The sequence below is a fragment of the Pyrus communis genome, chromosome 10, assembly GCF_041283825.1.
Source record: "Pyrus communis isolate YQ-2024b chromosome 10, ASM4128382v1, whole genome shotgun sequence".
Classification (NCBI taxonomy): domain Eukaryota; kingdom Viridiplantae; phylum Streptophyta; class Magnoliopsida; order Rosales; family Rosaceae; genus Pyrus; species Pyrus communis.
In genome coordinates, this window is record NC_142574.1 from 3702170 (window position 1) to 3844257 (window position 142088).

Genomic DNA, 142088 nt, shown 5'->3' on the forward strand with positions numbered 1-142088 from the left:
ATAAGATGATGCATTAGCATATGCAGTAACTATTGAGATCATCTTGAGTGATGACACTGAACCTCATTCTGTTGAAGAATGTTAACGTATAGCTGATTGGTCAAATTGAAAACAAGTAATCCAAGTCAAACTCAATTCGCTTGCAAAACGTAAGGTGTTTGGACCTATAGCTCCTACTCCTTTACATATGAGACCCGTTGGCTACAAGTGGGTTTTTTGTTCGAAAACATAATGAGAATAACAAAATTGTGCATTACAAAGCTCATCTTGTTACGCAAGGCTTCTCATAACACCTCGAGATTGACTATGATGAAACTTATTCACTCGTTATGGATGTGATTATTTTTCGCTACCTTATAAGTGTGGTAGTTTTTGAAAAACTGAGTACGCAGCTTATAGACGTGGTAACTGCGTATCTCTATAGGGATCTTGATACGAAAATTTATATTAAAGTTACTGACGGACTTACTTTGACTAGATCAAATAGTTCCAGACCTCAGAACACACTCTCAATTTGGTTGAGGCGTTTACTATACAGTTTGAAGCAATTTGGAAGAATGTGGTATAACCGTCTGCATGAGTATTTGACTAGTCAGAGATATGTGAACAACGAATTATACCCTTACATGTTTATTAAGAAGTCACATTCCAGTTTTGCGATTGTTGCAATTTATGTCGACGACATGAACCTCATCGAAATTCTTGAAAAGCTCGAAATGACCAGCACGCACCTAAAGTCGAAATTTGAGATGAAAGATCTAGGAAAGACTCAATATTGTCTCGATCTCGAGATAGAGCACCGTTCAAATGGAATCTTAGTATATCAATTGAATTACACCCAAAATGTGTTGCGCCATTTTAACGAGGATAAAGTGAAACCTTCAAGTACTTCTATGATCATTCGATTGCTAGATGCAAAACGAGATCTCTTCCATCCGAAGAATGATGATGAGGATTTTGGAGCTCGAAGATCCTTATCCAAGTGCAATAGGTGCTTTATTGTACTTAGCTCAATGCGCTAGACCATACATCTCATTCACTGTTAATCTTTTGGTAAGATACACACCCAGACACTGGACTGGTGTTAAAGACATCTTTTGTTACCTTACGGGTACTATGGATCTGGGCATGTTCTATCCCTACAGATCCTCGAGTGATGTTGCATCGTTTGTCAGCTCTCAAGGTAATTCTCGCCTTGTTGGTTATGCCGACACATGTTACTTATTTGACTCGCACGATGCTCGCTCTCAAACGGGTTACGTCTTTACTGTTGGAGGCACCGCAATATCTTAGAGGTCAACTAAACAGACCTTAGTTGCCACTTTCTCTAACCATGCTAAAATACTCACCTTAAAATAAGCTACTTAGGAATGCTTATGGCTGAGAGCAGTTGTGGGCCATATTCGAAGCTTTTACAATATTTACCTCATCGTTGAAATCTCGATGACAATCTATGAAGATAACGCAGCATGCATCAAACGTCTCAAGAAAGGTTGCATTAAAGGAGATAACACCAAGCACATTACACCGAAGTTTTTCTTTTCACATCAACATCAAGAGCATCTGAAGATTGAAGTCACGCAAATCCATTCACAAGACAACCTGGCATACCTCTTCACCAAATCACTACTAAAGGCGACATTTCAGAAGCTTGTTTAAGGAATAGGTATGCGTAAACTTTCTGAGTTGTAACATTGTTAATTCTCTTTAGAATTATGTCGAACTCAGGAGGAGTATCTTAAAGTATACTTGCTTGATCTTAATGTACTATTTTTCTTACAATTAGGAGCATTTCTCCCTTTTGGTTTTTGCTACCTAATGGGGTTTTGACAAGGCACCCACCTTGGATTGATCATAACCCTGATGACATCCCGTAGACGTTTCATTTTCCATGCATTTTTCCTTAGACTATGGGTTTTGTCCCTACTCAGGTTTTACCATAGCCATTGGGTTTTTTTGTGAGACTTAGATCCATATGCAAGTTCTTACTTTGTTTGAGACTATCATGTTCCCAGAACCAATGCCGATGAGTCGACTTCCTCAACTTTACATGATGTCGAATCTAATTGAGTATTTACGCACTCAAGGGTGAGTGTTATAAATATTGTATTAAAGTGTGATTGTGTAAATCATAATTAAAATTGATGCTAGTTATTCTTCCCTATTAGGACTTGTATTCCTTGGAAGTGAAGGATTCTTCCCTTCCATATTACTATAAATAAGAACACTACATATGAGGAATAACATATCCTTTGCATAACCCTACAAACAAATGTCTCTCTTTGTCGTGCATCCCTACTCTCCCTTATGAGATAAAATAAGCCACAACATGATAGTCTATGTGGCATTTTAACATTTTTTAAAGATTTTCTCTTCACCATATATACCAAAATAAATTATTAAAATAAATATTTTAAATGATAATAATTAATTGAAATTTTTTTAAATTGATGTCAATTTGGTAGAGAGTTACCAACTCATATCATGCCACATCAAATTTGGCTTTTCAATTGAAAAACATTGTTGCTGCCTTTTTTTACTATTAGTATTGATTTGAACATTTTGACATTTGTTTTGAAGATGCGCTTAATTTGTATGATTGCTCATCCCCATTTGGTCTATGTTGAAGAGAATTATAATATTTTTTTTTTCATATATAATCTCACTAAAGGGGTTAATCTTAGGGGGAAAATACTGAACTTTAAACCAGTTAATTCGAGCTTTTATAGAATAAAATAAATACTTTATAGATTTATGAAAATTGAACCATTTGACTACAATGATTCTAAAAGTAAACATGAGAGATAGTATTAACAAAATTGAATCCCTTTGGTCATTAAACATATTTGAAAATCTCAGTACCTAATTTGACTTTTACATTTCTATATGAGCTAACGGCGTTTGCATTTTGCTATTCTCAGAGGAAGTAAAACCGGATGCAGCAGATCCGAGCTCGCACGAGTCAAACGACGTGAATGACCCTTTCCCCAGATTGTTTTGCAGTCAAAGTCTTCTTCCATTGCATACCTCACCACACTCCTGTCCTCCCTCCTCCTCCTTAAAACTCACCCAACTTTCTCATCTGACCCACCGATGAACTAATACCCAAAATCCACCACTCACCCAAAAATGGCGCTCCAAACCCACATCCGATTTTCACTCCTTCTCTTGATCACCTCTCTCCTTTCCGCCGCGGTTTCCGCCGCCACCACAATCTCACCAGGCTCCTCTCTCTCCGCCGCTACCCTAAGCACCACCTGGCTCTCGCCAAGCGACACCTTCTCCCTCGGCTTCATCCCCTCCGACCCCCCCACTTCACCCCCTTCTTACATCGCCGCCATCTCCTACTCCGGTGGCGTCCCCGTCTGGTCCGCCGGTGCAGGCAAAGCAGTGGACTCCGGTGGAACCCTCCAGTTCCTCCAATCCGGTACCCTCCGCCTCGTCAACGGCTCCGGCGCCACTCTCTGGGACTCCAACACCGCCAGCCGCGGCGTCTCGTCGGCAGAGATTGACGATTCGGGCAACTTGGTCCTCCGAAACGGTACCGTTACCGTCTGGTCCAGCTTCGACAACCCCACCGATTCGATCGTCCCCGGGCAGAACTTCACTGTGAGTAAGGTTTTGCGATCTGGGTTGTACTCGTTTAAGCTTGTTAAAAAAGGGAATCTTACACTTTTGTGGAATGATAGTATTGTGTATTGGAATCAGGGATTGAATTCTTCTGTTAATACGAATTTGAGTTCGCCTACTCTAGGATTGCAGCCAATTGGTATTCTGTCAATTACTGATCCAAAATTGTCCACTGCTGCTATTGTTGCTTATAGTAACGATTACGCCGAAGCCGGTGATATTTTGCGGTTTCTGAAGTTAGGGAGTGATGGGAATTTGAGGATTTATAGCTCTACTAGAGGTAGTGGGGCTATAACTGAGAGATGGGCAGCTGTTACTAATCAGTGTGAGGTTTTCGGGTATTGTGGGGACATGGGAGTTTGTAGTTATAACGATTCTAATCCGGTATGCGGATGTATGTCTCTTAATTTTGAGCTTGTTGATCCCAAGGATAGCAGGAAAGGGTGTAAGAGGAAGATAGAGACTGAGGATTGTCCTCAGAGTCTGACTATGTTGGACTTGGTACATACTCAGTTCTTGACGTACCCTCCGGAGACGGAGACGCAGATTTTCTTTGTGGGGATATCGGCCTGCAGGTCGAATTGTCTTGTAAATAGTGCTTGTGATGCTTCTACGTCTTTGTCTGATGGCACAGGGCTATGTTACTACAAGACACCAGGTTTTCTTAGTGGTTATCACAGTCCAGCTATGTCCAGTAGTTCATATATCAAGGTATGTGGACCAGTGGTCCCAAATCCGTCATCTTCAATGGGGACTGGTGACAAGAAAAAGGATTGGAAGTTGCGTGCTTGGATAGTGGTTGTTGTGGTTATTGCCACCCTCTTTACTTTGATGGCATTGGAAGGTGGTTTGTGGTGGTGGTTTTGCAGAAACAGTCCCGCCTTTGGTGGATTGTCTGCTCAATATGCGCTTCTTGAGTATGCTTCTGGTGCACCGGTTCAGTTCTCGTATAAGGAGCTCCAGCGCTCAACTAAGGGATTCAAGGAGAAGCTTGGGGCAGGAGGATTTGGAGCTGTTTATAAAGGCATTCTTGCTAATCGAACTGTTGTTGCAGTTAAGCAACTTGAGGGGATTGAGCAAGGGGAGAAACAGTTCAGGATGGAGGTTGCAACAATTAGTAGCACCCACCATTTGAATCTGGTGAGGCTGATTGGTTTTTGCTCGGAGGGGCGCCATAGGCTTCTGGTATACGAGTTCATGAAAAATGGGTCCCTCGATAGCTTCCTTTTCGCAACACAAGAGCAATCAGGAAAGTTGTTAAATTGGGAGTCTCGGTTCAACGTTGCCCTTGGCACTGCAAGGGGGATCACATACCTTCATGAGGAGTGCCGAGACTGCATTGTGCATTGTGATATAAAACCCGAGAACATTCTGTTAGATGAGAATTACAATGCCAAAGTGTCAGATTTTGGCCTCGCAAAGCTCGTTAGTGCAAAGGACCACAGGTATCGAACCTTGACGAGTGTTAGAGGTACTAGAGGGTACTTGGCACCAGAATGGCTAGCAAATCTTCCAATAACTTCCAAATCTGATGTTTACAGTTATGGTATGGTTTTGCTAGAGATTGTAAGTGGGAGAAGGAATTTTGAAGTTTCTGAGGAGACAAATAGGAAAAAGTTCTCCTTATGGGCTTTTGAGGAATTTGAGAAGGGTAACATCAAGGGAATTGTCGATAAAAGGTTAGTCGACCAAGATGTTGATATGGATCAAGTGAAGAGAGCGATTCAGGTAACCTTCTGGTGCATACAGGAACAACCATCTCACAGGCCGATGATGGGAAAGATTTTGCAGATGCTGGAAGGAATTACAGATATTGAAACCCCGCCAGGCCCAAGGGCTGCCATCGAAGGGTCTGCCGGTGGAACCATCATGAATGTGAGCAGTGATATCAGCACTCTATCCGCTAGTGCAGCCTCAGCCCCAGCTCCCTCCTCATCTTCATCATTGCAAGTTTCAGGAGTATTGCCGCTAACATCAGGGAGGAATACGGAGAAGGCAACTGCATCCCTTATACAGTCAGACGCAAATTGAATTTCATTTCCACACCTGTTTCCTTCTTGTATTCTACCTCTACTTATCCAATTCAATACAGTGAAACTAGGAAGTCGTAGTGTTAGTTTCATATTAAGACAATATTTTCGATTTGTTTTCGCGTAAAATTGTTTATAATTGTATAATATCAGATCAAGTTCATTGAAGAAACATGTAAGTTATGCACCCAGTGAGAGAACTGGTATTATCAAAACTTCCAAATGTTTTGAACCCATAATTGGCCTATCGAACATTGAATATCAAGCTATACTTCTGGAGAAGAATTGCTTGTCTGCCATGAATTTCCTCAGTAAGCCAGGACAACTTCATGGCAATCATGATATTGCTTTTAATTTTTCTTTTCCTAACAAGCAGTTTGGAACCTCGGGCTTTTAATCTCCTTCTGCAGTAAGCTATTATATTGCATTTACACAGCTAGTATAAAGACAATTTTTCTTGTCAAATACACCATTTAGTTTCTTTTAAGCTGTACACTCTGGAGCTGGCATTTTGCAGGGCATCAAGATCAAGTGGATATAAATGGGATGGCATTGATGGTTGCACCTGTATTGTTATGTAAGGTATCATGTCTTGTTTTTCTTCTTACCTCATGTGCTTTTCCAGAAGCTATTTGATGATCCAAAGGATGATAACTTGCTATTTGTGTTTTGATTGTAATTCTACAGAGTAAATGACCTAAGGGTACAAACTTAAACTCAACATCCATTTTTTGTGGTTACATTGTGAGCAGGTATTGGTGTTCTGTGTTTTTGCTTCTTGTTTACATGTTAATATTTACCAACTGCATCCGAGTGTGCATATTTTGAAATGTTAGCGGCTCATTACTCGAGGATTTTCTTTCGTAAAAGAACCCCTTATGCTTCACCATGTGTTTCATCATGTAACTGCTAGCTATGAAGGAACCCGTAGTGAATTATTCTTTTGAACTTGTTGAAATATAGAAGGGTCTCTTTAATAATCACCAGCATTTGGTTTCGCTAATCTCTAGTTCTAAATGGAGCCAATTTCTGGGGCTAATTAGTTTTGTGGTATATGGTATAGAAAGAAATTATTGATTTCAGAATTCAGTTGACTCTTACCAAGAAGATTTAAAGGTCATAGTCAAGCTGGTCTTCATGCCTTTATGCTCTAACATGTGCAGAGATTTTGTGTTTTATTTGTTAGATAAATGTACAGAAGGTTCCGCTTTGATTAATGGATTATTTTCTTTGCTAATGTGAATCTGTGATACGCTTAGATAAGCAGTTAGGTATTTATTTTTTCATACGAATGAGATGTAATGTGAATTAAAATTTTCTTTCTACAAGGGCCAATATTTCTGGATTCATCATTCATATTTAATTCCTTATCTCCTAATTAATCTTTTAGTTATGTGAGCTCTTATTTCTGGTTTCTGGAGCGAATAAACCTTTAATTTCCTTTGCAATTGTGTGTTTCAATAATGTGTATATAATTGGCTCTTCTAGGTTGTACCCAATCAAGCTTGGTACTTGGTTGTTATGCATTCGCATGTCGTTCATGAAGGTTTCGTCATGTGCATATTTCTTCCTTTCATAATATTTTTATCTATGTTTGTTATTGCCCAAGTACTACGTCTTTGTTGATTTTTAACTTTTTCAAAGGATTAATGTGAAATGATCTGTGGCTGATTACTTGGTGCCTTTCTTTTGTAAAAGGAGCTCGTCTTTAACCATGTGAGACATCATGTAAGTTTGTAACTGCTTTGCTAGGAGGGAAGCATGCAAGCGGTTTAGGAAAAACTGTGTGAAAAGAAAGGTTCCTTTAGTGAATCATTCTTTTGTATTGCAAAGCGGTGCTATGTATACATTATATAAACAGTGTACATCAGTCATTCTATACTGTATAAGCATGATCGTCTTCTCCCTCTCTTGATATTTTGCAGCATACGATTCATGGCATAGAAAGTTATTTTTTATTTTGGAAGTTTGATTCCTCATACAAAGTGATTTATAGGTCATAGCCGAGATAGCCTCCATGCCTATTCACACATACAAAAGTTTCTGATTAAGTTGTTAAAGTTCTGATGTACAAAATGCCTTTCATTGATTGATTGATTATTTTTCTCCTATGTTGAAAAGCGAGGAAAAAAATCTCTGTAATTGTGCAAATACTAGCATTTCATCGTTGTTGATAGCTATCAAGTGTTGACAGTGACTTGTTTGTGAGTATGGTATGCCTTTTTTAAAAGAATATGCTTCTACAAAATTGCTTATGTTTGTAAAAGGATTTCATTCACTCTATGATTATTGATGGATGTCGATGTCGTTAAAGTCATCGTATAAGGTTTGCATGTTTGTCTTGGTACGCTACCGATGTTGTTGGTGCCTGTACAGAGAATGTGATATTTCATTGAAGGCACTGAAGTAGACAACATGGCTTTCACAACATTCTTTTTCGCATTATTATTGCATTTTGTGTGTCTTCAAGAGTCGAGGCTAAAGTTTGGTCTTTCAGTGACATGATCCAAATGGTGACTTTAAACTATGGTCTCACTCATTATTCTGATTCTGCAGCTCAAATGCTACTCCTGGATCCTGTTACAGGTGCCCTGCATTCTGAAGTTACCACGGAGTTCTCTGCTTCTGCTGCTCCTGCAGATGCAACCTTTTCAATGCCCGTGGATGTTAGAGAAATTCTACCATTGTTTTTGGTCGAATAAAAGGTCTCGTTCTTGTTCTATATAATCTTGCAAGAATGTATCAGGCGGAACAGAAAGCAAATTTGTGGATCTGTCTCCAACACATACAAGTAATTTTTCATCCCGACGACGTTCATTTTGGCTCATGTTTGTACTAGTTTTTGTTGGCTTTCACTTGTGCTAATTGCTCCACCAGGACCACCACAACTTTCGAATAATTTCCTTTCAAAAGGAGATCGTACCCGCTGCACAATAGACCCATAAATCAAACTTTCTAAATATGGAAAGAAAGAGTCAAAATATAAAATAAGAAAAAACTCAAATAAAAAAGATGCGTTATTTCGAACATGGATATACAAGGACTAATAGAATGAAATCCTCCTGTGCATATATGTCCATAGGCTAATTTATTGATTTGTCCTTCAAAACTGTCATAATTGAATCATTTCACCTCATTTATATTCTTAAATTATAATTTTATGTACCACTCTGGGATGAAAAATTTCATGTACCAAATGTTGAAAACTAAAAAAAAACTGAGATTAACCCAAATTAAAAAGACAATGAAAATTAATTTTTTTTTCTCACCTTGGTGTGGCATGAAGACAAAAACAGCAACGAAAAATGGTCCTTTGCATGGCAAATGAAGAAGATTGATGCACGAGGAGAAACAAATATCCTCTAGCTTTCTCTCTCTTGTAGGGTAGAATAAATTGCTCTCTGTAGTTGATTTAATACCTACTTAAGGTAGACTTAAATAGACTTTGGAAGTGATTTATTTCCCTTTCCTAATGATCTAATTTCCAATTAAAGTGGGAATCTATATCAAAATAGGAAATAATCTTATGTTTCCTAAAGCAAGAGAAGATCTCTACATATGTTGCCCTTTCCTGCGAGTAGCCCAACAAGTGTGGGGGCATTTGTGAAGCAAAAAAACATCAAGAAAATTATGGAGGTGACACTTGGACTTTTGGGTTAAAAAGACAAAATTACCTTTGAGGCACACTGGAATTCCCACATGGATGCAACGGACAAGAATGGCTCAATCAAGGAAGAGTCAAAAGGTGATCAAAATGATATTTATTTACATCTCTCTCATCATTCCTCATTAAATCCTTATTCAAAAGGTAACTCCCAAATTTCCTATTTATTATGTGAAATAATATCTTACAATTATTCATCCAATTACACCATATATGGATGTCCACTATTCTCCAAATAGGGTCGGCCACTCCCCTATAAATAGCATTATTATCCCAATAACAAGTTAAGTCATTTGCTACCCACAAACTTCTAAACACATTCTTTTCAAAATTCTAACTTTGGCATTAGAGATTCTTTAGCCAAAGGCACCCCCATTCATCGTGAGCGTGTGAGGCTTTTGGCCTTAATCTTAGGTGTTATTATTTTGCAGGTGCATTTTCGTCAAAGAAGAAGATAGCGGAAATTTACATCCACATTCGTGACATGCTAAAATGAAAACTCCCACTTGTGCATCATTACATATTTGAAATAACCAGAAGATAGTCCATTGCATGATCATTTCATTGCTATCATATCAAAAATATTGTTCCATTGCCTGAGAAACCCTACAATTTTTTGTCGAATACAACTTAATAAAAGGGAAGTAAGGTATTAAAATGATCAAAATAACTCTAAACACAAGTCTTGCATATGACTTATATTGAATGGAAAACTTAACGGAGTTAGGGGAAGATGACAAATTAATTATTTCAAAAAATTGGTATGACAAATTGTTTCAAATTTTAATTTATATGACAAATTTAAAAATACGTACAAATTCATATGATATTTCAAAAATTTTCCCATAATAAAATCTTAAAATTATGAATTAGAACAACCATATATATAGTAACCCAAAATCTAATTATAAATAAAAACTTAACCACTCATTTCTAACACGTGCAAGAGCATGAACGTGAAATTTGTGGTCGAGTTTTTTAACGTTTTTTTAAATTGTGAGTAAGTTAAATTTAGTCCAATTCATTTTGAAATTTTAAGATCCGTCCCATAAGCAAGAAGATGTCAAAGACGAGTCACATTTTTATTAAAAAAAATAAAAATAGAGCATTATTATGACTTACTCAAACCCTAATGAGACGCAGCTAGAATACATTAACATTGACATGTTCTAATTCATTGTACAATTGAAGAAAAAAAAAACTTGACTCTAAGGAGGAAAGGAAGACAGGATTTGCTAAACTCAACTGGACTAAGAAAGAGTCATTTAGTACTACGGTCTAGTGGTATTTATTTTCACTTGTAAGTGAGAGGTTTTAGACTTTGAGACTAGAATCAAACCTGAGACCTTTCATTTACAAGTGAAAATGAATAGCATCAGACCGTAGTACTAAGTCACAATATAGATAATATTATTTGTTCACAAAAAAATAAAAATTGGACCAAGAAAGACGTGTAATTTTGTGAAGAAATAAAAGAGAACACTTAAATAAACACTGAAATTGTAAGAGACTCATTGTTTCCAATAAATTGTAAGAGACTTATTAAACACTTAAATAAACATACATTATATGTTTGCTCCCCATGTTTTCATTATGTTCCAATACTTCATAATATGTATGTCATTCTATTTTTTTAGTTTATAATGAAATTATATATATTTTAAGTATAAACAGACACTTATTTACACGAAATACAATAGATTTACTTAAATCCGCCTAGGCACTAGGCCCTAGCCTACCACCCGACTAGCGCCTAGCGTCTTTTAGAACCTTAACATTCAAATCTTCTTTGAGATAGTGTAGTAGTGATTTTTTTTTTTTTCTTTTGCTAAAAATGTTCAAGCATGTTTGCTGTTTATTTCTTAGGATGGTTTGTGGTGCAATTTCATTCAAGCATGATTCCAGAATCGAGAATCTGCATGGACACTGCAATAGCAAAATCAACTAGCCCTTTCATGATTTCTTATTTAAGAAAAGCCGGCAAAGCAGTTACTTCTGAGTTTAATATCAAATTCACATTTAAAGCTTAATTCCCCTAAATTGACAAAAACCTTGAAGCAGTATAACCATGAACACTGTTTGTGTGCTGAAGACAAAGGGTTTAAATTTATTTTTAGGAAATGATGAACACTTGAGGTAGACTTTGTGTGGAGCGTATGAAATGTGCGGGTGTGAGGGTAGTTTCGATTAGTACGTTGGGTATATTAAAATAATTTCTAATTTAAAAAGTATATATATGATATTTTAAGTATATGGGATGTTTTCGTCAATATATAAAATGTTAATAAAATAATCCTAAATTAAAAAGTAAAGTGTGAGATAACGAGAGAGAGGAGAGAATTCTTCTTCGAAATAAAAAAATTGAAGTCCGGGAAAACAGAGATCCGACAGCATCAGTCAGAAGTTGTCAGGTCCAGCAGCGTGCATCAGTCTGTCGAGAGCCGTGATCTTCCCGAATACCCCGATTCCCTCACCCTGGCCTTTTCAACCAAGCTTTAACGCGTCAACTGATGTCCAAGTTGAAGGCTGGACTCTTTTTTCTCTAACCCCAACCCACGTCTTCAATTTTTGGGAAACTACTTTCCCTAAATAAAAAAATTATTGACGGCTGGAAACCACACCAACTAAAAGTTATATTACGTTTAGATAAGAGAAATAAACATGGAATTTTTGTAAGTATCAGAATTTATAAATTGACAAGCATCAATTCTTTTGTTTAGATTCATAAACATAGAAATTTAGAATTTCCGTGTGGAAAAAAAATTTGGAATTTGGGATCTCCAAATCCCAAGTTCAAATTTCATGTAAATATGTGTCATTTTTCAATTTCTATGATTAAGAGTTTAAACATAACAAATTCCGTATTCAATTCTATTATTCTTTTAGGTTAACCAAATAAGAAAATTTACAAATTCTAGAAGATAAAATCTCGTCATTTCAATTTTCGTCATTTTTAAATTCCTTAGTAATCTTAAACTTCTTCATCCAAACATAGTAAGGAATTTAATAATGATTTGGTATGCTGCATTTTAAAATTCACAAAATAGTACGAGTGATTTTTGGTACTGTTGAGGTTAATTTTAGCATTAAAAAATGATATGTTTAATTTTAAATATAAAATTTAAATTTGATAGTTTACAAGGCACTTTGATATCCTTTAAGATTTTCTCTATATCAAATTTAATTAGGCTTATTATATTAATACCTTACATATTAAGAATAACTAAATAGAGAATGAACAATAAGGGAAAGAACGGAAAAAGTCAAAATCTTATTAAATGATTTGGGGTGCAGGAAGACAACAATGTTTTTTTTTTTTTTTTTTTTTTAACTTTTTAGGGCTTAAATAGTCATTTTATACAAGTCATTTAACATTAAATATTGAGTGGGGGTGTATTCAACAATTTGTGGGGTTCTAATAAAAAAACCATTTAATTATTATAATAAGCATTTTAAACAAAAATAATAATAAAAACGGAAAATTCTATTCTAATCCTTGTCTAAGATTACTTTTTGAATAAAATCTTATCTAAGATTAAAAACTAATTCTAATCCTTGGCATTTAATTGTAATTTTTTTATATTAAATAGGTTGTAATAATTATTGAGTTTTTTGTTTGTAGGTTATATATTGATTCCCATAAATAATAAAAATTTTAATTATCATTGATAGTTATTATTAAGTTCCCATAATAAGAAAAGTCATATTTCATGATATATTTTTTATTGTGGTCGAATTTCTCCATATAAATGTATATGCATATTACGTACATATGTATGTTTAGATACTATAGTTACGTACTGATACATTTGTACCGACATATTTGTACGCCGATACATTTGAACCGAAAGTTATGCACCGATATATTCTTTCTGAAACTTACAAACTGATACTTCTGTACGTATGAGTAATATAAGGTACCTAAAGTTATGTGTCGATACTTCCGTACCGATGAATAAAATAAGGTATCAAATGTTATGTATAAATTGATTTTGTTTTGTTGTTGAATTTGTTTGATAATGAGAATTTGAATTTTGAATAAATTTTTATCTATTAATATGATTAGAGCACAAAATAAAAATATATAATTATGGATGGGTAAAGAATTTCGAATGGTAAGTTTATAAATAATAAATGTGTTATAATTACTTAAATATGGTAAGTTTTAAAAATAGGGATTTATATTAGATTTTGAAAATCATTCATGTCAAAATCTAAAAACAATTTTATCGAAACCGTACAATCTAAAAGCCCCTAATAAAAATGATGAATTATATTTAATAATTAATTGAAAAAATTTGAAGCTGTCAATTTGGCAGAGGGTACCCATGTCATGTCACATAAAGTTTAACTTTTAAGTTGAAAAACATTGTTGTTGCCTTTATTTTACTAGTAGTATTGACTTGAACATTCTGACACTCTTTTGAAAATGCTTTTAGATATCAATTTTCTCAAACGACCAATCTTCCTTAATTTGTATGATTGGTCATCCCCATACAATCTATGTTGAAGAGAGTTATAATATTTTTTTAATATTTAATCTCACTAAAGGGGTTAATCTTGGGGGGTAAATAATGAACTCCAAACCAGTTAATTCAAGCTTTTATAGAATAAAATCAATGCTTTATTGATTTATGAAAATTAAACCATTTGACTACAATGATACTAAAAGTAAACATGAGAGATAATTTAACAAAATTGAATCTTTTTTGTCATTAAAAATATTTGAAAAATCTCAATTACCTAATTTGACTTTTACATTTCTATATGAGTTGACGGCGTTTGCATTTTGCTATTCTCAGAGAAAGTAAAACCGGATGCGGTAGATCCGAGCTCGCATGAGTCAAACGCCGTGAACGACCCTGTCCCCAGATTTTTTGGCAGTCAAAGTCTTCTTCCATTGCAGACCTCACCTCACTCCTGTCCTCCCTCCTCCTTCTTAAACTCACCCAACTTTCTCCTCTGCCCACCCACCCACCTACCGATGAAGTGATACCCAAAATCCAACACTCACTCAAAAATGGCGCTCCAAACCCACATCCGATTTTCACTCCTTCTCTTGATCGCCTCTCTCCTCTCCGCCGCCGTTTTCGCCGCCACCACAATCTCACCAGGCTCCTCTCTCTCCGCCGCAAACCTAAGTACCACCTGGTCCTCGCCCTCGCCATTCGGCCCCTTCAGCCGCGGCCGCTTCACCCTCGGCTTCATCCCCTCCGACCCCCCCACTTCACCCCCTTCTTACATCGCCGCCATCTCCTACTTCGGTGGCGTCCCCGTCTGGTCCGCCGGTGCAGGCAAAGCAGTTGACTCCGGGGGAACCCTCCAGTTCCTCCAATCCGGCACCCTCCGCCTCGTCAACGGCTCCGGCGCCACTCTCTGGGACTCCAACACCGCCAGCCGCGGCGTCTCGTCGGCAGAGATTGACGATTCGGGCAACTTGGTCCTCCGAAACGGCACCGTTACCGTCTGGTCCAGCTTCGACAACCCCACCGATTCGATCGTCCCCGGGCAGAACTTCACTGTGGGTAAGGTTTTGCGATCTGGGTTGTACTCGTTTAAGCTTGTAAAAAATGGGAATCTTACACTCTTGTGGAATGATAGTATTGTGTATTGGAATCGGGGATTGAATACTCCTGTTAATACGAATTTGAGTTCGCCTACTCTAGGATTGCAGTCAATTGGTATTCTGTCAATTACTGATCCAAAATTGTCCACTGCTGCTATTGTTGCTTATAGTAACGATTATGCCGAATACAGATATGGTTTTTTGTTTCTGAAGTTAGAGAGTGATGGGAATTTGAGGATTTATAACTCTACTAGTGATAGTGGGGCTATAACTGAGAGATGGGCAGCTGTTACTGATCAGTGTGAGGTTTTCGGGTATTGTGGGGACATGGGAGTTTGTAGTTATAACGATTCTAATCCGGTATGCGGATGTATGTCTCTTAATTTTGAGCTTGTTGATCCCAAGGATAGCAGGAAAGGGTGTAAGAGGAAGATGAAGATTGAGGATTGTCCTCAGAGTTTGACTATGTTGGACATGGTACATACTCGGTTCTTGACGTACCCTCCTGAGACGGAGTCAGAGATTTTCTCTGTGGGGATATCGGCCTGCAGGTCGAATTGTCTTGTAAATAGTGCTTGTGATGCTTCTACGTCTTTGTCTGATGGCACAGGGCTATGTTACTACAAGACACCAGGTTTTCTTAGTGGTTATCACAGTCCAGCTATGTCCAGTAGTTCATATATCAAGGTATGTGGACTATTGATCCCAAATCCGTCATCTTCAATGGGGACTGGTGACAAGAAAAAGAATTGGAAGTTGCGTGTTTGGATTGTGGTTGTTGTGGTTATTGCCACCCTCTTTGCTTTCATGGCATTGGAAGGTGGTTTGTGGTGGTGGTTTTGCAGAAAAAGTCTCGCCGTTGGTGGATTGTCTGCTCAATATGCGCTTCTTGAGTATGCGTCTGGTGCACCGGTTCAGTTCTCGTATAAGGAGCTCCAGCGCTCAACTAAGGGATTCAAGGAGAAGCTTGGGGCAGGAGGGTGTGGAGCTGTTTATAAAGGCATTCTTGCTAATCAAACTGTTGTTGCAGTTAAGCAACTTGAGGGGATCGAGCAAGGGGAGAAACAGTTCCGGATGGAGGTTGCAACGATTAGTAGCACCCACCATTTGAATCTGGTGAAGCTGATTGGTTTTTGCTCGGAGGGGCGCCATAGGCTTCTGGTATATGAGTTCATGAAAAATGGGTCCCTTGATAGTTTCCTTTTTGCAACAGAAGAGCAATCAGGAAAGGTGTTAAATTGGGAGTCTCGGTTCAACGTTGCCTTTGGTACTGCAAGGGGGATCACATACCTTCATGAGGAGTGCCGAGATTGCATTGTGCATTGTGATATAAAACCAGAGAACATTCTGTTAGATGAGAATTACAATGCCAAAGTGTCAGATTTTGGCCTCGCAAAGCTCGTTAGTGCAAGGGACCACAGGTATCGAACCTTGACGAGTGTTAGAGGTACTAGAGGATACTTGGCACCAGAATGGCTAGCAAATCTTCCAATAACTTCCAAATCTGATGTTTACAGTTATGGTATGGTTTTGCTAGAGATAGTGAGTGGGAGAAGGAATTTTGAAGTTTCTGAGGAGACAAATAGGAAAAAGTTCTCCTTATGGGCTTTTGAGGAATTTGAAAAGGGTAACATCAAGGGAATTGTCGATAGAAGGTTAGTCGACCAAGATGTTGATATGGATCAAGTGAATAGAGCGATTCAGGTAAGCTTCTGGTGCATACAGGAACAACCATCTCACAGGCCGATGATGGGAAAGGTTTTGCAGATGCTGGACGGAATTACAGATATTGAAACCCCCCCAGGCCCAAAGGCTGCCATCGAAGGGTCTGCCGGTGGAACCAGCATGAATGTGAGCAGTAATATCAGCACTCTATCTTCTACTGCAGCCTCAGCCCCAGCTCCCTCCTCATTTTCATCATTGCAAGTTTCAGGAGTATCGCCGCTAACATCAGGGAGAAATACGGAGAAGGCAACTGCGTCCCTTATACAGTCAGACCCAAATTGAATTTCATTTCCACACCTGTTTCCTTCTTGTATTCTACTTCTATTTATCCAATTCAATACAAACTTAAACTCAACATCCATTCTTTGTAGTTACAGTGTGAGCATGTATTTGTGTTCTGTGTTTTTGTTTCTTGTTTACGTGTTAATATTTACCAACTGCATCCAAGTGTGCATATTTTGAATTGTTAGCGTCTCATTACTTGAGGATTTTCTTTCGTAAAAGAACCCCTTATGCTTCACCATGTGTTTCATCATGTAACTACTAGCTATGAAGGAACCCGTAGTGCATTATTCTTTTAAACTTGTTGAAATATAGAAGGGTTTCTTTAATAATCACAAGCATTTGGTTTCTCTAATCTCTAGTTCTAAGTGGAGCCAATTTCTGGGGCTAATTAGTTTTGTGGTATATGGTATAGAAAGAAATTATTGATTTCAGAATTCAGTTGACTCTTACCAAGAAGATGTAAAGGTCATAGTCAAGCTAGTCTTCATGCCTTATATGCTCTAACATGTGCAGAGATTTTGTGTTTTATTTGTTGGATAAATGTAAAGAAGGTTCTGCTTTGATTAATGGATTATTTTCTTTGCTAATGTGAATCTGTGATACGTTTAGATAAGCAGTTAGGTATTTATTTTTTCATACGAATGAGATGTAATGTGAATTAAAATTTTCTTTTTACAAGGGCCAGTATTTATGGATTCATCATTCATATTGAATTCCTCATCTCCTAATTAACCTTTTAGTTATGTGAGCTCTTATTTCTGGTTTCTGGAGCAAATAAACCTTTAATTTCCTTTGCAATTGTTTGTTTCAATAATGTGTATATAATTGGCACTTCTAGGTTGTACCCAATCAAGCTTGGTACCTGGTAGTTATGCATTCGCATGTCGTTCATGAAGGTTTCATCGTGTGCATATTTCTTCATTTCATAATATTTTTATCCAAAGTTACAATCACTTATGTAAGCGTTTTGCTTCTTATATGGATGTTTGAATCTGCATATCTGTTTGCAGGTTGGGAATGAGCTTGGTTGGGGGAAGCCATACAAGGCGAGGTTAGCAGCGATGGTGGCATTGGGATGTGCATTTGTGATCGGCATCATCAACGTGATAGTGATTTTAAGAGGGAGATGGGCAGGCCTCTTCACCAAGGACGAGCTCGTCAAAGCCTTGGTTGCATCAGTCATGCCAATCATGGGGCTTCGTGAGTTAGGCAACTGCCCCCAAACCACTGACTGTGGCATCCTACGTGGCACGGCACGCCCGGTTGTGGGTGCCCGCATTAATTTGGGGTCGTTCTACTTCGTGGGCACCCCTGTGGCGGTCGGGCTTGCCTTCTGGCTCAAGGTAGGGTTAGGCGGGCTCTGGTTCAGGCTTTTATCTGCTCAGGTGGCGTGTGCTGTGTCCATTCTGTATGTTGTGGTGGCAAGGACTGATTGGGAGGCAGAGTCGTTGAAGGCGAAGATGCTGACCGGGCTAGAAATGGGTGACTGCAAAAACGAAGGACAAGGGCATGAGAAAGGTGAAGAAGAAAGCAAAGGGTTATTGATGATAAAAGGTGGAGATGATTTTATTTAGAGGTTTTGTGTGGGATCTTCGTCGGAGACTCTACTTTTGTTGACCGTGCAGTAGTAGTTTTAACACTTTTTTATTTTATTTTTTATGCTGACTATTTGATTAGTTGGATTTTAAAAAGCTAGAGTTTTGATGGGAATTGCAGTTTGCAATGTCTCACTCGCCCGCCAGGGTCCAGCCAAGTTTAAATATGGCCTACAGTCCTACTTTTAGGATTTTTTTTTGGTCCATAGTAACTGTATTATTTGTGTCTAATTTTCAAAACTCGAGATGTAGAAATTCTTGAGTTTGGTTGCTCGGACAATATCTCTCACGTATGATTACAGACACTAAACAACGGGGCGATCCTAGACAAGATTTACATGGTTGTACATGTTGCCGAATACAACGGGCGAATAGAAAAGCTTCCCCATGGAAGCCCTAGCCAAAAGTAGAGACTTAGGGAACAAATAATAGTTCATCGGGCATTGGAGACGAGTCATTTACACTTTGGTGGGAAATGAGTGGAACCTTCACTCGTTCGTCGCGATAAATATGATGGGAGTACATTTTCGGAGGAGCATATATGATGTGAAAGGAGAGTTTGATTTTTAAAAGCATATGTGGGTGTTCAATTACTATGGTCCAAGATGGATTGAAAATTCCAAATTTTGAATCCCAACATTTCCGATTCTAAAAATTTTCAAAACAAATTGGATGGCAATTGGAAATGGTAAGTGCAAATAGAGGGGAGAGAGAGAGAGTGAAGAGGAAAATTCCCTACTATTATATTTTAAATATGAAGAGTATAATCGTACGTATTATTTATTCTTGTCTAATATGATTTATGTCATACATGTGGATGTAAATTTCCACCTTCTTCTTCTTGGACGAAATTGCACCTGCAAAACAGTTAACACCTCAGGTCAAGGGCAAAAGCCTCACACGCCCATGATGAATTTAGGGGGGGGGGGGAGGGGCTTTGGCCGAAGAACATCTGATGCCAAAGTTAGAATTTGAAGGAAAAGTGTTTAAAGAAATTTGGAGAGTTTACAAGAGAGTTGGAATTAGGTTTTTGGAGAAATGAGGTGGTATTTATAAGGGTGTGGCCGGCCCCTATTTGGAGAAAAGGGGTCCGGCCACTTATGGTGGCTTTTTGGTGTAATTGCAAGATATTATGTCAAAATAATATCTTGCAATCAATTAGAAAATTAATTAATTAATTAATTAGAAAATTAATCAATTAATTTAGGTAATTAATCATATTTTGAATGAATAATTGAAGGTTACCTTGTGGGGAGGATTTGATAAGGATTGATGAAATATGTTTTGAATAAATACCTATTTTGATCATTTTTGACGTTGATTGAGTCGTAATTGTCCGCTGCTTGCGCGTAGGAGTTCTGGTGCATCTCAATGGTAATTTTGTCTTTTTAACCCAAGAATCCACGTGTCGCATCCATATTTTTCTTGATTATTTTTTGCTCCACAAATGCCCTCACACCTGTTGTGTAACAGCCCGTTCCTAAAAATTATGATTTTTATAATTTTAATAAGTGAAGTTACGAAAATGCTCTTCGAGGTAAAGTGTTGGCTTTTGTTGACTGTCGTGTCATGTTACATAAGGTTCATTTTCTTAGCGTATTCTTGTAGTACTTATCGCTATAGACGTGTGGGCGCAAACAGGGCGTGATTTGGAGTTATAACGGAAGAGTTATTAACGCTTAAAGTTAGGGATATTTTGGTAATTTTATTTAACTTGGAAGGCTGTAGATTTCTGGAGCAAAGATCTGTGAGGCCACGTGTGTGGCTGGGATGGAAGGAAAGAAAGAAATCGACGGCTGGGATGAGAAGGAGAGAAAAGAGAAAGGAGGAAATGAGGGAGGAAGGTGACCAATCAGAAACATGAGCAAGGAGGGGAAATAAGAGAAGAAAAAAGGGGGGATGGGGGGAGACACGGGTTAGCCTGTGTAACCCGTCGGGCACCACCCACATCGCTGCCTTCCCGACATTTTTCCTTCGGTTTTCCGGCGATCTAACCTTCATCACCACGTCAAAACTAATCATTATCTTACCCTCTTCCATTTCCAACTAAATTTTATTGGGTTTGAGCTTGAATTTCAGTAGAACGAAACTTATGGGTTCCAAGGGTGCCATGGCGAAATCCGACGATCGTGAAGTTAACCTAGCAAATTACAACCACCACTGGGCTCCCCTCAACCCCAGGAATAAAGCCTAAGCAATTTTGAGGCGTCGGAGTGAATTTGGAGGTTGAATCGAACACACCCAAGTTTAGGGTTCCGTATGGTTCGAGCTAATCGGGGCTTTTCCCGGTCAAATTGGCCTTAGTCACAGGTATGAAAGTTGCTCTACTCATTAAGATCTCCATTCCTATAAAATTTGAGAATTTTTAGAAATAGTTGAATTTTCCGACGAGTCGGGGCGGCCGACAGCCACCGGCAGCAGCACGTGGCCAATGGATCAGCGATGCTATTTTATGTTAAATTGATACATTGATCTTAGATTTGATATCCATATGATGTGATTTGATTATTGTGAATCTAGTTTGATTAAGGTACGTTACTTAGTAAAAATATGAATCGACGATCCGACAGTTGGATTGTCACCAAAATTTAATATGTTATAGTACATAATATTTGAGGATCATAGGAACTTATGGATCGAGAATCTGATGTGCGGATCTTCCTGAATTGGATTTGTAAGTTCGTAAAATAAAATGTTAACCGCCACTTGAATTTGCAATTGGTGGAGATCCAACCGTTGGATCATAATGAAATTTTAGGATGATGTTTTAGAAACATAATGTGGATCTTTGGAAGTTACTGGTTGGAAATCCGAGGAGCAGATCTTCCGGGTTAAGTTACATAGAGTTGTGGACCCTATCGTTGATCTTTGACTGATGGTTGACTTCTGGTCAATGGGTCTTAAATCATTCTAGATCGTCCTCGAGGGATGTGTTTTATGTAAATTACGTGTTCTATCAGTAAGGATTCTGAGATGTGATTTGATATTTGCTTTAGGCGACCGTTGTTCGAGACATCTCAATATTCATGCTAGGGAGTTGTAACGCAGACTTCAGGTGAGTAAGCTTTTGGTTTTCTATATATATGTATGTATACTTTACGTTTTTTCCAGAAATTGTTTTAAATGAAATGTGATTGAAATGCCATGTCATACTTGCGTTATATTTTAGTATATGCATTAGTGTAGTCATGCATAATGTTGCATGATGCTGCGGAGCCCAGGTAAGCTATAGGTGAGTACATTATGATGTTAGTGGTTGTGATGTATATGGTTATACCTAGATGCATTTGGTACTCATTATCCTGCACCTCGATGTTAGTGCTCCGCCCGAGGTCAGGGCCTAACCTTCACGTGATCGTTCACCTCCCGCACTATACATTCACATTGGATCCAAGGTAGGTACCAGCCTGTCGTACAGACCACATTAAGTGGTTCCGACTCGTAGGTGACTTGCGATACTTCGCACAGCCTTCACGTGATTGTAGCACTTGAGCGTATTTATTTACACATAGCCTGTTGTACAGACCACATTATGTGGTTCTGACTTGTGTGCAGGAATTATTTATGAGCTATAGATTTAGCCGTATAGGCCACGTTAGGTGACTCCAACTGATATATCTTTTTATATTGATTTGCATCACCTGGCTTACATATTTATTACTAAGATACTTGACATGGCACTTACTTTGGTTTTCATTGCTCTCAAGCCTGATTTTTATATATGTATGTATTATTATTTTCTGGGAAATTATACGGTTTACGGTGAGGGGTTATTATTTTTGGAAAGAGAAATGGTTCTAAAAAGCTTTGTTTTTGCCCACTCACATTTTCTGTTTTTCGCCCCTCCAGGTTTTAACTACTAAAAGTTCGTATCGACAAGGATTCTTGGCGAATCTCAATATAGGTGGCTACCTCTAAGGGTATGATCCTTACGTACACTACTGTACTTTACTTATGCTCTGATGTCACGTGTGAAATGGGTTCATTCCCACTCACAGTGCACTCTGGTCTTTAGGCACTTTTAAGTTCAAATCTATTCACATTTTCCACATCACTATACTTTATGGCTTTGTCACCTTCCAGGTGTCGACTAACACAGCTTGACTCAGAGTCCTAGTGGACATTTCGGTCGAGGTGTGTCATGTTAGGCAGCTTACAAGAAAGGGTAACAGGTGTACAGATTTTCTTGATTTAGGAAACATAGGATTGTTTCCTATTTTGATGTAGATTCCCTCTTTAATTGGAAATTAGATCCTTTGAGGAAAGGGAAATAAATCACTTCCAAAGTCTATTTAAATCTACCTTAAGTAGATGATTAAATCAACTTCATAGAGCAATTTATTCTACCCTACAAGAGAGAAAGCTAAAGGATATTTGTTCTCCCTCCCCTAGCAATCTTCTACACTTGCATGTGCAAAGGGCCATCTTTCGTTGCTTTCTTTGTCTTCTCTGGGCTGCACTAAGATAAGAAAAAACTAATTTTCTTTGTCTTCTTCTTAGATAGTGCTGTCGCAGAGCAACCATCGAGGTGGTGAGGCACATTGGCTGGCAGGTGCCAAGAGTTAGCTAGTCATGGATTGATGAGGTGTTGTGGCATGGACCATTATTTGGGCTGCTCGGCTTGGCTAAAGCCAAGGAAAGCTATGCAACTGGGGCCGTGGATCGAGGCATTGGGCTGCAGTGCTAGGTGAGTTGCATGGCTCATGTCTTTTAAGCTTTTGTACCTGACGCAGGCCAGGCCGGCGATTGAGAGCAATGAATAGGTCGTGGGCTCATGGGCTGCTAGAATGTTGGGCATGCATGCCTTTTGCCTGCTGGTCTGAGAGAAAAATGAGGGAAAAATCATCATGGGTTGAGCTCATCTACCAAGTATCGTGAATGACGTTGGCTGCTTAGTCTTCTTTACCAAGAGAAAGGTGGGCTGTTCTCGAGAAAGGAATGAAGAGAATCAAGGTGGATGCATTGGCTCGTCCGATCACTGTCGTGGATGAATGAAGGTTGAAAAAAAAGATCTTCCTCAATTGCCCAAGAAAAGCCGATGACTTTATTCCCTGCTCGTGAGGGTCCGCCTGCTGCGGATAAGCTTGTGATTAACTTGACTTTTTCCAAGGGGAAGAAAGATGAGGTTGCTAAATCTGAGCCAGTGACGCTTACAGTGCTAAAGGTGGCTAGTACGATTGTTGATAGGATTGCTAAGCGTAGAAGTTTTGTTATGTCCCCAATGCCGAAATTTATGCCAAAATGTCCATCGGGGGCTAATTTTGTTTCACCTTTAGAGAGACTTTCTACTATAAATAACGATAAGGTGGACTCTGCTACTAAAGTGGTGCCAAAGCCTACTTCCCCCTGCTGCTAAGACTGATTCGCCTGTAGGGAAGAAGGAGATTGCACGCATGGGCAGCTGTGAGAAATCTACTAAGCCTACTTCTTGGGAGGCTGCTGAAATCTGTGCGTTTTTTGAAACCAGATCTGCTTGAAGACATGGTCGTTTGTGCCAAGTTTGTTGATGACATTAGAAAGGTTGTTTGCCCAAGTTCCTTTGCAAAGCATACAGCCGAGTATAAAAAGACTGCTCTACTTGCAGTGATGCAAAAAACGGTTATTCTGGCAGTCGAGTCTATGCTCCTTGACCAAGAGGATACCAAGGCTACCAATGAGGTGGCAAAGGCTGTGGCAGTCGAAGCTTATTCTTCTGCCGAGAAGATCAAGAGGTTGGAATCTGAGCTCGTCACTTTGAAAGGGTATAATATCTTTGCCCCTACTTTTCTGCAGCTTGAGAACGCTCGCCAAAAGATTGTTGACTTGAAGACTAAGCTTGACGCGATCCAAGTTAATTATGAAAGTGAAGAGAAGAAGATCGGATGTCACATACCTCAGATTCAAGATCTTGAGCGTGCCATTTCTGAGCTTTGTTCCGCTGCTTATGCAAAGGATGAAAAGTTGATTGCTGCTTATTAGGACTGGGCACGGGCCGGGCCGAGCCTATTTTTGAAGGAACCGAACCTACCTGTTTTTAAAAGCAATAGGGTGGGTCGATCAGGGTAGAAAGATTTTAAGTTTTGGAACCGGGTTTTACCCGACCCATTATTTACTAGACCCGCCCTGCCCCACCCCACAGGTCAAAAGCTTTTTTTTTAATGTTTTTTTTATATAATTTATAAACTAAGAATAGGCACAATCCAACCCATAATCCGACTTCAACCACCACGTCGGTTTTAGGCATGGAGACCCACAATCTGACCACGACAGGCATCCATTGCTTTGCGGGAGTGGATGCAATTGAGTTTGCTAATCGAATGACAACAATGGTGGAGGCTCTATCGTCACAGCTGTAGCCAAGGCTCCGTCGTCGCAGCAGCCAAGATCTGCACCTCTCTTTACAATCCACGCTCAGACCCATCAAAATGAGCAATCTTTTTTCTCCGGATCCCAAAACACGCTCGGGTTTAATGGGTCTTCCGCCTTGTACGGCCCAAACAAGGCCTCCCCTTGCTTGATGATGTTCGCTTGTAAGTGAGAAAGGGAGGAGGAACGATCCACATGTGGTGATAGTGCTTGCCGAAGTGTGCGTCATTGTGGTGGAGGTCACAGTGGGGTATGGGTGTGGTGTGTCTGTGCTCCGAGAATGAGAGTTGTAGAGATAAGGGGAAAAGAACCGAGGAAAGGAATGAGGAAGGAAAAAAATGAAGTGGCCTAGGAGAAAGTAATGTTTTTAAATTGGGATGTTACAAACGGGTCGGTCCGGGTACTCTTTTTTTATACTTTTGGACCTAGCCCGCCTGTAACATTCCAAAGCCCCGCCCCACCCCAACTCGTTTCCCTTTTTAAAAATTAGGAACTGGCCCGTACCCGCCTCGAACCTTGATTACCCACCCCGACCCACGGTTCCTATACCCGTTTGCCCACCCCTACTACTTATAACTAAGTGATCCACTTCAAGAAGGTCGTTAATAGGCTTAAACCCCAAGTGTTGGAACTTCAAGGTGCGCTGAAGATTAATTAAAGTTTGAAGAAAGAAGTGGATGAGCTGTAGCTTGTCTGTGTTGATCTACTCAAGGAGAATGGGCAGTTGAAAGGTGAGAAGGCTATGCTCGAGGCTCCGCTTGTTCAGAGTCAGGCTGATTTCTACAAGCTGGGTTATGTAGATCATTTATTTGGTAGGTCGTCTGACTTCGAGTTTGCTGGGAGAGACTTCGAAACCTTTTATATTTCTCCGGAAGACTTGCTTGACTTTACTTTTGAGGCCTCTATTGGTGAAGTAGTTGGAAAGGTTGATGTCCAAGCTGGAACAACTGGGGATGAAGCGCCGGATGATGCCATTGTTGGGAGCGTTGTGGTTGCTGAAGGTGTGGTGGTCGAGTAGTCATGGGATATCCAAGCTGCTGAAGGTAGTCTTCAAGGTAGCCTTTATGATTTTTTTTGTTTTCCTTAAACTCTTTCGACTTTTGCTAGTCGTTTACCAATTTTGCTAGAAAATTTAACAAACTTACTTCTTTCGCTTTTCTTCATCTTCGTTTCTTTTGTTTATGCCCAACCTTTGACTTTTAGACCAGCGACATGCGTGCTGCTTTTCTATAAGCAGATAGGCCCGCGTAGCCTATGCAATCGTACACCTGACTTACAGAAGCAAGGTTGTTAACCATAAGGTCGGCAACCGAACACCTTACTTACAAAAGCAGACGAGTCCATGTGACCACTTGATTGTTAACCTTGGTTTTCTTCAATCCTTTAAGCTGTGTGGCTTGCATCACAACATACTAAGGATTTTTGGGTCATGAAATTCGCAAACCTTTTGTATCAAAAGTACGTGGTTGTATGGAATTTCATAAGTAAAGGTTCGAGAGAACTCATTGCTCTTTATGTAACCAATTTCGTAGGTTGCGAAGCAAATATCACAACACTTTAGGAATTAGTGTAGATCTAATTGATCATTCTGCGCTTGGCAGAGGTGAAGCTTATCAACTGCGTAGCATGTCGGCAGTGGATAAAGCTCCGTATATGCACGCTAGCTTGTTTAACCTTTCACAAGAATGTGCGGTTGTATAAGCCTAGCACAACTTTACTTCTCAAAAGGCAAGTTGTAGGCAGTCTTCCGAAAATCGTAGGCTACCTTAGTGCACTCAGTAGCATCTTTAGGGTTCTAGGGCAGCATTCCATGGGTGTACTGCGTAATGTGCCTTCTCCGTCTCTGAGGCCAGGTTCCCCGCGGATTAGGCCAATAGACCTAAAATCTTTCAGTTAGCTGAGCCTTGAAAAAGACCATTGTGGCTATTTCTAAAAATCCCGGCGCAAGCCATCGTGCGCCTAGTTATACCAGGGCAACCTAGCTCATCCCCATCTGGATATTTGAAGTGTAAGTTTATATAGCAAAGTTGGTTATTCGGGGGGCGCAATTCCTGCGACGAGTCCTTAAGAATGGCGTGACCTTCTTTTGAAGTGCAGGAGTGATCAGTTGTTGTAAGCATGCAGCTAAGCCAAGTTGTAGATTACTTCTGAATTTCTCATTGAAAAACAAGTGAAACTAACGAGAACTTAGTTGTATGGTAGGAGTTGCATAACAACTAGATAGTCCTCAGCTCACGAGTTAGTGCCCGTCGAGCTGTTTAAGTCTTCGAGCTTTGATATGGCGAGAGGTCACAAATGGTACTTCCTCATATTGTAGGCGTTCCACTGCTTTTCGGTTTATTTGTCGTTCATGATGGCGAGGGTGTAACTACCATTGCCGTCTACTTTGTTGATCTTGTACGGACTTTTCCATATGGGATCCATCTTTTTGGAGCTTTCTCTACGGGTAGTGATAAGGGTTTTTCTTATGACTAAATCTCCGGGTTGGAACTGTTGGATCTTGACCTTTTTGTTGTAGTTGGAAAGGAACTGCTGCTGGTAGGCTGCGATACGAGTGATAGTCTGCTCACATTTTTCCTCTGCCAGATCTAAGCTTATGGCCATCTCCTTACTGTTCTGCTCAATGCTTGGCAGTAGAGTGCTGATACTCGGCACGATGACATTTGGGAGGAATGATTACTTTTGAACCAAATACCAAAGAGAAAGGAGTTTCATCGGTGGCACGTCGTTTGGTAGTGCAATATGCCCATAGACATCCAGGGAGTTCGTCTGGTCATTTTCCCTTCTTGTTGGAGAGAGATTTCTTGAGGTGATCAAGAATCGTCTTGTTGGATGCTTCGGGCTGCCCATTGCCTTGAGGATATTTCGACGTGGGCATATGCTGCTTGATGCCATACTTTTGAAAGAACTTCGCCAAATCTTTGCCTATGAATTACGGGCCGTTGTCGGGCATGATGGATTGGGAATGCCAAATCGGCAAATAATGTTCCTCCATATGAAGCGTTCTATGTCCGCCTAAGTTGTGGTTGTCATGGGCTCTGCTTTTACTCATTTGGTGAAGTAATCGGTTGCTACGATCATTCTGCCTCTGGCCTCAATAGCAGACGACATTGGCCCTACCAAGTTGATTGCCCACTACATGAATAGCCAATGACTTATCTGTAGATGTAACTCACTGGCAGACAGTGCTGGTACCGACTTGTAACGTTAGTAGCGGTTGTACTTTTACACTAACTCCTTAGCATCTTGATGCATGGTAGGTCAGTAGTAGCTTGCGTTAAGTATCGGCCTCTGAAGTGATTTCCACAAACGTCTTCATGGATTAGGCTTAGAACATTTAGGTCGTTGGGGGGCGCTAAGCAGCGGAGATGTGGTTCAGTGTAGAATCTTTTGGCGAGTATGTTGTTCCACACATAGTAGTGTACTGCCTTTATTTGGAGCTTTCTAGACTCCAACCTTTCTGTGGGGAATATGTCATTGATTAGGTAGTCTATAATTGGTCTTTGCCAGTTTGGAGTTGTACTAACCTGTGACACTTCAGCTGTTGACTCCACCTCTATGCTTGGCATGTCTAGACACTCCACCCGGATAGAGCGTTTGCGTTGGTGGTCGAGGACGGAGCCTAGGCCCACTAGTGCGTCTGTGTATGCGTTGTCTGCCCGCTGAACTTAAGTAAGGTTATAAGTCTGAAATGCCTCAAGTTGCTTGTGTACTTTCTCTAAGTATTGCACCATCTTTGGATGTTTTTCCATGTACTTCCCAGTAATCTGGCTGGTGATTAGCTGGGAATCGAAATGAATTGTAAGCTTTTTCACCTCCAAGTCTTTTTCTATTCGGAGGCTTGCTAGTAGGGCTTCGTACTCTGCTTCATTGTTGGATGCTTTGAAGCTTAGAGTGATGCCTACTCAAGCATCGAACCGTCTAGGAAGACAAGGGCCACGCCTGCTTCTGAGCCCTTGTAGTTGGATGCGTCGTCGATGTGCAAATGCAAAAAATCTTCATCGGGTGAAACAATCTTAGCTAGGGTGTGCTCGACTGCCTCCAAAACATTATTGGGTCGCTCTGTTGCATTGCCTAGGCGAGGCATGAAGGCCCGGTAAAGTGTCGTGGAGCTGGAGCCATGTTATACGTAGTAGAAGATGCTCAACTGTAGGGTATTGGGCCGATCTATAGCTGAATTATGGAGTAAGGGTCGGCTGGAGCCATGTGATGAGCAGCAGGAGATGGTGCTTAACTGTGGATATGTGTTGCTCCTATGTAGAATCTTATGGGGCGATGAGGACAAAACATGCTTCCGATTGCCCTTTTAGTGTTCGTCTACCCTTGACGTGCCTTTTGGGCTGAATTGTTGTGTTCGTCAAAAACTTTGCACCGCCAATATCTACGTCTTTATCATCGCATGTCTAGATTGGGCGGAATAGTGCATTATAAGGATGACTGCGTGCGTCTGAAGGTATAACTTGAGCTTCCAAGTTGTAACAATTGTCGCCAAAGTTAGCATTTGAATTTCTGGTAGCTGGTTTCCGCATCCAATAGAGCTTTTGAACTGCGGAATATAGGTAATTGGGCCCCCAACTCTTCTCGTATGAGGGTAGAGCTTATTGTTGCTTCAGATGTAGCGCTCGTCCAGTCAGACCTTAAATCTCATTCAAAGTAGTGGGGGACTTCATATTCAAGATCGCTCGGATTTGCCTTGAATGTGCATCGGCGAGCCTCATCCGAAAATGCATGATTTTCTGCAAGAGCGAAAGAGTCTGCCAGAGTTAGATATTCTTTCATGATCAATTCTCTGAACAGCAGGTGGTCTGTTGAGAATCCTTTTTGGAATGTTGCACTAGCTATCGAGTCGTTGCATCTATTATCTTTGGCTTCTCTACTTTGAACTTCTTCATATAGTCGCGAAGTGATTCCTTTGGGTTTTTCTTGATGTTGATCAAATGGTCAGACTTCTTCTTGATCAAGCGATAGGATGAATATTCTTTAGTGAAAACCAAAGAAAGTTCGTCAAAACTTCGGATAGATTGTGGCGACAAGGTGTGGAACTAATCTTGCGCCTCGCCTTGTAGAGTGGTGGTAAATATCTTGCACATGAGAACGTCGTTGTTCCAATAGAAGATCATTGCACTTCAGTAGTGCTTTAGGTGTCTCTCCTAGTCTCTATCCCTTTTGAAAGATGTGAAATGCGGCATGCTGAACTTGTGTGGAGGCTCTGCCTGCTTAATCTCGTATGTGAAAGATTACATGCTTATGTTGGCCATGACTTGCAATTGCTCATTTAAGAGCAAGGTTCTAAAAAACAATAGGCGCTAGTTGGGCGGCGGTCTAGCGCCTAGCGCCTAGGCAGCCTAGGCGGATTTAGGTTAAATTTCTTGTATATCTTGTAAATAAGTGCATATTGATACTTACAAAAAATTATACTTGTATGAAATCCATGGATAAGATAATAAAAGAATGATAAAATGCAAAAAGAGTATCCAACAAGTCCAAAATTTAAAAACACATTAAGCATATATGCCATATAACCATATTGAGGAGTATTGTAGAATGACACATGTACAACAAGTTCATAATTTAAAACAACATAAAATGGAAAATAGGAGGAAAATAAGGGAATTTAGTAATGTAAGCTACTTATCTTTAGCATCCCGAAATTTAAGTTGATACACAACACAACTATTCTATAAAATTAACAAAATTTCAACATATAATTAGAACTTAGACTTTAAACAAATTTCACCAAAAAAAAAAAAAAAAAAAAAACCACCCAACCGCCTAGAGCCGTCCCGATTTTTCTAGTCGTTTTGCATAAAATCGCCTCGGTTCCAAGGCGCCGCTTAGGCAGCCGCCTAGGGTATTTTTTAGAACACTGTTTAAGAGCCTATCTATATCTTCCTGAATTTATCTTTGTTGGGGTAGAGGAGCTCTCGGCTGCTTTAGGTCGTGACCTGCTAGTCTTAGCTGTTCTTCCATGTATTCGGCTCGTCTATGCCGCGGTTGCGATGCATGTGGTATGTTCCTAGAAGGCGAGTGAATTTCTCGTAGACTGCTGGTTGAACTTGAGCTAGTTTGAGTGATTGCTTCTCTCCGTTCGTCGTGTTGCCTACTCCTATGTGAGGTGGAAGATGCTTTTTGCGGGCCTAGCCGTGAATGAACGCTTCGCCTGGAAGGCTACTCATGTTGATTATCGGAGTGTTGCCTCAATCGTGAATGTATGCTCGTCCGTGGGCCTAGTCGAGAGTGCACGCTCATCTGCGCGCTAAGACATGAGTATACGCTATCTCGGGGACCCAGTCGGAAGTCTACACTGCTAAAACGCTCAGTTCGTGGCTAGTCAAGTGGCTGCTTGCCGAGACGCTGGTGGAGGGGTTCTTCGTCTGCCCTTGTCCTACTTCCGGACACCTCGTCTGGGGCACGTTACATATTGGTGCATTGCAAGAATTAATTCACCAAGGTCATCTGTTGTGCGAGGGCGCTCGTTAACTCTATAACTTGTCGAGACAAGTGTTGTTCTCCATTTAGGTTGGAAAAGCTTGGACGAAATGCGCCCCTTGGGTAGTGAAAATGTGGTAAACTCTTCGCGTAAAAATTTAAGTTGGGAAATGTCAAATTCGTGGAGAAATAATGTGGTAGACCATAGATAGTAGGCTCACCGAGGGTCGCTGCCGTGGTTACTACCATGGTGGCTGCCACGGTGGTGCCCCGTAGGTGTGGTGCCACTCCATTTGCCATCGCGTTGAGCCTCACGGATCGTCGTGATCGAAATCCTTGAACGTAGGAAGTTCCGTTCGTCATGGTTTCCAAATTTCTTGTCATTGTACTTTTCTTTTACGTTTATTCAAAAAAAAATTGTATAAAAAATTCTAGGAATGAGAACGTACGAAAAATCTACGAATGAACAAAAAAATTAGAAACCTTGAATGCGAGAGTCTTCTTCGAGCGTGTGAATCAAGACTCTTTTCCTGTGCCACAAACAAGTACCTACAACAGGTTCTTGTTGCACATCTTTATGCCAAAAGAAGCATGGAGTAGGCGTTTAAGTTTTATGTTGTTAAATGTTTTTAAAAATGTTGTTTAAGTTTCATGTTGTTAAATGTTTTTTTTATGTTGTTTAATATTATTTAATGTTATTTCATATTGTTTAATGTTGTTTAATGGCTTAGGAAGTTATAGAAAAATATATATATAAAAGACTTTTGTAAAAAAAAAATAAAAAAAAATAAAAAAAACTGTAAAAAAAAAAAATCAAAAAATAATAGCTAGCTGATGTCAGCTAGCTAGCCGTTGCAATTTGAATTCTGGCCCGGCCCGGGGCCAGTTGGCCTTTTGGCCCTTTTTTGTCCAGTGGGGCCCATGAGCCATTTGGTCTGGCCCTCAATTGGAGACGGTTTTCGGACTATTTTAGGCCTTCTAGACCCTTTGGTTGGAGATAGTCTTATAGGGGTGTGGTCGGCCCCTATTTGGTGAAAAGGGGTCTGGCCACTTATGGTGGTTTTTTGGTGTAATTGCAAGATATTATGTCAAAATAATATCTTACAATCAATTAGGAAATTAATTAGAAAATTAATTAATTAATTAGGATATTAATCAATTAATTTAGGTAATTAATTCTATTTTGAATGAATAATTGAAGGTTACCTTGTTGGGAGGATTTGATGAGGATGGATGAAATAGGTTTTGAATAAATACTTATTTTGATCAATTTTGACCTTGATTGAGTTGTGATTGTCCGTTACTTGCGCGTAGGAGTTCCGTGCACCTCAAGGGTAATTTTGTCTTTTTAACCCAACAATCCACATGTCACTTTCATATTTTTCTTGATTATTTTTTTGCTCCACAATACGCGCATAGCGGTCTACAAATATCGTGAAAATTAAAAAAAAATAAAAAAAAAAATTTGAACGCTGGATACATAAAAAGTTTACAATTTTTTCAAAGTCTTGCAAAACGTAAGAGATTCGAAATTTTTGATAAATTCCTCTAATCCAAAATTCAGAAATTGAAACTAATATTTTTATTTCTAGATGTTAGAACTAATATTTGGTTCCGAAACCTTTTTGGATTGGCATTCGAATGCTTGTTTCTGATCCAATCCTACTGAAAATCACCCCAATCAATTACTTATGGTGTTTTGGGGGAACTTTCTTGGGTGACTTCAGGTAATACATAAATTTAGAAGTAAATGGGATTGTCTACAATATATTAGTACACTCACCATCAAACGTTGAGATATAATTTATGTGAATGGATGTAATACAATCATCATATTGTATTAATTACATGTAAGTTTTACGAATGTGCAAGGGATTTCTAGCTCAACGAGTCCAGAAATATCAGCATTTACCTTTGTACCCAAAATCTCGAGTTCAATTGCTCCCGCCCCCTAGCACATGAAGTGTATTTTCATAACGCGGTTCAATTGATTCGGGTGGCAAAATATTTCGCTTTGGTAAGTTGTTGAGGGTATGAATCCCACATTTTACAAGTACGAAAATGATATTTTATCCCCAAATCAACAAGACTATTCGCTCTTTTTAATTCTACTATATTGTGTAAAGATGTTAAACAGAGAATTTACGAACAAGTTTTTCAATCAAGTAATCTTAATTTGAGCACAACACAATAACTAATGTAAACCAAGCTACATAAGAAAGCTTTCCAAGATTTGTCATTTCCCAGGTACTTGGTGAATAGCTAACGTGCAAAAACAGCCAGCAATGTGGCTATATAGCTTGTTGCTGTACTGTCGCATGCAAGAAGAATAATCAGCTAACACAACTGCAAACAAGCTGAAATGTAGGAAAGGAACGATGCTTTGTTCCGAACACAACCAATTAGAGGGCAGAAAGTCTCCTGCTTAGAACAATTTCTGCCGGCAAACTGAAGTCACCGCTCACCACCATATAGTCGCACTGACAGAACCGAACCCATGTCCTTCGCGATTCCTAGAAAATATAACAAGCATGTACTTTTCAGTGCACCAACTAATAAGACAAGAAAGAGCAAATGAAACTCTTTACGCATTTCCCTTCAATGACAACTACTACTCAAAATTTTTATGGATGATATGCTTATGCTGTATTATAATTTCGTTATATATATCTTCGAAGCACTTACTCGAACTTAACTTCTCTAACCGGCCTCAGCCACAACTTTAATATTATAAGGAAGTGAAGAGAAACAATCTGCATTTGTGACCCCTACCATGACAAATTTCCCGAGCCAGAATTCATACCTCAGGAACTACCCTAGCCTTCCAAATCAAAGGACGGGGTTGGAAAGTGGAAAGAGAACTGTCACGTGACTCTAAAATATGATTTGCACAAACAAAACCCCAGAAGATTCTAACAGCTATCTGATACTATTCAGGCATTCTCTTACAAAGACAGCAGAGGAGTGAGTTCCCCAATTGCAGATTCATTTATGTTTCTTTGAAAGCCAAACTCCAGCTCAAAGAAAGAAACTAGCAGATTGACAATATAGCAATAGGCATGGCATGAAAGACGGAGATCTATATAAATGACTACACTAAACAAATAAAGGTGATTACCCAACTTTTCTCCCAAACATAACCTTTCCCCATAACCCCATAACCAGACAGCAAGAAGAAAATGGTCTGTAGCATTGGGAAATGTCTCTCTCTAAGAACCCTCTGATGTAAAACCAGTAACAAGACTATGGCAACTGAGGTGGATTTCGAAGGGAAGCGCAAGTAGGGTTCAAGAAAAGTGAAATAGATGAGCAGAAGAAATAGGTAGACAATATGAGAAGAATGGAAAGAAAAAAAACTGATAATCTGTAACAGAAATTAGGGTATGTTTGCTTACAAGGAATGAATCTGCAAAAAATGGATACCATTCCTATTCGTGTGTTTACTAACTAGAGGAATGAATAGGTGGGTCCTATTGGTTTTGGGTATGGAAACATGCCCTGAGGAGTGAGGATTGAGATAGAAGGGAAGACACAGAAAGAAGATACTCAGGGAGAAAAATCTGTTTATTCAAACATCTGAGTCTGTCTTCCTGAATAAGAACGTAAGTATTTATAAGGACCTCATCTTTCTCGAAACAGGACACTGAACATGATAAAAAATTGGGAGCTAAAAGGTAAAGAGTAAACTAACAAAAACAAAAACAGAATAAGTAGCAGCCCTAGATAAAAACAACCCTAGTCCATTCTGCATTACCTTTACTACTGATACGGCCTTCCCCATAAAACATTTCTCATTCAATATTCCAGCTCACATGCCCCTTTCCTTGGAATATGGAAGATAATAAATCGGCAAGATACTTAAAACTGCTGGTATCGAGAATAAACTTCCACCTCTTGAAATTTTTCCACTCTACAATATACCCTCTACTTTCTCCATCATCAAACTGTAAAAACTATTTGACCACAGTTTACTTTGCATGTACTTTTAAATTGTTGAGGAGGAATTTTAGGATCAAGGTTTTCCTCAATAAAAATGTTTTGGGGAAAACACTTTCCTGTATGAAATTATGAATATCAACTTTTACAACGATAGTACAACTGGATCTTAAGAAATGAAGGGGAATAAAATGATAAACAAGAAAACAGAAATAACTAGCCAGAAAAAAGGGAACTCATTAAGAGAGGTATAAAAGTTGGAAAGCCATCCTACTATATGCCCAATAGATGCACAAGTTGTGAACCTGTTGTCTTATCAAAAGGAGAGCTAAAATAGAGGCATGCATAGTGGGAACACTAGGAATGCAATGCTTGTGCTGGGAAATATGTAAAAAGGCCTTTTGGATTTTGATGAAACTTCATCCTGTATGGCAAATGAAAAAGGAAAACAAAATATAAAGATGAAACTAATTTGCAAGTTCCTTGCTTGAAGACATTTATCATGCCTCTTCCTTTTCTTTTGTTCAACTTTAATAGATACAAGTTCATTTATTTATGATGGAAAATCCAAAGATCCAACAAATGATAATGTAATTTTAGATCAACAAAGCGTAAGTGGTCTAGTCATGCCAAGCTCCCAAAGAACTTTTAACTCTTACTGTCAGCAACATGGAAGTACTCCATTGCAGAGTTCCAACCACAGCATCAAAGCTAACAGAGTTAGAGATATTGATCAATATTTTGAAGAGTTTACACTCTTTCCCTAACCAAATTTTGTACTAAGCGACAATGTTTTATGTCACTAATCCTTTTCTCAATTACTTTTAGCCATTTTCTTCTACGCACAATCAATATATATAACTAAAACCATTAAGTTATTATCCATTAGCTATTCCTTTAGTCTTCATGTGCTTCCAAGTGCAAAGTTATAACCAATCACAAAATCATTAAGCAGGTCAAGGTAATTATAAATTTCGAAGCTCGTAACAAGGAAGATTTAGAACTTGATACGAACCTATCACAATGTCGTCGCAGAAAAATTAGCTGAATCTTCTCTAACCATTAGTGTTCTTTTCCGGTACTGACCTCCCCTTGCTTCGAGATAAATTCAATCTTCCTCTTACATTATCATGCCTCAAATGAGTTTGTGTTCCTCTAGAAGTTTCCAAATAGACCCCATCTCCGCTCTTACCAGGGTGTTGTCTACCATCCCTACCCCTTTCGGAGTTTCTGGAAGGTTCTTTCACATCAAAATCAGATCTTCTAGGTCTTCTTCCATCCGACCTTCCTCTTTCAGCATTTCTGGAAGGTGCTGTGCCATCAAAATCCGACTTCCTAGCTCTTCTTCCATCCGACCTTCCTCTTTCAGAATTTCTGAAAGGTGCTGTCCCATCAAAATCAGAGTTCCTAGCTCTTCTTCCATCTGACCTTCCTCTTTCAGCATTTCTGGAAGGCTCTTTCATATCATAACCAGATTTCCTAGCTCTTCTGCTGTCCAACCTTCCTCTTTCAGAATGTTTGAAAGGTGCTTTCCCATCAAAATTAGACTTCCTACCTCTCCGTCCTCTGTTATTGATAGCATTTTGTTCAACGTTTGTCTCACTCTGATCTTCATCTTCTTCATCACTATCATCGTCAACATCATCAGGCTCAACTTCATCATCAGATGAATCACACAACTCCCCTTCCTGCTGGTCCTCAGTTTCATCATGCTCTTCCTCTTCATCGTTTCCTTTAGCATGAATTACCTTCTTGTTTTCTTGAGTTCGTTTACCTGGCACGTTGATCGTTTTACTATCTTCCTTTACCGTGTTCATAAGGTGAATATACTGGCTTCTCATATTCGTTAATGGATGATCTTCAACAATCACACCCCTCTTATACCCCTCTCTCAAAACAACAGTATAAGTTCCTATCTTGTTTGACAAATAAAATATACCTGGGTGATTGTGTAATGCTTGCTTAAACCTCGACCGAAGACCCAAATGTTCTCCAAGACACAGGATATTCTCCCTGTCCGTCTTCTTCGGAACCAAAATATGCAGAAGCTCGTGCAGAACCGCGACCGCCCACTTATCTGATTCATCACTCTTTGAAGAAAGATGAGCTGCATTTTCATATGGAGATACATAAGCCAACTTCTGCCACTCATCAATCCACTTCTTGAACTTCTTATCCACCTCAAAACCTCTCGAAAACTCCATAGGAAAAACAATTTGATTTTCCTCCTTTGAAGCAGAATCCCCACTCATTGCCTTCTTCTTCCTAGCAGAAGCCTTCTTCTCCATAGCTAAAGCTTTCTTCTGTATAACCGAACTTGCGAATTCATTTTTCCAATACACCAACTCCAAATCCCGCAAACTTTCGGACCCAGAAGCCGAACTTTTGCGAGCTACGACATTAAAATAGTCCGGATACTCAGGGACTAAGGTTCTCTCAAAATCATGAGGAAGCCCCAGATCCCATTTCAAGCGATCAATCACATTTAGGGGCAGTTTATTGGTTCTTACCAGCATTAGGAGCTTCAAAAGCCGGTCAGCGACGTCCTGCTTGTAGCTCTCACTCTGGTACATGAGCTCTTCTTCAGTGTCGAGATCGAGCACTTGGGCAGTGAGCCGGACATGGGGGTGGACTGCAACGCCGCCGGGGAGAAATTCCTCGAAAATCGAAGGGTATTTGCGGATGAATTCGATGGAGCGGGTGGGTATCATGAGAGATTCTCTGTTTTGAGCGATGATGGAAATGGGGAGGGACTTGGACGGCTCTGATTTGATGAAGTTCTTGATGTTGATCAGTGGCCTGAGGTTCTTCTCCCTCTCGACGGCGTGGTCGAGGCCTCGGTCTCGGACCCATTTTGTGGTGGTGGTGTCGACGAAGAAGGTTCTGTGGAGGGTGTGGCGGTGGTGGGAGGACTGAGGATGTGATTTTGGGAGAGAGCGGCGGACGGCGACGTATATTGGAGACATTTGGTTCCTCGCTCTTCCGTTTGGGGAGGGTTTAAGGAGGGTTTTGTGATACTGCACTTAATTTTTTTTCATTTCTTTCGAATTGCACTGTTTTTTAGGTCGGAGTTAATTTGGATTTTAGATATTTTTAAAGCGACAGATTTCAAACCATTTTATTAGATTCTACAAGTTTATATAGATTTTGGTAGATTTATATGGATTTGTATGGATTTCTTTTATAGATTTCTTAAGATTTATGTGGACTTCTTTCGTGAACTTTTATCAAAGTTACAAGTAGCTAATACATTTCTTCCCAATATGTTCTTCCACCATTTCAAATTATAAGTTATACATATCAACCCAAAATCTAAGCAACATCAAATTCATGTCAAAAAATGCCACAAGATTACAAAAATTATACAAAAAGCAATTAAAACCAATATGAACTTCATTAGTATGCTGGAAGCATGGGAGATAATATCACATGTCCTCATACAATGAGAAGGAACACTTTAAATAAATTTTCGCTCCAATTGTACAATGACGTATGATGTTTTGCTCATGTTTATAGCACATTAAAAAATCTCTTGCGACATAGAAAAACAACTATTGATGCAACCTCACGTTGTACTGTGTAGTGGTGTGACACATCACTGTCCCTATTATTAAGGGTTGGCGCGTTTTAGTTTGATTTGATTTGACATTTAAAAAAAAAAAAAAAAAAAAAACATGATCCAACCAACTACCACTTATGGTTCAATTGAACTTGATTTTGATCAATATCACTTAAAATCGAACCGAACCGAACCAAACGATTTTCACCAGTTGTGCCTTATGCCGAGCCATCTTCTTTGTTGACCCATTCTAATCCAATCACATATTTCCCTTGTAACGTATGATTTTTCACACAATCTCTTCATCGAATGCTCTTGTCCAGTTTTCATATTTAAAAGCTTAACTAAAAGTGGAAAGAGCAAGATCACAATGTTCATAAAGTTGGTTTGAAGTTTTGATTTATTCGTACCTTTTACACGTATTGGTTGCCTACCCTCGATTTCAACCAAATCGCAACCGTGGACAGAATACTGCAATTCCAAGAAAATTACCCGATCAAATTCTGTACTACCCAAACCCCAAAAACTGGGGAACGTCACTTCCAGTTCCGGGCGCTCCCGCAGCCACCGGAGATCGACGGCGATGGCCGCCACCGCCTCTTCCGCCGCAGCCCAACCCCTCCCTTCCTTGAAAGTCTCGGCCGATTCTCCGCCTCCGAAACTCGCCCTCACCCCCGATCAGTACAAGTACTGCTCTCAGGCTCTCAAGCTCTTCAAAGAAAAGCTCCAGATGCCTGACCATATCAACCAGGAGTTCGCTCAGCTACAGGTCTTTGCTTTTCTCGTGATTTACTTAATTTCTCTCAAAAAATTAATAATTAACATCTGCCATGAATGCTTATTAGGCCAAGAGGATTACATTATCTGAGATGAAGAGGAACTGCACTGTGGCTCTTGACAGTGTCAATTCCAGCAAAAACCGATACACTGATGTCGTACCATGTATGCCTCAATCTGGGCTCTCTTTAAATTTTTACACAATTTACAATGTTGATAATTTGATTTGAGTTTTTGTTGTTGGATTCAGTTGACAAAAATAGGGTTGTTCTCAACTCCTGTAAGGATTACAGACCTTCTGCGCGGGGCTACATCAACGCCAGCTTAATCGCGGTATTTGCAGTCATGTTTCTGAAAGAGAGAATTGTGATCTGAAATGATATTAGTAACACATTAATGACTACTCAGTAATCTGTTAATTGTAGACTAGTTCCTCCAAAAGCATTTCTCGGTTTATAGCAACACAAGGTCCACTTCCGCACACATATGAGGATTTCTGGGAAATGGTACTTGAGCAACGCTGCCCGGTGGTTATCATGCTTACTCGCTTAGTTGACTGTTACACGGTACTTTCCTGTCTTGAGTTGCACGTAATTTTTGTCAGGCATCTCATCGGAAGATATACAGTTAAAGAGGCTTTGATTGTCATGAAAAAATGCAATAAGAAGCTTGTTCTACATTGTACAGACCTTTTTTGAGAGATGCTACCTACTTATTTGTTAATCCATATGATATATTCTTCTTAACAAAATAATGCTACTAGAGTTAGTTTGCCCTCTCATGCTTATGGGTTTTGAGTGACAACTTCATTTTGAAATTACACGAACAAATAAATTTACAAGTATTATTTTCTCCTGATTTCTTAACCTTTTTCCCATGTATGCGCAGATGGTTAAATGTGGAGATTATTTTCAGGCTGAAGATGGCCCTAGGGAATTCGGTAACATATGTATAAGCACCAAGTGGCTAAGAACTACTGACACTTCATTAGTGTTGCGCCTTTTGGAGGTTAACTACAAAGAGGCAAGGCATCACATGATTTTCATTCTTGTCCAGGATACAAATGGTTGTTAAGCCAATTTAAAGAACATAATTAAGACTCATGCTATATCAGTTATCCTATTTGTTTTAATAGAATTTGGGGACAGGAGCGATAGATTCTGCTAGGGTCTTTAAAAAGTTTGATTACTTGGGGAGCATTTTGGTACATCAGGAATATAATAATGCAGTCATTTCTGAATAGTAATGAGGGTTTCATTTGGTTGGAGGTAATCAAATGGCAAAATGTCATGTAAGACTCATTGTCTGTTAAGCTTCATTGAAGAGTTAGTCAAAGAGTCAATCTAATGTTAATAGGTATTGCGTGAATTGGGATCTTGAGCAATGCGCTAATAGCGGTCTCCCAAATAGACTGGTCTATGAACAGATTTTCTATATTATTTCACTCTCAAGATGAAATAGTTCTGTTTTGACTGTTTTGATGCACGTTTTACGGATTAGGAACGACTTTGGAGCTATGAGGCGTTTTCCTTTTCCATAGTTTGTTGGCAATCCCAAACTTTGTTTCTGAACAAGACCTTTAGTTGACTTGGTTGAGTTGAAGTTTATGTGTGAGTCATGACGATGGCTGTAGGACAGTTAGGGTTTCTGTACTATAATCTTCTTCGTTGAACATTGTTCCTATCTCCTTTGTTTTCTGGCCACATCAAAGGAAAATTCTTGCCAAAAACAGTAGATAGCCATTAATGAGGGAACACAAAGAAGGAGAATGCTGTTAGGCCGGGAATGATCGAGGAATTGGGTTTCTGTTATATGTAATTCGAATTCGATGCCACGATACCCCTGGAGGCGGAAGCATATCCTTCAGCATAAAGGTGTGAGGCATATGCCAAATACTCTGGCGTTTCTGTTGCATCACCTTGAGGCACAGATGTCTTGGAGCATGCTACATAACCCCATGACGTGCATTCTTGATAATCGATAGTGTGCATCTTTGTTTATGTCTTTTGTTGTGGGGTTTTTATTTTGTTTTGTGTGAGTTTACCTGTTTTTGGAGTCATTCATGGTAATATGATTCCAATATTTGCTGGATCTGAAATTCTGAATGTTGAAAAAGCACTTATTCTGGGCCTTGGTTCTGTTATTTGATATTTATATGGTGTTTAGTTGTCTTAAGTTCGGTTTTGAGGTTCTATTTGTTGTTTCCCCCGTTAGAAGTTATTTTTTAATATGCCTGTCCATTGCTTCACATTTTGGTCCCAAAATCGCCATTTGAACTTTAGAAAAAGAAAATAAAACGCAATTTTTGGGTTCTGGTCCATATTCCTTTAAATGTGCCCTTTTCTTGTTCAAATGTTTTATGAAAAGATTGGATTTTGTATTCCCTCATATTTTATTCGAATGGTTTGTTGGAATTATGACCACCATTGTGCATAGATTGGAGTGGTATTTCCTCACATTCTATTTGTTTATTGTGATGCTGCAGTCCGAAGAACCACCCATGTCTGTTTTGCATATTCAGTATCCTGAATGGCCTGACCATGGAGTTCCAAAGAACACATTTGTGGTTCGTGAAATCTTGAAAAGAATATATCAAGTACCACCAAACCTTGGCCCAATTGTGGTGCATTGCAGGTTAAACTCACTTTTATGACTTTCATGTCCGGGTTATGCTTGGTAATATATATGTGCATGTTTTACTGACACCTTCACTCTCTTACTCAGTGCAGGTATTGGGAGAACTGGAACATACTGCACAATTCATAATGCAGTACAAAGAATTCTTGCTGGGGACATGTCTGCTTTAAATCTTGTTGATACAATAACCACATTTAGGTCTCAGCGAATTGGAATGGTCCAGACACTGGTAACGTCTTCCTCATTTGTCTAAATATCCACTGTTAATTATTCTTTTTAAGGCTTAAACCAGAACTGCCTAACAAATACCAATTACATTTCGTCGCGCCATTCACTGCATGCAATTATTATTATTATTTTTGGCAGCTTTGAGAGTAGAATAGAACACACTCTCGAAAACTTAACTAGATGCCAAGTAGGTATTTGATAATTATATGAATTACCTAGCTCCTATCTTGCAGTAATGCAAATTGGAAACTCCCCTTGGACTAAATTGCAGACAAAACTAAAGAGAGTAAAATAATCGTAGTGCACATGCTACCACACCCTATATTTATAAATAGGGTGCAGAAGGGCTAGGGAAACATAGAAAAAAGCCAGAGACAACTGAGAGGGATAAAGGGTGATTAGTTCTAGGGTTGTGCAAAAGTACGGCAACTCTATTATTAATCAAAGAAGCTGTGGTTTCTCTACTCAGGGAAATCACAGCTGAACTCTATTATTAATCAAAGAAGCCATGCTTTCTCTACTCGGGGAAATCACAGCTGAATGTAGGCAAAAGTTCTGCCGAACCAATATAAATCTTGTTTGTTTCTAGTTGTTCTCTAATTTTCCAAGTTTAGTCAATTGCCAGATACATCAAAGAGCAAGATCTAGAGAGAGTCAGAATTATAACATTTAGATCTTATTGGAAATTTTTAATTCATATATTTGATAGCAAATGTCAATGATATTTCAGAATACTGGTTTGTTTTGTTGTAAATAATAATATTTTAGATTACTGTTTTCTGTCACTAGGTGTGCCAACTTTACTAAAACAATTGTTCTAACTCTCTCGAACTTGTGATTTATTAGGAGCAATATATTTTCTGTTATTCTGCCATAGTTGATGAATTGGAAGAGCTCATGTCAGATTTGAATAGCAAAATGAACTCAAAATAGGTATGCTCATTGTCGTTCTTAATTCTTGTGTTTTAAAAGAAGATTGTCCGCGGTATTGTTAGGATTACTTGTGCAGCAGATAGCACTTTTGTTGAACAGCTGACATATAGCTGTGTTAATCTTGAATAACATCTGTCCGTTCCTTGTCTCCTGTTCTTTTGGCAGTAGCTTAATGATAACGGCAATGCTCATTAAAGCTGGAATTAGTCCGCTTGCTTATTGACCAACTCTGCCGGTATTTGTGCACTTTGCAGTGATCTGATGCATCATTATTCTTGTGGAACAAGTAGAGTGCAGCTGAGAGCTTATGAACTCTTCCGGTATCATCTGTTCCACTATTTCATAACACAAGAGACTCAAGAGCACTAGGGATCGTAATGATTAGGCATTTCAAAGGTGTTTGCCGTATGATTCTGACAAGTATGACTCTGTATGTCTAAATCGTATAACTCCGATAATCGAAAGGTTGTATTAACTGCTCATTGGCATTCCTGCTCAACATTTTGCTAATTGGATGTGATATGTATTTCAAGCATGCATAGTGGCTGTGTAATATGGCACGTAGCGACATCAAATGTTGGTTCACTTGCAAGAGCGAGCCTGGAACGCATGCCTGATAATTCAGATGCAGATGCAATTCTTGCCAAATCTGAGGATGTAAATGCAATTTAGCTGCTGCTACTTGTTCAGATCTTGACCACAATTTTAGACTCCAGCAGGGTCCCGCCCGATGTTGTCCATACAACTTGCTTTATGTGTACGCTGCTGTAAGCTTCTTTGTTTTTCGGACCAGAAAATTGCCATAGTCTTGCAGAGTCTTTAAGGCCTTGCACAATCTATACACAAGTAAATCAATATTGATGCAACGAAAAGGTTACTCATTTGTGACAGAAAAGTCACTAGTTCGAGCTGTGAAAATAAGATTTTTGCAAAGTAAGGATAAAACTGCGTACGTTCCTTCTGATTCTTGCAAAGTGAAAAACTTTATTGACTTAAGGTTGCCCCTTTTTTTTTTTTTTTTTTTTTTTTTTTTTAATTGTGAACAAAATAAAATTCATAGAAGTTCTAGTGTATCAAAGTGAGATTGCCCTTTGTATACACAGGTAACACAACATGTATGGAAAACAAATGCTATTCATAATTACAATATGACAAAAGTTTCAGCATCACGTCTAATTGTCTATTAATATTGCATAGAAAGTGACATCATGGATATGGTAGCATATCGAATAACGTTATAGAAATAATTTCCTTTAATTTTTTAGTAGATTGCTATCAGGAATGAGTTGGTAAGATATTATTATCATTCAGTACATTTTACCAACACATATGGAATTAAACTAGAAAGGAGTCAACATATTGTAATCAATAATCTAAGATCAATTAATAATGTGTAATTTATCTCATACACGAGCGAACTTCAAATCGAAGAAAGTTGAGATTTCACCATAAATCAATTTGCAATATGAAGAGTATGAAGAAAGTTGAGACTTCACGATACCATGAAGAAAGTTGAGGTTCTACCATAAACTAATTGCCAATACGGGAAGTATGAAGAAAATTAAGGTTCTGCCATGAAGGAAATTAAGGTTCTACGATAAAATCAACTTATAAGCCACCCATGAAAGAGTAGCAATGCTACAAGTCTTCCTCCCTTACTCTACCCAATGTAAAGGACATTCTTACAACGTAAGTTACAAATATATATTGTGTAGGTGAGAAATGCTAAGGAGACTCTCAAAAGTTAGACTCTCTATAGACTCTCTGTCATTTCACAGTTTAACATCAATTTCCGTGTCAATATTATAAAATATTATATCAAACTGTGAGGTGACAAATGTTCCATAGACAATCCAATTGAGAAAGTCTCCTTACCACTTCTCTTGCATAAGTTTTTCCTAATCAAATACATTCAATCATTTTATCTGTCTTTGATTTTTGGTATAGGTTGCTTTCGACTACCCCGTAGACCCAAGTAAAGTATATGACCCTTTTTTGAGACAAAAATGCCCCAAAAGTCTTTGTTTGATCTTCCAAGTTACATACTTGATTTGGTCTTGCCCAAAACGAAGGCAACACATCATTTATCCATCTTGGCATCACCAAGTAAATCTTGACCATCAATTGTTCATCTTAGATGAATGTAGGCATATGGTTATGTCGTTTTTTTTTTCTTTCAGTTTTTATAATTCAGATTAGTTTAGTTTTGTTGTAATTATTTGTGCCGCTTTAGCAGATGATGTGGTCTTGTCTTTTGGTGATAATTTTATGTGTTCTCAGTGATTATTGTTCATATGGCGACCATGTAAGAGTTTTTCTCAGATCAAATTATTAGTCATGAGAGAATTTACCCATTTAACAGCTTGTGTAATTGTGTTAGTTAATTAATGAAATCTCTTTATCATTGCTTGTAAAAAAATATTTGTCCCAAGAAAGAATCCAATTGCTAAAGTTGACATCCATCATTTTAAAAAGGACCCTACATCTCATGACTCAGTTGACTCGGCAAGAGTTCATCATAGATCTACAAGAAGGTCGTCCAACTAGTTTTGGATTTAAATCAAAGACAAAGCATAGCATTACTTACAAGAAAACATGCATTATTAATCCATGAAAACTACACCTTCCTTGGTCGCATTCTGCAAACCTAATAAAAATATCATTTTCTTTAGATGCATATGTGTGTCTTTCTCCTTCACCTTATATTATTTGAAACGAATTTTCAGTGTTCATACGGCTACCAAGACAAGTATTGTTTGGTAATATTCGGGGAGTGAACTGCTGATTTACTTTTACACTATGTTTAGATGAGAGAATAAGCTTGGAAATTTAACAAAAATCATAGTTTATAAATTGACATGCACCAATTCTCTTGTTTAGATTCATACGTATAGAAATTTAGAATTTCCGCGTGAAATAAAAAACTTAAAATTTGGGACTACCAATTCCTAAGTTTAAATTTCATGTAAATAAGTATCATTTCTAACTTTCTATGAATGAGAATTTAAAATGACAAATTTGTAAAATATAATTCATCAAAAAAATAATGTTAGACTTACCATATATTTGTAAGACATTTTAGTTTCACTTGATGTAATATTCAATCAACACCTAAAAAGGTAAAATAATACTTGATAAGATAGAATCTTTAATTAACGTTACACATTCACTTACCAATATTGGTGTATGACTAGTCGAATGAGGATCCTTTCATGATTCTGTTTGTGAGGATTCTAGGGATTTTCAAATCATGTTCGTTTATCGTACATTATGTGATCAGTTTTCGTTAGATACTATTTATATTTAATTTTAAATAAAAGTATTTCGAACGATGTACGATAAACGAACACGATTTGAGGATCCTCAAGATTCTCACAAAAAGAAACCAAAGATGATCCTCATTCTGACTAGCTTGGTTAAACTAAATAAACCTAGCAAAAATGTTACTCTTATTAAAAATTATATATCACATTTGTACCGTATTTTTAATAAAGATAGATCCATTTCTTTGGTGGGTCAAACGTCCATTGGAAAAGTTGAGTGCCAACCGAAGCTTAATCCTGAAGACACTTTTTTTTGTCAAATGCTAATGATTTTTCAGTTGACAATTACAGGTTTTTTTTTTTTTTTAATTTTTTTTTTTGAGTCGAGCGATAACGATAAGAAGTTAAATATTAGATAATTTATCGATGATGTTTGAACTCATGCCGTCATGTAAAAACATAATACTTTTTCACTACTATAGTAAATGGTCAATTGCTGTTTTATTTTTAGGAAACTTTAACGAAATGCTTTCAGTACGGTTTATTTTAATGAAAAGCTTTCAGTACTGTTCTTTAACGAAAAGTCATATTTTTACACTACAAAATCAATCTGGTACTATTCACTTTATCTTTTATTTTATTATTATCATTAAAACTCAAAATTTTCAAATAATTTTTATAAGTTCTTCTTTATTTTTATTGGATTCAAATAAATTGAGCAAAATACATAAAGATTAGCAGTACGGTTGGTGACTTTGCGTTTTGACCACCTTCACTTTCTCCTCAAACGGGAAAGAAAGAGACTGCTTGTGCCAGGCCCAGAGCCTCCACTGACCAAACCTAGAGAGAATAAGGAGGGAGTGAGAGAGAGAGAGAGAGAGAGACTGAGAGAGTGCAAAAACTGCCTCTCACTGACTGCTGCTCTTTTGCTTTTTGCTAGGCTTCTCTAGTTTTCCCTCTGCTCTTCTTAGTTTCTTTTTCGCTGTACCTCCCTTTGCATGTACTGAAAAAAGAAGGAAATAAAAAACCCATCTTTCCATTCCTATCACCATCTCTGTTTCTTAACCTATTCAAAAGTATTGCAGTACAGAATCTCTCCCATCTTCTCACAGATCCAGCTGTAAGCCCCCTCCCCCCTTCTCTCTCTCTCTCTGTCTATCTCTGTCTCTCTAACTTGTACAATTTCTAACTACTATTGCTTGGTTTGCTTTGTATCTATTTGTAAAATCTCAAATATTGCAATTTATGTAATTTTTGGATGTGGGGTTTTTCTGTTGTTTGCAGATTCCATCCTCATTGTAGTTTAATGTTGGTTATGAATGTTTCTGATTGATGGGTTATGGTTAATTTCTTGATTTTGCAGCTTCTGTGATCTAGAGTTGATGGATTGGAACTCCAAAAGTGATCAGAATTGGTTTTGCGGTCATCTATGTTGAACCCGGATATCTGTATTACTTATTTCACAGCTTTGGAGTTGGTCATTCTTGTTTTATTACTCGTTGAGGATGATTCCGATTTCGCCACTGGTTGCTTCAATCTTTAGCTTTTTATAGATAGCAATAGTCGTCCGGAGTTGGGTTGGCTTTAACTCTTGAAGAGGCTTCAAGTTCTTGTCTTTGGATTTTGTATGAAATATACTTTGTGGCTTATCAACACAATGGGTGGGATGTGCTCCAAGACGAGGAGATCGACTGTAGACGATGTCAATGTAAATAATGCCCCCAACGGAGGCATTCCTACTGCTAATGGCCATCCTAGTAATGGATCTCGTGGTCTGCCCCCGAAATTGAATTCCAATTTGACTCCATCCCCAGTTAGTGAAGGCGTGGATAAACAATTGCGAGACCCATTTATGTTGCCGGAGACAAATAATATGGTACCTTATGGGCTCATTACAGATGATGTCAACGACGGGATTCCTCACTTGTCGAGGACCTTATCGCACAAAAATAGATCTACCAAGTCTAAGCAGGCTGTGGCAAAGGTAATCCTGACTTTTTTATGTTAATTTTTAGTCATTCACTTCTTGTCTATGTTGTGTTGGAATGAATGATTTGAAATTGCTGTATGAATGGTTACTGGATGCACATTTTGGTTTCTATACCCTTTGGAACCACAAATTGTTCCGTAGCGAGTTGGGATGGAACTGTTACTCTAAAAGTGTAGTCATCAGAATGAGGGTGACAAGCTGTTCAAAGACGCCAGTTTTATGAGTTATTGCGTATTAAGTTGACCTTTAATTAGGTTTGACATAGAAATACTAGTGTGAAACTTGGACTAGAAGAAAAGTTTGTCCGTCTGTTTCTCCCACTTCGTTTGGATTGAGGGGGTTGACTGGACTTGGTGATAATAGAAATGAGAAGTGAAATACTTTAAACAGGAAAGTCTTTCAGGAATTATCAGGGCTTTTTCCAGAGTGTCTTTTGGTTGAACAAATATTTAGAACACATCGTTAGAAAGTAAGGAAGGAAGTATAAAGGAGCTGATTTGAGCTAGGGTATTCCAGTATCTACCACACTATTTAGCGAGAAGAATACAATTATAGGCTTTTGGGGAAGGGATAAAGGCTGTAGTTTTATGGAGGTGTTGAACAAAGGCTGTGTCTTGACTCTTGGGTAGTGTGAATGCAGAAAAGTAGAAGGCTTTTTTGACAGATAAGGGGTGAGTGTGGAAGCTTTGTGGAATAGAACAGATATTTGGAATTTTTTGTGGGTTTCGGTCTCCAGAGGAATTCTTTTCCCGATTGGAGGGCCATTTTACACAGATCAAGAGCTTCACGGAAAGATGTTCCCATTTGTATGTGAAAATCCTTTTCAGGGGATGCAACTCAATTATAGGGATGTTCCCCTTTAATGTTATTTGTAACTATTTACCATCGTTGTCATATCACTTTATCCGTTATCTAATTCCTATTCTTATTATTCTTTTGTTATAGGTATCAGAAGTAAGCTCCCTTTTGGGCAGGGCTGGTACTGCTGGCCTTGGGAAGGCAGTGGAAGTATTGGACACCCTTGGTAGTAGCATGACGAATTTGAATCCAAGCAGTGGTTTTACCTCAGGGGTGACAACAAAAGGGAATAAAATTTCAATTTTGGCTTTTGAAGTCGCAAACACAGTTGTCAAGGGTTCAAATTTAATGCAGTCCCTTTCTAAGGATAACATCAAACATCTAAAAGAGGTTGTGCTTCCTTCAGAAGGGGTACAGAATTTGATATCAAGAGATATGGATGAACTCCTGAGAATTGCTGCTGCTGACAAGAGGTTGATAATTGAAAATTCCTTATATAATTTTCGGAATGATCGGAACAAGCTTTTACTATTTTTGTTTCTTAACATGTGTTTATGTCTTGAATAATTGTACATGAAGGTTGGAGAGTTAATATTTTTGTGGTAAAATTCTGGCAGAGAAGAGCTCAAAGTTTTCTCGGGAGAAGTAGTGCGTTTTGGAAATCGTTGTAAAGATCCTCAGTGGCATAATCTGGATCGCTATTTTGAAAAGTAAACCTATCAAGAAATTTGATATTTTCCTCATGTCTGTTTCTGTTTAACTCCTTAGATGATGTTCTGACACTGCCACCTGTGCTATCTCCCAAATGTTAGGTTGGGTTCAGAAATTACACCACAGAGGCAATTGAAGGAAGATGCAGAGACAGTGATGCAGCAATTGATGACGTTAGTTCTAAATACAGCTGTAAGTACACATATAGAGAATGCAACCTCTCGTAGCAGTTGTGTCCATTAGTGACTTACCTTAGAAGTTTCTGTAACAGCATGCACATGTTGAAGAGTAAAATAATAATATTTTTAATATCTCTTTCCACTGGGAAACATAATTGGCATAAGAATGTCATTGGATTAGTTTTACATTATTGTTTGTAGTTATCTTGAATAAGGTTCCCTCCTCAAGCTATGTGCTTTCTTGTCTGACATGGTTGAATTCTATAACTAGGATATCAAATGAAACTGAATTAAAATGCTTCATATTATGGATCAAAGAGGCTGTTTCTCCTCGTTTCTTTGTTTCTGTAGCATTAAAAGTTGATAACTTTCCTTATTTTTATATTTTGTCAGCTGTATCCTAAGTATAATAGGTTTTGTTGCTTGAAGTACAAAATATTTGGTCAATCATCTATCCGTATGAAGATTACAGTTAATTACTCAAAACGTTGCTTAGCTTTGTTGTAGTCCTTATTCAGTTAAAGGGCTTTTAAGCAAGACAATCAAATTTTCTGTTCTGCATTTAGGATTTAGCACTCTTTAGTGTTGCAGAATCATTAAACAAGCATTGGTGGTGTTAAAAAATGTTACTGCAACTGCTGGGCATATGTTGTTCCTTAGAACTTTACTGAACAATAACTTAAAATTTAGTAAACAAGCATTGGTGGTGTTAAAAAACGTTACTGCAACTGCTGGGCATATGTTGTTCCTTAGAACCTTACTGAACGAAAGCAAACCTTTTTCTTGGTTACAGGAATTATATCATGAGTTACATGCCTTGGACAGATTTGAACAAGATTATCGGCGGAAGCTTCAAGAGGAAGACAACTCAAGTACTACCCAAAGAGGTAAATTGCATCTTGTATTTCCTTTACAATGTCATATGAAAATTTATCTCTATATTTTGGTCTTGTAGGTTAATAAAGTTATTCTGTTTTGTATTTATCCAGTCTTTTTTTTAGTTGATGACTGAGTGTCATAAAGAAAGGAGTACATCAATATACTTTCTATATATTTGTATGTGTGTGGAACTGTAGATTTTTCCATGGTCTGTTTCGGCAGTTCTCATATCTAATAATGATGCCATGCTATTACTTGTTCTGAAGTTTGTTCATTATGTAATTTTTTAATTGTTACTATTTTGGTATTTCCAGATTTTTTTTTCTTTGTTTGTACCTTTATAATGCCGTGCCGGGGAACTCAAATGTTCTTCCATTGTTGGTCTAAGCCAATAAACCTTTAATACCGGCAGTTGGCCTCATCTAAACGTGTCCTACAAAACCTTCCATATTTTTGAAATTTTGATTTCCCTCAATTTATTGTTTTGTTTGCAATGAAATGATTAGAGTTGCTTGAAAGTAATTTTGGTTTATTGTGCCTGTATATTCTTGTCACGTGTAGGGGATAGCCTTGCAATCTTGAGAGCAGAGTTGAAGAGTCAAAAGAAGCATGTCAGAAGTTTGAAGAAAAAATCACTTTGGTCCCGGATTTTGGAAGAGGTAGCAAGTCAGTATTTCTATTTGTGTATCTCACCTAGGTGCAACTGAAAATAACTTTCTGTTGATCGAATGTAGCACGCATAAAGTGGATCCTATATATTTGTTAGTCACATAATAAAACTTTGGAAGCTTCAATTTGCGGCTAGAGAATGCACCCACGTATTTTAAAGTACTCTTCTTCCGAATTTATAGAAGGGATGTCATAAAAAGACATTAAAGCCTAAACCACTCGAGGAAAACAAATTACTTAATTCGTTTTTTGGAGAAAAGAAAAAAATAAACAAACAAAGCCAGTGATAGGGAGGGGACCCTTACTTTTATTTGATTTAAATTTTTTGGTTCTGAAGAAATAAAAAGATTGTTCTTTTTATAATGACATTTTGAGAATATTCTAGGATGTGTGAATTCTATGTCTTGTGCTTAAGTTCTGGGTTGTTCAACGATGATCATGGGTGCACTGTGCCAATAGAATTTCCCTTGAAGTTCGACAACTATCCTTATATCTCTTATTTACAGGTCATGGAGAAACTCGTAGATGTTGTTCATTTCTTACATATGGAGATTCATGAAGCATTTGGAAATGCAGGTATGCGTCAAAAGTTCGGATGGAATTTTTTATATTGGTATTCTAAGTTTGCTTGGAGTCTGCTTGGACAGTTGGGAGTGGGACAGGAGGCTGAGAAGGATAATAGCTATTTCTTGTTTTTGATTAAATTTAATACTTACAAAACAAATTTGCACCTGACTGCTAAAAAGTTGGCATTGTTGAATTTGTATAAAAATTTAAGGGGATTGTTATTGGCACTCCAAAATTCTCATTGTGCACTCATCACAAGTGTTTTTCTTTGTAATTTTGGAGTGCTAATAACAATTCCCAAATTTAAGTGTAGTTGATATATGGTATGGTATTGGAACCACTCCACTCTGGTAAAGATAACATCTCCAAATTAAAGCTAACATCTCTTGTAATATATCTGTACATGTATTGTTTATCTCTAGTAATATTCAATTGTGCATAACAATTGTTTAGAAGTTAATCATAGTGTTGAATTGTTAAGTGACTTTGTGTGAATTTTGTGGTCGTGCAGATACTGATAAACCTGTGAAAGGTTCTCAGAACAATCACAAAAAGTTGGGGTCTGCTGGTCTTGCCTTGCATTATGCAAATATTATCACTCAAATTGATCTTCTTGTGAGTTGATGATGTTATATTCATTTCTTAAATTTTCAACCTTTGTGATAATATTTTTTCTTTTCTTTTACTTCAGTATAAACAAGTATTTGGTATCGTCAGTGAACGACTTAATATGGTGGTGAAAATACAGTTTTTTTACCGTAAGCTAGTAGGTTTTAAGTTTCAATACCTTTTTAGGCTTCTATGTGTTTATTATGGGGGTTATCTTAGTGTGGAGCAACCGACTTTGAGCGTGAGAGTGGGTTGTATCCAGGTCAGTTTGGGAAACGTATTTCTGTGGGGTTATGCAACCTCTTATTCTCAAGTGCCAAAATCCTTCTGTCTGTTTCTCTCCGTACTGTTCTTTTGAAGTTTTTGCTACCTCTAGACTATTTTTTTAGTGAGCAGTCCTATGCCTGGGGGATTTCAAGCGTAGTTGTAAAGTATTGGGTTCTGATTTCTGTCAGTTGGATTCCATAAATGTAGGATGTTCGGACAATGTATGTGTATTAACTTTTCTTCAGTTGTGTATAGCATAACTAGCAAATTGCAGGTTATAGTAGTTACCTGGTCTATGACCGGAAGTTTCCCATTTTCTGTTAAAGCACAATAATCATTCTTCCCTTCAATCAAATGTTATGTTTATGTTGCTTGATAAATGGGAATTTTATGCTTTATATCAGATCACTTGGGCCATGACTTCTGAGTTAATGTTTGAATGTAATCAGGTGTCTCGATCAAGTTCTGTGCCTTCAAACACACGGGATACTTTATATCAGGGGCTCCCGCCTGGTGTGAAATCAGCTCTGCGCTCAAAACTACAGTCATTTCAGTTGAAGGAAGAGGTATCTATAGTTTTATTTAACAAGTGGAATTATTAACAACTCGCCTACATTGTATTTTACTACTACAAAGTAAGCTCATATTTGTATGCCCATGCATGTACTGATCTATAACTTATCTTCAAATCCTTTTTCTTTTCGCAGCATACAATCGCTGAAATTAAAGCTGAATTGGAGAAAACGTTGCGGTGGCTAGTTCCCATTGCCAGTAACACAACCAAGTAAAGCTTCATTTGTTTTTCTTTTATCCCCCCTGACTGGAGTGGTTTAACATATTATCCAATCTTTTTGGTGGCCACATTCTTCGTTTATGACAATGTTTATTTTCACAACTATCTCTCATTTTCCTTCAATTCTGTTTACTGATTACTCTTTGCGATGCGGTTTTATGTAGAGCTCATCATGGCTTTGGCTGGGTTGGAGAATGGGCAAACACTGGGTGAGTTCTTAATTGCAGATTGCCTTCCATTTACTTGTGATTTCCGGATATTTTCTTAATTTTATTAGTTGTAATTCTTTAGGTCCGAGATGAACCGAAAACCTGCTGGTCAAACTGACTTGCTGAGGATTGAGACACTGCACCATGCTGATAAACATAGAACCGAGTCTTACATTCTTGAACTGGTGGTGTGGCTTCACCATCTCGTCAACCAAACAAGGGTTGGAAACTGTGGAATTAGATCTCCTGTTAAATCCCCTCTTTGCTCCCCCAACCAGAAGGCAATTCAGTTGTGTATGAACAAAACCAACTGCTCATCACCCATATTAACAGTTGAAGACCAAGAAATGCTTCGATATGTAAGTAAGAGAAAACTGACACCGGGGATTAGTAAGAGTCAAGAATTTGACACCTCAAGGACCAGGTTCAGCAAGCATAACCGGCTGAGCAAGAGTAGCAACCACTCCCCGACAAGTGAACGTAGGAAGGACCCATTTCCAATCAGGAGGCCATCCTCCGTTCCTGTCATTGACTTTGATTTCGACCGGAGCAAAGCACTGGATGTCATTGATCGGGTGGACACAATTCGAAGTATTTGAATGCACAGGCGAAGTGGTTCGTGTGTATGTATGTCTTGTAAGTTCATCTGTGGCATTTGTCCCTGTCGTGTGCTCTTTGTTGTGGCGGTGGCGATGTCATGGAAGCGGGCATGGATGCCGAGAAACGAGAGAAGTCATGGCCGTTTTGAATGTCAAAATGTAGGGTGAGAATTGAGAAATGTATTTTGATCAATGTAAGTTAAATTTCTGTAGATGGAAAGGATGCTGGTTTTATACTTTCCTTAGTGGTTAGTATGTACAGAATATTCAATTAATAATCCAAAGTTCATGCTTCTCCACTGCTCTCTCAGAATACACTAATAATTAACATGATAGGATTGGCACTGTTATGCCCTATTAAAGCAATTCAGACTTTGGTTCTTAAAGCATTTAGCAAATTCTATTTTTCAAAATATCATTTGCTAATTTAAGTGGCAATTTTATTATCTCCTAAAAGTTTGTTGCTTTAATCCACTTTTCAACTAACTCTTTAAAGTTTATTTTTTATTTTAACAGTTAAAATACATTGTGGGGCAACAAGTGCATGTTTAAATAGATGTGAAAAAGAAGTCAATATTTTTACTCATCACCATCAAGTGATGGTAATGTTTGATGGTGATGCTTATTATCCTATTTATCTATGCGAGATGAATTTAAATTTCAAGATCTGTGTAATGGATAGATAAAAATCTCAAAATTTAAATTCATTCAACGGTGATAAATAGAGTGGTAATCATTACTACCACTTAAGAGCTTAATTTTTTTTTCTGTTACTACCGTTGAAGATGATTATATTCTATCTGGCATAGCAAATCTTGTGCGCTACTCCTTTCCTTTGGTACCTCCAATACATTGAAAAGCTTCATCTTGACATTAGGAGAAGTAGGGGTAGGCACTTAGAACAGGAAATCGAAATCGAAACACGAATCAAATCAGACCGCATCCAAAGGTTCAGTTTTTGTGGGTTTGGAACATTGTTGGTTTGAAACTGAGCCGCAATGTAGGAAAGCGGTTTGATTTCGGCTTTGGCCTTATGAAACCGCACAAAAACCGAACTGCACTGCAAAAATTAAAAGACATTTAATTAAATACTCATATTAGATGTTGTTTTCTAGTTGGTTGTGGATGTTAATTTTTTATGACGAACTGTATAAAATTAGTAACTTCATCTTTTATTCTTGAAGCTGCAATTTTTTAGGAAGTATTTTTGCTCAATGCTATAAATTATGTTGTGTACTTACTATACACCTAATCATTTGTTATGCATCATTCACTTAAGTTTAGTTAATTTTATTTCAAAATTAAAAATGTAACATTTAATATGAAAATTAACTAGAATTAAGTAAAAATAACACGTAACAAATGATTAGGTATATAGTAAGTACACACTATATTTATGATGGTAATGAAAAAATGCTCCTAATTTTTTGTTGTGATTGTCTGTTTTGTACAAGAGCAATGTGGTAGAAGATTTATATTTTATAGGAGTCAGTTTGGTATGACAGTGCCATGTTATTCAGTTTTATTGAGGTTCATAGAAGACAGAACTGCAAATCCTGCAATTCATGCTCAGAAGGTAGATTAATGAAAAAATATTTAAAACTTTGTATATTAATAAAATATTATTTATTAACTTTATTTAATGATAAGGACAAACAAATTTTAAATAAATAAAAAAACAACTTGTTGGGCCCTTCCATAAAATAAACTTAGCTCAAATCCTTTTTATGAAACTTCCAATTTTTTTCTTTTCTTTTTTTTTCTTTTCAAATAATTTGAGACAAAATGATATGTCACCCATAAAATATAAATACGTTAATAAACATTTAAGTAACGATTCAATCATCAGGAGCCACATCATTTGGTTTTAAAATTGGTTATTACAAGAGAGAGTAAATTTATAAACAAAATTTTGTAAACTAAGTGATATGAAAGTTGATTATCGAGTTTTTACTTAAATGTTAATAAACGTGTTCATTCATATTGGAAACAAAATATTTAGTTTACAAATTTTATCTACAAATTTAATTTTTCTAATATTACTCTTAAAATTTGATCCCCCAAGCATTCTTGTTTACAAATTTAATTTAAAATTTTAGCTTTCATCGTTATTGTACAAGTAATTGTTAGGTGAGAACGGACGCGGTAAAATATAATGTTGTTGTGATTGGCTCATATTATGAGTTGGCAACAATTTCATCTCAACCATGTGGAGTGCTAGCTACTTTCGGCTAAAGAAAGGGACAAAGAAAAAGGGGGACATCATTATGATGTCTAGCCCTTGATTTGTGGCTTTTACAAAGGCAAAGAATTGGCCTTGTGTGATGAGCCGAAAGAGAGAAGAGGAGAGAGAGAGAAGGCGGAGCCTTTTGTTTATATTAAGGCATTTGGTTATGCCTTTGTGAAGGGAAATGAAGAGAAAAGCATCCAAAGAGATGGTGAGAGCATTTGGCTCTACCATGGGCACGGGTGAGAGAAATCAAGAGAGCTAGAGTGAAAGATCTCTTGTGAAAGAACTCTTGGGGTAGAGTGAGGCTCTTGGGAAAATTATGTGAGTGGGTGTACAAGGGATATGAGATTGGGTTATGTCGATTTAACTCATGTGTAACTTGTACTGTTTTTCTCATAGTGAAGAGCAATATCTCTCCGAGGACGTAGGCAAGTTTTTGCCGAACCTCGTAAATTTCTCGGTGTCTTTATTTCTTGTATTTTATTTTGTTCAACTGTGTGTGATTTTGGTGAGGTTGTAATCTGAATCTCGGTTCCGCACTAACGAATAGGCTAAGGCACAACAATTGGTATCAGAGCATCGTTGGGGTTTTGGTTCGTTGGAGGTCCAGATTTGTTGTTCACCATGGAATTTTCAGTTGAGCAGTTTAAAGGGAGAGGCGGTTTTGCTCTTGGTAAAGGAGAGTAATGGAAGCCTGAAGAAATGGAAGCCGTGTTTAGGGATGCTTGGATCAACTGCGAAAGTTGATGTTGAGGAAGAAGACAAAGGCCTCTTTCTTCTTACCTCACTTTCAGATTTGTACGAGAACCTTGTGAAACTTTACTGCAAGGAAAGAAACAGTAAGTTTGGAGCAGGTGCAAGCTTCTTTGGTGTGGAATGATACACACAAGAGACCATGGATGATGGTGGGCACAAGACTGCTTAAGCTATTCAAGGTTGAAATCGTGGAAGAAAATTGGAAAGAGGATCTGAGAAAGACAGCAGGTTCGGATCTGGTTCCGGAGGCAAGGGTCCACAGTGCTACGGGTGCAAGGCCGGGTTAGCAAGTTTGTGGTGGAAGACTTTGAGTATGCCCTCTAGGTACTCGAAGCAACACTTCTCCTGGTGATGTTTAGTCTCAAGTGTTGCAGGGGTTTTGCAGCAGGTGGAGCTATGGGATTCACAGGTGATGAGAAGGTCCTGAGGTAGGAGGAAGTGTGGGAATTTTGTCTGGCTCGATGGGTTGTTGCTGGAAATAGGTGCGCTGATGAGTTTCCAGGTTGCAGACAATGAAGAGGAGGAAAACCTGCTGGAGGAGACGAGGATGTGTTGAGATCCTGTCTGAAGCTAAATGGTGATTTTTAGCTTACAGCAGCTGCACATGCATTGGCACTAACTGAATCGGAACAGGACCAACGAGGTGGATTCAGAGTGTGCATGCTGGTACGTAAGGCCAATGGGTTTTGGTGATGGGTGCAAGGATTTTTGCATGGTGTATTCGCCAAGGTGGAGATTGTTGTGATTGGCTCATATTATGAGTTGGCAACAATTTCATCTCAACCATGTGGAGTGCTAGCTACTTTCGGCTAAAGAAAGGGACAAAGAAAAAAGGGGACATCATTATGATGTCTAGCCCTTGATTTGTGGCTTTTACAAAGTCAAAGAATTGGCCTTGTGTGATGAGCCGAAAGAGAGAAGAGGAGAGAGAGAAGGCGGGGCCTTTTGTTTATATTAAGGCATTTGGTTATGCCTTTGTGAAGGGAAATGAAGAGAAAAGCATCCAAAGAGATGGTGAGAGCATTTGGCTCTACCATGGGCACGGGTGAGAGAAATCAAGAGAGCTAGAGTGAAAGATCTCTTGTGAAAGAACTCTTGGGGTAGAGTGAGGCTCTTGGGAAAATTCTGTGAGTGGGTGTACAAGGGATATGAGATTGGGTTATGTCGATTTAACTCATGTGTAACTTGTACTGTTTTTCTCATAGTGAAGAGCAATATCTCTCCGAGGACGTAGGCAAGTTTTTGCCGAACCTCGTAAATTTCTCGGTGTCTTTATTTCTTGTATTTTATTTTGTTCAACTGTGTGTGATTTTGGTGAAGTTGTAATCTGAATCTCGGTTCCGCACTAACGAACAGGCCAAGGCACAACAAATGTATCATGACATGAGCGAGCGAAAGATGGTCTCAATTATGAGTTGTAGGTTGACTTGTCTTTTCTCAGGTCATCATTCTTATATTTTCTTTTTCCATAACTCTTCAATCGAAATCGAAATCCAGTGTGTGTTCTTCTCGGGTGATTACTGACGACAGACACATAATGGGGATTCTCGACAAGGTGATAAGGAGGGCCAAAGTAGAATATGTTGACATAAACTTAAACAGTCAGCATGACAGCAGCAATGGCCCTGATGAGGAACTTGATATCAATGATGGGATTCCTTGCTTGCCTAAGCAGCTGGCTGTTCCCAAGGTAAATCACAACCTTCACACACACACACACACCTTTTTATGCAAAGGGATTCTTATTATTATTTTTTTTAAATAGGGATTAGGTGACTCATTTTATATTGAATTTCAATTATCTGATTAGCTATCTTAAATATTTCTGAATTGGCTAATGTTTTGCAAAAATGATCTATAAGATACAACTTGAAAAACAGACGATTTAGATCGTTAAAGTTCGATTTGGTATGGATCCAACAACTAATTCCTATTTTTATGAAAAAAAAATACGGATGCCTATATATAATCATGACTAATTATTTCTCCTGTACAACTGCTCTTATCATCTTGAATTTCGAACTTGGTTTCTTTCTGTTCTTATTCAGAATCTCAGATTTAGAGTACGAATGGTACTGCTTTGATGTTGAATAGACATGTTAAATTGTATTTTGCTTTTGTTTTCGGTTATAGGTATCGGAAATGAGCTCACTGCTGGGCAGGGCTAGTACATCTGGCCTTGGGAGGGCAGTGGAAGCAATCTATGGCCTCGGTAGTAGCATGGCAAATCTGAACACAAACACTGGTTTTACCCCTAGGGCGACAACAAAAGGGAGTAAAATTTCAGTCTTGGCTTTTGAAGTTGCAAACACAACTGTCAAGGGATCAAATTTAATGCAATCATTGTCAACGTATAACATTAAACATTTAAAAGAGGTTGTGCTTCCATCAAAAGGGGTCCAGAATTTAGTTTCACGAAATATGGACGAACTCCTGAGAATTGTTGCAGCTGACAAGAGGTTGATAACTGAAAATTCCTTGTATAATTTTCTGAACAATCAGAACAAGCTATAGCTACTTTTTTTTTAATTAACATGTGGTGTTTATATATTGAATAATTGTATATGAAGTCGGAGATTGATAATGTTCTGGTACAATTCTGGCAGAGAAGAGCTCAAAATTCTCTCGGGAGAAGTAGCGCGGTTTGGAAATTTTTGTAAAGACCCTCAGTGGCATTATCTGGATCGCTATCTTAACCAGTGCCCTTTCTCAAACATTATGGTTGCACGACAGAAGCTATTGAAGGAAGATGCAGAGGTGGTAATGCAGCAATTGATGATGTTAGTTTCAAATACACATGTAAGTAAACGTATAGAGAATGCAGCCTTTAGTTGCAGTTGTATCCATATGTGACTTGCCTTCGAATGAGGTCAGGGATTGTTCTCGTTCTTCCGTTATGATGGATGCGTGTTAATGAGTCTGGGTTCAGATTTTCATAATTGTAAATTAGTCCTGTTTGAGAGGCCTTGTCTATTATTTTTGTAAATTACAATTATGCTGAAAACGTTGTTGAGCATCCTCATAGTCCTCGTTTCAGTAGACCTTCCGCATCGAGTAACTGAATACTATCACTGAAATTCCATGGAGAGAGAGAGAGAGAGAGTATTGCCTGAAAATAGAGTGTTACTCATGCTTTTGACTTTTTTAGAATGCGTCCATGTAACTACGTCAGTCTCCGTGTATTTGTTAGCTTACTTGGTTCTGTTTTTTAACAAATAAACAAGCCTTGGAGTTGCTAGTAAATGTTCTAACTGCAAAGTCACTGCTGGACTGATATTATTCTTTGGAAATTTGTCGAGGGAAGAACTAAGCTTTTCTTGGTTACAGGAATTATATCATGAGTTTTGTTCCTTGGACAAATTTGAAAAAGAGTACCGGTGTAAGCATCAAGAGCAAATAGACAATCCGGAAACCTGCCAGAGAGGTATTTGCATTTTTTTTTTCCTTTACAATGTAGTGAAATTTTGTCTGCATTTTTTTTTTCAGTTGATGATTGAGTGTATTAAAAAATCAAGATTAGATTTCACTTAAAAGGTTTTCAGTTCACCTGTGCTGTGTGTGTGTACGACTGTAGACTTTTTTGTTGCCAGTTTTGCTAATGAAATGGCTACACAATCGTAAAGAAAGGAACTTAATTGTACTTTGTTTGCTTATCACGCGGAGCAGACAGCCTCGCAATCTTAAGAGCAGAGTTGAAAAATCGAAGGAGGCTTGTGAGAAGTTTGAAGAAAAAATCATTTTGGGCCAGGATGTTTGAAGAGGTAGGTTATTAGTGTTTCTAATTCTGTATCTCATTTAGGTGCAAACGAAAATTACTTTTCTTTCTAAACTCTAATAATATCTGATATTAATTACAGGTTGTGGAGAAACTTGTCCATGTTGTGCTTTTTTTACATAAGGAGATTCATCACGAAGCATTTAGCAATGCAGGTATGCTTCAAAAGTCTGGATGAGATGTCTGATAATGGTCTTCTACGAGGCCTTTTAGTTCCGCTCTGAGATGCAGTGGAAAGTTGACCTTGTTGATAGCGTTCATCTCTAGTAATTTTTAAACTTGCAAAACAAATATGTGGAAGCTGCCATTGAAATCGATTATCAAGTGACTTTTATTTGATTCTCTCTTGTCCTGCAGGAACCGATGATGAACCTGTGAATGATTCTCCGAATAATCACGAAACATTGGGGACAGCTGGTCTTGCCTTGCATTATGCAAATATTATCACTCAAATTGATACGCTTGTGAGTTTGATGTAAATTCATTTTTAATATTCTTCGTCCTTTAGGTTATTACTCAAATTGATGTTCTTGTGAGTTGATGTTATATTTATTTCCGAAATATTCAACCGTTCTGTCCTTTTAATTCAAGTGTAAACAAGTATGTGATATCATCAGTGAACTACTTATTACGGTGGTGAAAATACAATTGTTTTACTGTAAGAGCAGGTTTTAAGTTTCAATACCCTTTTAGACTTCGATATGTTTATTATGGGGTTATGCAACCTCTTAGTCATTAGTGTGGAGCAACCAACTTTGACTGTTAAAGAGTGGGATGTATCCAGGTCAATTTCGGAATCATATTCTTGTTGGGTTGTGCAACCTATTATTCTTAAGTGCCAAAATCTGTCTGTCCGTCCCTCTACTGTTCTTTTAAAGTTTTTGCTGCCTCTAGACTATTTTTAATGAGCAGTCCTATGATTTCATGCACGGTAATACTGTATTGGGTTCTGATTTCTGTCAGTTGGATTCTATATGTATAGGATGTTCGTGTGAGAATATAGTGATCTGAGCTTGAAGGTTATCAATGGAGCAGAATGTAGAAAGAGAAGTTAAGAGAGAGAGAGAGAGAGAGAGAGAGAGAGATGAGAAATGCTATGCTTCTTGTATATTTTTCACCGTAATGAATACAACAGTAATCTTGCCTTACTCTCTAAGTAATCGTTCTCTCAACAAACTTAACAACTCTTACCACCTAATCTACTGACAAATGGCGGCATCTTGATCATTGATTGTAGCTCGATCCTTGTCATCCTTACAGTTCGGACAATGCATGTGTATTAGCTTTCCTTCAGTTGTGTATAGCATAACTAGCAAATAGCAGGTTATAGTAGTTACCTGGTATATGAGGGGAAGTTTTCTACTTTCTGTTAAAGCACAATAATCATTCTTCCCTTCAATCAAATATTATGTTTATTGTTGCTTGATAAATGGAAATTTTATGCTTTATATCAAATCACTTGGGCCATGACCTCTGAGCTAATGTTCGAATGTAACCAGGTGTCTCGATCAAGTTCTGTGCCTTCAAACACACGGGATACTTTATATCAGGGGCTCCCGCCTGGTGTGAAATCAGCTTTGCGATCAAAACTACAGTCATTTCAGTTGAAGGAAGAGGTATCTATACTTTTATTTAACAAGTGGAATTATAACAACTCGCCTACATCGTATTTTACTACTACAAAGTAAGCTCATATTTGTATGCCCTTGCGTGCACTAATCTATAACTTATCTTCAAATGCTTTTCCTTTTCGCAGCAAACAATCACTGAAATTAAAGCTGAAACGGAGAAAACGTTGCAGTGGCTAGTTCCCATTGCCAATAACACAACCAAGTAAAGCTTCTTTAGTTTTTCTTTTATCCCTCTTAACTGTAGTGATTACATATTATCCAATTTTATTGGTGTCCACATTCTTCATTTTTGACGATGTAATTATTCACAACTCTCTCTCATTTCCCTCAATTCTGTTTACTGATTACTTTTTGCGATGCGGTTTTATGTAGAGCTCATCATTGCTCTGGCTGGGTTGGAGAATGGGCAAACACTGGGCGAGTTCTTAATTGCGGGCGCCTTTCCATTTACTTATGATTTCCCAATATTTTCTTAATTTTATTAGTTGCAATTCTTTAGGTCTGGGATGAACTGGAAACCTGCTGGTCAAACTGACTTGCTGAGGATTGAGACACTGCACCATGCTGATAAAAATAGAACCGAGGCTTACATTCTTGAACTGGTGGTGTGGCTTCACCATCTCGTCAACCAAACGAGGGTTGGAAACTGTGGAATTAGATCTCCTGTTAAATCCCCTCTTTGCTCCCCCAACCAGAAGGCAATTCAGTTATGTATGAACAAAACCAACTGCTTATCACCCATATTAACAGTTGAAGACCAAGAAATGCTTCGATATGCAAGTAAGAGAAAACTGACACCGGGGATTAGTAAGAGTCAAGAATTTGACACCGCAAGGACCAGGTTCAGCAAGCATAATCGGCTGAGCAAGAGTAGCAACCACTCCCCGACAAGTGAACGTAGGAAGGATCCATTTCCAATCAGGAGGCCATCCTCCGTTCCTATCATTGACTTTGATTTCGACCGGAGCAAAGCACTGGATGTCATTGATCGGGTGGACACAATTCGAAGTATTTGAATGCACAGGCGAAGTGGTTCTTGTGTATGTATGTCTTGTAAGTTCATCTGCGGCATTTGTCCCTGTCGTGTACTCTTTGTTGTGGCGGTGGCGATCTTATGGAAGCAGGTAGGCCTGGCAATTTCTGACACGACCCGATAATCCGATACGACACGACACGAAATTAACAGGTGTTTGGGTCGACACGATAACGAATCGGGTCTTATCGGGTAACCCGATAAGCACCTGTTAAGATAACGGGTTGGGTCGGGTATACACGTGGGTAAACACGATACACGATAAGCAGAATATTATTTTTATAATTTTATAACCCTAAAAAAAATACTGTAATAATTATATACATTAATTTTACAATTTTATACCCCTAAAAATTATAATAAATATATATATATATATATTAAATTAACTATAAAATTTATAATTATTATAATTATTATATATACTATAATAATTATACCCCCAAAATATTAAGTCTATCTATACTAATTATATATATATATATATATATTAAATTTTATAAAAACTATAATGCATATTAATTAATAATTTAATATGCATGAATCATGATCATGCATTTGCCAACTTGCCGCCCTTTTTGAAAAAAAAATGGAGGGAAAATGAAAATGTTAAGAAAAGTTGAAAATAAAACAAAAAAGTGAGGGAATTAGGGAAAGATGTTGGAGGGAAAAGTGAAAATGATAAGAAAAAGTTGAAAAGGAAACAAAAAAAAGAGGGAAAAATGAAAATTAATAGAAGTGGTGAGAAATTTTTTTTTTTTTTAAGTTATTAACTTTTTATCACACACATGACTGTCATGACATATCTCACTATTTTTATAATGACACACGTGACACGTGATGTATGTACTATTCCGTGTACCAGTCAATTATAATTTATACGTACAAAATAAATAGATTTAAATCTACTTAATAAATATATATATATATACACACACACACACGGAACTTGATTGATGGCATACGAATTCTCCAAAACTAATTTCAACGATCCCAACAGTCAAACTTGTTTGTATATGCTTTGAGATCACATCAACAAAAAATCATAAAAAATAAACATTCAGAGATCAAGTAACGGGACAAAGCTTTTCAACGGTTATAAACGAAAAATCACGATTTAACGGTTATTTTAACTCTGATTTTGATGATTTTTTATAACTACACTCCTTGACCCTATATGAATACAATGAATGAATTCGATCTTCAATTTAAAATATTTACACAAGTGGATACCACAAAATCTTTTGTTATACTTAATGAAAGTATAAATAAACTCTAAGTGTTAGTCAATCTATCGTTTTACGAATTCTCCAAAACTAATTTCAACGATCCAAACCGTCAAAATTGTTTGTATATGCTTGGAGATCACATCAGCAAAAAATCACAAAAAAAAAACATTCAGAGATCAAGTAACGGGACAAAGCTTTTCAACGGTTATAAACGAAAAATCACGATTTAACGGTTATTTTAACTCCGATTTTGATGATTTTTTATAACTACACTCCTTGACCCTATATGAATACAATGAATGAATTCGATCTTCAATTTAAAATATTTACACAAGTGGATACCACAAAATCTTATGTTATACTTAATAAAAGTATAAATAAACTCTAAGTGTTAGTCAATCTATCGTTTTACGAATTCTCCAAAACTAATTTCAACGATCCAAACCGTCAAAATTGTTTGTATATGCTTGGAGATCACATCAGCAAAAAATCACAAAAAAAAAAACATTCAAAGATCAAGTAACGGGACAAAGCTTTTCAACGGTTATAAACGAAAAATCACGATTTAACGGTTATTTTAACTCCGATTTTGATGATTTTTTATAACTACACTCCTTGACCCTATATGAATACAATGAATGAATTCGATCTTCAATTTAAAATATTTACACAAGTGGATACCACAAAAATCTTATGTTATACTTAATGAAAGTATAAATAAACTCTAAGTGTTAGTCAATCTATCGTTTTACGAATTCTCCAAAACTAATTTCAACGATTCAAACCGTCAAAATTGTTTGTATATGCTTGGAGATCACATCAGCAAAAAATCACAAAAAAAAAAAAACATTCAGAGATCAAGTAACGGGACAAAGCTTTTCAACGGTTATAAACGAAAAATCACGATTTAACGGTTATTTTAACTCCGATTTTGATGATTTTTTATAACTACACTCCTTGACCCTATATGAATACAATGAATGAATTCGATCTTCAATTTAAAATATTTACACAAGTGGATACCACAAAATCTTATGTTATACTTAATGAAAGTATAAATAAACTCTAAGTGTTAGTCAATCTATCGTTTTACGAATTCTCCAAAACTAATTTCAACGATCCAAACCGTCAAAATTGTTTGTATATGCTTGGAGATCACATCAACAAAAAATCACAAAAAAAAAACATTCAGAGATCAAGTAACGGGACAAAGCTTTTCGACGGTTATAAACGAAAAATCAAGATTTAACGGTCATTTTAACTCTGATTTTGATGAATTTTAACAGCTACACTCCTTGACCCTATATGAATACAAAGAATGAATTTGATCTTCAATTTAAAATATTTACACTAGTGGAATTTATATACTTAATAAAAGTATGAATCAACTATAATATTAATAATTATATACATTTAATATTTGTAATAGATTAGTAGTGTATGTATTATTTTTTTTATTAGGCTTTCATTTTCGAGTGTAGATATAGTACTTGAACGAGAAATGTTTTAATGTTTTCAAGTAATATTTATGTCGCAATGTGTGGTATGTGCAAATTGTAAAAAAATATATTTTTTTCATAACGGGTCATAACGGGTCGGGTCACTTTACCCGTTGGGTAAAGTGACACGACCTGTTAAGGACCCGTTAAGATAACAGGTGTGACACGACACGACCCGTTAAGATAACAGGTGTTACACGAAAACGACACGAACACGACAGACACGACCCGTTTGCCAGGCCTAGAAGCAGGCATGGATGCTGAGAAACGAGAGAAGTGATGGCCGTTTTTGAATGTCAAAATGTAGGGTGAGAAGTGTATTTTGATCAATGTAAGTTAAATTGACTTGATGGGATAACATTTATCCAAAGTTCATATGCGGCGCTTATAAATATACATTAATCCCATGAAAAATGGTAGAAAGGACCTTGCATGCACTTATAAGTAATCGCTGCGAGGGAAGGCGTTGCATTAAAAGAAGAAAAAACATGCTAAATATCATGACATGAGCAAGCGCAAAGTCGTCTCAACTCGCACTTTTAGAGTTGACTTGTCTCTTATCTGAAAATCGAAATCCCATGTATGTTGTTCTGGGTGATTACGAAATCGAAATAAGTTCCATACTTTGATTTTGAAATTATTTTTATAAGAGTTGGATTTAAAACATGTCACTTACAAGCAGCTAAAAATATTATTAAATTGTAGTATTAGTAACTAGAAAAAGAAATTGTTAAGGTCCATTTAGTATAGTGAATTAAACTGAAATAAATAACGCTCTAAATTCAAAATAACTTAAAGTTCAAAGATCCATGCAAGTCAATTATTGTAAACAAACGATTTTATCTACCCTAAGGGGTAGGGGTATAAAGTGGTTCAAACTCGCTTTTAACGAGAATCGAATATATAACATCTCACTTATAAATAAAGAAAAATACCACAACCGTAGTACTATAGGGCGTATCATTTTTATATTTTTAAAAGATTAAAATGAATCACTTTTTTTTCAGATATAAAATTCATGCTCTCAAGCAACTCTAATCGTCTAGGTGCAATCTTGAGATAGCCTTGCAATCTTGAGAGCAGAGTTGAAGAGTCAAAGGAAGCATGTGAGAAGTTTGAAGAAAAAAAATCACTTTGGTCCCGAATTTTGGAAGAGGTAGCAAGTCAGTATTTCTATTTGTGTATCTCACCTAGGTGCAACTGAAAATAACTTTCTGTTGATCGAATGCAGCACACATAAAGTGGATGGTATATATTTGTCAGTCACATCATAAAACTTTGGAAGCTTCAATTTGCGGCTAGAGAATGCACCCATGTATTTTAAAGTACTCTTCATCCGAATTTCTAGAAGGGATGTCATAAAAAGACATTAAAGCCTAAACCACTCTAGGAAAGCAAATTACTTAATTGGTTTTTTGGAGAAAAGAAAAAAAAAAAAAAAACCAAAGCCAGCGATAGGGAGAGGACCTTTACTTTTATTTGATTTAGATTGTTTGGTTCTGAAGAAATAAAAAGATTGTTCATTTTATTATGACATTTTGAGAATATTCTAGGATGTGTGAATTCTATGTCTTGTGCTTAAGTTCTGGGTTGTTGAACGATGATCGTGGGTGCACTGTGCCAATAGAATTTCCCTTGAAGTTCTACAACCATCCTTATATATCTTATTTACAGGTCGTGGAGAAACTTGTCGATGTTGTTCATTTCTTACATATGGATATTCATGAAGCAATTGGAAATGCAGGTATGCGTCAAAAGTTCGGATGGAATTTTTATATTGGAAATGCTGGTCTTGCCTTGCATTATGCAAATATTATCACTCAAATTGATCTTCTTGTGAGTTGATGATGTTATATTCATTTCCTAAATTTTCAACCTTTGTGACAATATTTTTTTCCTTTTCTTTTACTTCAGTATAAACAAGTATGTGGTATCGTCAGTGAACTACTTAATACGGTGGTGAAAATACTGTTTTTTTACTGTAAGCTTGCAGGTTTTAAGTTTCAATACCTTTTTAGGCTTCAATGTGTTTATTATGGGGGTTATCTTAGTGTGGAGCAACCGACTTTGAGTGTGAGAGTGGGTTGTATCCAGGTAAGTTTGGGAAACATATTTCGGTGGGGTTATGCTACCTCTAGACTTCTGTGTTCAGCAAGCATAATCGGCTGAGCAAGCGTATTAACCACTCCCCAACATGTGAACGTAGGAAGGATCCATTTCCAATCAGGAGGCCATCCTCCGTTCCAATCATTGACTTTGATTTTAACCGGAGCAAAGCACTGGATGTCATTGATCGGGTGGACACAATTCGAAGTATTTGAATGCAGAGGCGAAGTGGTTCTTGTGTATGTATGTCTAGTAGGTTCATCTGCGGCATATGTCCTTGTCGTGTGCTCGTTGTTGTGGCAGTGGCGATGTTATGGAAGCGGGCATAGGTGCTGAGAAACGAGAGAAGTCATGGCCGTTTTGAATGTCAAAATGCAGGGTGAGAAGTGTATTTTGATCAATGTAAGTTAAATTTCTGTAGATGGAAAAGATGCTGGTTTATAGCTTTCCTTAGTAGCTAATATGTACAGAATATTCAATTAATAATCCAAAGTTCATGCTCCTCCCTTGCTCTCTCAAAATACACCAATAATTAACATGATAGGATAACATTTTATCCAATGTTCATCTGCGGCGCTTATATCCATTAATCCCGTGAAAAATGGTAGAAAGAACCTTGCATGCACTTACAAGTAATTGCTGTGTGGGAAGACGTTGCATTAAAAGTAGAAAAAACGCGCTAAATATTATGACACGAGCAAGCACTAGGTCGTCTCAACTCTTAGTTTTAGAGTTGACTCGTCTCTTATTTGGAAATTGAAATCCAATTTATGTTCTTCTGGGGTGATTACTGATGAAAGCGAAATGAGTTCCATATTTTATCACAATTTTTTTTTTTTGAATACATGATATTATCTACACCAAATGAGAGATGGTAAGCTTAGTCTCACTATGAGTTAGCAATAATGTGGTTCAAACTCTTCTTTTGCGAGAATCGAACTTAAGACCTCTTACTTACAGATGAAGAAGAATACCACTAAATCGACATATCTCAAAATATTTTAAATTAACTATCTTTATCATGAGTAAAATTTTAGTTGTCGTGTTTTGAGGTCTAATGCTGACATTGAACTATTTTAGGCAAGATTTCGATAAGATTTTTAACCAATCTCGTCACGCCACGTGTCATTATCCGAACGTACTATTTTTTGAATAGATTTCCGCTAAGATTTTCAACCAATCACGTAGTGCCACGTGGCATTGTCCAGAACCTCATCTTCTTTTTTTTTGTCCATATAAACCCTACATCCCTACATCCATCCTCACACTAAACTCAATCCTTTTTTTTAGCTCAGAATTCTTCTTTATCGTTTTCAAATCTTGAGTTCTTACAATGTCTTCTTCAAGGAGAGCGTATAAACAGTTGCAAGAGCAGCAGAAAAGGTTGTTGGCACAACAGGAAGAATTGGTCAATCTTGACCAAGGTGGAGGTGGAGATGAGGCCTTCGCAATGGAGGAGGATGAGGATGATCACCATAGAAGGCGGAAGGCCTCACATTCCTGCCGTATCATGGAAGCTATGGGTCAGATAGCCAAACCCGGACGTGCAGCAAACATCGATAGAAGAAGGGAAAGACGAGGTAAAGATCTCTTGGAAGATTATTTTATTCCCAACAGCGTTTTCCCTGATCATGTTTTTAGACGTCGTTTTAGAATGCAACGAAGTTTGTTCGCTAAAATCATGAGTGATGTTTGCAACCATGATCCATATTTTGTGCAAAAAAAGGATGCTTTTCATGTTCTAGGTCTTCTTCCTGAGCAAAAAATTACGGCTGCCTTGCGAATGCTTGCATATGGAGCATTTGCAGATCAAGTGGATGAGATCGCAAGGATGGGAAATTACATAAGAAATTAAATAAAGTTCTAAAAGTAAATAAGAAATTACATAAGAAATTAAATAAAGTTCTAAAAATAAATAAGAAATTACATAAGAAATTAAATAATAAAAGTAAATAAGAAATTACATAAGAAATTAAATAAAGTCTGTGGAGTTAGGATATGTGGTGCTAGGATCTTGGTTGCTAGGATTTCTGTAGCTGGAACCCTCTTGACTTGTTTCGGCATCTCTTGCACGCCTCCTTCGCACGACATCTCTTTTTTCTGATGTCCAAAAATATTTTGAATTCAGAGACAGTCCTACTAGAGACTTGTTCATAGTGTCACGATCTGTTTGAGCCATCCTTTCTTCTCTAAGCATCTCATTCTCTCGATGAAGTGCTTCTCTAATCATCTCGTTCTCTCGATTAACTATTTCTCTTTGTCTCTCAGCCGCCGCATCACGAGCCTCAGTAGCTACAATAATTGCTGCCATAGCAGCAGCTTTTTCCTCATCTCTAGTCTTTTCCCATGCCATGTTCAGTTCACCTTGACGAGTAAGTTCCTCCATATATTTAGTATAGTCATTTTTGGAAGAACTACCTTTTTTCTTTGATGCCTTTTTACCTTGAGGCCTGAGGGACTGACGAGTCGGTTGGGTCTCTGGCACTTGTTCAGGCATCCCTTCCGTGTCTTCAAATGTGTTGGCTTCTTGTTCGGCTGTGTAGACCCATACCGTGCATGACAACTTCTGGACCGGTTGCCACAATCTTGTATTTAGGGCAATCTTTGACAATTTGCCAACATTCCCATTTGTTGAATGATTTGTTATGGTTCTTTGCATTGTAGAATGCTTGTGCTTGTAGTGTCTATAAAAATTACATAAGAATTGTGGAATGCATAAAAATTATATAAAAATTACATAAAAATTACATAAGTATTGTGGAATGCATATTACATAAAAATTACATAAGAAATTAAATAAATTAAAATATTGATGTGGGTGGAATGCATATAAATAAATAAAAATATTGTTACCTCATCCGCTAAACTTGTCCCACTACGCAAATTACCAGAAGCATGAGAGAGGGCGTTTTTCCAACAAGTAAAGGATGCGTTGAGTTTTTTCCAACGACCTTGAAGACCTTGACTAGATCTGGCATCTTTTCCATGTACATCGTTGAACGATTTCGTAATTTTACTCCACATTTCTCGCTTATCGATCTCATTACCCGTAATCGGGTCATGAGTAGTGCGAACCCAACATTCACACAACGTAACATCTTCACTGAGCTTCCACGAAGTCATTTTTTTCTCTCAAAGTGTACAAAATATTCAAATGTAGAAAGTGTAGAAAGTGTAGAAAATATTGAAATGTGGTGTAAGGTGGAAGATGAGGGTTATGTATTTATAGAAAAAATTAATTAATTTTTTAAAATTTTTCTGTATTTTTTAAAAAAATTTTGACATTTTTTAATAAATTTTTAATAAATTTTAATGTTGTAATTAATCTAGACCGTTGGATTTGAAAAATAATCAAATCCAATAGCCAACACGCTGCCACGTGGCCAACGGTCAAATTTCTGACCGTTGGGCCTTTTTTTTTTTTTTTTTTTAATTTTTGGTCAAATAAACGTGGACCGTTGATCTGTGATCGGACGGTCCAATTTAAAATTTAAATTTAAATTTTTTTTACCGTTGGAAATCCAACGGCCTACAAAAACTAGCCGTTGGAAATCCAACGGCTCTGAGGAGGGCCACGTAGCCCTTTGACAGACTCAGTCCACTTGCCCTGCACCGCGGGCCCCACTGCCTGCAGACGCTGTCGGCTACTCGCCATCTCCACCGCGTGTTGTGCATGCGCCAAGAAACGGACCGGCCTCTGGGTCTGTCCATTTTGGGATGGGCTGTTGACTGGCACGGGCTGGGTGCCAGTCAATTTTGCGGGCTGGAGCTCATTCCCTGCATGCCGAGCTGTTTTCTTCACTTGGTGCAAGTCAATTAGTGCTAGGCTGGAGTTGCTCTAAGAGAGTTGGATTGGTGAAAAATATTATTAAATTGTCGTATTAGTAACTGGAAAAAGAAATTATTAAGGCTCATTTAGTATCGTGAATTAGACTGAAATAAATAACGCTTTAAATTCAAAATAATTTAAAAGTTCAAAGATGTAGGTCTTTTTTTTTTTTTTTTTAACAAATGATATTATCTACCCTAAGAAGTAGGGCTATAACGTAGTTCAAACTTGCTTTTGACGAAAATCGAACATATGACATCTCACTTACAAGTAAAGAGAAATACCACAATTGTAGTACTAAATGGCGTGTATTCTCATATTTTAAAAAGATTAAAATGAATAACATTTTTTTTTTCCAGGTAAAATTCACTCTCAAACCAATCCAAACGAGGCCTTATTTGGCGAGGTTCAATGTTGATAAAGGATCCTACCTGGTAACTGCGGAGAAAAGAAGACAACTCCTCCTGCGCCTGCATGGCAAGGGAAATAAAAGGCGCTAAAACATATAGACATCTCCCCCAAAAGTCGTCCGAGAATTTTCCTAGTCTTCTTCTCTTGTCACCTTCCTTCATTCATTCATTCATTAATTCATTCATTCCCATCACCTCCTCTCTCTCTCTCTCTCTCTCTCTATAGACACATTCACCGTTCACTTCTTCCGGAATTGCTACTGATTTGGGCTTGAATTCTTTCAATTTTAATGGGCGGGATTGTGAACATGGTGAAGAAGCCGCCCAAAGTACAACAAGTGGATATAGTTTTAGGCAATAACCATCCCGAATATGGTGGCAATGGGTCTGACGTAGGAGTCAATGATGAGTTTCCTTGCTTTCCTAAGCGGACTGCTGCTCCAAAGGTAAATTCTTCACCTTGGTGTAATTTCCCAACTTTGTTTTACTTATCTGATCTGTTGGAAATTGGAATTCTGATGTTGTTGTTGGAAACTGGATTGGTACTGTCTTATTGATTAAAAGGTGTGCAAAGATGTAAAATTGATGAACATTTCTTGTGGTTGTGTGTGTTTTCTGCCGAGTTTCAAACCACAGAATTGCACTTGGCTAACTCCGCTGCCCGAAATTTGGAGCCGTCTTGGTGATCATATCACTAGCAATCCTGAAAGTTACATTTGATATTCTTAGTGAGATATTAATCTCAAATTTTAGGACCCTTTTGATAACTATTTGGTTTTTTGTTTAGTTTTTACTTTTCGTGTATGAGATATGATAAAGTATATGGATGAAAAGGAGTGATGAAGAATGATAGTTAGAGGAAGGGGAATAAATAAAGAACAATGGATGAAACAAAATCTTCGAAAGTGAAAACAACTTAAAATAGATTTTGGTTTTTAGTTTTTATTTTGTCTGCCGTTTCTGATGCATCTCTTCTACACCTATGTGACCATCCTTCCCACTCTTCTTCATTTCGCATTTTCCCCCATATAATTTCCGCATATCTTAAGCACAAAACGCAAAAACCTAAAATCTAAACATCAAATGGTTATCAAACGGGCCCTTAGTTTTTGGATTTTTATTTCAAGAACAGTTTTATAAGTGTTTGAGAATATATTATTTAACTTATAGCAAATGAGGTTTTGCAAAGTGAAGGATAAGCTTCGCAAAAGGTGGCACATATTTGAGAATTTCTGTACCACAACATTCATTTCCACTTGTGAAACTGTTTTTGGCGACGTAATGATGTTTGGAGTATGATCTCTCTGTGTGTGATACTACGGTGTTAAAGCAATGCTCCGAATTGTGGGCATATTGACAATTTCCCTCTAAGTTGAAGTTCCTTTTATCCGTTTATGAGATGCCTTTTAATCCTTCTTCTTTTCCCATCATTGAGGATCTTTTGATTCAGCTAAATTTTTTACTAGTTTTCTGGTGTTTCTGTCTATCTCCTTTGTGCCCATGTCACATGGTTCTTATGAAGTTTCTTTATACCCACAATTGTGTATAAGATGATTGAAGGGGTTAGTACATCCTTGTCGTATGGCTTTTTGTCTCATTCATGTTTTTGAACATTAGTCTCAAAACTATTTTTGGTGTCTCATTCATATTTTTGGTTTGTCATTCATCCTTGTCTTAGAAATTGTTTTTCATTACCGAGAAGGCGAGAAAATATCTGCTACTGGTAGTTCGTGAAAAATGAAGATACAATATTTATCCCCAAACAATGTAGATGAAATAAAATCAACTGGATCTTAAGTTTTGTAAGTATGGGAAACTGCAAATTCAGGCCACTCCTTCCCGATTGTATGAACCATTCTACCCGGAAATAGTTTCAGATTGATCCACCAACTATGTTTTCTTACTCATATAACTGTCTGTAAATGCAAAACGAATATCTGTAGTCTTCCCATACATGGCTTGATGTCCTTATCAGTTCACATATTTCTCTGTGTTAACTTTTTCTTGACAAAGTATTAAAAGAGGAGAGGTAAACATTATTTATGTTGGTGGAGAGATGGTCAATAAAGATGTTTCCGAACCTAAATGCTCGCTAACATTATTATGCCGATTGACAGCGTAGTTTGCTAGTAATTTACTGCAGTTATTTAATTATATATTGTAAGGCCTGAGTTATAGTTGGTCTAAATATTGAAAATGTTGTGGATAAGTTTTTGAGAGACTAAATAAGTTTCTTTTGTTTAATAGGTTTCAGAAGTAAGTTCACTTTTGGGCAGGGGTATCAAAATTCTAGACAAGCTTGGTAGTGGCCTGAAAGATTTGAGCTCAACTGATTTTGCCTCAGCCGTTCCACAAAAAGGGAATAAAATTTCAATTCTGGCTTTTGAAGTAGCGAATACAATTGTGAAGGGTGGCAACCTAATGCAATCCCTTTCAGAGGATAACATCAGACATTTAAAGGAGGTGGTGTTACCATCAAAAGGGGTGCAAACTTTGATATCTACAGACATGGATGAGCTCCTGAGAATTGCTGCTGCTGACAAGAGGTGGTTGATCAGAATAATACTATTTGTTGTTGTTTATTATTTACCGTTAATTTTCTGATTATTTCCTTACATGTTTGCTAAATCAATTGAATAATGTTATCCTGTTTTGGTTTGGCAGAGAAGAACTGAAATTATTCATCAGAGATGTGGTGCGCTTTGGAAACTATTCGAAAGATCCAAAGTTTCGTAATCTGGATCTCTACTTTAAGAAGTAATACTAATGGAATTTTGTGACTATTTACTTTCTTGGTTATTTGCAACATTTTAACTGAGATTCTGATTTGTTCAATCTGGAATTGTGCATTCTATTAGGATTGGTTCAGATGATACGCAACAGAAGCATTTTAAGAAGCAAGTGCAGACAGATATGAAACAATTGATGGCTTTAGTTCAATCAACAGCAGTGAGTATTGACGTATTAATGTTTTATAGAAAATGCTGCTCTCTTAGTTACGCGTGTATTTGTTAATGGGTTAGCTTAAAAATTCGTGTATCTGTTTATCACAGTTTGGGTCAAGTTTAAAGAATATCAGAGCACAAATTCCTTTTCTTTCACTTGGAAGACGTTATATGCATTCACAGTAGCTCTTATCTCTGGGTAGTGGTTAAATGAGTTTTCTACCTAACATTTTATTTTCTCTTAAGGAATAGGATGGAGAAAACATTCATTATCTTCTTTTTACGCTTCACACCATTTACCTGAATAAGTACGTGCCTGTATAGTCTGGTTTTCCGTTTAAAGTTTTTTCCAGATTGACTCTTGGAAGTGCACTCAATCTATTTACCTTTAGTGGAACTGCACATATTCATTGCTAAAAAGTCATTGCATGAATATTATCAGAAAGTGTGAAATGCAGAGGAAAAGTTTTTGTTTCTTTATGTATTCAAACTAGTAGCCAGTGCTTCACTTTAGTCATTTACCAGCCACCATTCTCTCTTTATTTATCTGATGTTCCTTTAGCATTTTGCTTGCTTTACGCATTCAATTGAGAAATAGGCAAGGCTTGTTGCTGCTATTATTGCTCCGGCTATTATATTGCTGTTGGATAGATGTCAACTTAGATTAATTGCAAATCACATTGAGTATTTGTTGGTTTTTGTAGTTTTTAGACTAAAACTTTGTTAGAAGGTAAACTGAAGAGGATTTCGCGTTAGATGGTAAATGAGTGATGGAAATTATTGGCCGGTTGTCCTTGGTCCAGCATAACTTACGATGCACAAGTATTTAGAAGTAATTGTATGCTCATCCTTTAGGTCAAGCTAAGCATCTGTTAAGACTTAAGAGGGATTGCATTGAGGCACACTTTTCTCGCCAAATCAGGGGACTTTAGTCACATGCACCTATGCTAAAGAGTGCATTTATTTGAAGTTCTGGATCAGAATGACGTGTACTTATCTATAAATTGCACTTCACTTGTTTTGCTGAGATTTTTCTTATAGTTGCACTGTAGATAGACGGATATAAGCCGTAAGTAAACAGTAGAAAAGAGCCCCTGTTGTATTGTTGAGAATGAATCCCACATTGATGGGACAAGGGACCTTGTATGGGCTTATAAGGAGTTAGGCTACTTCCTACTTCCAATTGGTTTTATGGTGGAAGTGGAACCTCAACTTTCTTCATGGGATCAGAGCAGGTTGTCCTACGTGTGAAGCCCAACAGCCACACGTGCTCCACATCACCCTGTTTATGTTGTTCACGTGTTTGGCTTGAGAATTGACCACACGTGTGGGGGCATGTTGAGGTTCACGTGTTTGGCTTGAGAATTGACCACACGTGTGGGGGCATGTTGAGAATGAATCCCACATGATGGGAAGAATTCCCCATATTGCCAATTGGTTTTATGGTGGAACCTCAACTTTCTTCAAGTATCAGATATTAGACCATAAACTGTGGTACCGTTGCAGTATTCTCAGGTCCTTAATCTAATGTGGATGAAAAAAAAAAAGAACATAATGTGGTTGAACTCAAAGAAACATTACTAGGGATTCCATATTCCAGTACAATTGTGCCAATAAATAGAAAATTTATGAATAGTAACTCCTTAGATCATTAACTAGTTGAAGGCTTATGAACCCAAGGGGAAAGATCATTGTCTCTCTCTCTCCTCTCTCTCTCCCTCTCTCCCTCCCATTTTAATTGTATATAATAGGTATGATGTTGACGAGACAAATACTCAACAGCATAGTTTATGGTATACATGTATTGTTTCCTTTTTGAACTCTACTGATGGAAAGACAAATTTGTTCCGTGGTTCCAGGAATTATGTCATGAGTTGCACTTGCTGGAGAAAATGGAACAAGATTACAATGCTGCTAGAAGAGGTATCCTTCGGTTTGTTCTTTAGGAAAATTTCATTTTATTTTACATTATGATATTGCGGTAAAAATGAAAAATTGTTTCTTATTTATGATGGATGAGTTTAAAGCGCTTGGAACCCCTGCTACTGTATCAAGTTGAATTTCTTTCAGTAGATTATTAAATTATTAAACTGGATTCTTTCTTAGTTTTATATTTGTAGCCATAAGGAAAATCAGAAATTATCATGTAATAATTTCTTGACATGTAGGAGACCTTGAAATTTCAAGAGCGAAGCAAGTGAAGGTTGTCAGCAGTTTGAAGAACAAATCACTCTGGTCTAAGACTTTTGAAGAGGTAGCAAGTCATTGTGCTTTATTGAACTCTTTCTAGCTGCATACAGGAAGGAATATGCAGAAATTAATGCTTCCGAGTATTGATAAATAACCTTGATGGGTTTTCCTGTTTCCTGATATTATCACCCATGTATACTGTATTCACTCCAGAAGTAGTATCTGGTGAAGGATATTCCAGAAACTCAATCTGAAATCTTGTGTTCACAGGTTGTGCAGAAGCTTGTAGACGTTGTACACTTATTACATGTAATGATTCATGAAGCTTTTGGCAGTGCTGGTATGTATTAAAAAAAAAAAGAAATATCCAAATCATAGCCCCGCCTTGTTTGTCCTTTCATCCTCATACTATTTTCGTTGATGTTATAACAACTTGACAAAAAGACTGTTACAATGGATCTAGAAGCATGTGATAGGCAAATACTTCTTTTGTTCTGAAAGAAAACTATTGATGAGTGTTATCTTCCATCTAGACTTTACAAATCAGATTACTTGTCTCTCCTATTGCTCTTTGTGGCTTTAAAGATATTGATATGTCTCCCTTCTCCCTTGCAGCTGAAGAACCAGTGGAAAGTTCTGAGAGGAACTACAAGAAGTTGGGGCCTGCTGGTATTGCATTACATTATGCAAGTATTATTTCACATATTAACACACTCGTAAGTGATGGAATCACCTGCTATTTAAACCTTTTTTAATTTTATTTTACCTTTGGTGATGTTTTTCCTTTCTTATGGTCTATAAACTTGTATCATCTCTACAATCTATTCCGCTATTAGTCCATCAAATGAGTCGAAATTGAAATCAGCACAGCTTGCAGAAGTTGTGGAGTCTGTTTGCATTCATGAGAAATATGATGTTTTGCTTTGTTGTCAAAGCTCAACCTCATAGGACAACTAAACTGCAAACAAAGATCATAGCACAGGAAGCTCGCGATCACCACCATGACTCGTGGCGCGAAGTTCTGCCTCACACTAGACCTGAGCAATTGTTTTAACTTGGTAATCTAGGCAATTCTGTATACATATAAGCTCCGTTCTAATGAGTCCGTGTCTAGGAAATAGTATACCCTTGCCACAAAGACCATTAAGGTTATGGAGGCTACTGAAGACTACTTCCATGCTAGATTCTCTTGAAAATAGGATATCCGAAGTTGGGCATTTTGAGCCCTGCATCTCAATGCATAGGAGCTAGATCAGTCGACTACTTGCCAATTGGTTTCAGGTTAGATGCAGAACAGGTAATTCATAAATGTGCTAGGCCTAATGCATGCTTTACATATTACCTGACATAATTGATTCGCGTATATTATCAGGTGGGTGGGTGTTGCTGAGATCCATTTCTCAACAACCTCTGATGTCAAGGAGAAGTGAATAGATAAGGCTAAGATCAATATTTGCTAAGCTTTTAGAGAAGTCATTTGGAGGCAGAGGCAAAAAGCCAAGTAGCCAAATTTCATGATTTTTTAAAGGATTTAAGTGTGTTTTCCTTTTACTTTTATCGACTTTTAACTCGCCGGGCTGGGAATGTAGTCTTACACACTATTTGAGTTTCTTTACAGCCTTTTTTGTCAGTCTACTCAAATTTGGACGTAAGCTTTATAAAAGTTACCCAGAAATTTCACCGTGCGATAATGTAGTCTTCCTGGGCATTGGAACGATGAAAAACCAGACACCATTTTGCCCTTCTGTTATAGATGACTGATTGAAATTACTCTGTTTTATATATACATGCAAGTGTGCACGAAAGGCGTCTTAAACAGGATTCTCCACTCTTGGATCCCTTGCCATTTGAACACCATGTTTGTTTTCTTTTCACTTCCTTAAACCCTAAACATTAAGGCTTAACTCCCACTCTACACCCAAAACTAATAAACTATGTCCTATTTGAGGAAGAAGATAAACCAGGCTGTTCATTAGGATTTATATTTGGGATCTTAGAGGATTCTCATATTATTTTTGAACAATCTTTTTCAACTTTCGTTCCAGAGGTCCGTCATTTTTCTATTGAGTGAAAATTAAAAGGCATTTGGAGATGCTCAATATTGAATCTTGTTAGTCAAGGGCTTGTGCTGAGCTAATATCTGAATGCACCCAGGTGTCTCTGTCTCGATCAAGTTCGGTGGCTCAAAAGTTGAGGGATACTTTATATCTAGGGCTGCCATCCAATGTAATGTCAGGTTTGCGCTCAAAATTACGGTTAGTTGAGGTGAGCTATGTTCTTTGTTGCACTGCTATTCCAAAAGTTATTCCCCTTCAAGCAATTTCTGTTGAAGATTTAACTTAACAAACGGCGTTTCATGCAGCTCACCATCCCTCAAATCAAAGATCAAATGGGGAAAACATTGGAGTGGCTTGTTCCTGTTGCAAGTAACACAACCAAGTAAAGCTCCTACTCTTTACATTTATACTAATTGGGCCTGATAACATCTGGTAACCCTTCTTAAAAATGAGCGTATAGATCGAAACTCTCACAACAAAAAACACTTTGGGAATATCATGATGAATGCTCAAGTGACCAGATGCTATTTTTGCTCCGTTTATATTTCTGCGATGATTTGACTGTTTGAAACTTACTTTTGGTTTTCTTTCTAACTTGGACCGGTCGTGACTGTTTTAATTTGGCCTGTGTAGAGCTCTTCATAACTTTGGCTGGGTCGGAGAGTGGGAAAATGCAGAGTAAGTTATCGTCTCTCACTTATGTTCCCCCCCCCCCCCCCCCTCTAATATATTTATTAAGCTTCTCTAACTGAACTTTGTAGGTTTGAGGCACGCTGGAAACATAGTCACCAGACTGGCATTCTGATGATTGAGACACTACACCATGCTGATAAGGCAGTAACTGAAGCTTATATCTGTCAACTTATCGTTTGGCTACACCATCTGATGAGCCAGGCGGGGGCTGGTGTTGGTGGAATGCCGTCAACTCCTGTTATTAATCGGTTATCTACAGACAACGCCAACTGTTCGTCCCCCCTGTTGGCAGATGAAGATCAAGAGATGCTTCAAGATGTGAGTAAGAACAACCTGAGGCTTGGAACGAGTAAGAGTCAAAATTATGAAGCGGGACAGAGCAGGTTCAGCAAACACCAAAGGCTGAGTAAGAGCTGCGGACACTCCCTACCAAGTGAAACCAGGAAACTTCCATTCCCCATTCAGAGTCTGATATCGAGGCCTAGGCCGATCGACTTTGATATCGACCGGATCAAACTGTTGGATGTCATTGATGGACTTGACACAACCAAAGGCTCCAAGTAGCTGCAGATCAACATGTTCTGTATAAAGGTCTCATATGTGTAAATAGTATCATTAATTTTTTAAAATTATTAATTTATCATCTCACTCCAATTTTCTGAAAAACTTAGTATCCGAAATAACTCGTGTTGCACATGGTTTGTGTTTCGGGTTCTTTTTTGGACTTTTCAACTGAACTGTGGTTTGTCTCATTATTTGGCGCCCTTGATTGGTTGTTGCTAAATTTGATTGTAGTGCTGTTTGTGGAGGCCTATACTAGGTTAATTGCATAGCTGTATAACTTTAAAAAAAAAAATTATCACAAATTGTCTTTGAAATTGACTTACCTTATTAAGATGGTTCTTGAAATTAAAAATTGATCAATGTAGTCTCTGAAAATAAGTATTGTAAATCAATTTGATTCTTTCTTTACGATTTTGTCAAAAGTCTGTTATGTGTTGATGTAAAACAAACTAAATCACAAGTCTAATTAAATATTGTCATGTGGATTAAAATGTAAAAAAAATAGTTAATTTTAAATTCTGAAATAATAACAAATAAAAAAAATTAACAATCAAAATGCAGAGCTACGATAGATGATCAAATTATTTCTTTATTTTGAATCATTTATCCAAGTGATGATATTCTATCAAATTTGTGGGACTTATACACGTGTTTGATCAAAACATAACAAATTTTTTTACAGAATTGTGAAAGGACCACATTGATTTCGATACCCATTTTCAAGGACTACATTTTTACATTTTCAATTTCAAAGACAATCTTAATATGATAGGTCATTTCATGAATCATTCGTGATAACAATCCCTTTGAAAAAGCACATATTTTTTTGATGAAAAAGCTATGTGGAAGTTACTAAACAAACTTAAAAATAAATGGTGTTGAAACTTCTTTTCCTGTCAATTTGTACAGAGAATTGTTATTAGCACTCCAAAAATCTCATTTGGCACTCCAAACTTTCTATAATTAGAAGAAAAAAAAATACACGTATGAGGAGTGTACAATAAGATTTTTGAAGTGCTAATAACAGTTTCCTTTGTACAAAGATACACCTTTGTTTTAGTGAGACTAATGAGAAACTAAGGGTTCATATATAAAAAAGGAAAGGGATCCTCTCCATATCCTTTCCTCCTAATCCACCAAGTCCAAAAATCCGGGTTGTTGAAATTTGATCCAACGACTAAAGTTATTTTAACTTTTAAAATGAGTCTCTGTTTGTAGTCGTTGGATCAAATTTCAACAACTCGGATCTCCGAACTTAATGGATTATGAGGAAGGTATCCGGAGATGATCCATTTCCTATCTATAAAAATATAAAATTAAAAAAAAAAAAAAAAAAAGGGTTGAGAAGTTATGAAAAGGAGTTGAATAGTTTGAAAAAATTGTTTTGGAAAAATTACAATTTGGTGTCAAATTAGCCAAAAATAGAAATTAAACTTGGGACGTATTAGAGCATCTTCAAAGGAAATGTAAAAAAATCCATATCAATAATAACGGTAAGAAAAAGACATGATTAGTGTTTTTCAACAGAAATGTCAATTCCTATGTGGCATGACATGAAAAGGCAGCAGAGGAAGTTGCTGTCAAATTTGACAACAGCTTCAAATCTATTTTTAGTAATTAATAAATGCTTTTCATAATTTTTATACTGATCTTTTGTTTTAAAATACTAAACAACTATAAAAAGTAAATAATTTAATAAAAATTTGACATATCGATTGGAGAACCAAATTTAAAAAAAGATCAATGTGCCACATAAGCCTTCAAATTTAAATTTTATGTTTAAAATTTGATATCTCCTTTGAAGATGATCTTAGTTATAAGTGTAAATGAATACTCGTGAGTAGAGGTATTAGCATGGATAATTAACTGTAGCGAAATTTAGAGATTTCACGTGACATTTAGTATTGAGAAAATTATAGCATAAATTTAAGGGCAAGACTAAGGTGTTGTAACTTTGAAAACATATAGTCACGCTCATAGCAATAGTGGACCTTACTTTTGACGGAATGTTGCACCTTCAGTAGAGTTCAGACAATTTAAAAAGTGGTTGAGTTGTCAGTATTACGTTCGGTGGTATTTTTTTTATTTATAAATAAGATATTTTAGATTCGAATCTTTTAAATACCTAATAAATTTGATACTAAAATAAGTTTTCTATTATATAACTTAATCAAATTCCTTCTATTTTTAATGTAAAATATTTAGTTATATTAAGAAGAAAAAAAAGTGGTGAGGTTTTGTAAGAGTTCCTGGTCCTTACGCGGCTCCGACACTATACTTTCTCGTGACCCCGATGTGACAGCCCTTGACGTTCTTGTCCAATTTCAACTCATCACGTGTTCATCGCATTTGGATATTAAACCAAATGTTAGAGTCGGATCCAATCAGATAAGATTCTTTTTTGTTGTAATAGAATAGACACAAAAATTGTAATCTATATATCATTGATACAAAAACATTTTATATTTGTCCTTTTCTTACTAATTAAACGTGTTACTCGTGTTGGGTGGGTTCAAGATTTTCATAGTACGGCGTCAAAGATGTAAAAATGATTAAAAATAATTTAGTAGGACATAACAATGACAAGTTAAACGATAATACATTCATTCATAATTTAAGAAAAAAATAGGGGTGTGTGGATATCCACACACTCCTTTTTACTTCTCACATACCCTTATTAATTTATGTTTGTTGATCTTTTTCAATTCATCTGATCCGACGACTGAAAACTAAAAAAGTGTGAGAGAAATAAAAAGGGATGTGTGGATATCACACCCCAAAAAATATTATAAGCTATAATTGTTCATAACGATTCTTCATATTCTAAATGTTAGAATAATCTGACCTTGAAAAACCAAATGATGAAGTCATAACTGATTTCAATAGTAAGTTTCTCCTCCCTTGCAAAAATAATATAGTCAACTTACAATATGTTTAAATCTAATAATGAAACAGTTTTTTTTTGTGAGAGTAGTGGTCGTTGTTCATGTAGACAAACCATCCCTTTCAAAACGTTGCATTATGGTTTTTTATGTGAGAGCAATGGCCTCTATTTAAATACACTTACACTTGTGCTCATATTTTAACACTGAAAAGGTTGCATGATAGTAAAAGAAAAAAAACATATTTTCCAAGCATATATTATTGTTTAGTTATGGTATAATTTTCATTTAGACTCAAACATACCTCAAACATACCAAGTAATTAAGTAAGCAACTCAGAATTTATCTCATCAGAACGATTATCTAACTTTGCAAGTTGCCCATTGATAACATAAAAAAAGCCCTCCACAAGATAATGGTGATGGTTGGTCATTGCTGGAGTCTTACGCTATGACCTCCCTCCATTTATGTATGGCATCAAGTTTAGGAACATGGATATGATGTTTCTCACAAAAGAAGATGTGTAATCAACCAAAAGATCAAACTAATTATTCCTTGTGGGGTGAAGTTGTGGCTTACGTGATTGACTAAATTTATTGCATTCACAATCTTTTGATATTTTATTTATAATGCTTGTGACAAATCATTTGTCACTCTTAAGATGGATCTTAACGAAAATAGGTTAAACACAAACTCAAAACTCAAAAGTTAGTATTTCCAACAATAACATATTTTCTTCACCCACACTATCATTGTTATTATCATCAACAATCATTGGAAGCACCTTCACCACCATTTTCCTTTCAATTTTCAACAATTTCGAAATGGGAATTATTGTTGGTAATCCAAAATTTCTATAATTAGAAAGAAAAATACAATTGAGAGGAATGTAGAATGACATTTTTAGAGTGATAATAACAGTTCACTTCTAATTTCTAATTATGGATCATGGAATTGACCCCTTGGCCCTTGTTACAATTTACAAACTCTAGTTATATTATAAAATTCGAACTCAAAACGAAATTACCCTAATTAGGTTATGAAAAAATTGCAAATCCTTACTTTCTTTCAACCTACAACTTGCTCAGATGGGGAGAGAGAGGCGAGGATAGAGTGGCGCCACCTTGGTTGAAGGTGGAGAGGAGAACTGTTGACCCTAAAAATTACAAGACCTATGCAGCGCCCATGTCGAGCAAATATTGAGCTAACTACGTCCTTCTTGTGAATGCGGATGTGCCAACTCGTAACCGAGATTGATCGAGCGAGTAAAGTAGATGTGGTGGTGGTGCCGAACTCTAAAATGTACTTGTGAGTAACTAATCATATAACACATCACTTTGTTGGGAAAACTAATGAAGTGAATCCTTTCGACGAAAGAACTGAAAGCACTTCACTGACTAAGACTTGGATAGAGAATCAATAGAACTAGAAGTAGTGTTGTTTAACCAAATTGAATGTACTTCTAGACCGATTAGTTATACAACTCTAGTGATGTTCACTTGAACTGAGTATATTGCTGGTTGTCAACCAGTGATGTTCAATCGAACTAAATAAGTGCTGATGAAGGAGTTGGGATTTAGGGTTGTTAGAAGGTTTTCGCGTAGAGAAAGGTTTTTTTCCGTCCAGCATTTGAGTTATTTTATGGACACAGAGGAGAGGACAAAGTTGTGTGACTACTTTCATTTCTGAATTTTCTATTCTACGCCTTTGTTGTGTTTTTTGTATTTTGGTTATTTTAATTTGGATCAAAACGGTGTCGTTTTGGCCAGGTGTTAAAAATCAAAATCTTGCGGCACTGGGCGCTGCGCAACTCCCGTTGCCGCCTAGTTTTGGATAGAGCATTTTATCAAACACATAGTGTGCACAAAATGCCCGCTGTCCAGATGATCACAGGGGGATTCGACAGACTTCCCAGCTAATTTTCTAGCGACCACGGGGTTAACTGACCCACTGTTGATCACCCCCTGTGTGTTACTGTATTGGCACGTCCGTGCTTGGCTTACTAAGAGAATCGAAGTTTATATGTTTTAATCACCAATTGATTAGTCCCTTGAAAAATGAAGACGCGACAAATTGAGGAGAGGAGGGTGAAGCGTTCAGGTCATATCATACCATAAAACGACAACAATTTGGTGGGTGTATGAAAAGGACAGATTATTCGATTCGGTTCGGTGTAGTTTGATTTGAAAGCTACTGAAACTGGAATCGAACCAATAGCTTTCGGTTCAATATGTTCTTTTTAGTTTTCGGTTTTTCGCCGACGTGAATACATGCTGGCATGCTTCTGCTCATTTGCCGGCAAAGAATACATTCCATGCCAGGTACGTACTTCTCCCTTTGTGCATGGGCTCGGAATATAAACAGATCGACAAAGGGAAACCAAGGTATGGCACTACGTACGACGTACTATAATATATATAATAGTCAGCAGAATAATTTCTCCTCTTTCCTTCTTGTTAATTTGTTGGAGGAGAATGATTTCTTTATCGACAAAAATGAGGTTAATTTGTTTTTTTTTTTTTTTTTCTTTCTCTCTTCTTGAATAAAGTCAAATGGGTTATTTTCCAGTGGGAAGCTAATGTTCAATAAAATAGAAATAATACTTTTTTTTTTCTTCTTGTCTTATGGATACTTCCTAGTAACAACAACAACGATGATAATTGTGAGCTCCATAAATTTTTTGTAATATTTTAAGAATTTAAAAAACTTTTGTTTGTGTGAGCGACTTTTAAGTTTCAAGATGTTTATGCAAATTAAATTAAGAAAAACATGCACTACAAAACATTAGATAGGACAGATTAGAAATAAATGACATGATCATTACAAATAACTCCTACCAAGTAGTATTTTACAAATTTCACTCATATGTCTTTGTAATTAATGCTCATGCGCTGCATTCTAATCCCTCTTTTATCTAACTTTTTGAGATTCATTTTTATCTCCGTTGGCCTAAATGTTTCTTTCACTAATGACATGCCTTGAGTGAAAGAAACAAAATAGAAAAAAGAAAATCTGAACTCTAATTTATGTCCTTGAAGTAAAGGAATATGCATGCATGGTTTCAACAAATTAATGGATATGATATGAGCTTGGTCCCCAGAAATAAGTAGTATCACATCTTCCAAAGCAATTATATATATATATATATATATGTAATACTTGAGAGACTAAATTTGTAGACAAAATTTTGTAAACTAAAGAAATAGAAATTAATGATTGGATTATTACTTAAATAAATATTGATAAACGTATTCATTTTCTATAAGTGATATATTATTTAATTTCTAAATTTTATCTATAAATTAAGTCTTTCAAGCATTACTCTATACACACTCACACAACCAAATGTTCGAGTCATAAATCAGTCAATGCAATATGATGATCCAATGAGGAGGGTAACATCAATTCAAGTCAAGCGGGTCATCTCTTCCAACGTTACTTACAGATCTCTGCGGATTTTTAATTGTTTTTGCAGCAATTTTTGGGGTTCGGGAGCTTTAGTCGCTCACAAATGATATGGATAACGTGGCACGTCAAGGTCAAAGGAACTTCACCACCACCCCCGTGTCCCTCACGAGCATTCCTCCATGGACCACAATGCATGCTCAGCTCAGCTCAGCAGTTCAGCATATATACCTAACTGCTTTTTCTTTTCTTTTCTTTTCTTTTTTTTCCTTTCGGCATGCCAGAAAATTTATATAATTGTTCTGAAGAAGAATATATAATTGATATGTAATTATGAATGTGATATTTCCAAGTTATGGTAGTTTTGCTGTGCGACGTTTTATATATATATATATATATATATATATATATATATATATATAGAACTTGATTTTCATTGGATTAGCATTTTTGGTATTTATTTATTTATTTTAATAAAATTTTCAAAAATATGAAATTTTGTATTAAGTTTTCAGCTTTTTCTTTTTTTTACATGTGTTACGTGACAATTGCAAAGCCGTATTTTATTTTTTAATTTTATTAACTGATTTCATTTACGAGTAAAGAGTTGTGAGAAGATTGTGAAATGTCACATTGCATTATATTATTGTTTAATAATATATCACTTTATTAGAAGTACTCATGACTTTGTAAATAATTTACCAAAAATGTTGTTCTTGAATCTATTTTTAGCACTGCCATTAAATAGTTTGTGTTCGTGTTATGATTATTAAATAGTTTGTGTTTTTGGTCAAGTGGCTTAACATGAGAATGACACAATTTAACATGAAATAAGAAGTTATTTTGGCACATAGTTCAATTTTTTAGTGGATAAGATGTTGGGTTTTTATCTATACGTCTGGCTTCAAAACTTCCCCTCTCCTATTATTGTTTGGAACTTATCTCCTTACCCCTAATAAAAAATAATTTAAAAATAAATTTAATTTGATCCTTTTATTTGATGCAAAAATTATGTTTAATGTGTACATTTGTAATTAACATTAAACGGGTTTTTTTTTTCTTTTTTCTAAACAAAAGATATTATCTTCACTAAAGGGGTGGGGAGTGAGTTAAGCCTCACAATGGACTAACAATAATGTGGTTCAAATTCACATGTGGCAAGAATCAAACCTAAGACCTCTCATCTACTAGTGAAGATAAATATCATTGGATTGTAGTACCAAGTGACTGAACATTAAACGGGTTGAATTATCATGAAAGACATTTAATTATTGGATATCAGATTTAGAAAAATATCCAAAGAAAAATGACTTTTCTTCTATGGCGTTATATATTTTGGTGTATTTTGTTTTTGGTTTGAAGAACCACCCTGTGTGATCTCTAATGTTTTAACAGAGGATAGTATAACATTTTATGTTGTTATATATTTTGAATACAAAGATATTATTTATACTAAAGAAGATGCGAGAGACTGGACTAAGTCACACAATTTTATAAAAATAATTTAGCATCAAACTTGCTATTAAGGACAATCAAACTTTTTTTTTATTTGAACAAACAATATTATCTACACTAAAAAGGAGGATAAGGGGTTTAGTTTTACAATGGGCTCGTAATAATGTAGTACAAATTCGTCTTTGGAAAAAACTAAACCTAAGACCTCTCACTTACAAATAAAAAAATATACCACTAAATTATAATACTAAATAACAGAAAAATCGAACTTAAGATTTATAATTTACAAAAAGAAAAAGCTAAGTGCCAATTTTGTAACGAATCACACCGCATTCTCTTGTACGTTCTTTTATCTATAAATGTGGAAATTTTTAGTTATGACTGGAACACGAGTGATATACCATGTGTTTTTATGTAAGTGGTGGAAAATTTTATTTTTTAAGTTATTAACTTTTTAACACACATAAGTGCCAATTTTGTAACGAATCACACCGTGTTCTCTTGTACGTTCTTTTATCCATAAATGTGGAAATTTTTAGTTGTGACCGGAACACGAGTGGTATACCATGTGTTTTTATGTAAGTTGTGGAAAATTTTATTTTATAAGTTATTAACTTTTTAACATATATATTTCATCATTTATATAACGACACGTGATGTACCATCGTGTGACGATTAGATTAAAAAATCTCTTCCATAAATGAATATTGTACGCTTCTCAAAAAGAAATATATTAATGAAAGAAAAGAAATAAAGAAGAAATAATTGAATGAGAGGTTTGACTTGCAGACTTGCTGACACCAAAACCAAGTCTTGTCGGTTTTTTTTTTTTGAAAATTTTTAAAAGACTCAGAGAGGGAGAGACTGACTGACTCAATAGCATTCAACTCCAAACGGATAAACCCAATCCATCTTAATTTCACCAGTTGCCTCCTCCTCCTCCATGCAAACACCGCCATCACCACCTCTATAAATTCCAGATAAGTCATCACAACTCTCCTCATAATAACTCTCTCTCTCTCTTTCTCTCTCTCTCTCTCTCTCTCTCTCTCTAGAAGGATTAGTTATCCGTTTCCCCAACAGAGCGACATCGACATAGAAAAAGAGAGAAAGAGAGTCACGAAGACAGAAAGTGTGTATCCTGCCATCCAGCCATGGAAGTTGAAAACGCCAACAAGAATCCTCACGCAGCGCAGGAGCAGCAGGCAAGCCCGCTGAAAAAAATCATCCTCGTCGCCTCCATTGCCGCCGGAGTCCAATTTGGATGGGCCCTACAACTCTCCCTCCTCACTCCCTACGTCCAGCTCCTGGGCGTCCCCCACACCTGGGCCGCCTTCATCTGGCTTTGCGGCCCCATCTCTGGCTTGCTCGTCCAGCCCATCGTCGGCTATCACAGCGACCGTTGCACTTCCCGCTTTGGACGCCGTCGCCCCTTCATCGCTGCTGGCTCCGCCCTCGTCGCCGTCGCCGTCTTCCTCATTGGCTACGCTGCTGATCTTGGACACCTCACTGGAGACTCCCTTGAGAAGGCCACCAAACCCCGTGCCGTCTCCGTCTTCGTGGTCGGTTTCTGGATCCTCGACGTCGCCAACAACACGCTGCAAGGGCCATGCAGGGCCCTCCTCGCCGACATCTCGGGATCCGACCCGAAGAGAATGCGGACTTCCAACGCGCTGTTTGCCTTCTTCATGGCTGTCGGAAACATCCTCGGTTACGCCGCCGGGGCCTACAACAACCTCCACAAAATGTTCCCCTTCACCAAGACCAAAGCCTGCGACATCTACTGCGCCAATCTCAAGAGCTGCTTCTTCCTCTCCATTGCCCTCCTCATCACCCTCACCGTATTGGCCCTCACCGTCGTCAAGGAAACCCCCGCCGACGTCGCTCCAGACGAGCCGGAGGAGGAGTCAACGACAGCTCCAAAGGTGCCCTTTTTTGGTCAAATGATTGGGGCATTCAAGGAGTTGCAGAGGCCAATGCTGGTGTTGCTTCTGGTGACGTGTCTGAACTGGATTGCGTGGTTCCCGTTCTTGCTGTTCGACACTGACTGGATGGGAAAGGAGGTGTACGGCGGCCAGGTCGGTAAAGGGCGACTGTACGATTTGGGGGTGAGAGCCGGTTCGCTCGGCCTCTTGTTAAACTCTGTCGTTTTGGGGTTCATGTCTCTCGGGGTCGAGCATCTCGGCCGCTGGGTTGGCGGGGTCAAGAGATTGTGGGCTATTGTCAACTTCTTGCTCGCCGTCTGCATGGCCTTGACTGTTTTAATCACTAAATTGGCTGAAGCCAGCCGACACGGCCACATCGGAGTTGAGCCGCCTCCGCCACCTGCCGGTATCAAGGCCGGCGCATTGTCTCTGTTCGCCGCGCTTGGCATTCCTCTAGCGGTTAGTCTGCAAATCTTTTTGACACTTTTTATTATTTCTTAATTAATTTCACAACCGATTTCTTACACAAAAGGAAAAAAAGATATCTGATACCAAATAATTATTTATTAATTAGAACAGATTTTCTTTCGACCAAAAAAAGAACAGATTTTCACTTGGGAGCTTGGGGACTAATTAGTTTCATTGTTTTACCTTTTAATTTATGGTGGTCACATATTTTGCCTTGTTTTTCAAGAACCAAGGGGTTATCGTTATCCCGAAGGTGTTTTTGTTTGTTTTTATCCGAAGTCTTTTAGTGCATGCAGAAAAGGTTTCACCATGCATTTACTAGGAACATTTACTAGGATAAGGAAAACTATTTTGCTTCTTTGAACAACTCCTCAATTGCGGTTTTATTTTACAAATTAATTTTTCTTAATTTAAGGGGATTGATTAATTATGTGCTTGAATATTCTTTCTACCGCTAATATGAAAACGACTTGTATAGCACAAATACATCGTTAAAATGCATCTCATATCTATAAAATAAAAACATGAAAGAGTGTTTTATTCACTTCACGTCACATGACATACAAATTATTCTTCTCCGGCAGCATCTACTTTGTTTTCCTTGTTCTTTCCGATGCCATCCTTTTCATCAATAATAATAGCTCACTTTTCCTATTTTGTATTTGTCGGTACAATTCCCATGTTTTTCTTTTTGTCAAGGCCCACATCCCATGTTATTCTACTCCTTTATATCGAAGATTTTTTTTAACGTGTTCGGAACACGAGATATTACGTTATATATTATTCCGTAAGTTGAGAAATGTTTTTTACTTTTCCACAATTATCCCTTCACTTTCACTTATATATGGACATATTCATGTTTTGAACACCCTGAATCTCTCCATTTAATCAACAACTTTCCCCATCCTCAAAATTAAATTAAATAAAACAACCTTTCATAATTCTCAAGCATTTACTGAGTTGAAGGCAAAGTGAAAGTTAGATGCAATCCAATTTTACAATTAAATAAATCCATCCATATGTGATGCGTTTGTATATATGTGATGTGACAATTAAGTTGGGGAATATTCATTGACCTTTGCTAATTTTAACGAGTTTGAATTTTTTTTGTGAGGATTCTAATGATCTATAAATCGTGTCCGTTCGTCGTACATCGTGTGGTTAGAAATTATTTTAAATATTTTATTTAAAATTAAGCATAAACAGTACTTGATAAAAACTGAATGCACGATATATGATAAACTTACATGATTCACGGATCTTCAGGATCCTCACCAAAAGGATCCGGAGAGCTTCATGTTGGAATTTTGCCCACCACCAAATCATGTTTTTTTTTATCTTTACACAGGTGACGTACAGTATTCCCTTTGCTCTGGCTTCCATATTTTCCAGCAATTCTGGTGCAGGCCAAGGTTATTTAACTTAATTTTTACACGTATTAATTATACTAATTTTCCAAAACCTGACATAAACCATTATGTTTTGGTGATTAATATTTTCTGAATTCTCCTATTTTGTATATTTAAATTAAAACAGGGCTTTCTTTGGGAGTCCTAAATCTTGCAATTGTCGTACCACAGGTACGTAATGCTTCCCTAATTTCATCTCTTTAGTAAAATTTCCTTGAAAAAATACATGTTATCTTAAATTTTAATTCAAATTAACTGCATAGTTAATTACTAAATATTGAACTTGCAGATGTTTGTGTCCGTCGTAAGTGGACCGTGGGATGATTTGTTTGGAGGTGGTAATTTACCGGCATTTGTCGCCGGCGCGGTTGCTGCCGTCGCAAGTGGAATGTTGGCTCTCTTTATGCTACCGTCTCCGCCACCCGATCTTCCGTCGAACAAAAATGCAAGAGCTCCTGTTGTTGCCTTCCATTGATTTGCTTGCCCTACCTCTTGACTTCTTAAGAAAAAAAATCAATACTGTATGCATCCAAGCGTAAGCAGGATATATTTAGTCGCAGTTTTTCTTCTTTTCTTGTATTTATTTCCGTCAAGGTTTTATGTTCGTGATAAAAGACGTCAAGGTTGAACCCATAAATCTTTAGCTTTGTATAATGAGGAAGAGCATTTGAGTTTTCATTGCTGTTTCGATTCTTTTTATTAGCGCTCACGAAAAGTAATCATGCCGCTTCTCCATGTATAATGTTTTTTATCTCGTGCATTTTTTCCAAGACACTTACGGTTGACTATAGTGAGTCCGATGGTTCTTGTTCAATGTGTATATACGATGTGTTTGTAGTGTTGTGCAATAGAGAAAAATCACAAAAGAAAGACATAAATGGGTAAACCAATCATAAGAGAGAGATGTAATGAGGGATGAAGTCTATATTTCATCCATATAAAAAAAACTCCTAAATTTCGACAAAAATCGATATATTTATGCAAATTTCTGACATCGGATAAATATCATTCCTTTTAATTTTCACGTTCTTGAGCAAATTTCATCATTTCCATCAAAGGTAGCTGATATCAATATCAATATATCCATCGATATTTCCAATGATAACTATATTGTAAGCACTGATTGTGACTAATATGTGTATATTCATATTACATTCATGAGACGGACATAAAATTTCCTCAATAGTGAGTGTACAATTTCAGTTATTGTTTTAGCCCATCATGTGTAGAGAAAGCGCGCTTCGAGTAAGGCAGTAACATCCTCAGGTAGAAATTTTGAGATACGAGTCGTCCTTGTACTTTGAGTACAATGGAAGTTCAAGAGCTTCCTGCGCAATTCGCCCGTCCTCATGAATCCTTTCTATCAAGCTCTCAAGCGATGAGAAATTCGCCTGTTTCAGTCCATACCCGAAAATTAAAACAAAGGATAGATGTCAGGACAGGAACGACCATTTGACACCTTCCACAAGAAAATGGACAAGTTAGAGTAAATACCTCAGGCCGTATGTAGCCAACTATAATAAGACGCAGTTCTTCCCCATAAAAATCCTCATCGAAGTCATGAAGCAGCCATGGCTCCTGCATTACAAGCTAAATTAAGAAAACAAGCCAAGAAGAAAAATACTTGCAAAGGCAACCGTAAGTGTCTTGGAAGACTCACTATAGTCTTTTCGGTGTTGTTGAAATAAGGATTCGAACCAATACTCATGACCATTTTGAAGACACCCCGTGTTGATAATCCAGCCCAACCAAAATATACTCCCGAGGGATGTTCGGAAAGAAGAGATGCATATCCTTCTGTGGATAAATTTGCTGGAGAAAAGATGCAGTGCACTAATAAGGATACAAAATGAGGAAAGGGGGCAATTTAATTGAGCATAAAAGGGAGAGAACAGCAGTTATATCAGAAGCATTCAAAATATTAGCTACCTATTTTTACCACAAAAAATGTGCTATTTATGAAATACAACTAACTGGTATATGTCAGCTCCAAATAAGAACACCAGTTATAGCTAATTCATCCTAAGACAAGTAGTAGAAGATTGTAACTGGACAGGCTGACAGCAAAAGCTACACTCTAACACACCTGTAGGGATCCCGAGTACTTTTGAGCCCCGACCAAATCCCTTTACAACTGGACCACCAATATGCCAAGGTTCTATTGGTAAAGTATCTTTTATCCCTGCAACAACAAATTAAATAAAATGAAAATGACTTCTGCAGCAGAAACTCTCCACAGTTGAACAGAGACAGATACTGGGATTTACAGTCTTGGAAAGGAGGTAGGCCCCACAATTCAGGTCGCAAATCAAGTAGAGAGTTTATCACCTCATCCGCTGATGTATAGAGATTGGACTGCTTTGGGATGGAGGGTACAGCGACCACCTCCATTCCAGCAGCCTTTCCAGCTGTAACACCCGGTCTGACAAAACCCAAACACGAAAATGTTCAAGGAAGAAACTCAAAGGAAACTGACATCAGTTTGAAGACAATAAACACATCTTAAGGAGGAAATTTATCATCTAAATTGTAATTATCAAAGGAAGAATGTTAATGAAGGAGAGAACATCAAAGCAAGTTGCCATCTACAACTGAAATTACTAATTTTCGCTAGAAACACTGCACACATGTGCATGTCATGTGCATTGTGATGGAAGAGTGACGCACGCATTAAGAAGACAAAAAACTAGAATTTGGGAGAGAATAAATGGTAGCCATAAAGTGGGTTTAATTAATTCATTAACCTAGTATTCAAATTAATTATTGGACTTATCAATGTGAAAGAGCCACAATTTACATTTTCAAGTCCGTTAACAAAAGTACAGATAAATAGTTTATATATGTACAGCATGCGCAAGCCTTATCAAATTTAGTCTACATATAACTTTTTTGACATAAGTATTTGTATATAGAATAAAATAAAAATGGCAAAAATAAAGGTTTTCATTCAGGTTCACTACTCTATCAAGAAGTTTTAGATGTAATGTAAACAAGGTTAGTTAAAGAGAACATGATGAAAACTATAACACTCAAAAGAAAAACGTTCCCTGCCACATTTTTTGTTTTAACTCTAGTAAAAGAACCAGAGTAGGTATACGTACAGAGAATCTTCAATGACAAGGCAGCTGGAAGGTTCAACATTGAGCCTTTTAGCAGCTTCAAGGAATCTGCATGCAAAACAAATATTTACAGTTTTAGAACACTATATATCTCATCCATGATAGAAAACACTCAAGTCAATATGCACAAATTTTTGCATCTCACATTTCAGGAGATGGCTTCCCCGAACTTACTTCATCACCACCAATGACAACTGAAAAAGATTCCTTCCAGCCTGCATATGAAAACAATAAGCAAATAAGTACTTGTTTGGTACGATAAGACTAACTCAGAATATCATGGATAAATCTGATACTAGACAATTAACCATGTACGACATAAGCAAACACTGCATGCTTTTCAAGAACAGGAGTATACCCTGATGAACAGAAAGTTTGGTTTCAATGTTTTCCTTTGGAGAGTTTGAAGCCAATGCCATTGGCACTCTATGACCACTCAAATGTTTAATTAGCCGATTGGAACCTGGAAGCGCTTTAATGTTGCACCACCTATAGCGACAATTGTCAAAATCCAATCAACAGTTTTCCAACACATAACAGGCAAAACAAAATAATTTGGTACTAGCAACAAAAAGTCTTTCTAAACAGACATAAGAACAAGTATAGTAGTAAATTACTGATTGGAGAACAATGGGGTAATCTCTGAAAGTAATTCATTCGTTGTACACGATAACCCATAATCTTCCACAACAGCACTTGCAGCTTCAAATGGTGTTTTTCCAGCTATTTTTTGAACTTCCCGCCCATCCCACTGCTTTCCATACTTACCCAAATAAACTTTCAAAACTTCACTTACAATACTATCTGTGATTAATTAAAACAACGAAAAGAAAAAGAGTCACCAACACCAGTAGAAAGAAAATAGCTACGTGCAAGAATCAAAATTGATCCAGCACAGAAAAGCCAAAAGAAGCATCAGGCCCTTATCACATACCACACTAAACTGACGTTAAAGTAATACTGAAAATTCTCTTAAGGGCACAGACCTGTGTTCAGTAGTGTACCATCCAAATCAAGGATAATGCAGGACACCAATTTCTTTAAAGGCCGTGCAGTTGACATCTTCCCAATTATGCAGAAGACTCACAGTTAGATTTATGTTCCCACTGTTGAAATATATCTGAAGCAAAGACAGATTTTTAAATTCATTGACTGAAATTCTAATAAGTAATCCAAGAAATTCACCAAATTTCAATCCAACCGAAATTTATCGGCCATTTATTCACAGAAATAGTTGCCATTTCCCACCTTATCTTGATCAAACATCACACAGCTCAATTTGACAATAGTCCATGTTATAACAGACTTAGAGCTAGAAACTATAAAAGAAGCAATTTAAGCACTCACATATTCAAGTCTATCCGTTCTTGCATATTAGCCTCTTCGCACACTATTTTCATGCTCAAGGGTTTTTCTGTAACAATTTTTTTTTTCTCCAAAGTATTAGTTGAATTTTCCGGGTTTCAATTAGTTTCATTTTAAAATTAAGCAGGAATCATGAAAACCATCTGTTTGTTATAAGAGCTACTAAACCCTATACGAGGAACATCATGAATTACGCGGCTGCACACGCAGAGACATAATTTGAAATTGGGGTGAGCTGAACATTTAAGCCAAATCCACTTAAGAGGAAAGTATCAAAAATTGCAGAGTTTGTTTTTTATGGCATTCCCTAAATTTTACACAAACCTCTCAAAACTTTACACAATTTGGACCAAACTGAAGTTTCAGAGCACAACAAAAAGAAAAGCTCTCCAGCCCATAACTTGAAAACTGAATTTGAGAAACATAAGCTGAAATCTGAATCCCTAATTTCCTAAATTCCTCAGTCCTAATTTCCTATATCCCAAACCCTAATACAAAGCAGCTAAAAGTCAGAAATTCAGAGCATAACAACTGTATAATTAAAAGAAGGAAACTAAATATTTGCAGAGGAAGAACAACATATAATTAGAAAATAAGAAGAAGAAGAAGAAGAAGTACGATTGAGATGGAAAGAGATGCCGCCCACAACCCTGACAAAGCTAAGCTATCAAATCCAAAGTTTGATTATTGTGTTTTGGAAGTGTTTGATGAGTTTATGTTGATAATTTTGATTCCGGAGAATCACACCACTACAGCTGTAATACGGTGGAGGAGGCGCGAAGAAGCTGCGCTTTGGCAGCCGGAGAAGAAGACGGAGGTTCTACGGGGCCTGCTGTGGGTAGACGTTCGAGCGGCGTGGGTTTGGGTGTGGCTGGTAGTGGTCGTTGTTATGCGAAAGAATAAAACGTTACGCTTAGCATTCGACAAAAAAAAAAAAAAAAAAAAAAAAAAGCGTTACGGTTGTGGTGGTGCGGGCGCCTGGGCTTTGCGACCGTGGTGTACCGGGCAAATAATTGTCTAAATATTTTAATTTGATTAACATAATGATATATGACAGTGTAATCGTATTATATAAATCATTTTCAAGAATATGTGATGTTATCAATTTCTGATGAGAGTTGCTTGATCCAACTGTTGATGGTTGAGTTAGAAATTCTATGGAAATGATGAATGATTTAGGATTGAATTACGTAGAATTAACTTACTTGAGAAATGTGTAGATTGAGATAGTTATAGAGTGTAGGAGCCACATGTTTAGAGTTTTCATGCTATGTGTCGGTCTAATTGGCTAGACTGTATTATTAGTTGGATGCAGTAGAAAAGAATTTTAAGATGTTGAAATATCTTAAGTATGATAGAGAATAATTCTTAGAGATATTATTAAATAAATAATAATAATATATGAATTATGTTAGAGATCCTTGACAAATTTGATTGTGTTTCTTTAATAAAGAAATGTTCCTAATTAGGAAGGTAAAAACTAGTTATTAGTTTTACATTTAAATCCCTTGTCAATATGTCCTTGCATTAGTATGGGCAAAGAAGCTTGAAAAATTGTATGTTTCTTCGTTGGTGGAACCATTAGAATGAGTGTGAGCCTCATCAATAAATAAATATATTCTCGTCAAAATCTAGGTGACACCCTCAAAATTTTATGAATTAATTATGGCTCCACGCAATTTTTTTTTAATCAAATCGAACCTTCCCTAGATGGTCAATTCATAACTTTCGATTTAACCTACGGTTCGATTTAATTCATAACTTTGCTTTTCTTTTTTTTCTTCAAACAAACGATATTATTTATGGGTTTAGTCTCATAATAAAATTAACAATAATATGGAAGATTCAACCTACTACTTACAACTGAAGAAAAATACGAGTATTTATCAAATATAACCAAATATTAGTCCTTAATTTAAAAAATATTAGTTTTTATAAAAACTTTCAAATATATCCAAAATATCACTTAAATTGACATAAATACCCTTAAACTTTAAACCTAATAAATTAAAAAACAAAACCTTATTAGATGAAGAGTTCTCACAGCTAAACCTTAAAATTGGAGGAGACCTAGTAAAGGCATCGACTATTGGTGAAGAATTGTGCATTCCTAAACGAAGATGGGTATAGATGGTTAATTTTTTGCCCTTTTCCTTGTCTCCGTTTTCTCTTTGCTTTTGTAGTTTCTTCCTTCGATTGAATATTTATGGAAGAATGAATTGTCAATTTTTGTAACATTATTTATCTCAATTTTCCTTTAGATTATATGTGCTTCGTATTTAATTTTCCACCTTTGCATTATTAAGGGTGTTGTCCGTGTCTGAATTTTGTTTTGAAGATTATCATTAACTGTGGTAGTGAATCGAGAGATTTGTTGTGTTCTTAGAAAGTGCAAAAAGCATATTTTAAGGTTTATAGAATAGAAAATCTTCGGGTGCATAAGCACCACTTGATTATGGTACAAGAATCTTTTAATTAACAACTAGTTATTTGTATGAATTAAGGGTATTTCTGTCTATTTAAATGATATTTTGGATATATTTGAATCTTTTTATAAAAATTGACATTTTTTAAATTAAATGTTAATATTTGGTTACATTTGATAAATACTCGAAAAATACTAGTACACTGGAATCATAACTTTGATGTAATCCACGAGTCCATGTTCCCACTTCCACCCTCTTATATTTTCAAGAGACGGTTGAATGGCAATCCCATTCCCATAATGATTCTCGTCAGATTCTTTTTGTACGGATTTGGAAATCTTTCAATCATATTTATTCATCGTATATTGTACAGTTAATTTTTATCATATATGATAAACGGATGTAATTGGAGAATCCTCGAATTTTAACAAAGAGAATCCGGAGATCCTTTCTCATCCCATTCATCAACGGCTAGTATCCGTCAGCGTGGGTCCAATTCCGAAGGGCAGCTGAATATTTCACCTGTCCCCGCCATTTTATAAGTCGAAAGAAAATCAACTTTCATTACCAGAAACCAGAAATCATAGGAGACGATGGATTGCAGTTGCAGGGAGCTCCTCCTCCGTCAGGATTCCTATTCCGGCAACCCCTACATTCTTCTGCTCAACGACCTCTCTCTTATTCCCGTTGGGCATTACCTCTTCGCTTCCCTCGCGATTTCCTCTGCATTTCTATACCACTTCCTCGAATTCCATTTCTTCCAGGACCTTTTCACCGCCTTCAGAGGCTCCGCCGTCTCCTTAACCTTCAACCCCTCCTCCCACATCTACCAAGACGTCGTTTCCAAGTGCCGGATTCTCCATTCCAGGTCCCAATTTAATACTTTCTGATTAACCAACTATTAAATTTTTTATTTTGTTGTTCAATTAACTAATGAGTCGATTAATTTGCAGGTATTTGGCGACGCTGTGGCTCTCGAGCCCCCATTTCCAGACTCTTTTCGTCGGCTTCTTTGGGCGGCCTCCTGCTTTCAGCTACCGAAGGTACCCTTGCATCTGTCTTTAACTCGTGGACCCAATTATCAAATTCTGTGGGCAAAAGGGGGTTATTTATATTTTCGCATTTGGCCATCTGGGTCAGTTCGAGATTTGAAATTTGTGGTTGTTTTTGTGTGATGGGTTATGCTGCATCTGTGTGCAATGTGCATTTTTCGAAGTGAAATGTTTAGAGTATTAGTGTACCACTGCAAAACCCAATTCAGCTGGGATTGTTACTACAAATCTTCGTATGTGGATTAGGATTTTAAGAATAGTAAAGACACACTAATTTACTATTCTTTTAGTTTGTTAAAACAAAATTTCAGACTTGGACTTATTTTGAATTTTGAAGGGGTTTGCTGCAAACTGCAAAGCAAATGGTGAGGTATTATATGAGTTGTCTGTCTGGTAGATATGTTAAACCAGAGTGCTCTTAGTCTTTGAGTTAGTGTGATTGTGTGAGGGGGTTTTAGTGTTTAGTGGATTTTATATATTGTTTGATATATGTTTGATTTCATTTGGTTCAGGCGTAGTCTTGTCGATATATTATTCTTAAAAATGTTATAACAATGATCATTTGAATAGGAATTTGATAGTAATCTGTGTACCGTGTTTCATAAAGGTTTTTCGTAAGTTTTTTCATCCACCGTATTTGTTTCACATTTAACACTCGATATAAAAACACCATATAAGATGGCCATTTTTGGCGTTTGATGTATATAAATTGCATTGTGTTTCCAGTTTGGTGTTGTTTAAATCGGGCTTATATATTTATTTCCTTGTAAAAGGAAAGAACGCAGAAGGGGAAACTTAATTCTGTATGCTTTTCCGGCGGGCTTTAAGGTTAGCGTACAGCCGTCTGAATTTTTGGGCTGTTGAACAAGGTTTTAGAGGGAAACAATACAGCGTATCCTAGCTGATATTAACACACAGCTGCCCTCCATCTATTTAAACATCAGAGAAAAAAAGGTCTCTAAGCCCTGCTGTAACCGAAGCTTAACGAGCTTCCTGGAATCTGACTTTAACTTTATATAAGGTGGTTTTAGTCCTGTTTGACACCGAAGGATAGATATAAAGTGACCACACTGTGATTTATAGCCGTAAGGATACATGAGATGTGTCTATTTGGGGAAATGCATCAGTTGTCTTGTTAGTTTACTAATTTACTGCTTTCAAAATGAGAAATGTAACTTTGTTCTGTATTGTTCTCTTTTGATCCTTAAAGTTTTTCTGTCTCATTTTGAGAGGTTGACTGGGGTCTCTGATACTTTACATCTTTTTTCCATGAACTTGATTTCTCGCATAGGTTTGCTATTGTTTATTTAAAATACAGATAATAAAATGCCACAGTGAATACTCTTCCTCTTGTATTTTGAATTTGATTCATGCTTTTGAGTAACAGATAGCCATTTATATTCCCTCTCAGAGAAATTTTTCATCTATCTGATGGTGGCACCATTGCTTTGGATTGGCTGAGGAACTCTGATGGTAACTATTATTTGATTTACCTGAAATTAATGACCATATACATATATCCTTTTATAGACATTTATGAATGCAAAGCAAGGGGTTAACTACATTTTACACCCTTCAGGTTTGAGGGTGATTTTCAAAATGGACTATGTGGTTCTAATATTCTTGCATTGCACCCTAAGTTTTGAAATTGTATCAATTTACACCTTTTGCTCTTTGAATATCTAACCCTCTATTAAATTGATGAGTTTTTTGTCAATGTGGTGCAAATGTGGCTTAAACGTTAGCCCATATAGTTATCTCACACTCACTATGTCATCAATTTAATGAAGGATCAAGCAATCAATCCAACCAAATGCATATTTTGATGCTTTATGGTGTTAAATAAGAAAATTGAAATTTAATGACACATTTTGAAAATCACCCCAAGCTTCAAGGGTGTGTAATGTAGTTAGAACCAAATTATACTTTATCATTTTAATTTTATGTTTCTGATATATATTCCTTGATTCGAACCCCTTTATCTTCTAAACCCTGTATACCCAAACCCACCGAAAAGATTATTTTGGTTCTTGTCATAAAATAAAAACCATTTTTTCATTGGTTACAAAGAGATTTTTCATAATCATAAAATGTGTGCCGGTGACGGTGTCTTTACTTAGTATGTATTTATCATGCTCTTGTATGAAGTGCTATGACACTCAGTTGATTTCATGGTAATAGTAGTTATAAATGGTTTTTCTATTCTGATCCAAATTATGCTTGTATTGCAGTTCTGGGAGATGCTTTTAGCACAAACAATGCTATTCCCAAAGATGACACCACCCCTATCGTGCTGGTGATTCCTGGATTAACCAGCGATTCTGAATCTCCTGTAAGCTTCATCCTTATTTCTTCATTATTTATTTGCCTTTTTGTACATAGAGAATTCCCCAAATCCACATCAAGGGCTCTGGTTTGAAACTCGTGTCCCCTATCAAACCTTACAATTTAGAAGGTAGGAAATTCTTGCAAATAGCTAGATTAGATTGGTACTACAAAGAATTGAACCCCTGAGCACGTGGGAGCAAGCTACTCAACTAAACCCTTATTGGTACTCAATTTCGTAGTATCTTTAATTCTACTAGTTATTGTGCTGGTGTCAGTCTCTAGGAATAAAATATATGAACTAATTTAGCTGGTTTAAATAGAATTTTTTGGTTTTAGTGAAGCAAGAAGTTAAAATAGTAAAATAAATATCTCAAGAAACCTGAAAAGCTATTGAATCTTGGAATCTCAACTGGGTTTCTTTTTCTTCAGGAAAAAAGTCTTTAAGATAGGACCTACCACTTTCCCACCCTATCCCAATGGAATTTGAGCTAGAGCTCCCTGGCAGTTAAAAACTTAGTACTACATTGGGAACTTTAAGATCTTTGCAAGGACCTTTTTTTTTTTTCCTGTTGGTTATTATATGTCTGAAACACATAACTAACTACAACTAGACCTGGCCATGGAAACATCAGTCCTAGTCTCAGCCAAAATAGAATTAAATTCTCCAGGGTTTTTCAAACCGAAGTAGTTGGCCCAAACCATGCCATCCGATCTACAACAAGAGTGCACCCTGTAATCATGATAGATGTTGTACTGCCTACACCATTCCATAGACGTTGACATTAATGTACCCGGAAGTGGATGGGGCCTTTATGGTCGTGATTACTGAAGGAGAAGCGTCAGTTGGTCTATCCCAATTTCTTGTAATGCGCTATAATGTGAGAAGTTTAAATCTTTTGAAGGAAAGAAATGGGTCATATTTCTGTGGAAATGCTATGTTAGCAATTTTGTGGGTTGTATAGGTGGAAAGGATTAGGAGAGTGCTTGAGAATTAATTGGTGAGAAAGTGGAGGGCTTACGGAAAAGTGTTTAGTTTGGGCTTCTTTTTGGGCATCTGTAGAGTTGGAGGAGTTGTCCCTTTCTGTTAGGTCATTTTGTATTGTCATAATCCAGTCCAGGAATGGGAAAGTAATTTCTATTTTACCAAGATGTGATGTTTGGCACATTGTCAGGCTGGCATTTCCAGTCAATTCTAAATTTCTAACAAAGTCAAGTATTAGAATTCCAGTTAAGAGCGTATTTCCATTCCTCACCACACATGGAATGTTAACTTACACAGAAGTCAGGCGTTGATCCGATTCAGTTGTAACAAAGTCAGACATTGACCTTAGCATCTATTCTTTTGTGTAGAGTTGATTTTTAGGTTTCATGATTTAGTAGAAGTGGATTTCATGTTCACTATTCATGTACCTGTGCTTTTGTTTCTTATAAAAACAAAATATACATTTGTTGGGATTGTAAAGGCCAGATTTCAGGTTTTAGGGTAAGAATCTCTCCTCTTCCCTTCTCTCACTGTTGTTCTACTACATCAAAAGGAGGAAATGAAAAAAGGAGAGGACCCAACTCCTAGCTTTAAAGTTATTTTTACTTTGTTTTTTATGCTTCATATTTGCTTCATTGTGCCGTTACAATAGGAAACACTACGATTTTTCATTTGTTTATATAGAAAACATAATGATTAAATTGAAGGATGTACAATCTAAGTGGACCAACAGCCCATAAAAACTAAAGAGCTGGCCACAACCTACAATAAACAAGCGACCACAGAATCTAAAGAAATTCCGCACCCTTATGCAGGATTTACATCAATAATTCATGTTCTTCTATTTAACTCATGAATATATAGTCCATGATATGAATCACAAAGTCTATTTCATTTATAAAAAAAACTATAAGCATCCTCTTGATATCTTCTTTAGACTCATTCCATAATAAGCTTTTGCATGTGTAAGATATGCTTTGTGTGCTTTCATGATGATTAGCTGATGTTACTTGTTGCTGCAGTATATAAAGCATCTTGCTTTCAGTACAGCAAAAAACGGATGGAATGCTGTCGTTAGCAATCACAGAGGACTGGGTGGCGTTTCAGTTACTGTAAGAAGCTGTTTTATAAACAACAAAAGTGGACAAGCTAATGATATTTGAAGATTCTGATAATTCTCTATTGTTAAAATTTAGTTTTTTTTTTTTTGTTATTTCTCTACTGAGAAGCACACCTTATTCATAATCTATGAACTAGAAAAGAATGAAAGTGGACAAGCTATCCACTGAAGTACAAATAGCATCTATTAAACAGCTTCTACAAATACAAACAGAAAAAAAAGAAAAAAAAAAAAAAAAAAAAAAAAAAAAAAAAAACGATCCAAACAAGCATTTTGTTATAGTAATGAGTTGTATGTTGCTTCTTCCTTGTCTAACTTTCTGGATATTATACATTTCTCTTTAAATAATCAGTTTTCTTATTAAGCCAATGAATTATATTGGTAATCTAAGTTTTTTGTTTTTTGTTATTTTCAGTCTGATTGCTTTTATAATGCTGGATGGACAGAGGATTTACGGAGTATTGTTAACAACCTCCACCATGAATACCCCAAGGCTCCTTTATTTCTTGTTGGAACAAGTATAGGTGCCAATGTTTTGGTATGCTATTTAGCCATGTTAGATTCGTTAGTAAGCAATTTGTTTTTGTTAAGTTAGATTTGATCTTTTATGGTATCATTTGAATTCACTACTTTTTCTAATTCTGGATCCCTTTATCATATCTTAACTTCATTTATGTTATGGAGGCGCTCGCCTTGCAATTTCTAGAACTATTCTAATGTTTCTGATATCAAACGGATCCTTATAGAATGTTTATAAAGTCAATTTCATTATCTCTCTGTATTCTCATTTGCCAGTAATATTGGCACCTAGCTTTGTGAGTTTTAGGACATCTTTTAAAATAATTTTCATTATAAACTTAGTTTTCAACATCCTCTGTTTCGTTTAATCGCCTGAAGTTAACATCCATTTTAATTAACTGTTTTCAGGTCAAGTATCTTGGGGAGGATGGCGATAAGACTCCTGCTGCTGGGGCTGTAGCTGTCTGTTCCCCTTGGGACCTTTTGGTTAGTGCCTCAACTTAATGGTTATGTGAAGGGCAGTGTTTCTGGGTTGTGATTAAATGCATTGGCAGCGTGTGTGGGCAAGTTTCTGTATATGGTTTTGTCCCAAATTTTGGTTTCTACTGTTAATCATTCTTGGTGGGTCAGCAGGGGATAATAATAATGGCTCAGTAGTATGGGTTCAGGGATTAAAGTTTGATCTGGGTTGCAGAATTGAGTGTTTTAACTTCTGAACATTTTTTTTTGGTCTGAAATTTGTTAGAACGAGCTAAATATGTTAGTTAGCCAAGCAAAGATACTTGTCGGTAAAGCAACTGTGTAGAAGTTGAACATGCTGGTATGGCATAATAGCATGAGACATGCTTGGTTTCACAGTGTAGCATGACATTGAGTGGGTTGGCCTCACCTAGATTGTAGCTTGTCATAAGAGTGTCACTGGCCTTCGGTTTTTGGGGATGTATAGTGTGGTACAGAATGACGTAATATATATTCTTCATTGGGCTTGCATGGACATCACTGTTATTTTGGGCCTTAGCTCATTGTGGTCACATAGGTCTTGTCAACTTTTGGACTTTATAATCTTATTCTTTTAGCCCATCCAATGTAACGGCAACTCTAATTTAATACATCTTAGACATATTTGACATATTAGACATCCGTTTGAGAAAATGGAAAAAGAAATATGGGTCGTCCTTTGTCGTACCATATACTGCTAGGCAAACAAACCATTTTGCTGTTGCCTTCACCTCCCCTGACACCTGTCTGCAAGTTACCAAATAACCTTCAGCTAGATAAGAAAATTAATTGTGCATTTGATGCTGTTGTTTGAAAATTGGTGATTGCTCCTTTCACATGTATCATGGAATTGTAATTATTCATTTGGTTTATGTAGTAGTTTCATACTGAATGGAGTTACTTATCCTATGTTTTTTGTTGTTTTGCAGCTTGGTGATAGATTTATAGGCCGTAGGCTGTTGCAAAAGTTTTATGATAAAGCTCTAACAATTGGCCTTCAAGGATATGCTCAATTGTATGTCTATTCCTCCCTTTTAATTTGGGTAGTAAATACCTCATAAAACATTATGCAGTGTGCTACTTTATATGTATACATATTTGCTCGACGTGCATGCGCCATATTCATTTAGTTTCTTACAATATAAAAAAGGTAGGAATAGGATCTATTTATTTAAACAATAGTTTCTGTCCTTTTTAAAATATATTTATGACAAATAATGAATGGTTAATGCAGGCACCAGCCTCACTTCTTGCGCCTTGCTAATTGGGAAGGCATAAAAAAGGTTGGTGTTGTTTTTAAGAGTTTTTGGTTTAGCTTGGCATCATTGTTAGAGCAGTGAATAAAGTTGATACTAGACCTCTGTACCCTGCTAGAAACAAATTGATTAGAATAAACAACATTTTTTACGTTGTGATTCTTTCTGCTTTGAAGGGAAACACTGAATTGTCGATTTATCACATTATGAAATATTGTTAAAACCTGCAACAAGTAATTTTACTTCTGGAATTTTCAACTTTTGAACCCATGCACCACAAAATAGTTGATTGTGGATTTCTATTACTCATGAAAAACAGAAACATCCAAATGAAACAGTTGCGTGGAAATAATCTGTGTGTGTGTTTTTGTGCTTCGTTTAGTGGTGCTACCAGCCTTATACTAATGCTTGTTTTGTTCTTGTTCTTCAATAGTCACGCTCCATTCGTGATTTTGATCAGCATGCCACCTGCATTGTTGGGAAATTTGAGGTATAATGTCTGAGATTTCACTAATTCCTCTCACTTTACCTTTGTTCTATTTATTGCGTTAAGCATCTGTTTTTTCTTTACAGACTGTGGACACATTTTACAGGCGCTGTACCAGTGCTACTTACGTGGGAAATGTTGCTGTCCCACTCCTCTGTATCAGTGCTTTAGATGATCCAGTCTGCACCAGGGAAGCCATTCCTTGGGATGAATGCAGGTGGACCTCTTAAAGTGTTTTCTTTCAGCGGTTTCTTCTTTCACATCAGTTAAGCATATGCCTTGTATTTGTCTTCAATAGGGCAAACAAAAATATTGTATTGGCTACAACAAAGCATGGAGGACACTTGGCTTTCTTTGAAGGATTAACTGCTTCAGGCATCTGGTACTTCATGATTCCATGTTATTTCTATATCTTTCTCTTTTGTGTTAGTCGCGACATTGGAGATTAACTTGATATATTTTCTTCCCGTAAACTTTATGTTATTATGCGTGGCTAGCCTAGTAGCAACCTCTGTAATGTTACTTAATAGCTGTGTCCTTTTAAGCTTGTCGTAATATAGTATCTTTGTCATAATACTCTCTTTGCTATGGTTGGCATGCACACTTTTGGCAACCTCGTCATAACTTTTGTTCTAGCGTGCGTGATTAATTTTCTTTCCCTTGCAGGTGGGTACGGGCTGTCGATGAATATCTTAAAATTCTACACTCTAGCCATTATATGCATGTACAGATGGTATAATTTTGATTGCCTTGGTCTTCGAGTGCTTGATGAACAGGCCATTTTTGCAGATTAAGATTTTTGATCTTCATGTTTTTCAGATGGTGAGTTGTGGCCCACAGTTATCATTGGACCCTTCAGTAGATCATCAAGGCCCCTACGTAAACGTTGCAGAAGATGGAATGGTAGCTGCCGTGGGAAATGAACAGGCGATGGACAATAAGATAGAAGATGTACTTGAACCGCAAAAGATCCATTACAGAGAAACTAAAGAAATGGTTTCAGGAGAAGAAGATGAAGAGATGATTCAGCCCGAATCACATTTGTTGGCAGAAATCCCACAATCATCTGAACAAGTTACCAGCGTGCAGGATGCGAAGCCTCTCGATGTAACTACTAGTGTTAGAAGATGCTTAGATCAGCAATCCCGACAAAGTAAGTGGTCGTTGTGGTTGCTTGTTTATGTTTCCATCGCCACAAGTTGGCCATTGGTTGGTTCTGCACTTAAAATTGTCTTGCAAAAGAAGCTCAGAAATTTATTTTCGTGATTCTATTGCCACCCTCCAATATACGAGAAATTTAGGAAATGATAAGAAACTGTTTCGCCCTAGAAGATTGTCGCTGAATGCTTACACTGTATTAAACTGTTATGAAAGAAGATGATAAACCAGTTGAGTCTGGATTTGCATCCATGAAACAAGTGAATGCCTTCATCAGAGCCAAACAAATCCCATACCAGAATCTCAGGCACAGCATCCTCGTACCCTTTGTCTTTTAACTTTTTCTGTCTGTGCCATATTTTTAGACTAACAAGATTTTTGACGCAACTTGTGGCAAGGGGAGGGTGAAATGCCTCTGTGAGTTTTTCCAGCTCCCGAAAGGGCTGGATAAATGTAACTTGCCACCAGATGTTCCCTTAAAAAAAAATAAAAGTACAAACAAAAAATTTATGGTGCACTTCAGTTAACATGGTATTTCCTCAATTAACGGTGCACGTTTTCTTAAAATTGACAACCTGAGGTATGTGTTAGTGTAATTTCTCAAACCTAATTTTTGTAAAAATTTGATAAGCTTTTGAGGTGTCAATAAAATTAACCCGACATACGAGTTGTGCTTTATTATTTTGGATGGTGCCCTCTTAATTTCTGACCGTCGAATCTAATGAATTAGAAAAATCAACGGACAAAAATTAACAAGGATGTGATAAGTAAAAATGATAGAATAACACTAGCCTTTTTTTTTCTTTTTTTTTTTTTTGACGTGGCACAAACATGAGCGGTTATTGGAGGAAACACCATGTACCTTCCTACACCTAATCACTAAGGTTAGCATACAGTCATCTGAATTTTTTGGTTGTTGAACAAGGTTTTAGAGGGAAACAGTATAGCGTATCCTAGCTGATATTAACACACAGCTGCCCTCCATTTAATTAAACATCAGAGAAATAAAGGTCTCTAAGCCTTGCTGTAACCGAAGCTTAACGAGCTTCCTGGAATCTGACTTTAATTTTATATAAGGTGGTTTTTGTCCTGTTTGACACCCAAGGATAGATACATGAGATGTGTCTATTTGGGGAAATGAATCAGTTGGCTTGTTAGTTTACTGATTTAACTGCTTTCAAAATGAGAAATGTAACCGTGTACTTTATTGTTCTCTTTTGATCCTTAAATTTTTCTGTCTCACTTTGAAAGGTTGACTGGGGTCTCTCATACTTTACATCTTTGCATAGGTTTGCTATAAGGGGTGTGATATCCACACACCCTATTTTACTTCTCACACATTTTTTTAATTTTCGGCCGTCGGATCAGATGAATTGAAGAAGATCAAAGGACAAAAATTATCAATAGGTGTATGAGAAGTAAAATAGGGTATGTGGATAACGCATCCCTTGCTTATAATTTTGTGTCTCTACTAAATATGTTTATTTAAAATACAGATTATAAAATGTCACAGTGACTATTCTTCCTCTTGAATTTTGATTCATGTTTTTGAGTAACAGATAGCCATGCATATTGCCTCTCAGAGAAAATTTTCATCTATCTGATGGTGCCACCATTGCTTTGGATTGGCTAAGGAACTCTGATGGTAACTACTATTTCATTTATAGAAATCTGTGAACGCAAAGTAAAGGGTTAGCTGCATTTTACACCCTTCAGGTTTGAGGGTGATTTTCAAAATGGACTATGTGGTTCTAATTTTCTTGCATTGCACCCTTAAGTTATGAAATTGTATCAATTTACACCTTTTGCTCGTTGAATATCTAACCCTCTATTAAATTGATGATTTTTTTCTCAACGTGCATGCGCCATATGCATTTAGTTTCCTACAATATACAAAAGGTAGGAATGGGATCTATTTATTTAAGCAGTAGTTTCTATCCTTTTTAAAATATATGTATGACAAATAATGAATGGTTAAAGCAGACACCAGCCTCACTTCTTGCGCCTCTCTAACTGGGAAGGCATTAAAAAGGTTGGTGTTGTCTTTAAGAGTTTTTGGTTTAGCTCAGCATCATTGTTCGAGCAGCGAATAAAGTACCCTGCTAGAAACAAATTGATTAGAATAAACAACTTTTTTTACGTTGTGATTCTTTCTGCTTTGGAAAGGAAACACTGAATTGTCGATTTATCACATTATGAAATATTGTTAAAACCTGCAACAAGTAATTTTACTTCTGGAACTTTCAACTTTTGAACCCATGGACCACATAATAGTTGATTGTGGATTTATATTACTCATGGAAAACAGGAAACATCCAAATGAAACAGTTCTGTGGAAATAATCTCGGGGTGTGTGTGTGTGTTTGTGCTTCGTTGAGTGGCGTTACCTGCCCTATACTAATCTGTGTTTGTGCTTCTATCTACTGCGTTAAGCTTCTGTTTTTTCTTTACAGACTGTGGACATATTTTACAGGCGCTGTACCAGTGCTACGGCGTTAAGCATATGCCTTGTATTTGTCTTCAACAGGGCAAACAAAAATATGTATTGGCTACAACAAAGCATGTGGACACTTGGCTTTCTTTGAAGGATTAACTGCTTCTGGCATCTGGCACTTCATGATTCCATGTTACTTTATAGCTTTGTCCTTTTAAGCTTGTCGTAGTATGGTGTCTTTGTGTCATCATAGGTTCGTTGCGGCTGTTGTCAACATACTCTCTTTGCGTCATAACTTTTGTTGTAACATGCGTGATTGATTTTCTTTCCCTTGCAGGTGGGTAAGGGCTGTTGATGAATATCTCAAAATTCTACACTCTAGCCAATATATGCATGTACAGAAGGTATAATTTTATTTTCCTTAGTCTTCGAGTGCTTAACCAAGTAATTTAGTTATTGGGTGCATGAAGTCTGCGTTTTAGTTTCTCATCACATTGTGTTCTATTATTAGTACGCTGCAGGATACCGGCCACTTTTTCGGATTAATATTGTTGATCTTCATGTTTTTCAGATGTTGAGTAGTTGCCCACTGTTGTCGTTGGACTTTTCAATAGATCATCAAGGTCCCTACGTAAACGTTGCAGAAGATGGAATGATAGCTGCCGTGGGAAATGAACAGGCGATGGACAGTAAGATAGGAGATGTACTTGAACCGTAAAAGATCCATTACAAAGTAACTAACGAAATGGTTTCTGGAGAACAAGATGAAGAGATGATTCAGGCATAATTACACTTGTTTGCAGAAATCCCACAATCATCCGAACAAGTTACTAGCATGCGGGATGCGAAGCCTCTCGATGTAACTACTACTGTTGGAAGATGCTTAGATCAGCTATCCCAACAGACTTCTAAGTGGTCGTTGTGGCTGCTTGTTTATGTTTCCATCGTCACAAGTTGGCCATTGGTTGGTTCTGCACTTAAAATTGTCTTGCAAGGAAGCTCAGAAATTTGTTTTGGTGATTCTATTGCCAACCCCTAATATCCGAGAAATTTAGGAAATGATTATACATGTAAGAAACTTGTTTCGTCCTAGAAGATCGTCGCTGTAATGCTTACATTGTTTTAAACATATTAGAGAAGATGATAAATCAGTTGAGTCTGGATCAGTCGACATTTTGAAACCTTTTGTCACTCGACGGTGCACCTCAATTAATATGCTATGTCCTCAATTGATGGTGCACGTTTTCTTAAATTGACGATGAGGTACGTGTTTCTGACTGTCGTGATTCCTATTGAAGCATATACTCGGGATGGGTGCAGGGTGGACGATTTCAAAGCAGACTCCCCATTCATTAGATAGAGAAGATCACCAAGATTTCCTGTCAATTCCTTTGAGTTTCATTATTGCGAACGTACTCCTAAGCGAGATACTTAACTCGTTAGTTATAGCACTGCACGGATCGATACGCACAACGTCTATTATCCATCGTTTACAGTTAGGACTATTGGGGGAAGCACATATTCCTCCATGTGGCGATTAGGGCGTGGACATAAGGGTGTAATGAATTGGAGAAATCAATGGATAAAAATCAACATGAGTGTCTAATGAGTAAAAAGGGTATGTGAATACCACTACTTATGATATCGTAGACGTGGCACAACATCAGTGGTTACTGGAGGAAATAACATGAACCTTCAAACACCTGATCACCAATGGGTTTTAAATCTCCGTCTCACCCTCTCGCCCCCTCCCCAGCGACCCTACTCTCTGTATTCCGACGCCGCCTTTAAACACCTTCTCTTGTTGTCTCATGCCCTCCTCGCAATCATTTCCCAGATGACCACCACCACCACCGACATCCGCCACGGAGCCACCACAGATTAGTCCACACTCCACACTCCACACTCCAGAGGTAAATTATATGGAAGCTATTAAATAGCCAATCATAGATGGGAAACGAAAGAATTATATATTTACATATACAAAGATTTCTCGTTTAATTTGTGTATTATGTTATCTGAGCTCTGTTCCTATTAAGGTTGGTGATGTTTGGTTTCTGGGTATTCAAACGTTGTTCATTTCCCTGTTTTGTTTGTTTTTTAATATCTTGGTTTTAATTGCTTCCTCAGCATTAGTGTGTGAACACCTTACTTGTGTAAGTGATCCTGCAATAGTAGAGCGGAGAAAACAAGTTGGGGGTTTTTCTCAAGGGTATAGAGGGACCCAACTGATGTTATTGTGTATGAGTGTTGTTTGTTTAGTTCTTGCTACATTTATCGGTGCGGCTTTTCGTACAAATGTTTCTCTTTTTATTGTAGGTATGGTCTGAATTGAGATTAGGCTCATATGATTTTGTGTTCAATGCTTTCTACCATAGGTCAATCAATTTCGGAGTGGTTCTGAATTTCCGTATCTTTTGATAGTTTTTGACGTATTGATAATTTGCTGTATGAACTAAAACAAATGCATATTTGTGAAATACTGGAAATGCAATCAGTTCTTTGGACTTGCTATAAAGTTTTCTGAAAAAAAGGGTATAGGTTGCCATTTTCTTAGCGACTGCATTACTACTGCTCACAATGTGCGTTTACCTTACTAGTCACAGTGTCTGTATAACGGTAGGCATTCTATCTTGAGACATAAGCCCATTACAAAAGGCTTGTAAACTACTGTTAAAGGAACTTCTGTTAATTGTTGTTGTTTCGAAGCATTTTCATTGATCCATTTTATCAAAGTTCTATTAAATTACTGTTGAGTTGCTGCATTTGTATAGCCACCTTCTATTTGTAAAACATTAACATTCATCAAATTGGAATATCAATCAAGTATACCATGCTTCTTGTAAGACTGGTTGGCTGTTCCATTTTGTTTTCAATAACTTGGGCCAGGTTTACACCTAAATTTGTTCTGTGATGTTAGTTTCTAAGAGTGAAGTTAGTTTCTAAGAATTGTCTGGCTACTAGAAAAAAATTGATCTTTCTTTTTGAAATTTTTTCAAAGGATTTGCGATTTATGTTTTGAGTGGAGTACTAATTTGACATGACAATTTAGACGAAGTGTACTGATTGGGTTAATTATGTGGTAGTTATGTGGACCATCCTTATAAATGGTTTATAAATGGTTCATTTGTGAAGGGCCATTTACCTTGAGGATGGTTGATTTTTCTTCCTTTCTTGTATTCATCATCATGTGTCTACCTGTTCCAATTATCAACCATCGAGCTCTTAGAATTTGTAACTCTTATTTGTTTTGAATCTTGAGTTAATTATGTACAGATTATCACTAAATTAAAAGATAAGCAGTATCTACAATTAGTTGTGAACGAAGAATGTCATATATTGATTTGTTTTTTAGATGTCTTGATGATGTTGCATTCAACAGGGTGCAAGCTTGACTCTCCAATTGATTTGTTAATTTCTGATGGCGAGCTCTTTGCAACGCTTCTCCAGCCATGTTCGTCTTTCTCGAACCACTATTGTGTCAGGATCCAAACCTTTCTTGGTGGACACATTTGTCGAGATCAAACCTGTTGAGGTAAGGATGGTCCTTGGCTTTGAGAAAAACATAGTCATAGTGGACCCTCAACCTTTTTCTTTTTAAAATTTAATCTAATTAGTTATCTGTTTTACGGGGTCTTCCATTGGGGCACATAATCCAATTTTTTTATCAAGTAATATCCTATGTTAGGGAAACAGTTTTGGTATGGTAATACAATGGGGGCATTTGCACAATTTGGTATATTCCTGTGAAAAAAAAAAAAATTTAGGACAGAACATTTTTCTTTCCATGAACTCCCAAGTTCTGCATAGTCACCAAGCCAGTTTTTGCTATCAAAAGTAATTGTGCATTTTTGCTTGGTAATATCTGTTGTCTGTTGTCTTTTCTTCTAATTCTTTCATTGTTACATGACAGCATGTAATGGGCTTACCTGCCACAACTGCAACCCAACAAGGACGAGGGTAAGTTGAGAGGTGGAAAATCAATGGAAGTATGTTCCGTTTTTGGATGTTCTGCTCACCGGTGTAAATGATCAGCTAGAAGTCACCGTCTTAAGGATGTTTTCTGTTGTTATCAATAACTTAATAGTGGTACATAGGTATTATACTTTATGCTTAACGTAATCTTCTGCACCGGGGTATTTACTAAACAATGTAAATGTTCCGTCAGAAATCATATTTATGTTTTCTACTGAAGTTATCTAAATATGTGTTTATATTTCATCTTGAGTTCTTTGCATAGTGACTAATCAAACCGCTCTTTTTAGAGTCAATACCAAATCCAAACTACTTGACGAGGGTGTAACTGCCAACATTTTATTGCTGCTAGGTTATGAATAGTCGGAGTATCCAAATATTTTTTATATCAAAGGTTGCCGGAATGTCCAACACATAACAACCAAAAGTTCCCTGCAGGTCCTTATCAAGATTTGCCTCCTCCACTCTTTCCCGTGCCCTCAGCACAGCCACTGCAGCAAGTGAGACACAGACCCAGAAGCTTGAGCGCATTGCCGACGAGCTCCTTGACCTCACAAAGCTCGAGAGGCACGACTACTCCATCCTTTTCAGGCTGAAAATGGGCCTCAATCGGTACGGCCCAGCAGTCTCGGGTATTGGCTCGGCATCTTCTGAATCTGGGCCTGCTTCAACAGAATCCAAGGTCGCTGAGAAGACTGCATTTGATATAAAGATTGAGAAATTCGACGCAGCGGCAAAGATCAAGATCATAAAGGAGGTTAGGACCTTCACTGACTTGGGACTGAAGGAGGCTAAAGAGTTGGTGGAGAAGGTCCCTGTTGTGGTGAAGAAAGGGTTAACTAAGGAGGAGGCGGGGCCCATTGTCGACAAGCTTAAGGAGTTGGGTGCCACTGTGGTATTGGAATAACTTGAATTATGCTATTTCGTTTTGCTTATTTCTTCTGTTTCCTTTCACTTAGGATAGTTGAGTTAAATGATAAAGAGAAGATAATACATGCTTTGCACCAGAGTTCTGGAGGTTAGGCTTGTTCCAAAACGTTTCCACCACCCAACGAATTATTTTTCTCGGTGGCGATTTTGGTGCTCGTCCTTTAGTCGTCTGCACTTCAAATTGAATATTTTACAATTATTTCTATATTCACACTAGGGAATGTGTTTTGTATGGTCAATATGCACTGATTGTTTCACTGGCTGCTGCCCTGGACTTGTTATTTTCTCTATTAACGGCAAATAGAACTGTATCTTTTCTGCGGTGGAGGATGGATGATTTTGGTTTGGTTTGGTTTGGTTGACTACCTCCGCTAAATTCTAACGGTTTAATCACAAAAAATATAAAGAATTGAACCCAAGACCTTTACATTCGTTGATATTAAAGTAAAAGGTCGATAATTTTACATCCTTACATTAAAAGAGTTACAACCGACCAAAAACGTAAGAGTTACAAACTGGGTTCAATTTGAAAAAGCCACTTTGTAAGACCATCTTCAGTCCTTGGGTTAAAACCTAAAATTTTTACCCCAGAAAATTTAGGCTAAAAATTTTAGGCTTTAACCTAGAAATAGCTATTTTGCTCCAACCCTTCTAGGTTAAAATTTTAGCCCCAAATTATTGAAGAATGAATTTAGGCTAATTTATTTTCTTAAAGTAACTTTTTTAAAAGAAAAAATTATGTAGACTATCCTAATTTAATTTTATGAACATTTTAACCTAAAATTATTTACATTCTGACAAATATTGAAAAATCACTAACCGACACCATGAAACTCGTGAAACACTATGAACAAATATGAAATACATAAAAGAATTTCTTTTTAATTACTTTAGCCGTTGGATTTAAATTTAGACAGTTATATTTTATTTTATTTTTAACGTTAGATTTCATCAAATTAGATCTTAACCGTTGGATTCAATGAATTTATAAATATAAAACTAAAAAAAATATACATATATGGTGGGTCAGTCTCACTAACCTTGGGTTAAATTTGACCTAGAAATGAGTTTTGAGTTTTAACTTATATTTGCCCCAAGGATTGGAGCAAGTTGGAGTAAGTTTATAACCTAAAATTTGAGTTTTACTCCAATGATTGGAGTAGGTCTAACAGTTGTAATACTGTAAGTTTATTGCATCTGACCACCATCAGGTGATCACCAAGTGGAGAGATCCCAACACACTGCCAGGGTATGTCACCAACTACCATTGCAGAGGGGGCGTTGAGGGGGAGAGATTTTTCAGTGTGACCATCATACAAGATGGTACATCATGTGTCTTTATATAAATTGTGGGATGTGTGTTAAAAGGTTAATACTTAAAAATTAAAATTTTCCACCACTACATGGTGTACCATCATTGTTCCCGTCACAACTAAAAATTTCTCGTTGAGGGGATGAGAAAGGTGCATTCGCATAGAGCTCCAAATTTGAAGGGGCTCCCAAAATTTTTGTCACTAATATTTATATGTAATAATATTCTATATTTAAAATCTCATCTTACACTCCTTATAAGCATAATTTTTTTTCTTTCCAAATATAAAAATTTAGAGTACAATTAGGTATTTTGAGTGCCAATAATACACCATAAAAGACGGTATTATTTCAATATTATTAGATAATAATATTACATATTCAAATGAAACTTTAAAGTAGAGTTTTTGAAGTTTGTTTTCTTGTTTGGTTGTTTAAGATTGAAATGTTTTTTATTATTTAGTGAACGTTATGTTTGTAGCTCTTTTTACTTATTATTAACATTTTTAAACTTTCAATCAGTGAGTGCTAAACTTTGATTTGATTTAAGTGATTGTTTTCTAGCATCAATACATTGTCATACATTTTTTTTAAGACTATCTTAAGGAAGAGCACTTATATAAATCTCGTACAGGCTCCTAAAATCTCAGACACGGTCCTGTACCATTGAAATGGTAAACTTACTGTAGTCTAAGAACATCACGTACAGTTGATGATGAGCTAAACTGGTCTGCATAACCCGGCATGTGAAAATGGTGAGTCTGCTTGCTGCTATGTGATGATGCAGCCTTCCTAAAAACAATTCCAGGTTTTCATGAGACTGCAAAGACCTCTTTTAGCGGATCATGTCGATTTAAAATTTGGCATTGTATTTGAAAAAGCATCTGGGCATCGCCATGTGTCGACCTCAGACTCGATGCGACAGAATACTTGTAAACAACACAATATAAGTTCCATTTTTATTAAACTATGTCCTCCATAACGAAAACAACCAAGGGAACTTTGATGCTTCCACGTCTTTATATGATTTTTGAGGATTCAAGGCCATCATTGGACTCATTCAGACGGCTGTTTCAAAGAAAATCCAAGAACCCAATTCCATTGAGGTTTTAGCTCTTCCCCTCCCGTCTTATTTTGGGTAGCCAAATGCTGCCGACGACGACAATGTTTCAAGACGGTAGGTTTGATACCCTAACTTTTTCCCGCTGTTTTTTTTGTCAGAATGCATACGGCATCTTCTTAGCCATCGGGATCTATCAAACCAACGGTTTAATTTACGGATAAAAAATCAAACACTTTTCATAAATATCCAAAACAGCCTTCATCAAATATGTTTTCTAAACCGAAGACATGATTCTCTCTCAAGAAGAATATAAAGATACCCATCTCTTGTCTCTCCATCTCATAGGTTACAAAAAATAATAAATAAAAAAACAAAAAATAATGACAGAATGGAATTTTCAGAATGAGATATTCCATCCCTTCCTGCCTTATAAATGCTCATTCATGATCTCTTTCATCATGTTCTCAATCTAATACTAGATTCCCTCTCTCTCTCTCTCTCTATTATTTTTTAGGGTTTTGCGTTTTTTCTCTCTCTAAATCCATGGAAGACATAGATGAGGAGGAGCTTTTGAATCTTAGCCTTGCGATTGTTACAAGTTCAGGGAGGGAAAGATTTAGAAAAAGGAAGAGATCAAGAGATGATGGTGTTGTTAATAGTTCGGTGAGGCCTCTGAACTCTTATGAAGGTTGTGAAGGGAAGATATTCAGGCTTCTTCAAATGAGGGAACAAATGCTAAAAAACCTAGACCACCACAAGAAGAAAGGGGTTGATGTCGATGATGAAGACGGAAAAGGACTCCACCTGATCCACATGTTGCTCATAACAGCCACTGCAGTCAACGAAAACAATGTAGGCTCAGCCTTGGAGCATCTCACTGAGTTGTACAAGAGTGTTTCATTATCCGGTGACTCCATCCAACGAGTAGTGGCTTATTTCGCAGACAGCTTGGCTGCAAGGCTTCTCACACGAAGATCTCCCTTTTATGACATCATCATGAAGGAACCGACGAGTGAAGAAGAGTTTGTAGCGTTCACTGCTCTCTATCGGGTGTCTCCGTACTACCAATTTGCTCATTTCACGGCAATCCAAGCAATCATTGAGGCCTTTGAGAAGGAAGAAGAGAAGAACAATCGTGCATTACATGTTATTGATTTCGATGTCTCCTATGGATTTCAGTGGGCATCTCTTATACAGTCTCTCTCCGAGAAGGCAAGCAGTAGGAAGCGAATATCGCTTAGAATAACAGGGTTTGGAAGAAGCGTGGACGAGCTACGGGAAACGGAGAACAGACTGACAAGCTTCTCAAAGGGGTTTCAGAATCTTGCTTTTGAATTTCAAGGGTTGTTGAGAGGTTCAAAGCTCGTAAACTTGAGGAAAAAGAGGAACGAAACACTGGCAGTGAATTTGGATTTTCATTTAAATACTTTGAGCAATAATTTGAAGATATCTGACTTGTTAAAATCTGTACATTTACTTAACCCTTCCATTGTAATCTTGGTTGAACAAGAAGGGACCAGTAGTCCTCGAAGATTCTTATCGAGATTCTTGGAGTCTTTGCATTATTTTGCAGCCATGTTTGATTCTTTAGATGAATGTCTGCCATTAGAGAGTGCTGAAAGGTTGAGCATTGAGAAGAACCACCTTGGAAAAGAGATCAAAAGCATGCTCAATTACGACAATAACAATGATGATAATTGTCCAAACATTGAAAAGATGGAAACATGGAAGGCGAGGATGGAGAGTCATGGTTTTGAAGGAATAAATCTAAGCACCAGGTCCAAGATACAAGCAAGACTTCTTTTGAAAATTAGGACTCACTATTGTTCCCTTGAGTTTGATGGAGAGAGTAATGGAGCTGCAGCTGGGTTCAAGGTTTTGGAAAGAGAAGATGGAAGGACGATATCTCTTGGGTGGCAAGACAGGCATCTGCTTACAGTTTCCGCATGGCACTGTACTGTATCATAACTATATATACTAATAAGCACTAACACATTCATTAATTATCAATTTGTAATCTTCTCCTTCTTCTCCTTCTTCAGATATAATAACTTTGAATTTAAGCAACTATTGTTTGTTCATGATCACATAGATTAGATTGACTCTTTACACATATTGTATCAACTCAGATAATCAGAATAATGCAGTTCCATTTTATTTCATCTGTTTCAGTATCAATTAAGAACGTCCTCCAGTCCCCTATATATATATATATATATATATATAATTGACATTGCTTTGATACAAAATAAACCATATTCAGATAGCTAAGAACCCGTTTGATAACAATTTTCTTTTGTTGAGAAGTGAGGAAAGTATCGAAATGGATGAAAGAACAGTGGTGGAGAGGGAGAGAGAAATAAAGAAGAATGAATAAAACAAAACAACTTGGAATAGTTTTTAGTTTTCCCTTTCTGTACCTGTATTACACATTTCATCTACATCTATCAAACCATTTAACCTTAGGCCGGCCGGCAAGAGGAGCCTGGTGAGATGGCCGCCTAGGGTTCCCGATCGGGCGAAGGTCCATGTTAGTCTAGAACTAATGTACTAAGTTAGGACTTTTTGTCTATTGGCTTCTTGACTATAAAACTACACGCATATTTACTTGTAATTGCTATTATCACTCAGTCACCTAATATGATAGACATAGACATATGGTAGTGGCAATTGAAGGTTGATTTCATGAGGGAAATGAAGTAGCTTGGTACATGTTCAAGGTATGATCACATGCATACATTTCATGCATTTGCACTTGGGATTTTCATATAGGATTATCACAAATGGTCTTTGAAATTGACTCTCACCATCAAGATAGTCCTTAAAATTGAAAATCAATCAATGTAGTACTTGAAAATAGATGTCGCAAATCAATGTGTCATTCCGTCACAATTTTATTAAAAATTCTGTTAAGTGTTGATGTGGCACGTAAATGGGTCTCATAAGTCTTTTTATTTTTTTTTTTTCTCACAAGTGCTCCTTGAAATTGACCCGCGACATCAAAATGGTCCCTGAAATTGAAAATCGATTAATGTAGTCCTGCAAATAAGTGTGTCAAATCAATGTAGTCATTCCGTCACAATTCTGTCAAAAATTATATTATATGCTGATGTAACACATAAATGGATCACATGAGTCTAATTAAATTTTAAAAAAAATTACAAATAGGTTTAATAATTTAATAGTTAATAAAAAGTTGTGAACCCAAAAATCCAGTCCTATAATCACCTCCGATCCCAGTGCACATCCTCTACCTCCTTCGCTGTCTATCCTCCAAAAAAAACTCTCAATACACATTTCAACACCCTTCACCGAAATGAACCTAGATCGAGAACACCTTTGGTGATGGCTTGGCTGATGGGCAACGACTTATGGGACATCAACGTTAACATTTAGGCGATCAACATCCTCACAACCTTAATCTTGGAGAGCTTGTTCGGGACTTTTCTGGTGGTCTGGTGACTCAAATAACGGCGAGGTCTACCTTGAGATAACGAGGTTATAACTGAGGTGCGTCTATTATTGGTTGAAAACTATTTCCAAGCCCCCTTTCAGGCCTTGGTTAACCCTTGTGCCTTTGAGAATTTATGGAAGGGATCTCTCTTCGGAGTAGTTCCTACTATAAGAAAAAAATTTCTATTGTGCAAAAAGGTATTTAGACAACTTTTTAAATTAATTATTAAACCCACATCAACACATAACAATTTTTTTTACAGAATTGTGACGGAATGATCATATTGATTTGCGACACCTATTTTCAAGGACTACTGATACGACCAATATTCCATACATTTTAATGCCCTTTTATTTAGATTTTTGTATGTTTTTGAGTGAATTTAGTTTGTTTCACTAGCTTTATGTTTTTGTTAGATTTGATGAGTGACGAGGAAGAAAGAAGAAAAATGAGCACTTTTGCGATTGAAATGAGTTTGGCATGCTGGAAGCAGAAGCTGTTTGTGCAGATCAGCCAACTTTACGAATTAAACTGTGCTTCCTCAGAAGAAACCAACGGTTGAGCCTTATACCATTGGAAAGATATGAAAGTTAGCTTTCGAAGAATTTTACGGATTGTGATTCTGAGTTTTCTAGAAGACGTTATAGTGATTCTTGTACCAGATGTCGGTCAGCCAAGTCTACACGGAAATTGCAAATTTTATTGGGTTTGTCAAGTCATGATTCAGTCGAAGCCCAAAGCCCAAGATTGAATGTGTTGAGCTGACCTTAATCCTATTTCAAATGGGTTTGAAGTAATTAATTGGGAAGTTTACTTGCCACATCATTCAGTCATGTAATACAAAGGATATCACAAGACCTAATTATGTTAGGACTTGTCTACCATATAAAGGGGGTTTTTGGGAACGTGCTTTTGGAGAGTTTAAGGAGGGGGTCACAGCAAGGACGCGAATCCAAGAGCAGTGGCCATCGACCACTCAGAGATCCATCTTCATCGTTAGGGAGTTCGTCATGTTTTTAAGATTGTTAATTATGTTTTCGTATTCTATGAGTAACTAAACTCTTTTCCTAGGGTTAGGATGATGCCCTAGTATGGATATTTATGGTTTTTACTGTTATTCATTGGATTTCTAGTTTCTTTTAGATGAATGCTTAATCATTGTTTGAATTGAAACTTTTTGCTTGAGTTCTTTGATTGATCACCTTAGGACTTTGCATCTAGTAAGATTGGAAGATGAATTTGAGGCTGAACTAGCAATATAATTCAATTAGCTCCTTGTGGTTAAGTGTGGTAAATTACATTGTTGCTTGACAAAGAATAATGGTTTGCTTGGTTCCCTTGTTTTCTAGAGCGTAAAGAGTCCTATTTGTTAAATTTATGCCTTAACCAGGATAGGTTACATGTTAGGATATACGACCTCTGCCTGAACTAGGAGAGAATCATTCGCTTAAGGAAAACTATGGTCTAATGTGCTTGACAAGGACTTAGATACGGGAATTATCATCTAAAGAATCGAAAGATCCATTGAATGCATTGAAACCTAAACTAGATTGCTTGTGGTTGATTCCGAATCCCTAGACTTTTTCATCACTTGCTTTAAAACACAATGTTTTCTTCTCTTTAATTTTAATTTTTATTTAAGGTTCTATTTTTATTTGTTTATAAAATCATCACAACAAACTCTTCATACCTTTGATTGATTTATTAATTAAGATCGAGTCTAGTTCGTTGTTTGGGTTTATATTTTATGTTTTTGGATTTGTGTGTCTTTAATATGATTAGATTTGGTTTGGTTTATCAAATCGGAGATTGAATTAGAATCCTCGTGGGAATGATACTTGGACTTGCAAAACGCTATATTACGACTATCTTGTGCACTTGTAAGTTTACACCAACTACATTCATCGATTTTTAATTTTAGGGACCATCTTGATGGTTTGGGTTAATTTCAGGGACCATCTTGATGGTGTGAGTCAATTTCAGGGACCATTTGTGATAAAAACCTGTAAATTTTGTGGGGCCCATTTATGTGCCACTTCAGCACTTAACGGAATTTTTAACAGAATTGTGACGGAATGACCACATTGATTTACGACACCTATTTTGAGGGACTACATTGACTGATTTTCAATTTCATGGACCATCTTGATAGTGAGAGTAAATTTCAAGGACCATTTGTGATAAAAACCCTTTCATATATACTCCACTTAGGATTTTCATATGTACTATTATGAATTATCACATTTTTCAAAAGTCCCACACACAAGAAACCCTAATTAGATCTAACTATTGTTCAACTTCAACCCCAACAAGTGGTTTCAGCGAAAGGTGTGCCAAACCCTAAATTAATAAAGTTTATGATTGTGGCAGAAAAGTGCTACTTTTACTTCCATTTTCAAACCGCATTCATATCATCTCTTTATTAGTGGTGGGTCCTGCCTTTATTGGAGAGGTGATACAAATATGATATGAAAAATGTGATAAGTGTAGCTTTACTCTTTTAGCATGTAAGTTAACACTACTATTATCGTACTTACACACGTGGTATGACCTTTCATACATCTCTCCCTTTATTTTCCTCACGCCATGAAAATTCTTGCTCCATCCTTGTCAATGGTTGCAAATAGTTCATCCTGCAACAACCATCATTCTCAAGTTATCTTAATCTCAAAAGTGCTAGTCCGATGTCGATCCTCAATGATCCCCGTCCAACCCCTGCATGGCATTTTGAGTATGATCAATGTTCTAAAAGTCGTTATGCGGTAGTCGGGCAACAGGAGGGGCTTAGCGCTTAAGGGACTAGACTGGAGCTTAGATGGGGGCCTAAGTAGTTTTTTTATTTAATTAAATTTACTATATAACATATAAATTATATAAATGTCTGCTTATACTTAAAAAATACTATAATTTTATTCAGAAACATAAATTGGAATATGGAACGATAAATAAACTATAAAGTACTACAATATATTGAAAACAATGAGAACAAACAAATTATGAGTGTTCATCAAAGTATCTAACAAAGTCTCTGGCAATTTATTGAAAAATAAAATGCAAAAATGAAAGTTATTTATTTTCTATTTAAAAGAGAGAGTTGTGACCGAAGTCATTTTCTTAAAAAAGACAAATAAAACCAAAAAGTCAAAAAGCGCCCAACCCATCTAACTAGGCGCACTTTTTCATTTTTAAAATATGTAGAGAGTAATCGTGGTGTTGGCCATTTAGAACATTGTAGGCAGTGGCGAAGCTAGGAATTCTTAGGGGGGGGCGAAATTTAAAAAATTTAAGGTCCTGAAAAAATGTGAACACTCATTCGAGGTCTAAGTCCAGGATTTGTAAGAAGATTATTAGAACTACCCATAATATTCATAGGTGAATTTGCACTAGCTGAAATATTCAAAAGAGGATTTGGACTACTCAAAATAGTCGAAGGAGGATTTGAACAACAATATTATTTGAAAGATGATTTAGCACTATTTCTTGTTGAATCATTCTAACTGTATAATTAGCAAAGTTTAAAAGATGATGGACATGACTTTACACTTAGACGAGGAGCTAGGCAAATTTGAATAAATTTATTATATACCGTATAAATAATTGTCTATTTATTATATAGCTTATAATATCCAAAAACATTGATTATCAAACATATAATATATAAAACTATTGACAAATTTTCTTTATTACTTTGCTGAATTTGATGGTAAGAGAAAAAAAAAAACAAATAATTACGAGTTCGCAATATTTTACAAATTATTTTTTGAAGCTCATATAAATTTATAGTGAATTTTAAGATAAATAACAGTGTCAAACAAGTGGCTTAAAAAATATTGGAAGAGTGGTCAAATTAATTGGACAATAATTAAAAAATAAAACAAATTCCAATATAAATCAATTAGGTGGGGCAATTTGATTGGCCAATATTTAAAAAAAAATTGTAATTCTCAAAAGTCACATGGGGTGGGATGGGAGAGAGAGAGAAAGTCTCTCTTCTTCTTCGTTAGAAACAAACTAGAACTTCATTTCCAGTCTCCAGAAGCTGCAAAATGCAGATCTTCGTTCTTCCTTTCTTTGGCCTATGTTTTTCTTTCTTTTTTTCTCCTTTCTTTGGCCTATGTTTTTTTTTTTTTTTTTTTTTTTTGGAAAAAAAAGAGAGCCCGTGATCAACCTGTGCTGCGATAGAGCAAGGAAACCCAAAAGGCCAGAGAGGCAGAACCACTGCTCCTAGGCTTGATTTCCAGAGAGGGGAAGGGCGGCCGCCACTCTTCACCTTCACGTAGCTTCGCCACTGATTGTAGAGCTATGGAGATGTTAATGCATTCAAGGTCACTATCAAGATTGCCCTTGAGATATCTAGTAATAGAGATACAACATGTCAACAAGTGTTCATAAACCTACATCAACCCTAAATTTCCATAAATTTCATCAACTAGCATGCATAATTAACCATGCATACTAAATAAATTTATCAAAATGAGCACAAATAAAAACTTTACTTGTAGAGTTCTTGCAGTTGCTCAAGTCAAATCAATAACCCAAAATTTCAAAGTCCTAAACCCAAGCAAACAAAGAATTACGGGTTGTTTTTGTGTCAAAGGAAAACATTTGAATTTGGGGAAATTTTTGGGGCTGATGGAGACAACAAAGTAAATGCATGGTTTTGCTTTTATGTCGACAAATTAAATTTTTATAACTATTTTCCACTTTTGTTGTGACGTGGCGTTAGTAATGAGCTCAAAATTATCCAAAAAATAAAAGAGAGAGAAGATGAGAGGTCTAGGGTTTCTATGTGCGAGGCACCGCTAGTGTCCTCACGCTGTTCTGTTGTGGGTGTCCTTTAGGGTTTTCATATGGGTAAGAGATAATTGCCTTAGAGGTAAGAAGATCTCTGTTGATTACGTACTAGGTGAATGCTTGGTTACCCTAATTAGGATTCCGATAATTAAGAATAGGTTAATCATGAGTTTGAGCAGGTTGGGGTGGAGTGCAAACTGGTTTCTAGATAAATGGGTGGTGAGTCTCGAGGAGTCGATTGAACTGCTGTATCCTCATTTCCTAGGTGTTGTAGCTCTTTGGTGGTGTCTAGCAAATCGGTGTGAGAAATTAGGTTTCTTTACTCTGTTTAATCCTTTATGTATTGTTTTCTGGTTGGTAATTGGTCTCTTTGCCTTATTATTATTATGTTTTTTTTTTGGCTTGTTGGTTTGTGCTTTTTGGTGTCGTTCTACATTCTGTGTTTGTGTAAACTTGGTTTTTCGAACTTGGGGTTTTTATTTGCTGCTCTAATTATGACTGGTATTACTTAGGGTGTTGGGCTTGGTTAACTTCCTTTCAAGGTTGTTGTACCTAGAGATGTTTGATCTTCCCAAGTTCCTTTTTGCTTATTCTTTTTGGCTTTAGGCTAACATTTTGGAGTTTTTTAGGCCTCTTGCTAGTGTTTGTCGCTTCTACTCTCAGTAATTGGCTGAGTTTTGGTTTTATGACCTGTGATGTAGGTTATTTGTGTTTCACTTTCTTGTTTTTCTTTATTGTGTTAGTGTGCTTTGATGGCTGGTTCCCCCCCTAAGCTTCTCTATATGTTCTAGTTTTGGTGGTGCCTCATCTTCCCATCGAAGTTCTTGTTTTCTTCTCCTTTGTTTCCCAGAGATCTTAAAATGACAAACCATGTGCTTGCTGCTTCCTCCTCTAGCAATGTTTGTAGGCCTATAATTTGTTCTGAAGGTTATATCCCGAGCTGGGAGAATCATTTCCCTGTTCCTTAGCCCGGTCAAGACCCGGTTATTATTGAAAAGGCTATGAGCACGTTCATTATGGAACGTGAAGTGACTAGGGTGAATACCCATTTATACTTTTTTATTAATGTTGAGTACATGCTTTCTAGGGTTCTTATAGGGAATATGTTTGATCAACCTCTTGATGCTCGTTTGATTAATTGGAAATTGGGGCTTTTGTAGAAGAATGAGATGAAGAACACCTTTTATTTGGATCACTTTAGAAGGAAATGGTTTGCACTTGAATTCACTAATGAGGATGATTTGAAATTCGTCCTAAGAATGGACCGTGGTATGTGCGAGGTCAAAATTTTCATCTTGAAAAGTGGACAACAAATTTTAAGAACACAGATGTTATCACCAAGCTGGTTGTCTGGGCCCGCCTGCCTTGTGTCCCTGTGCAATACAAATAAGAGAAGATTATCAAGGATATTACCTAGCCTATTGGTCAAGTGATCAAAGTAGATGAGGTGACATTTGGCTTCAACGACATTTTCATCAAAGTTTTTCTAAAAGTTGACTGACGTTTTCCTCTTAAACGTGTGCTCATTGTTAACCATGAAGATGACTACCCAATCCTTATCAGCTACGAAAAAAAATTTGAAGTGTGTTTTTATTACAGAAGAATGTGGCTTAAGGGGCATGTGTGCACTGAAATTGAGGCTGATGACAGGTGCTTTATGGTTGACAAGGTTTTTAAGGACGAACCGTCTGTTTACTTGGAGGATGTGGTAGTGGATGAAGATATAAAGGCTAGTTTACAGAAGGATGTGATGCTCTACTTTCCAAATGCTACAAATGTGGAAGAAGACTACACGGAGATGGAGGAGTCTGGACAATGCATGGAGGACGTGGGCCCTTATGAAGAAGGCTGGACAATGGTTGTTCCAAGATAGAGGAAAAAAATGGATAAGAGGAAAACTGGTTATAGTTCTAGGGATGATAGGTCATATAGAGATGTGGTCTCTGGTCCTAAACCAAAGTAGGTGGCAAAGGTTGACATTATGCAGGATTTGAGAAGGGTTGGGAAATCTAAGGAGCGTGATCAGCAGGTAAGTGAGGGCACAATGGGAGATCAGAGCAATGTTAGACCTAATCATAGAAATGATAATAATTTGTTAATTGATTGGGATATGTCTGTTTCATCTATCTTTAAAGATTTGAATGCGTTATTAGTTCCTTTTGAGTCTTACTACACTAGTGATTTTCGACTATAAAAGGTGAATTTTTTTATGCTATGTTTACTTTGATAAAAAATCAGGACGTCATGATATCAAATGTGGGGAGTGGTGAGATTGAAGCTAGGGAGAATTCATGAAGTTTTGTTGCTGCCGTGCTTGCGGCTGAGGCGACATCTATGAGTGCTAAGCCAACGATTGGAATGCTGAGTCCAAGGAAACGTATTCGAGAGGAGGATGCTGCTGAGGCTGGACCGTCTACTTATCTCGATGAGCTAGACTAATGAAAGGAATTATATGGAAATGTAGGGGCATTGGAAAACCAAATTTCACTAGTAATTTCAATTATCTTAGTAGCTTGGCTAAGCTAGATTTCTTTTGTTTTGTTGAAACTAAGACTGTTGTGGACAAGGCTCATGTTGGTCGCTTTAGGAGGTTTTTTTATTAGTTTTTTGGTTTTAACCCCGAGGGGAGGTTTGTGGGTATTTATGTTTGTTGGAACTCTAGTCTTATCAATTTAAATGTGATTGCTACTTCTTATAGATATATTCATGCCTTAGTTAAGGATGTGCACTCAAATATTAAGTACTTTGCTACTTTTGTTTCTGTATATCCTCAGAAATCTCTTCAAGAAAATATGTAGGAGGAGTTATTAGCCCTAAATCTTGTTGATAAACCTTGGATGTTACTTGGTGATTTTAATAACATTACTTGCCTACAGGAAAAATGGGGTGGGAATCAAAGTGTTAGCACCTATATGACTAATTTTGTGAACTTCTTGAACAATGCTAGTCTTATTTCTTTACAAGCCTCTGGTGTTCCTTTTACTTAGGCAAACAAACATAAGGATGACACTCTTATCTTTGAGAGATTAGACAGGATCGTTGCTAATTCCTTTTAGCTTGAACTGCACCCATACTACTCTCTCCACAATTATCCTATTCTAGGTTCATACCATTGTCTTTTATTCTTAGATACTGTAGGCCTTCAAGTTAGTCAACGGAGGAAAGCTTTTAAGTTTGAAGCCATGTGGAACCTTCATCCTGACTTTAAACATTTTGTTAAAGGTGCGTGGACTTGCAATGAGGGACTATTTCCTCTTGATCATTTTAGGGGCTGTTTAGGTACTTTCTCTTGTTAAAAATTGGGATCGTACGGTATTTGGGTTTGTCAAGGAAAAGAAAGGTAAAATACTAAGTGACCTGGACCGAGTTCAAAATGAAATTATGTCTCTCAATTACAATTCCAACACTACAAATAATTTCCTTGATAAAGTTCAATTAGAGGCTCAAAATAATGAGAGACTCACTCAAGTGCTTAAGGAGGAGGAAGTGATGTGGGCTAAAAAAGTCAAAGTGAATTGGTTAAAACATGGAGATAGAAATACGAGATTCTTCCAATTGAATGCCATGATAAGAAGAAAGCACAATGAAATCAACAAGATCAGAGATGTCAATGGTTTCTGGTGGTTTAGAGGTGATGGTTTGGAGCAAGTCTTTGTGCAAGAATTTAAATTGTGATTCACCAATTGCTCTAATCCTACTGTTGATCGCATCAACTTGATCACTCAGGTAATAAACCCTTGTATTTCAAATGAGCATAATAACATGTTAACTGATACTCCTTTAAATGCTGATATTTGGGATGTTGTTAAAAGCGTTAGTGCTCTTAAAGCCCCAGGGCTTGATGGAATCCATGCAAGTTTCTACCAAGAATTTTGGGAGTTGGTAGGACCTGCAGTGTGCAACATGGTGAAAGACTTTTTTTTTCAATATTACCGATCTCAAATTAATTAATTATACAAATATTGCCCTAATTCTGAAAAGTGGAGAATCTGAAGATTGTCAATAATTATAGTCAAATTCGTCTTTGTAATGTTAGTTACAAAATTATCACCAAAGTCATGATTACCAGATCGAAATCCCTCCTTCATTTGTGTATCTCGCCCAACCAGGGAGTTTTTGCTCTGGGTAGATCTATATAGGATAAACATTCTTATTGCTCATGAATTGTTCTCTAGTTTTAACAAGAAGAAAGGCAGGAAAGGGGATCTAGCTATGAAGCTAGACTTGGAAAAAGCGTATGATCTTCTAAATTGGAATTATATCAAGTGTGTTTTGGCGAGGTTTGGTTTCTGTCATAAGTGGATCAATTTAATTATGGAATGTATCTTTTCTACATCCTTCTCAATCAATATTAATGGAGAATCTCATGGCTACTTGTGCTCAAGTAGAGGTATTAGGCAAGGTGACCCCTTATCCCCATACCTTTTCATTCTTTGCATGGAACCCCTAATTAGAAGTTTGAATGAGTTAACTTATACTGCAAAAACCCATATTGGTCTGCTCACTTCCCCTTTTGGCTACAAAGTCCCAAATTTAGTTTTTGCGAATGACTGCCTTATCTTTGCCAACTACAAAGGATGCCAAGAATGTACTAGAGGTTTTAAATAAGTTTGCAAATGCTTCGGGTCAACAAATCAATTTCAACAAATCTTCTCTGTATTTATCTTCTAATACAAATAACCAGGCAAAGAATGAAATTGTTAATATATTCCAAATTCAACATAAAACTGCCATTGGCAAATATCTAGGTATACATAATATTGTGTTTTGGAAGGACCCAATGCCTAATCAGATAATGTCTTGCTTCAAATGTCCTCATAAACTAACCAGTCAATTAAATAGAGAATGCATACAATTTTTTTGGGGTAATAATCATAAGTGTAACCCAGTGAGTTGGAAAAAAAAAATATGTAGACCAAAGAATACGGGTGGTTTAGGTATCAGGAACCTAGACCATTTCAATAAGGCGTGTCTTACTAAGCTGTGATGGAAGGTGTTATTCGATAATGATAACTGGTGGGCTAATATAGTCAAAAGGAAATACCTTAGACATGATACTTTTTTGGAGACTAAAACTAAACAAAACCACTTGCTCGCCTGGAAAGGTATTCTAGGGTCCAGAGACATTATTAGTAAGGGTATGAGGTGGGTGGTGGGTGGTCGATGATGGCAAGGACATCCTATTCTGGACATTTAACTGGGTTTTTCCTCACCCTCTTTTCCATCTCATTCCAGAGAATCAAAGACATCGAATCCAATTGGGCACTAAGGTTGCAGAGTTTATTGTTGATGGTCATGGGGATAAAAACAATTTAAGTCAAGTGATAGACAATTATATTGTTAACAAAATATGTGACATTCTTATCCCTCTATATTCTTCTAAGGACGCTGTTGTTTGGGGTCCAAGTTGGAAATTTTGAGTAGAAATTTCTTTGTCCTACATTGGTCACTACAAAAAGGTTCCCTCACTTTATAAGGTTTTGTCCCTTATAGAAAGTGATTGGAGTGATGGACCATGGAGAATAAAATTGGGCTCAACCTTGGGGTTGGGCTTTGAGGTGTAGTAATAAATTGATAATTAATATATAATTAATTATCAAAAGATGGGCCTTGGGCCTTAAGGCTCTTAGGCTCGGGCTCTAATAATTAAATTCTTGAATTAATTATTTTTAATTATTTTTAGTTAATTTCATAATTAATTATTTTTTATATCAACAGACTCATCTTTTCAGATGAAATCTGAAGTGATAAAAGAACGTCAAAGAGCAAAGCACCCATCTGAGAAGATGTCTCCCAACAGATGCATCTCATTCTCATACATGTTGCGAACAGGTATAAACCTATTATATGTACATCCATCTGCATGACATTTAGAACACAAAGAAATAAAATTCTTCTTCTACAATCCCAAACATTCTTACTAAGAGAACCACAAAGAAATTCGCTAGAAGTCAAGTTTTCCGGTGGTAGAATTCTAACTTAGATCATTGAATCCTGGTGAAGCAAATGTCCGTAGAACTACAAGCACTGAGTAGGGACAAAATTTCTGTTTCAAGGACATTACGGTAAGCAAGCCTCAATCTTCAATTTGTTTGTTTAATATTATTTCGTTTTGTTCATACTCTATTAAATTATTTATTCGCATTTATTATTTATTAGCATATATAAATTTATCATTGATTGTTGATATTTATCCAACACAAGTAATAATGGTAGCTTCTTAGTTAAATCTGCAACTTGGCTCTAAGTGGAGGATCTTGGCCCTTCACCGGTTCAAGATCTTATCAATAGAGTTTGGAAACAAATCTTGCCTCCCAAATTAAAGTTGTTTGCCTGGAGCCTTATCAAGGGTAAGTACAAACTAGGAAGAAACTAAGCAAGTTCATAACAAATATAAATACTCAATGTCCTTTGTGCAACAACAACGAGGAAGATCAAGATCATATGTTTCTCCATTGTCAGTATGCTAAGCAAGTTTGGAGTTGCTCCAATGATACGTTATTATCAAATATTGATACTAACCTCAAGATAAGTGACTGGCTTAGAGACCTCTCTCATTGGAATAAGGATGTTGTAAGTAACTTAAGTAAAGCTCTGGCTATTTGCTGGCAGATATGGAATGGTAGACATGGCAGTATTTTCAGGAATGAAAAGCCTTTGCATAGTAGATCTTTTCTTCGAGTTATGGCTACGGTTAATGATTACTTCAAGGATAATGTTGCTAATCTAGAGAGTGCAAAAGTGCCTATTGAAAATAACTTAATCAAGTGGAAATGTTTGATGTCTCCTTACGTCAAATTAAATTTCGACGGTTCGATGTCAAACTATTTGGCTGCCGGAGGCTTCGTTATTAGGAACTAGAACAGCAAACCTATCATAGCTCATGCTATAAACTTGGGGTCTACCACCATTAACATTGTTAAGGCTCTAGCATTATGTAAGGCTTTGATCTGGGCTAGGAGGAGGAGCCTGACGCACGTGATAGTGGAGGGTGATACTAAGCTTATCATTGATAATGTCCGTGGTGCCTGTGAAGTGCTGTGAAATTTGAGATCTATTATCAGAGACATCAGGTGGTATGTCTCGTCTTTCCAAGATATCAAGTAGGGTCATGTTCAGGGAAGCAAATTTTGTTGCAGATACTGTGGCGTCTATTGGGCTTAAGATAGATAACCTTTGTATTTGGGATGCTTGTCTTCTTATGAAAGCAAACTTGGCCTTCCATTTTGATTGTATCGGCTCCGCCTATGTGAAGGGTTTTCTCTTTAATGAATTTTCTTTCCTATAAAAAAAATGAGCTTAATTTAGCTAATATGTTGTTAGCCGTCTAGATCATATTTAAAATGTTTACATTGATCCAGATTGGTGGTCTGAGTATGTCCGTCACCGGATTACATTAAGCAATTCGCCAAATTATACATACTAAAACCTAGTTTTGGGGTTGGCATTGTTGATCTATAATGTTCGGACGGATTTGCCCTCACGATTCTCATTTGTTTCCATCTGTCTTGCTTAGTTGGCACAATGAAGAGACGTTTTTGCCTCTATTCTCCACGTGTCCCCCATCCTTATTCCCCTTGACTTCCAGTATTGTTAGCTGGTTATAGTTCTCTTTATTCATTTGGGTTTTGCCGTTTTCGTTTCGCTCCTTCTTGCTTCCAGTTTTGTGTTTCCCTTTGCTGATCGTTGTTTCTTTAGAGCAAAGGCTGGGTGGATTTTGGAACAACAATCTGTTGTGTTCGTCTTTTTTTTGTCCGTCTGGGATTTTCAATTTCTATCTAGATTTTTGGTTGATTTCCAGCCCAGTTTGGGGGTGTCGTGTTTCCAAACGGCTTGGAGATGACTTTTACTCATGCTTATAATGATTGTTTTTGGGTTTTTGTTTTGCGTTGTTAATTTTGGATTTTTTGTTGATTTTGAGGAAACCCTAACAATTTGGATTTGTGATCAGTTGTAGTGTTGTTGAGACCTTAAGGGCTAAAAGCAGATTCTTACTTTGCTGTCCTCCGTTAATAAATCTGAAATTTCCCATGAACTGCAATTGTTGTTTTGGGTATGGTTTCCTGCCTCTGCTGCTTCCTAATTCTGTCTTTGTTTGTTATTTGGTTTGCTAGAATTTGTGGTTTTGTCCGTTAATCTTGGAAAAATTTGTGGTTTTAACATCTCCAACACAATCATAATATAAGCAATCCAACTAGAATCAAAGGCAATGAAAATAAACATTTAAAGTTCAAGTAGAATCATCAATCAAGTCTTCCAAAGTCCAAGCTTAAAATAAACATCAAAGTTTAAATAACTAACAACCCCACAACACAAAAATCGAACAAAATCTGCAAATTGGCTTACTCTTTTTCTTTGGGGTTTCACTCGGCAAGTGTGGGCAAAGTTTAGGGTTTGCAGAATTTGTGGGCTATTATTGATGCAGCAAAATACAAAGAGGGAGAAAAAAAAAAAAAAAAAAAAGGATGATTAGAGAGCAAAACAGAATGAAGGTGCGGCTAGACTCTAGGATAAAGAAATGAAAGAGAAAGACAGAAAAGAAAAAGAAAGAAAGAAGATGGAGAGATGGTAAGGTGTGGCTAGGGTGAAGGAAAAGAAGGGGGTGAAATAATAGGTTAGGGTTTAGAGTTTCTAAAGGCTTTTTTTTATTTTTTTTTATATAAATATTTTGGGTTCAAAGTTTGGCAACACATTGGGCTTAGCACATTTAGGCTTACAAATTGGGTTTAGAAAATAATACCCAAAACATATTAATTTAATTAATTCGGTGGGGTTCAGTTCGATTCAGTTTTGAGACCACTAAAACTAAAACCGAACCAAAAGAATTCGGTTCGGTTTGGTTTTTTCAATTCGGTTCTGTTTTTTCTTTCGGTTCTATTTTTTCGATCTTGGTTCGATTTTTTTCGGTTTTCGGTTTTTTGAACCCACCCCTAGTGTGTGTCTATATATATATATGTGTGTGTGTGTGTGTGTGTGTGTGTGTGTGTGTGTGCAATTTTATATGAAAAGCTTTGTGTATAATTTGTATAGAGGTTGTATACATGTGTGTGTATGTGTGTGCAATTTTATATGAAAAGCTTTATGTATAATTTGTGATAAGGGAGGTTGTGGTCTAGTAACATGGCTTTTTTAAATAAAAGCAGAAACCATGATGTCCATTAACTGGACAAAGTTTTGTCCAACTCTTTGCTCTTTGTTCCAGTTCTTCTACAAAGGGTGTGTCTGTAAAGTTTCTGATTTCAATAATTAATCATCCCCACAGCAGGCCTTATGGGAAGGCTTTTTATATACACTACAACATACAAACTTTACAATTTAAAACTACAAGTAATTGCACGCTACACATGCAGCAGCACAACAACAACACTCGGATGCAATACCAAGCAATAATAAAATGTCCTCCTGCTGTCCTTCCTTTATGACAATGATGACTCTAGTTTTATATACACCCATGCTTGCGGACTAGGAATCTGCACTGCATGTGCATACTGATCTCAACCCATGCTTGTCGACAAGGAATCTGCACTACATGTCATCCCATGCTTGCCGACAAGGAATCTGCACTGCATGTGCATACTGATGCACTGATCTCATTTAACAGCCCCCCGCAAGCTGACAGGTTGTGCGAGATAGCAAGTCCAATGCATATTTAGATTGACAGAGATGCATAGCAGTCCCATAATAGTTGACTTCAACCCCTAAAAAATAATGAAGGGTTCCTAAGTCTTTCATGGAGAACAACGTACCCAAGCGCTGAATCAATCGGGATATTTGGTGAGAACTATTGCCTGTGATGAGTATGTCATCCACATAGATTAGGAGAAGTAAATACACACCGTTGTGTCTGAACACAAATAAACTGTAGTCGCATGTGGATTCCTGGAACCCTAGTTCGAGCAAAAAATCGGAGAACCTCTGAAACCAAGCCCTGGGCGCTTGCTTCAAACCATAAAGACTACGTTGAAGTTTACACACATGATTTGGGAATTGCTGATCAACAAACCCCCGCGGCTGGCGCATGTAAACTTCTTCCTTCAGAAACCCATGCAGAAACGCATTTTGCACGTCAAGCTGCCTGACATGCCATTTGTTAGACACAGCAAGACTTAAAACAAGCCTGATCGTACTGTGCTTGACAACAGGACTAAAGGTCTCACTGTAATCCACTCCAGCCTGTTGATGAAAACCATTGGCGACAAGCCTTGCTTTATGTCGTTCAATCGTACCATCTGCACGTCTCTTCAACTTAAACACCCACTTGTTAGGAAGCAAATTCATGTTGGAATGATGGGGAACCAAACTCCAAGTTCCACATCGCTGCAATGCATTAAATTCTTGACTCATCGCATTTCTCCACTCCGGATACTTAACAGCTTGACTGAAACACGTTGGTTCAACAGGTAACGTGTCAACAGTTAAATGCATGGCATATTTGGGATTGGGTTTATGAATCCCTGACTTGGAACGAGTAGTAACTTGATAGTGTGGAACATCAGGAGTAGCAGGGAGCACAGGTTCAAAATGTTCACCGACTTGCTCATTTGATGGTGCAACAGACTGGATAGTAGGGGATGGCACAGGTATTGTAGGGCAAGGTTGAGATGAAATAGGGTTAGGATGGGTGTCAGTTGGAGAGAGTCCTGTGGCAAGAGTGGTTGGATTAGGGTTAACGTCTTGGGAAAGAGATGAGACAACAGGATTAGGGTTAAGTGGTTGATGCAAACTAGATCTGCTAGGGGTGTCAAATGTTAATAAGAGATCTGGGGTCAGAAGGGTACCTAAAGATGGGACGCTTTCTGAAGAAGATGTGAGTCCCTGAAAAGGGAAGCAGTCCTCATCGAATAGGACATGGCGAGACACATAAATGCGTCTTGTAGACAGATCCAAGCACTTGTAGCCCTGATGATTCAGTGAATAACCCAAGAAAACACAAGCTTTGGATTTTTGTTGAAGTTTATTTTGTGTATAAGGCACTAACCAAGGAAAGCATCGACAACCAAACACCTTTAAAACATCATACTTTGGTTTTTTTTGAAAAAGTTTCTCATAAGGGGATGCGTAAGACAAAAGTTTAGTTGGCAAACGATTTATCAAGTAAACTGCCGTGGAAGAGGCATCAAACCAAAAATTTTTGGGCATATGAGATTGTGAAAGCATGACTATACTTGTTTCAATAATGTGTCGATGTTTTCTCTCGGCAATTCCATTCTGTTCAGGGTGTTTAGGACAAGAAAATCGTTGTGAAATGCCATTATCATTGAGAAATTTTTGAAAGGCATGGCTTTTATACTCGCCACCTTCATCACATTGAAGGGTTTTAATGGACAAATCAAACATTTTTTCAACTTTGGCCTTAAATGTAACAAAGATTTCAAACACTTCACTCTTGTTTTTCATAGGAAAGATCCAAGAATAACGAGAGTAGTCATCCACAAACAAAACGTAATAACGAAAACCTTCATTAGAATTAATGGGAGAACACCACACATCAGAGTGTAGAAGTTGCAAAGGAAATTGAGACATTGACTCAGACAATTTGAAAGGTAACTTTGTACTCTTGCCTAAGGGACACGACTGACAAAAACTTACATTTGAAGTTCCGTGAATTGGTACCAATTTATTGGAAATTAAAAACTTAATTATAGAAGTGGCAGGGTGACCAAGTCTTGCATGCCATGTATTCACCGAACACCGAAGGCCTACAAATGCTGAAATTGGATGTTTGAGTTGTCCAGTGCCACATGGAAATGGATATAATCCATTCTCACATCTCCCTCGGAAAAGCGTCTTCCGAGTCTTGAGGTCCTTAACAAGGAAATAATAGGGAAAGATTAGAAGATAGCAATTGTTATCCAAAATGAACTTATGCGCAGAAAGTATATTTTGGGAGGCAGAGGGACAATGAAGGATATTATGCATGTCAAACGAGCAAGTTGGAGTATGTAATTTATTTGAACCAGAATGAGAGATAGAAATGCCAGAGCCAGTACCTACACCCCCAATAGCTTCATTACCATTATACTCTTTAGGGTTAACAAGGTTCTGAATCTCAGGAGTTATATGAGCATTTGCGCCAGTGTCCAACAGCCAGGTACCATTCTGTTGTTTGTTGAGAGTGACAGGAGCAGACGTCATGGCTGCAAGGCGTTGAGTGGGAATTCTTCCTTCAAACGCAGCATTCATCCTATTGTAACAATCAAGGGCCGGATGACCTGGTTTGCCACAGATTTGACAAACAATTCTCTCACCATTAGAGACAACCCGCTCTCCGCTGCATGGCATGGTGCGAGAGTTGTTGTTGGTTCGAGGGCCATTGCCTCGTTGGTTGAACACATTACCTCGATAGGATGAAGAAGCACCTCTCCCAGTCCCTCGAGTGCGGCCACCACCTCGACCACGAGAAGCAACAAAAGCATTGACCTGCGCAGATTCTACCAATGGAGCAGTGTACGCAGCCATTCTACGCTCAGTAGTTAACAACAGTGCCTCAAGAGTAGGGTAAGTGATTGGAGAATCACGAGCTTGAGCAGCACTGACAGTCATCTCGAAGGCAGGTCCTAGGTTGTTTAACACAATCTGGACCAGTTCATCATCACACACTGGTTGCCCTGCTAGGGCAAGGTTGTCAGCAATCGCATTCATGCGATCAAGGTAATCGGCCACAGTAAGATCACCTTTCTTCGTCTGCAATAATTCATTTCGCAGAAACAAAATCCTGTTTTGTGAAGTAGAGGCATATCGTTGCTCGAGTGCTTCCCAGGTGGCTCGAGAAGTCCTCTTGCTTGCCACGATAGACAGGACAGAAGCCGTCAACGAGCCATTGATCCAACTAAGGATCATTTGATCCTGTTGGACCCATGCAGTGTACGCAGGGTTCACAGTTGTTACACCCGGCAGATGCTTGGGAGGAGACTCCATCGTTCCATCAACATATCCCATCAGATCTCTGCTCTTGAGTATTGGGAGAATTTGGGCCAACCACAGTGGGTAGTTGGTCCTGTCAAGTTTGATGTTAACGACAGTGGTGAAGGGGTGGAACGGATGAGGGGAAGTCTGGTTGAAAGCAGAGGAGGAGGGGACAACATTGTTCTCAGCCATTGAAGCGTGGGAAGAAAAGGAGAATCGATGTCGTTAGACAAAAAAAAGGCTCAATACCATGTAAAGTTTCTGATTTCAATAATTAATCATCCCCACAGCAGGCCTTATGGGAAGGCTTTTTATATACACTACAACATACAAACTTTACAATTTAAAACTACAAGTAATTGCACGCTACACATGCAGCAGCACAACAACAACACTCGGATGCAATACCAAGCAATAATAAAATGTCCTCCTGCTGTCCTTCCTTTATGACAATGATGACTCTAGTTTTATATACACCCATGCTTGCGGACTAGGAATCTGCACTGCATGTGCATACTGATCTCAACCCATGCTTGTCGACAAGGAATCTGCACTACATGTCATCCCATGCTTGCCGACAAGGAATCTGCACTGCATGTGCATACTGATGCACTGATCTCATTTAACAGTGTCGAGCTTTTATACATAGAGTGGCAAATGCTTTCTCTTTGTTATCTGTTTTAAAGTACAAAGACTAACAACTATTTTTTCTTTTGTCTAAAATAAAGGACCAAAATCATAGTGTTGCTCTTTTTTCTGTATTTTTTACAAGCAATAAGGATCTTGGCATTTCAATTTTTTTCTTAGTTTTTACTATTACTTGAAAGTAACATTAAAAGCATGTAATAATTTGGTTACAGAGTGTGAGATTAGGTATTTGGAATAGCAAGGTTGTATAAAGACGTCATTATCCATAGAATTTTTGTAAGGCAAAAGATGCTTATTGGGGTCAAGAGATTTTAATGGTTCTCTTTACAGACTATTTGTGGTGGATATACTGTATTGTTATAGTGGTGGATACAGTGGTGGATCCAGGATTTTAAACTCGGAGGGTCCCAATTATTAAGGTAAAAAAATTTATAGATAAAAATAACATTGAAAATTTAAATATAATACATTTCATTCAAAAATCATATGCAAAACAATATTACAAATTATAAAATCATAATTCAAGCGTCCATTACGAGGTATCATAAGTTACTAGGGAGTACCTAAGTTATTGATTATCTAATATGAACCACTAAATTTAAAACACTAGTCAAATAAAACTCTCCCCACACTCCCCCTATCTTTCTAACCAAACACACCATTTTTCTCTTTTACTAGTTTCCAAACATCCACCTTCTCTCTCACTAAGAACAAAGATGTCATACCTCCACCAACCGCATCCCTCCCTATTCTCCCGAAGCCATGGCAGCTCCACCCCCAAATTTCACCAACCCATGACAGATCATATCCATCTTACTAACCTTATGAAGGAAATTTCACTCATAAGAAAAATTACTAAGATGGTTGAAATAATTTGGGAAAATTTAGGCTTATGTACTG

The 142088-nt window shown here is 37.1% G+C and overlaps 11 protein-coding genes and 2 pseudogenes across 19 annotated transcripts; 11 read left to right on the forward strand and 2 right to left on the reverse strand.

Annotated features, from left to right (window-relative positions):
* The first annotated feature begins 2925 nt into the window (after positions 1-2925).
* On the forward strand, positions 2926-5875 carry LOC137729370 (G-type lectin S-receptor-like serine/threonine-protein kinase At1g34300 pseudogene; annotated as a pseudogene). The gene has a single exon (XR_015952492.1). The product of XR_015952492.1 is annotated as a G-type lectin S-receptor-like serine/threonine-protein kinase At1g34300 pseudogene (transcript).
* Positions 5876-14125: 8250 nt separating this feature from the next.
* On the forward strand, positions 14126-18775 carry LOC137728883 (G-type lectin S-receptor-like serine/threonine-protein kinase At1g34300 pseudogene; annotated as a pseudogene). The gene has a single exon (XR_015952736.1). The product of XR_015952736.1 is annotated as a G-type lectin S-receptor-like serine/threonine-protein kinase At1g34300 pseudogene (transcript).
* LOC137727677 (protein DETOXIFICATION 54) lies at positions 17782-18474 on the forward strand. The gene is made up of 2 exons (XM_088677655.1): positions 17782-17796; positions 17911-18474. The coding sequence occupies exons 1-2, from the start codon at positions 17782-17784 to the stop codon at positions 18472-18474; spliced, it is 579 nt and encodes a 192-aa protein (XP_088533781.1).
* Positions 18776-33368: 14593 nt separating the features above from the next.
* Positions 33369-38267, reverse strand: LOC137729302 (Ubiquitin carboxyl-terminal hydrolase family protein). Its single transcript, XM_068468203.2, has 2 exons — positions 36221-38267; positions 33369-33782 (listed from the first exon to the last, which is right to left on the reverse strand). The coding sequence occupies exon 1, from the start codon at positions 38169-38171 to the stop codon at positions 36261-36263; it is 1911 nt and encodes a 636-aa protein (XP_068324304.2). The 5' UTR covers positions 38172-38267; the 3' UTR covers positions 33369-33782; positions 36221-36260.
* A 661-nt stretch (positions 38268-38928) lies between these two features.
* LOC137729221 (protein-tyrosine-phosphatase PTP1) lies at positions 38929-44028 on the forward strand. Of its 4 annotated transcripts, none has more exons than XR_015952580.1 (9): positions 38929-39533; positions 39610-39706; positions 39792-39874; positions 39967-40107; positions 40430-40564; positions 42027-42175; positions 42271-42407; positions 43253-43339; positions 43505-44028. XR_015952580.1 is itself a non-coding variant. In XM_068468083.2 (9 exons), the coding sequence occupies exons 1-8, from the start codon at positions 39348-39350 to the stop codon at positions 43337-43339; spliced, it is 1020 nt and encodes a 339-aa protein (XP_068324184.2). In that variant the 5' UTR covers positions 38929-39347; the 3' UTR covers positions 43505-44028. The 4 variants fall into 4 exon arrangements, 2 of the variants coding, with proteins under 2 accessions (XP_068324184.2, XP_068324185.2); XR_015952579.1 differs by having other exon boundaries at positions 43594-44028; XM_068468083.2 differs by having other exon boundaries at positions 42266-42407.
* Positions 44029-47490: 3462 nt separating this feature from the next.
* LOC137728787 (protein PSK SIMULATOR 1) lies at positions 47491-55171 on the forward strand. Of its 2 annotated transcripts, XM_088677563.1 has the most exons (14): positions 47491-47722; positions 47966-48024; positions 48146-48586; positions 49538-49863; positions 50008-50100; positions 50203-50293; positions 51074-51167; positions 51721-51818; positions 52335-52404; positions 52907-53010; positions 53721-53837; positions 53979-54055; positions 54229-54273; positions 54356-55171. In XM_088677563.1, the coding sequence occupies exons 3-14, from the start codon at positions 48230-48232 to the stop codon at positions 54870-54872; spliced, it is 1989 nt and encodes a 662-aa protein (XP_088533689.1). In that variant the 5' UTR covers positions 47491-47722; positions 47966-48024; positions 48146-48229; the 3' UTR covers positions 54873-55171. The 2 variants fall into 2 exon arrangements, with proteins under 2 accessions (XP_088533689.1, XP_068323654.2); XM_068467553.2 differs by lacking the exons at positions 47491-47722; positions 47966-48024; positions 48146-48586 and adding an exon at positions 49160-49398.
* A 4092-nt stretch (positions 55172-59263) lies between these two features.
* Positions 59264-67439, forward strand: LOC137728788 (protein PSK SIMULATOR 1). The gene is made up of 12 exons (XM_088677564.1): positions 59264-59548; positions 59992-60317; positions 60465-60657; positions 61186-61282; positions 61525-61619; positions 61716-61788; positions 61991-62097; positions 63133-63249; positions 63390-63466; positions 63637-63681; positions 63764-64388; positions 67277-67439. Exons 1-11 carry the CDS (start codon positions 59396-59398, stop codon positions 64278-64280), a joined length of 1800 nt encoding a protein of 599 aa, XP_088533690.1. The 5' UTR covers positions 59264-59395; the 3' UTR covers positions 64281-64388; positions 67277-67439.
* A 5959-nt stretch (positions 67440-73398) lies between these two features.
* Positions 73399-82010, forward strand: LOC137727442 (protein PSK SIMULATOR 1). The gene is made up of 12 exons (XM_068466301.2): positions 73399-73816; positions 75618-75916; positions 76035-76127; positions 76229-76319; positions 78175-78238; positions 78484-78569; positions 78776-78845; positions 79121-79221; positions 80660-80770; positions 80868-80944; positions 81196-81240; positions 81324-82010. The coding sequence occupies exons 1-12, from the start codon at positions 73661-73663 to the stop codon at positions 81817-81819; spliced, it is 1689 nt and encodes a 562-aa protein (XP_068322402.2). The 5' UTR covers positions 73399-73660; the 3' UTR covers positions 81820-82010.
* An 8344-nt stretch (positions 82011-90354) lies between these two features.
* On the forward strand, positions 90355-94041 carry LOC137727567 (sucrose transport protein). Its single transcript, XM_068466407.2, has 4 exons — positions 90355-91945; positions 93303-93366; positions 93491-93534; positions 93653-94041. Exons 1-4 carry the CDS (start codon positions 90716-90718, stop codon positions 93836-93838), a joined length of 1524 nt encoding a protein of 507 aa, XP_068322508.2. The 5' UTR covers positions 90355-90715; the 3' UTR covers positions 93839-94041.
* A 414-nt stretch (positions 94042-94455) lies between these two features.
* FMN/FHY (riboflavin kinase/FMN hydrolase) lies at positions 94456-98769 on the reverse strand. Of its 2 annotated transcripts, XM_088677752.1 has the most exons (12): positions 98466-98720; positions 97830-97896; positions 97469-97602; positions 97100-97286; positions 96841-96971; positions 96628-96697; positions 96465-96530; positions 95631-95785; positions 95450-95545; positions 95024-95175; positions 94858-94941; positions 94456-94754 (listed from the first exon to the last, which is right to left on the reverse strand). In XM_088677752.1, the coding sequence occupies exons 3-12, from the start codon at positions 97542-97544 to the stop codon at positions 94626-94628; spliced, it is 1146 nt and encodes a 381-aa protein (XP_088533878.1). In that variant the 5' UTR covers positions 97545-97602; positions 97830-97896; positions 98466-98720; the 3' UTR covers positions 94456-94625. The 2 variants fall into 2 exon arrangements, with proteins under 2 accessions (XP_088533878.1, XP_068322509.2); XM_068466408.2 differs by lacking the exon at positions 97830-97896 and having other exon boundaries at positions 98466-98769.
* A 1708-nt stretch (positions 98770-100477) lies between these two features.
* LOC137729774 (embryogenesis-associated protein EMB8) lies at positions 100478-109911 on the forward strand. Of its 2 annotated transcripts, none has more exons than XM_088678631.1 (15): positions 100478-100675; positions 100817-101141; positions 101227-101316; positions 102737-102798; positions 103557-103657; positions 105658-105747; positions 106171-106293; positions 106683-106760; positions 107702-107787; positions 108007-108055; positions 108462-108518; positions 108602-108732; positions 108814-108897; positions 109182-109248; positions 109335-109911. In XM_088678631.1, the coding sequence occupies exons 2-15, from the start codon at positions 100867-100869 to the stop codon at positions 109779-109781; spliced, it is 1740 nt and encodes a 579-aa protein (XP_088534757.1). In that variant the 5' UTR covers positions 100478-100675; positions 100817-100866; the 3' UTR covers positions 109782-109911. The 2 variants fall into 2 exon arrangements, with proteins under 2 accessions (XP_088534757.1, XP_088534758.1); XM_088678632.1 differs by having other exon boundaries at positions 100675-100747; positions 100852-101141.
* A 3893-nt stretch (positions 109912-113804) lies between these two features.
* Positions 113805-117157, forward strand: LOC137729723 (uncharacterized). Its single transcript, XM_068468733.2, has 4 exons — positions 113805-114020; positions 115490-115642; positions 116021-116067; positions 116521-117157. The coding sequence occupies exons 2-4, from the start codon at positions 115529-115531 to the stop codon at positions 116987-116989; spliced, it is 630 nt and encodes a 209-aa protein (XP_068324834.2). The 5' UTR covers positions 113805-114020; positions 115490-115528; the 3' UTR covers positions 116990-117157.
* Positions 117158-119914: 2757 nt separating this feature from the next.
* On the forward strand, positions 119915-121354 carry LOC137727682 (GRAS family protein RAM1-like). Its single transcript, XM_068466508.2, has one exon. The coding sequence runs from the start codon at positions 119930-119932 to the stop codon at positions 121352-121354; it is 1425 nt and encodes a 474-aa protein (XP_068322609.2). The 5' UTR covers positions 119915-119929.
* Positions 121355-142088: the final 20734 nt, after the last annotated feature.

Excerpts from the sequence above, each read along its gene's own strand:
- LOC137729723 (XM_068468733.2), top strand. The coding sequence starts at position 115,529 with ATGGCGAGCTCTTTGCAACGCTTCTCCAGCCATGTTCGTCTTTCTCGA. Across the intron at positions 115,643-116,020 it reads TCGAGATCAAACCTGTTGAG|CATGTAATGGGCTTACCTGC; the intron begins GTAAGGATGGTC and ends GTTACATGACAG. Across the intron at positions 116,068-116,520 it reads GCAACCCAACAAGGACGAGG|GTCCTTATCAAGATTTGCCT; the intron begins GTAAGTTGAGAG and ends AGTTCCCTGCAG.
- LOC137727442 (XM_068466301.2), top strand. The coding sequence starts at position 73,661 with ATGGGCGGGATTGTGAACATGGTGAAGAAGCCGCCCAAAGTACAACAA. Across the intron at positions 75,917-76,034 it reads ATTGCTGCTGCTGACAAGAG|AGAAGAACTGAAATTATTCA; the intron begins GTGGTTGATCAG and ends TTGGTTTGGCAG. Across the intron at positions 78,846-79,120 it reads TGAAGCTTTTGGCAGTGCTG|CTGAAGAACCAGTGGAAAGT; the intron begins GTATGTATTAAA and ends TCTCCCTTGCAG.
- LOC137728788 (XM_088677564.1), top strand. The coding sequence starts at position 59,396 with ATGGGGATTCTCGACAAGGTGATAAGGAGGGCCAAAGTAGAATATGTT. Across the intron at positions 63,467-63,636 it reads ATTGCCAATAACACAACCAA|AGCTCATCATTGCTCTGGCT; the intron begins GTAAAGCTTCTT and ends GGTTTTATGTAG. Across the intron at positions 63,682-63,763 it reads GGAGAATGGGCAAACACTGG|GTCTGGGATGAACTGGAAAC; the intron begins GCGAGTTCTTAA and ends GCAATTCTTTAG.
- FMN/FHY (XM_068466408.2), bottom strand. The coding sequence starts at position 97,544 with ATGTCAACTGCACGGCCTTTAAAGAAATTGGTGTCCTGCATTATCCTT. Across the intron at positions 95,176-95,449 it reads AGTACTCGGGATCCCTACAG|CAAATTTATCCACAGAAGGA; the intron begins GTGTGTTAGAGT and ends TCTTTTCTCCAG. Across the intron at positions 94,755-94,857 it reads TTGGCTACATACGGCCTGAG|GCGAATTTCTCATCGCTTGA; the intron begins GTATTTACTCTA and ends GGACTGAAACAG.
- LOC137727682 (XM_068466508.2), top strand. The coding sequence starts at position 119,930 with ATGGAAGACATAGATGAGGAGGAGCTTTTGAATCTTAGCCTTGCGATT.
- LOC137729774 (XM_088678631.1), top strand. The coding sequence starts at position 100,867 with ATGGATTGCAGTTGCAGGGAGCTCCTCCTCCGTCAGGATTCCTATTCC. Across the intron at positions 101,317-102,736 it reads CCTGCTTTCAGCTACCGAAG|AGAAATTTTTCATCTATCTG; the intron begins GTACCCTTGCAT and ends ATTCCCTCTCAG. Across the intron at positions 108,056-108,461 it reads ATTGGGAAGGCATAAAAAAG|TCACGCTCCATTCGTGATTT; the intron begins GTTGGTGTTGTT and ends GTTCTTCAATAG.
- LOC137728787 (XM_088677563.1), top strand. The coding sequence starts at position 48,230 with ATGAAATATACTTTGTGGCTTATCAACACAATGGGTGGGATGTGCTCC. Across the intron at positions 48,587-49,537 it reads CTAAGCAGGCTGTGGCAAAG|GTATCAGAAGTAAGCTCCCT; the intron begins GTAATCCTGACT and ends CTTTTGTTATAG. Across the intron at positions 50,294-51,073 it reads CGTTAGTTCTAAATACAGCT|GAATTATATCATGAGTTACA; the intron begins GTAAGTACACAT and ends TCTTGGTTACAG.
- LOC137727567 (XM_068466407.2), top strand. The coding sequence starts at position 90,716 with ATGGAAGTTGAAAACGCCAACAAGAATCCTCACGCAGCGCAGGAGCAG. Across the intron at positions 91,946-93,302 it reads CGCTTGGCATTCCTCTAGCG|GTGACGTACAGTATTCCCTT; the intron begins GTTAGTCTGCAA and ends ATCTTTACACAG. Across the intron at positions 93,367-93,490 it reads CAATTCTGGTGCAGGCCAAG|GGCTTTCTTTGGGAGTCCTA; the intron begins GTTATTTAACTT and ends AAATTAAAACAG.
- LOC137729221 (XM_068468083.2), top strand. The coding sequence starts at position 39,348 with ATGGCCGCCACCGCCTCTTCCGCCGCAGCCCAACCCCTCCCTTCCTTG. Across the intron at positions 39,875-39,966 it reads TCAACGCCAGCTTAATCGCG|ACTAGTTCCTCCAAAAGCAT; the intron begins GTATTTGCAGTC and ends TGTTAATTGTAG. Across the intron at positions 40,108-40,429 it reads GCTTAGTTGACTGTTACACG|ATGGTTAAATGTGGAGATTA; the intron begins GTACTTTCCTGT and ends ATGTATGCGCAG.
- LOC137729302 (XM_068468203.2), bottom strand. The coding sequence starts at position 38,171 with ATGTCTCCAATATACGTCGCCGTCCGCCGCTCTCTCCCAAAATCACAT.